General features: G+C 42.8%; 2 protein-coding genes across 4 annotated transcripts; one reads left to right on the forward strand and one right to left on the reverse strand.

Annotated features, from left to right (window-relative positions):
- Positions 1–46,629: 46,629 nt before the first annotated feature.
- On the reverse strand, positions 46,630–96,149 carry Fbxo15 (F-box protein 15). Of its 3 annotated transcripts, XM_041640920.1 has the most exons (10): positions 95,651–96,146; positions 91,235–91,345; positions 86,627–86,731; positions 84,483–84,725; positions 83,240–83,449; positions 73,661–73,787; positions 71,915–71,997; positions 70,866–71,011; positions 51,629–51,753; positions 46,630–47,002 (listed from the first exon to the last, which is right to left on the reverse strand). In XM_041640920.1, exons 1-10 carry the CDS (start codon positions 95,998–96,000, stop codon positions 46,733–46,735), a joined length of 1,770 nt encoding a protein of 589 aa, XP_041496854.1. In that variant the 5' UTR covers positions 96,001–96,146; the 3' UTR covers positions 46,630–46,732. The 3 variants fall into 3 exon arrangements, with proteins under 3 accessions (XP_041496854.1, XP_041496855.1, XP_041496856.1); XM_041640921.1 differs by lacking the exon at positions 86,627–86,731; XM_041640922.1 differs by lacking the exons at positions 71,915–71,997; positions 73,661–73,787 and having other exon boundaries at positions 95,651–96,149.
- A 64-nt stretch (positions 96,150–96,213) lies between these two features.
- Positions 96,214–105,066, forward strand: Timm21 (translocase of inner mitochondrial membrane 21). Its single transcript, XM_041640923.1, has 6 exons — positions 96,214–96,874; positions 99,050–99,112; positions 99,198–99,295; positions 104,292–104,365; positions 104,448–104,553; positions 104,660–105,066. The coding sequence occupies exons 1-6, from the start codon at positions 96,580–96,582 to the stop codon at positions 104,756–104,758; spliced, it is 735 nt and encodes a 244-aa protein (XP_041496857.1). The 5' UTR covers positions 96,214–96,579; the 3' UTR covers positions 104,759–105,066.
- The last annotated feature ends 39,113 nt before the right edge of the window (positions 105,067–144,179 follow it).

Raw genomic sequence — 144,179 nt, forward strand, 5'->3', positions numbered from 1 at the left:
TGATATCTAAGGGAACTCAACTGGGTCAGATGCAGCTTCAACTGCATCACTGGGTGGAAGTGAGCTGCTCGCAGAACGTCCACAATTACTGCAATTCTGCTTCTTGTTCAAGTCTGGAATTACATGGCTGACATTCCTTTTGTGACAAAAACACTTAAAGGACAGAAAGTTTCAAGCACGCTGGTGAGAATGCTTTGATTGGAAGTTTTTTTGGCCCCAGCTGCAGCATTTCCAAACGAAGCTGTGCTTGAGTGTTTTCCTTCTGCTCAGAACATTCCAGGATCTGTTGTTTTGATTGCAACATTGTCCAGCAGGCCAGACTGATGATTAATTCGTGTTATTAAGATGACTAAATGCTCCTTTCAGATGGCCGTTAAAATCTACCCTAAGCGCAGTCTTGAAAGTGACTTGATTGCAGATCCTGGGTGGTGCAGACGAGCTACGTGGTTGCTCCATTTAATCAGTAAGCGCTGGTGTCCTCTGGGCCAGCATGGCTCCTTGAGGACCCAGAAGGAAGCGGGAAGAAAAGGCACAATGGCTGCACTCCCAGGTGTCATATAAGGAGCACAATGACTGTGTGGGAAAGTCGGTCGCTCACCAGGTAAGTGGCAGTCTTGTGACACAGACACTAACATGGTTGATGAGAACGTACACCTTCTTCACAGCCGACACTCCAGCAGTCTTAGCTAAGAGGTCAGCTGATCAGCAGCGTGCCAGAGTGGGCACGTGACCCAATGGTCTAGAAAACGTCCCCTGATCCAATCTCATAAAGGCAATTCTTCAGCTGAGTTTTTTTTCCATTAGACTAAGGGAACTGTTTTTCCAGAAACTGCCGTGAATGCTTTTGCACAAACACAAGCCCCAGCATCTCTGGCACGGAGTGTGTTCTCTGAGGAAATGGATGTCTTTCAGATGACCTTTGAGGCTACTGGGAGGAACGATGAGGTATAATATCTTGAAATTAGTGTAACTCCCCACAAGAATTATCTGTTTCTCCATTTCAGTTTCCAAGCCCATTTTTACTGCTGAAAAATCTATGTAAGCTAGAATCTGAGTATTTCTAATCTCTCCTTTCCCGTTTTTCAATAAAATAATCAGTTCTCAATAATTATTTTTTTCTATTTAAAAAAATTGTACAACATATTTTGATTATGTTTCCCCTTCTCCAACTCCTCCTAGATCCACCCCACCTCCCTACCCACCCAACTTTATGTACTATCTATCTACCTATCCATCTATCATCTATCTATCCATCTATCAAAAATCAAACAGAAAAATGAAAATCAAAACAAAATAAAGTCAACAAGACAAAAATTCCCAAAACAAATCATAAAGTCCACAGACAACAACATAGGGCCTGCCCTGGAATATGGTGATATACCCACTTACTGACTCAAAATCTAAAAGCTTCTTACATGTGAGGTGCTGTTCTTGTATTGAGGATGAAGCATTTAGGCAAAAGTCTCTGAGCTTCCGTTCTAATGGGTGGGGTGAGGAGAGACTTCACACAGGTGATCATGTAAATGAATAAATGAATATTCGTGAGTGCTATGTACTAGGAAGAAAGGAGGTTGCACCATCTTTCCAGTAGTAAGGCCCTACCCTTTGTGTGTTGTTGTTGCTTTGTTTGCAATGCTTGGCATGAATCAATCCTAAGCAACTGCTCTCCCACTGAACTGTCGTCTCCCAGGCTGGTCTGTGTTTCTCTGGTATCCTTCATTCTAGTTTATCTCCCTCAAGACAGGACTTTAAGCCAACTGAGAATTCATTGAAATTAATTTTCCTAAAATATAAACTTGATCACTTTATTCTTACTTCAAAAGCTAGGTTGGGCTCCCATTTTGCATAAAGCGATGCTCAAATAATTTGCTGCTGCTGACGGCCATGCACCAAATGGCCAGACCCTTTTCATCTTCATCCCCAGCACTCCCACACACGCCCTACCTACAGCACCCAATTCCTTTTCACATCCCACTCCGTAAACTCGGCTTCCTCCTTACTGTATGTTACCAGAAGTAACCCTAAGTCAATATTCTGGCTCTACTTGATTTCATTACTTTTAGAGGTTGCAAAGAGGAGGAGGACGCTGGCTTCTCTCTGCCATTCTGTAGATGATGCCTCAGACCATGAGCCAGCTAAGCAGTTGAAACTGTTCTCAAGGTTTCATTTCACCAGCTTGTCCTGACAATTGCCTTTCAGTTAGCTCCCCCTGCCCTCCAAGGAGAAGGTCTTTATCTCTGTCTCTCTTGTCCTCTTTGCCATCTTCTCTTTTCCCAAGAGAAGGTAGCTTAGTTATGCTAATCATTAACTACTAACTACAAATAGAGAAAGAACTAGTAAGACAGGAGTCATCCAGTTTTCTCCACAGCACCTTCTCTTTAGATGTGCAGAACCCACGATGCCTAGTCAGAACAGCAAGCCCCCATATTTGCGACTGCGTTTGAACAGCCTCTCTGCTGTGTCTCCCACAGTTCGGTACATCAGCCTTATACCTGTTCCCTTAGGCAAGATGGTCCTCAATGGTGATAAGCTTCCTATTCAGTCTAGCTTCTCAAGTAAATGCTTTCCTTTGCTCCAACAATTTATCCTCAAGTAACTGTTCCTTCCTTGGGTTTCCAGTTTACACAATCTTAACATGTGCCCATCAGCATAGGGACTACCTCCCAAGACTGGGTTGGCATGGATTACCCCTCTGTAAACATGTGCTTCCCTTTCCTGGCTAGAAGAACACATTTCTGACAACAGAAGTCTCCAGAAACTCCTTATGGTATTCTGGCTCTGACTTGGGTTGTTGCTTTGTAGAGATGAGCCCCATCTTTCTAGCCGGATTAGTATTTAGGAGGAAACCCTGTTTTATTCAACTGTGTTTTCCCACAGCCAAGTGAAAAAGGATGGTCCGATAGATGAGTCTGACGAATAAACAATGTCTTCATGCTCTGTGTCTACCAGGCTAATGTCACATTCATCATGCGTCTTCAGTGGACACATCTATCACTCCTTGTGGAATCTGATAATAAACTATCACAGAAATGCTTGGAAAGTAAAGCTAATCACTTTTTATGAAGAGGGATGACTTTGTTCATACTTAGGAAAACTGTGTGTTGGTTGTAATTATGAGCTATTTTCTAATAAAGAGTATAGTAGCAATTTTAAAGTCCCCTTCTACTAAAGATTCTGAACATGACTGGTGATTCTCCTATATTATAACCATGATAATGATAACACTTGTAGCTTGGGACCCAAAGCTCTCAGTAACACATGGTGTAAGCATCTGGCCAAGTTTGGACATTGGAAGCTGGTTAAGCCCTGAGGTGTAGAGAAGATATAAGAAATGAGGACCATTATCTGCAATGTATATTTTGAACAGTTCTTTGGCCTTTTAGCTTATGTTAGCGATAGGAACTTGAAAGCATTTGCATCAAATCTTGTGCTTTATGATAAGTAGCTTCTTAATGATTTTTCCATTACATACTAAGACCACATGCCATATTTCATGCAAAATCAAATGTAAAAGGCCTCAAATCACATATAAAACCAGCAGCTTCAAAGTTGCATCAAGAATGCAGTTGCTTCCTTTTCTCAAAGATGTCATTGAGAAATGATACAGACTGTGTAGGTGACACACACTTCTCTTCACAGCCAACCTGAGGGCTGCTGTATGACTGAGCTTCACACTGTAATAAGGGAATCACACGTGAATCCAGCTAACACATTACTAATCAGCACTGTTTCCTTGTTAATATTTTTATTTAAATTATATTCATGCATGTGTGAGGGCTGGTATATATAAGTGTAGTGACAGAGGACTCCAGAGGAGGATGTCAGATATGTGGGCGCTTAAGTTAGGACACTTGTGAGCCACCCAACATAGGTGCTGAGAAATGAACTCAGGTCTTTGGTGAGAACAGTGCTTACTCTTTACCACTGAACCAAGCCTCCAGCCCTGATCAATACTATTTCTGAAAATACTCCAGAAATGTTTTTCTGCCCTTAAAGGTTAGAGTTGTTTTAATATGGATATATGATTATGGATATATATTATATATTACATATATGGTATTATATGGATATATATGATATGTATTATAGATATATATGAGCGCTTCATGACTTCTTTAGTTAACAGCACCTAATTCTGACTAACAAACAGTCTGAGAACTCAATAAAGTGTCGGAACAAAGCAGAATGGAGACCTCTCCCACGGGAAGCTTGTGATGGAATGAACACTCCCATTAGCCTCACTAATCACCACTAACACAGGCAGGTCTTGCCGGGGCCCGAGGAAAGTGAGATAATCTATGAGCACAGGCAGAGAGGACATCTTACACCTGAGGACAGTGACAGGCAGAGAGGGCACCTTACACCTGAGGACAGTGGCAGGGGCTGTGGTCCCTGGAGGATGATCAGCATGGTGGAGGCAAAAGAGCTAGAGGAGAAGGAAAACAAAAGAAGATTTTCACAGGGGACTCTTCTCAGCATAGGAAGTAAAGTGGGGAAAGTCAGAGGTTCAGCTGGCTATGAAAATTAGAAGCAGATCCTTCAAAAGTTGCCTATCATCTGCCCAGTGAGGGCTCCCTACTCTGTGGGAAACTCAAGAACAGCGTGGGGGTTGGACCAGCCATATCCTCTATGGGCAGCAACTGTGGGATTTTTCCAGATGCTAGCAGAGGCACAAGGTCAGACAGAGACCAGTACAAGCATCCAGAAATAATAACGGAACAAACCAGACGTGTGTCTAATGTTGACAACTGGGAGTACCTGAATGACAACAGTGTCTCTCATGTCGGAATGAATGGCTTACTTTCAATCACCAGCAGATTCTTCTTCCTTGTGAGTAGTAGGACTTAGGAACCAGCACACCTGAGGGACTCAGGCAAGACGGAAGACCTCCAGGAGTTCAGAGTCAGCCTAGGCTCCAGAGTGAGACTCTGTCTCAAACAAAAACCAGAAAACCTGGAATAGGACTTAGCACTATCTGAACCACACTTGTCACCAGAGCTAGAAACTCTTGCCACTGCCCTCCAGTAATCTCTCTCCAAGTGCCAGTGCTTCCCACTCTTCTGCAGATCCCCAGAAGGTCCTGAGTGTGCAGCACGGGACGAACTCCTAGCACACCAGACAAGGAAGGGCTACTCTGTAAGATGGGGAGAACCCACAGCTAACACGATGGTGCTGGCCAGTAAAAACAACATGAAGGAGAATTTTAAAGAGTAGCATTGGAAGCACACAGAGCAACCACAGACCAGGAACGCTACTCAGACAGAATACTGTGACTGAGTGATATTCACATATGAGCACCCAGAGGCTTTTGTTATCGCTATAAATCTAGGTTCTGAGGCAAACTCATCAACGAATTGCTGACACAGCAGTCAAGTCAAATCAAGTATCGGCACCACGTCTATACAAGGTTACAGAAACAATGTTAAGATCAAAAGAGACCTTGCTGTGGCTGGCCAGATGGCTTAGTGGCTAAGGGCATTGGATGCCCTTCCAGAGGACCTGGGTTTGCATCCCAGAACCCATCGGGTCTCTCAAAAGTTTCTGTAACATCAGCCCAGAGAATCCCATCCCTTCTTCTGGCCTCCACAGGTGCTGCCCCCATACGGTGCACAGACATGTATGCAGGCAAAAGACCCATATTGATAAAGTAAAATAAAGATTAGAGAGGGGACAAATAATTAATTATATAATTCTGATATGTGTGTCAGAATTCAATGTAAAATTCCTTCAACATTTCTTTAAGTTTGGACATTTTTATGATTTAAAAAAAGTTAAGAAAATGTCTCTGAAATTCTACAGGAGTGATTTTTGCATTCCTGTCGAGAAGTCAGTCAGCACTAGGTGATGGGTTCTCACGTAGTCTGATAACAGACACCACAGAGATTGAAGAGCAAGGCCTAGCAGTTGAAGATAAAGATTGTTTGGGCACTAAGGACTACATGTCCCACACTCCACCCGTGTCCTGCGAGGTTTTGTTTTCTCCATCCCTCCCCAAGCCCCACCCCAGTGTTCTAGTTGTTAGAATTCTAGCATCTGACTGAGGAAAACACAGCTGAGTTCACTCAAACCTCGGGGAGCTGAGGGGTTGAAGGCTCTGGTCCTGCTCCGCGGCTTCAAGCTGTTCGGGCAGAGACTCTTTCCAGCAAAGGAACGTTAGCGATGCCACAGTTAGGTGCTGGTGCTGAGTGGTCCATGCCATGTCTGTTACCTTCTGTCTCTAACATACTCAAACTTCTAGGTGGGCGGCACCGTTAAAATGTGTAACTTGGAATATTTCTTTTGCAAGACTATATCAGTAGTGCGTCCCATTCTCTCGTTTGAAGGCACAGACTCTGGTGAGCTGTCTTTGCACAGGAGAAACTGAGCTATCTCTCTGCTGTAACCAGTTTTCAATACGTAAGTTATTTAATCATTACACAAATTTTAGTTTCGTACTTAGCTTAGATAGATAGGTTTCTTGAAATTCTCGAAGAGATGGAAGTCGGCAGTGTAGAGAAGAGATGAAGGAAGCTCAAGTCACAGGGGTACAGGAAAGCAACGGACAGGACGCCAACAGGCTCCTCTCACAACTACACAATTGAAAATCAGCAACACTAGAATTTCTGGGTTGAATTACATCCACCCCTGTTAAGGTTGGCAGCTGAAGTGTCCCTGTGGACTCATGTTTGGAACACTCCTTCCCTTGCTAGGAACGACATTTCAGGAGATTGTGGGAACTTTAGGGTGTGGCACTCAGCTGACGAAGTAGAACACTAGGGTGCGTGTCTGGAAGTCCTACCTGGCCTCCGGTTCCGGCTATATTCTCTGCTTTCTGGTCAGCCTCCACCACTACACTATGCCAATGAACTCAGCTGTCCAGCTGTCCCTTTCCACCACGACAGATCACAACTAGAAGCTTTAAGTTGTTCCTTGAATGTACTGTTGTCACAACAAAGCAAAGCTAACTAATACAATCAACAAAATATGTTCAATTCCTAATTCTCAAAACAGTTTTTAGAAAGATGGTCTTCGGCATTAGCCATATAGCTTATTGGTAGAGTTCTTCTCTAGCAGGCTCAGTCCCTAAATTCAATCCTCAATACTAAAATGGAAAGGAGGGAAGGAAGAAGGAAGGGAACGGGAGGAAAAGAAGTGGAATCTTCATGGGTTGCAGTGAAACTATGTTTATATAAAGTGGACTCTAATCCAACATGACAGGGTCTTTAGGAAAAGGGAGAGTTTGAATGCAGATTCAGAGATTACCAACTGAAGATGAAGGCAGAGATTAAGGGATGCAGTAAGGGATGCTGCTACATCCCCAGGAATGCCAACTTTTGTTAGCAACCATCTGGAACCAAAGGGAGTCCTGGAGACGGATCTTCACAACAGCCTCCCAGAGAGTCAACCTGGCCCACATCATCGTCTTGGATGTCTGATCTTTGGAACTGTGACAGAATGAATTTCTGTTATTCCAACCCCCTCAGCCAGGCAGCTCTTTGTCACAGCAGTGGGGAGAAACTCACCGGGGAAGATCATGCTTTGTTCTCTTGCAGGTTATGGTTAATGTGACCAAAACCTGATATCCTCATAAGAAGGAGAAAATTGAGACCCGAATGGGGAGGATGTACATGAAAACACAGGGAGAGACAGGAACGGTGGATCCACGAGGAGGCCAGGGGCTGCTGGGAGCTTCTAGGAACTGAAAAGGCAGGAGGAGTCATTTTGAAAGCTGTGAAGGGGAGCACAGCCTTCCTGACACTGATTTTGGACTCCTGACCTTCAAAGTTTCTGTGAGCTACTTAGCACCTAGAACTTTGCTGCAGTAGCCCTAGAAAATATGACATCACTGGATCAATGTTTTGGCATCCAGAATTCAGAAATATTTTTAAATGATTATAAAGTTTGATCAAGTTATCCTTCCCCGATCAAGGCTGGTTTACTATCCAAAAATCAAATACTTTAATTATATTGATTATATTGATATAATAATATTCCAAAGAAAAATTACCCTGATGGATACAAAAATAGCATTTGACAATACCCCAAATTCATTCATGATTTTTAAGGAAAAGAAATTATCAAATAGAAATAAGAAACCAGACATGGTGATGCACATCTGCAATTCCAGTACTTGGAAGGCAGAGGTGGAACGCTCAGTTCAAATTTGAGGTGGCCTGGTCTACATAGCAAATACCAGGCAAGCCTGGGTTACAGGGCAACAACAGAAAAACAGAAGGAAATGCCCTTAACCTGATCGAGGACATCTATAAAAATCCCAGTGACATAATTTAAACAGCAAATGCTTGTTCCCTCTGTTTGGGAAGACCAAAAATGTCCGTTCAACATTGAAGTGAATGGTCCTAGACAATGTGATACGAGAATCATCAAACTAGGAGGGGGAGAAGCAGGAAAGAGGAGAAGAAGGAGAGTAGAAAACAGAAGGGAAGCAAAAAGAAGAATCATCTAGTTTGGGAAACAAAGAGAAACTATGATTGGGTGTCCTGTGTGAATAAGTCCAGAGAAGTCATGCAGCCCGCAGTCAACACACAGATGATACGCTTTAGTAACAAACAATTTGAAAATGAAATTGGAAAAAAAACCACTCTTTTCTCAAAGCATCCAAAAATGAAATAAAGTTAGAAGAATGAACAAAATATTATCCTGAAGCTCTCAAAATTCCTGAGATTAAGATAGCATAAATAAATGAAGACATTATTAGATTGAAATATCTAATATCGTCAGGATAGTATTGCCCCCATATTTATATGTAAATTATCCCTAAACCATACTGCAATGCCAGTGTAAATCTGTGTACATGGAGGTGGAATCTACAAACCAGTACCAAAGTTCAAATAAAAATATAAAGAAATAACAAAAAACAAGTTTGGCCCAGAATGAGCCAGAGGACTCACAGTTTCTAATCCCAGCACTCACTACAAAGCTGCATTAATCAAGACAGTGGCGTTGGCACAGGACAGGCATATAAATCAGTGGAATAGAATTAAGGGTCCAGAAATAAACTCTTATGTAACAATCAGCTTAATTTTGACGAAGGTGCCAAGATAATTAATGGAGACAGAAAAAAGAGTCTCCTCAACAATAGGGCCTGGGGTAATTTATATATATATATATATATATATATATATATATATATATATATATATATATATATCTGTGCAAAAAAGTGGCAAGAAAGATCTTAGACCCTCAGCACACACTACACCCAACAGTTAACTCAAAAAGTCCATACAGCTAAATGAAAGAGGTTAATCCATGAAAATTCTAGAATCAAACACTGGAAAATATCTTCTGACCTTGAGCTGAGCGATGAATTTTTGGCAACAGTACCAAAAGCCTGACCCAAAGGGTGGTTGTAGCTTTTTAAACAGAGGAGAAAGCTTTGAAGCGATCATTTAATGTAAACAAACCTAAGTGGGGAAAACAGGGTAAAGATACAAGGGCAGATTCAATGATATGGACAAGAAGAAGCAGAAAGCATTTTCTAAATCAAGACCTACTTACTTACAAAAGAAGAGAAAAATGTCCAGAATTATTGGTATTTTTTTTTCAAAATTAGAAGCTAAAATTGAGGAAAATGAACTAGAGAGGCATGATACTGTGTGTGTGTGTGTGTGTGTGTGTGTGTGTGTGTGTGTGTGTGTTAAGAACACTAGGTTCTTAAATGGGGACATGACAACAGATACCAAAGAAATCTGGAGAATTATAAAGGCATACTTTAAAACCTGAACTCCATGTTAAAACAGAAATACAAAACCAAAGTGACTGAGAGCGTCTCTGGAAAACACTTCGTGTGAGCGCAGCAGCAGGCCCCTCTCCAGTCAGCAGCACCATCGCTCTTCCGTGTCGATACATCAACCTGCAGTTCTAAATACAGAACAGACTCACCCGCCAAGGTGTATGTGAGGCAGTGTCTGGGCTGTGGAGCCGGAAGCTAAAGCTGTTTCTGGATGAGTCTCAAACGCAGACAGATGTCCCAGTGAGAGCACTGGCTATGGACAGCTGTCTAATACGCTGCTCTGAACCCACAATCTGAATGGGACTGATGGACTCAAAACCGCACATCATGTTCACATTTAACCTTAAGCCCCTGTGAAACCATATTAGGGGAGGTCCTGATATTGCTTCAGTACTACAGTGCTTATTTCTATACTTGAGTTCTTAAGGACCAAGAGTAGGGGTGGTTTCAATAGTATAGTACACATATATATGCACATCATTTTATGACCTCAGAAAACTGACTTGGGACATTGTGAAGAAATGCACATGCTATATATTTCTGCTACCTGAATCATCCTGGGTAATTTGATAGAATATTTTAAGTTTCAGTAAATCAAAATAGTAAATAAACTTTCTCTCAAAGCATACACATGCACATGTGCACGCACACACATACATGCACACACAACTTCACCAACTTCACCCTACCAAATTGGGAAATCTAAAACAAATGGATAATTTTCTTGATAAATATCAATTTCCAAAGTTAATCCAAGATCAGATAAGCAATATAAACAGACCTATTACCTCTAATGAAACAGAAAAAGTTTCAGTAAAAGTTTCCCAATCAAAAAATAAAACCAGGGCCAGATAGTTGTAATAAGGAATTCTATCAGACTTTCAAAAGAGTTAATGCCAATACTCCCCACATCAGTACACAAATTGAAACAGAAGGAACAATGCCAAATTTATTTTATCAAGCCATAGTTATCCTGATACCCAAACCACATAAAGACCCAACAAAGAAAGAGAATTTCAGACCAATTTCTCTTATGAACATAGATGCCAAAATTCTCAGTAAAATATTTGCAAATCAAATCCAAGAACATATCAAAAGGATCATCCACCATGATCAAGTAGGTCTCATCCCAGAGATGCAGGGATGGTTCAACATCCATAAATCAATAAATATGATCCACCATATAAACAAACTGAAAGACAAAAAAAACTGATCATGTCATTAGATGCATAAAAGGCATTTGACAAAAATCCAGTACCCAATCATGATTTTTAAAAGTCCTGGTGAGATCAGGGATAAAAGAAACACACCTCACCATAACAAAGGCAATTTGCAGAAAGCCTGTAACTAACAACAACTTAAATGGACACAAAGTTGTCCACTCTTACCAAGTCCACTTAATATAGTGCTTCAAGTCTTAGCTATAGCAAAAAGACAACAGAAGGAGGTCAAGGGGAAACAAATTAGAAAGGAAGAGTTAAAGTATCCTTATTTTTAGATGATACAATAGTATACAAAAGTGACCCTAACAATTCCACTGAGAAGCTCCTACAGCTGATATACATGCTTTCAACAAAGTAACTGGTTACAAAATTAACTCACAAAAATTTGTGGCCTTTCTATATACAAATGAAAAGTGAACTGAGAAAGAAATCATGGAAACAACAATAGCTTCAAATAGTATAAAATATCATAAGGAAACTCTAACCAAGCGATTGAAAGACTTGTATGATAAAAAAAAAATAAAAACTTCAAGATATGGAAGAAAGACATTGAAGAATCTATCAGGGGAGGGAAAGATCTACCATGCTCTTAGATCAGAAGATTGATGTAGTAAAAATGACCAAAAGAGTTCGAGACCAGCCTGGTCTACAGAGCTAGTTCCAGAACAGGCTCCAAAGCCACAGAGAAACCCTGTCTCGAAAAAAAAAAATCTACAGATTTGTGTCAGGCCATGGGAGCCCATGCCTTTAATCTCAGCACTAGGGATGCAGAGGCAGGCAGATCTCTGTGAGCTCAAGGCCAGCCTGGTCCATAAGAGCTAGTTCTAGGACAGGCTCCAAAACTACAGAAAAACCCAGTCTTGAAAAACAGAAGAAAAAAAAAGAAAAGAAAGAAATCTACAGTTTCAATGTAATCTCCATCAAATTTCCAACACATTTCTTCACAAAACTTGAAAGAACAATTTCAGCTTCATATGGAAACACAAAAACCCTAGAATATTTAAACCAATACTAACTCATAAAAACTGCTAGAAGTCTCACCATCCCTGACGACAAAGCTATAGTGATAAAAAACAGCATGGCATTTGCACAAAACAGACACGTTGATCAATGGAATCGAAGACCCAGACATAGGTCCACATACCTAACAACACCTGTTTTTGATGAAGAAGTCAGAAACACAAACTGGGAAAGAGAAAGCATCTTCAACAAATGATGCTGGTCAAACTGGGTGGCTGATTATAGATGAACACAAATAGATCCATAATTATCACCCAGCAAAAAAATTCCACTCAAAATTGATTCAATATTTCAATATAAAACAAGACACACTGAACCTAATAGAAGAAAAAGTGGGGAATCGCCTTGAACTCCTTAAAGAATTTTTGACCAAAACACCATTAGTACAAGCGCTAAGATCAACATCTAATAAATGGGACTTCATGAAATGGAAAAAAAGCTCTGAATGGCCAAGGACAATGTCATTCAGACAACATGGCAGCCTACATAATAAGATTTTTACCAACTGCACATCCAATAGAGGGCTCATACCTAAAATATATAAAGAACTCAAAAACTGTAAATCAAGAAATAAATAACCCAATTAATAAATGTGGTATAGATCTAAACAGAGGATTCTCAATGACTGAAAAATACAGAAATGTTTGCCTGCAGCAAGATGAGTGGTTAAGGCACTGGACTTAAGAAATATTCAACATACTGAGTCATCAGGGAAGTGAAAAATCAAACACATTGAGACTTCATCTTATAACCATTACAATGGTGAAGATCAATAAAACAAATGATAGTTCAGGCTGGCAAGGATGTGGAATAAGAAAAACACCCATTCACTGCTGGTGGGAGTGCAAATTTGTACAGTCATTATGGAAATCAGTGTAGCAGTTCCCCCAGGAAGCTGGGAATTGATCTACCTTGAGATCCAGTACATCACTCTTGGGCCTGTACCCAAAGGATGCTGCAATCTGTGACAAAGACACCTGCTCCACCATGCTCATTGCTGCTCTGCTCATAATAGCCAGAAATTGGAAACAATATAGATGTCCCTCAACAGATTAATGAATAAAGGAAATGTGTATATTTATGCAATGAAATGTTACTCAGCTGTAAAACAAATGCATATAAATGAATGGAACTAGAAAAAAATTGTCCTGAGTGAGTTACCCAGATCCAGAAAGACAGATGTGCTATGGATTTGCTTACCTGTGGATATTAGCTTTTAAGTCAATGATAACCAAGCTACAATCTGTAGAAGCACAGAGGCTAGGTATAAAGTAAGGGGCTTGGGGGATAGATAGATCTTCCTAGGTAAGGGGAAATAAACAGTTATGGATGGACAAAGTTATGTAGGACTGAAACAAGAAGACCAAGCGGGAAGGGCAGAAGAGAAGAGACAGCTAAAATCAAGGGGCATTTGAGAGGCAGTATGGAAACTTCATATCACAGAGACTTCTTAGCATATATACATGTATAAAGATGATCTAAATGAAATTGCCAAATAATGAGAGAGACAGAGTCCCAATTGGACATCTCTTGTCACCAAATGAAGCTTCCATTACCGAGAATGGCTGGCACAGAATGGGTTGTTGGCCAAGAGTCTCATGGGAACCCAGAAACAACCCAGGCTGTTGCTAAGACTATAATTTGCCCTTCACAAACTGATAATAAGGTCCCATTGCTGAAGACAATACCAACACAACTCATTGAACATGAGAAGTCAAGCTGGTGCCTACAGAGAGCCTTCACCCCTACATTCTAGAGTCTTTGGTACTAGAAGGTATTCTGGCTGGCTGGTAGTGGTGGTGCACACCTTTTGTCCCAGCACTTGGAAGACAGAGACAGGTGGAGCTCTGGGAGTTCAAGACCAGCCTGGTCTACACAGTGAATTCTAGGACAGGCTCCAAAGCTACAAAGGAAACTTGTCTCAAAAAAAGAGGTATTCTGGATACCACAAAGGAGAAACATAAACACCAACCCAGCTGCAAGCCCACTGATCTACAAGGTTCACTACCTGCAAGATATGCTGGGGCAATAGTGGTACAAAACTTTGTGTGACCAATCAATAACTGATTTGACTTAAGGCCCACTCCATGCGATGGCACTCACACCTGACACTGCTGCGTGACCAAGAACCCGAGACTAGACAGCCCAGGACCCTAGGGGAAAACCAAATAAACCAGTCTGACAAAAGAACCCGAGACTAGACAGCCCAGGACCCTAGGGGAAAACCAAATAAACCAGTCTGACAAAAGAACCCGAGACTAGATAGCCCAGGACCCTAGGGAAAAACCAAATAAACCAGTCTGACAAAAGAACCCGAGACTACATAGCCCAGGATCCTAGGGTAAAACCAAATATAAACCAGTCTTACAAAAGGGGGGAAATGTAGTGGTAAAATGATTCCCAATGTTACTGGCACACGCCTTTAATCCCAGCACTTAAGAGGCAGAGGTGATGTGGGAGTGTCATATATCAATCTGTTGATTTCATTGGCTAAGTAATAAACAAACTGCTTGAGCTCATAGCTTAGAACATAGGTGGGTGGAGTAAACAGAACAGAATGCTGGGAGGAAGAGGAGGTGAGCTCAGACTCCACAGCTCTCCTCTCGGGGGCAGACGCCTCAGAGAGACGTCATGCTCCCCTCTCCCGGATAGACTGACAGCTCTGCTCTCTGGAGCAGAGACGCCATGCTGCCCGCTTCGCTCCTGGGCAGACACACGCGATGAAGCTCCGACCCAGGATGGACGTAGGCTAGAATCTCCTTGGTAAGCCACCTCATGGGCTACACTAGGAATGGGCTAGTCCAGGTTCGAGAGTTAGCTGAGAAGAGGCTAGATAGAAATGGGCCAAGCAGTGATTAAAAGAATACAGTGTCCGTGTAATTATTTCGGGGCATAAGCTAGAGCTAGCCATGCAGGCGGCCGGGGTGCTGGGAACGCAGCCCCGCCACTCATATTACTACAAATGGCACCCAGACATGTGGACAACTGAATCCACAGAAAGCCTGAAAAAGCTTGGGAAAGAGTAAAGCATGTTTTCTTGATAGCAGCAATTTCTCGAGTCTGCTCTGCTTGCTAGAGGCAAGCAAGTGCTCTCATCTAAGAGAGGCTTCCTGACTCAGCTTTAGCTGCAAAACCCTGCAGCTCATTAAGAGGTCCTGCCACGAAACACTTAAATGGTGTTGACAAAAAGCTGAACGCATGCTTTTCGGTTTTCTGCCGTAGCAGGAAAAAAGCTGCGCCGTTTAAACATGCCAGCTTTCTGGGCTGTCCTGCCAGGGCAAACTCTGACTCTTTTACACAGGCGGTTCGTGTGGTTTGCAAGCACAGGCTGCTGAAGCTCGCTTGCTGGCAGGGACCTTGAAATGCCATAGAGTTGTGGCAGTAAACATGGCTACAGCTAGTACCTCAGCCATGAGGCTGGAAAGCTAAGGAATGGGCTACATCTAGCCGGCAAAGCCACGGCTTTAGTCCTACTGATATTGCTTGGTAAATTAAAGACTCATGTGGTCAGAAAAAGAGAGATTCAAGGACAAAGAAAATTTCTAAATGATTTACAGTGTGTTAAAAATATATGCAGGCTAAAAGTTGAAATTCTTAAAGTAAAAAAATGAAAAAAGGAGAGTTGTTGGGTGTGGTAGTACACACCTTTAATCCCAACACTTGGGAGGCAGAGGGAGATTGACCTCTGTGACTTCAAGGTGTGGTAGCACACGCCTTTAATCCCAGTGCCTAGAAGGCAGAGACAAACAGATCTCAGTGAGTTCAAGGTGTAGTCGTATACACCTTTAATCCCAATGCCTGGGAGGCAGAGACAGGCGGATCTCTGAGAGTGCAAGGACAGCCTGGTCTACAGAGTTATTCCAGGTCAAAGATACAGAGAACCTGTCTCAAAAAGGAAAAAATAAAAGTAAAAATAAACAATAGAGGTTAAAATAAAGCCCCACAAAGATGGAAAATACACAGAGAATTTTGATACTATATGCTATTATGCTCTGTTTGAATTGTTTGAATGCTGAGGAAGGAGCAACAGCTGCTAAAAGATATTTGTTTATAAATGCTGCTGAACTAAGCCAACATAGAGATTTTGAAAATACCTTGACTTTAGAATTTGGATCTAAAGATATGATACTTTGGAAAGGAGTTTCTTATTTTGTTTTCACAGAGGATGAGACCCTGTTCATTTCTTCTATTCCAATTTGGTATGATGGACCATGCCCTCCTGAAGGGTTGGTGTGAACACCTTCAGAAAATTGCTTCGCTCAACTGCCAACTGAGATGAAACTAGCACACAGGTTATACCATGAAAGACCTAATTAACGACGCCCCCATTCAGCAGGAAGAAGTTTGGAGAGAAAAAACTGCGCCCATGTTCCCAAAATATTGTTTATAAATGTTCTTTTACATTTAAAGGGGGAAATGATATAGGTATGAATAATTTGCATTGGTGTGGATTTTAAGGTCAATTTTGTTATATGTATATGTGTTTCTGATCTTGATTAAGGTACTGTGATTGTGTAGTTCATTTAAAAATGTAATGTATAATTAGAAATATAGATTGTTAATACATAATCATAATAGTCAAGTTTGTAGTCATGTTAGTTAAGATTTTCTAGATGTACATAGATATATTTTAGATAGGCATTCTTCATATTTTTCAAAGATTATAGAAAATGGCATTTTAAATGTTTTAATAATTTAGGGCTTTTCATGTCAATGAGACACTCTGCTCCTGGCAGCACCAATCTACTTCAAGAAGAAGATGAGCATCGAAGAGGCACCTTATGGAGTTTTGATAGCCATTTGGGCAAGAAACTGCTCTTGCCTGGACTATTGCATAAACTGGACACAGAGAACCCGCAGAGAGAGGACTACTGAACTTGCCTAAAGGTAAGATGATCTTAGGGGGTTCCTGATTCATGAAAGAGTCTGTGAGACATTCTGCAGGACACAAAAGATAGTGACTGAACTGACTTTTGAAATGTTCTGCTTCATGGAAATGTCTCTGGATACCATGGGTCTGTAGGCTGAAGATGGATGCCCCAACAGTACAGAGGAACTTTGGTTGACTGTCCAGGCAACAAAATGTCTCTGTCATTTCTAGAGTTTGAAAGTTGCTTATTTCTTGTTTGCTTAGGTAATATTATATCCTTCTGGAGTCTTTGATGGAGTTAAAGAATATATAGATAGTTACAGTTTTCCTTAGTTATGAAAAAAGATAAAATAGATGTAAATATTGTAACTTTTTCTTGATAACTGTTTTGTTATATGTAATTTTGCTATGTTAAAGTTTAAACAGAAAAAGGGGAAGTGATGTGGGAGTGTCATATATCAATCTGTTGATTTCATTGGTTAAGTAATAAACAAACTGCTTGGGCTCATAGCTTAGAACATAGGTGGGTGGAGTAAACAGAACAGAATGCTGGAAGGAAGAGGAAGTGAGCTCAGACTCCACAGCTCTCCTCTCAGGGGCAGACGCCTCAGAGAGACGTCATGCTCCCCTCTCCCGGATAGACTGACAGCTCTGCTCTCTGGAGCAGAGACGCCATGCTGCCCGCTCCGCTCCTGGGCAGACACACGCGATGAAGCTCCAACCCAGGATGGATGTAGGCTAGAATCTCCTTGGTAAGCCACCTCGTGAGCTACACTAGAAATGGGCTAGTCCAGGTGCGAAAGTTAACCGAGAAGAGGCTAGATAGAAATGGGCCAAGCAGTGTTTAAAATAATACAATTTCCGTGTAATTATTTCAGGGCATAAGCTAGAGCTAGCCATACAGGCGGCCAAGGTGCCGGGGACACAGCCCCACTGCTCATATTACTACACAGAGGCAGGCAGATCTCTGTCAGTTTGAGGCCAGCCTGGTCTATAGAGCAAGTTCCAGCATGGGCTCCAAAGTTACACAGAGAAACCCTGTCTCGAAAGAAAGAAAGAAAGAAAGAAAGAAAGAAAGAAAGAAAGAAAGAAGGAGAGAAAAGAAAAAGCAAAGATTCCCAAGGTTATTCTGCTGTACTCATAGATCAGTGCCTTGCTCAGCCATCATCAGAGAAGCTTCCTCCTGCAGCAGATGGGAACAAACACAGAGACCCATAGCCACACATTATGTAGAGAGTGAGAGACCTTGGAACACTCAGCCCTAAATGGGATGTCTCCATCATATCCCTCCCCTTGGGGCTCAGGGAACCCTGTGACAAAGGAGATGGAAAGATTATAAGAGGCAGAGGGGACAGAGTACACCAAGAAAACAGGACCCTCTGAAAGAATCAACCCATGTGTGAACTCAACGAGACCGAGGCAGCACACACTGGGCTGGCCAGCGTCTGGGCCGGATGAAAGGAGAAGTGGACGCAAGCCCCATCACTAACTCAGAGGCCATCTCCAGTTGATAACTACTTGCAAATGCAAGTTTGTTCCAAGGGAGTTTTTACAGGGAAAACAAACTCCTCTTATGGGTAGGCTGCCTACCCAATGGAAAACAAATTCAAGAGCATCCTTGGGGATTCCTTGTGTTATAATGGAATTGCAGGGCTTTCTTGCCCATGTTAAACTACATCTTATATTTTTATATTTGCTTTTATTTTATTTATTTATATATTTATTTTCCTTCTTTTTACCTTCTATGTCCTTTGCATACATATTATGGCTTCAAGTCTCATGTTTTCTTGGGATTTCTGAGTGTGTGAAAGAGTAGATTTCTGTGTCTATATCTGTTTCTTGTCCCTTTTCTTGGGTCTCTTCTTTTATTTGTTTTGACCTATCCCAATGTGTCAATTCTCGTTTTATATTATTATATTTTATTTTATTATTATCTCTGAGAAGCCTATTTGTTTTCTAATGAGAGACAGAAAGGTGGTGGATCTGGAGGGGGAGATGGGGAGAAACTGGGAAGAGTAGAAGGGGGAAACCATAATCAGCATATTTTATGTGAGGGGAAAGATCGATTTTCAACAAAAGAAAAAAAAGAACACCAGTGTCATTCTTGTGCTTATAAATGGAGAGCTGAGGAAAAATTGATGAGGCACCACAGAAATAAAAGTTTCCAGAACTGGCCATTGATGGAGCAGAGGAGGCTGGCCTGTGTACTTGGGCAGGGACCGAGTGGCTTTGATCACTACTTTAACTTTCCTTTTCTTACCACTGTAATTATGTGTTAGTTTATGGCTTTTGCGGCAGATTAATTTTACCCCAAATAACCCATTAATTCAATATTATCCCCATCAACGTTCCAGAAGGCTTTTGAAGGATTCCTCAAACTCATATATACAGAAAGAGAAGCTCCCACCACGTAGCTGAATATTTAACATCTAAAAATTGAGATCAGACAGACCTACCTCACATTCCAGACACCAAAGCCACCTACAGAGGTGAGGAACAAGGCAACAGCAGCTCAGAAATACAAGGATTCCCAAAAAATAAAGGAACGAGTTTCCAAATATACTGTTATTTTACAAGGAATATACACAATAAATCAGGCTTTTAAAAATAAACCATTGGTAGGAAAACTTGATATATTCATACTTGAATTCATATTTTACAGCACATGAAAACTAGCGACCTAGCACACGAGGAGTGAAACTTGACAGCTATTGGAAGGGAATTACGCACATCCTGTCATGGGGCTGGGGAGGGAGCTCAGTGGGTAGACAGGCTTGCACAACAGCAGCTGAGCTCAATCCCAGATCCTACATAAAGGAGGAAAGAAGAAAACTGACTCCAAAGTCGCCTTTGTCCTCCCCTGCATGCCAGGGCTCAGTGAAGACCCACGGTGGCCCTGACAACAATACTTCTCTTACAAACATCCTCTTATGCTCTAAATAAGGAGGAGGTAGTCCCAATCTGAGATCTTTTCTGCATGTTTAGGTTTAAAGAAGAGGCTTCTCTTCTATGTTTTAGCCCCAGCCTCCCAAGGCCACAATTCAGCTGGGGCAAAGCCAATTAGACAAGGAAACAGAAACACGTGGATTCTCACAGCACATCCCTTCCCGGCCTCTGCACCCAAGTGCCCAGGTCCATTCCGCCGTTCACGTTTCAGCCCCACTATAAATAATAATATACCAACGTGTCCGTTTCCAACACAGCACAATGATAACCAAATTTGCTGGTCGTTTGTCACAGGCAGGTGCCACTGTCCTATTTGATACAGCCATCTTGTGAGGAATCTGTCACTTTACAGGTGACCCTCCACAAATGAGACAAGTGAGGACCTGCAAGGTGACTCACTAGCGGGTGGCAGAGCCCAGGATGGATACTAAGTTGGTCCCGTGCCAGGAATGAATGCTCTTACCCATGGTACCAAGCCCCACCCCCATGAGGAAGAACAGAGGCAAATAAAGGACACCGGATCTGAGACATGATCTCAAAGGGAGAGGAGGCGTTCAGCTGTTTAACAGATCAGGTATCTATCGTGATTTCTGCTCCATTGTATTTTATTTGCACTGCCACACTAAAACCTCAAAATTAATGGCTATTGTTAAAATAGTAAAGTTTCTAAAAAGTGTAGGGAGAAGATTTTTATGTTATGACTGAGCAACCTTTTCTGGTTCGACAACGTGCATTTTTCTCTCGCTCTTGGCACAGCCACAGAACTATCTTTCCAACTTTCTATTTTCATTTTCTTATCTTGTCTCCTGAAAAGAAACAGGAAGTCTTAAAGAGACAGGAAGCCTTGCATCAAATTATGATGGGCAGAACACACTAAACATGGGCACATAAATAGCAGCTACAAAGTACGTGTATTTTAAGAAATGTCGCTTGAAAACATGCCCCCGTATTTCTAGAATGCTAACGACACCACACAGTGACAGAGGCAGCTAGAGAACTCAGCAGGATCCGTTGTCTGTTCTTACTGGCCCCTGGTGAATCCTCTGCCCATCTTTCTTTCTGTACCCCAAGGCATAAGTGGCTAGCCGGCCACTTCCCATTTACATAACCAGGACAAAGTGTGGGAAAATGCAGAACACAAACTAAACGCATAGTACTATCACTGCCTGTCTAATATAGCTGAGGAAATGAAGTGAAAATGCAGGTGTGTGGTCATGGCACGCTCCACACAGAGACGCAGACACACAGAGACTCATAGCCCGCGGGTCATAAGTGCTCTTAGATCCCGTTCACGTCATTAACCTGGCCTCGTTTTCATGCTGACTTATTAAGTTCCACCCCAAAGGCAGGAATACATGGATGGTAGGTGTCACCCCTGTGCAAGCACAGGGCCCCTCTACTGGCCATACAATAGTCAGGCAAGTACTGTCTTCATCATCTAAGTGAAGAACTGGGGGCTAAAGAAATCAAAAGTATGTCCCAGGTTACACTCTAGCAGCTGACCCGGCCATGATTAGAACTTGAACTGGCCTAGCCTCAAAAAGGTCTGTTTCCGGTTTTACCTGGCCACCCAGACACTTTATAAAGGGCAGTGTCTAAGACTTTCTGTCTCAAAATGACTGCTTCAATCACCCAATAACAGATCACACAAAGGTCAAGGGGAAGGACAATCTCAATTGGGCTGTAAAGCTCTTCGGTTCGTGTTGATCTCATCAGAACACTCCCTGGCCATGTCCACCTCACACCTATGCCCAGACAGATCCCAAGGAACTGCCTCTTCTCACACTCATTACCTTGCAGGGCCGTAAGCAGCAACAAATGCTGGTGACTCTTCTTCTGTTATCAGTACAAATGCAATAAGCAACTTGGGCTGTAGGGCCAAACCTTCATTTACAAAATGTTTTTATTGTCTCCGAGGCACTTAGCCATGGAAGACAGCATTTTATTTATTCCCTGCGGATTCTTTAGGCTTTCTGATTCACAGTGCTTAGAACTACAAGGATGAGTCAAGAGAGTAAAATGCAGAGCAGGAGAGCAAGGCTGCAAACCTTCACTATCTGAGACGTCTGTTTGTTTTTCAGATATTAAATACCAATTACCTCCTTGACCTATATAAAGCAGAAGAATGCCAAGAATTTGCCAAGCGCAGGAAACTAAGCTGTGGTATAGTCATAAATAAAGTCATTTATAGAGCTGCTAATGAGCAGAACAATTAAGAACTCGCAGTGCTCTTTCAGAAGCCCCAAGTTCAAAGTCCAGCACCCACATCAGGCAGCTTGCAACTGCCAGGAACTTCAGCTACCAAGGATCTGACGCCCTCTTGTGGCTTCCGTGGGAACTGCACTTGTGGAAAAATCTACAGTCTCTTCCTCTCTCCCTCATTCCTTCTCCCCTTCTCTCTCTCTCCCTCTCCCCTCCCCTCTGCTCTCTCTTTCTCTCACACACACACCATTCTTTAAATATATTTCAAATAAAACATTTTAAAGTCATTAACAAGTCACACTAAACCAATTTGGCTGGATGGTAGCTCACACCAAGACCTATTTTCTTTGCCATTAAGTAAATAACATTTTAACAGGTCCTTACCACAATCTGTCAGTGCTTCAGAAGGAAGTGGAAAACCCACATGTCTCCCATGCCCCTGCAAGTCAGCAACAGCTGGAACAGAAAGTGCTAGATACTGGGGGTGTTTCTCACTCTGCAGCCATAAGGATTCATAATTCCCTTTTCTCCGTTGCCTGGAACATACCCAGAGAATCGAAGTTGGTGCCTTAGTCAGAGTTCCCATTGCTGTAACAAAACACAATCAAAAACCAAGTTGGACAGGAAAAAAATTTATTCAGCTTGTCCTTCAGCATTGCTGTTCATCACTGAAGGAAGTCAGAACAGAAACTCAAGCAGGGCAGGATCCCAGGGGCAGGAGCTGTGACAGAGGCCATGGATGGGAGGTGCTTACCAGCTTGTTTCCCTCGCTTGCTCAGCCTGCCTTCTTATAGAATCCAGGACCACCAACCCAGGGACGGCTCCACCCACCATAGACTGAGCCCTTCTCCATTGATCACTAATTGAGAAAATGCCCTACAGCTGGATCCAGGGAGGCACTTCCTCACCCGAGGCTCTTTCTGATGACTCTAGCTTGGCAAGACCAGCCAGTACAGTCAGCATTCTACATATCTCCCCTTCACCATGGTATTGTCCTACATGTACACACGTATAAATATGATTACTTACCCCATATTATCCACACTTATTCTCCCACTCCTTCCGTTGGTCTCTGTCCCATTTGCTAGTAACTAGTACCATTTCCACGCCTTCTTTTATGTTCCATAACTGACATGAATCATGTGATGCTTGTCTTTTAGATTTTAGATTATGTCAATGAATACAACAATCCTAGTTCCATTTATTTTTCAAGCGGCAGAGTTTTGGTCTTTCTCCTGACTAGCACTCCCTCCATTGTGGGTATATTTACTGTGTTCATCTGATGCTGACTCACTATAGAAATATGAGTCTACCAAACGCATTGGCCCAGGAGACCACTTCCCCAGCAGCACAGACACTGAGAGAAACAATTAATAAATGGGACCTCCTGAAACTGAAAAGCTTCTATAAAGCAAAGGACACAGTCAACAAGACAAAAACGACAGCCTACAGAATGGGAAAAGATCTTCACTAACCCTACATCAGACAGAGGTCTTATCAGAACTCAAGAAATGGGTCATCAAAAGAACAAATAATCCAATTTTAAAAAATGGAGTACAGACCTAAACAGAGAACTCTTAACAGAGGAATTTAAAATGGCTAAAAGACATGTAAGGAAATGTTCAACATCCTTAGTCATCAGAGAAATGCAAATCAAAACAACTCTAAGATTCCATCTTACAGCTGTAAGAATGGCCAAAATCAAAAACACCGATGACAACTTATGCTGGAGAGGTTTTGGGGAAAAGGGAACACTTCTGCATTGCTGGTGGGAATGCAAGCTGGTACAGTCCCTTTGGATATCAGTGCGGTGATTTCTCAGAAAATTAGGAAACAACCTTCCTCAAGACCCAGCAATACCACTTTGGGGTATATATCCAAAGGATGTTCAATCGTACCACAAGGACATGTGCTCAACTATGTTCATAGCAGCTTTGTTTGTCATAGCCAGAACCTGGAAACAACATAAATGCCCCTTGATCAAAGAATGGATAAGGAAAATGTGGTACATTTACACAATAGAGTACTACACAGAAGAAAAACATGATGACATCTTGAATTCTCAGGAAAATGAATGGAACTAGAAAACATCATTTTGAGTGAGGTAACCCAGACCCAGAAAGACAGTTATCACATGTACTCACTCATAAGTGGTTTTTAAACATAAAGCAAAGAAAACTACCCTGCAAATCCAATCACAATCCCAGAGAACCTAGACAACAATGCGGACTCTGAGAGAGACATACATGGATCTAATCTACATGGGAAGTAGAAAAATATCTCCTGAGAAAATTGGGAGCATGGGGACCATGGGAGAGGGTTGAAGGCTAGGGGAGAGGTAGGGAGGGGAGCAGAGAAAAATGTAGAGCCAATAAAAATCAATAAAAAAAGAAAAAGAAATATGAGTCTAGAACTGGATCGGATATTAGTGGGGGGAGGCACTTGTTGCTGGAGAAAACCGATTATCCCTCTTGTTACAGAGAATTCACTAGAGAGGACCACTATCTAAGGAGCCACGAATGCTACACAGAATGCAAATTTGAATACATGTCTTGACTTCAAGAGATGCTGGCTCTGGAGGAATTTAAATTTCTACCCAGCAGCTTCCTTACAGTCTTTTTGTTTGTTTTCGTTTTTCAAGACAGAGTCTCGGTATGTACTTACTTTGTGGATGAGACTGGCCTCAAACCCGGAGACCCACCTGCCTCTGCATACTGAGTACATATGCTGCGACATGGAAAAACTGACATTCTGTGTCACTTGACCCTTCGGTAGAAGAGTGGGTTTCTTTTACGTTTCCCATGATGCCTAGGGTGATTTCACACCATGGGTATTATGAATGGGGCTCTGGATAGTGCAGCTGTGGACATGGACAGGCAGGGACAGGCAGGGGACGGGCAGGGGATGGGCAGGGGATGGGCAGGGGACTGGCAGGGGACTGGCAGGGGACTGGCAGGGGACTGGCAGGGGCGGCAGGGGACAGGGACAGTCGGGGCAGGCAGGGGACAGGGACAGTCAGGGCAGGTAGGGGACAGGCAGGGGACAGACAGGGGACAGGCAGGGGATGGGCAGGGGGCAGGTAGGGGACAGTTGGGGACAGGCAGGGACAGGCAGGGGATGGGCAGGGGATGGGCAGGGGATGGGCAGGGGACAGTCAGGGACAGGCAGGGAACTGGCAGGAGATGGGCAGGGGATGGCAGGGGACAGACGGGCAGGGACAGTCGGGGGCAGGCAGGGGACAGGCAGGGGACGGGTAGGGGACAGGGATAGTCGGGCAGGCAGGGGCAGGCATGGGATAGGCAGGGGCAAGCAGGGGACAGGCAGGGGGCAGGCAGGGGACTGGCAGGGGACAGGGGTGGGGACAGTCGGGGGCAGGCAAGGGACAGTCAGGGCAGGCAGGGGATGGGCAGGGGGCAGGCAGGGGGCAGGCAGGGGGCAGGCAGGGGACAGGCAGTGTGCTGACTTAGATCCTTAGGTGCATTTCCAGGATCGGTAGACCTCGAGCATATGGTTGTTCTACTTTTAGCCCGAGAACTTCCAAGTTGATTTTCACAGGGCTGCACTGCTTAGGTTTCCACCGGCAGTATGTTCGGGCTTTTTTCCCAGCATCCTCACTGGCATTTGAAATGTTCTCCCCGATGATATCTTTTCTGCTGGGAGTGAGGATTTTTCATTTTCATTTTCCTGATGACTGAGGATAGCGAGCCTTTTCTCATGTATCTATCAGCGTTGAGTAGCTCATCTTCTGTGACGTGCCTGCTCATTTCACTTGCTCTGGCTTCCTAAAACTTAGCTCCCACATCTGATAGCTTCCAGCTACTCCTTATTGTGTCTGGGGTTCCTGCAGGTCAGCATCCCTCATAGATGCCCCAGAAAGAACTGGTCTATACTTCCCTAACGTCTACCATCACTTCCCATTACTGGTTCTTCCACCAGCAGTTAGCGTTTTTAAAGAAACAGCTCTTACCTCCAAAGAACAGAGGATGTGGCCTGGGAACCTAAATTTGCATCTCCCTAAATGCAATGCTCTAGGATTTTTGAAAGCCATTTCATGAAATGTTATGGTTTTGTGTAGCAAAGAAAGTCATAATTAAGTCAAATTTAAAATACTTTGGCGAGACTATCAGACAGTGTCCGGGAATATGAGGAAGTCTTTCAGCCAGCCTCAGCTGCTACGTGATGACATTCCTAGCTTTGTGGTTGGTAAAAGTTTGCGGTCCACTAAGGGTTTTCATCTTCTCCCCATAGGATGTTAGACCGGGTACTCCTGGGCAAGGAATAGCTGTTCAAGCAGCTAAAGCTAGCCCGAGGTAAGGTAAATAGCTCCTGGACCGGCCTCTCCACATCACTGAAACTCTATCAGTCAATCATTCTCTGCAGACACAGCTCTTCCTAGGAGCTGGTTGTTGGTTTACCCGGTTCATTACAGAGGTTGTGCTTTAAATCACTAGCTACCCAACTGCTCAGGCCGTAGCCTAGGGGGAGTTCTGTTCCCCTAGACAACGGCTCTGGTGCTCCCCGCTAACGGTAGCTCTAACTAAATCTCTATCATTCTAATAAAACTGAAGATTCAAAGGCTAGGGCAAAAACCTGCCAAGCTCAAAGTTAGAGTAGCAGCTGGCTAGCTTTCCCTCTTAGCTGGTGTCCCCAGAAGCCACTCCCTTCCACACAGCCCCAACTAAAAGCATCCTACGTGATGCTCCTCTCTGCTACTTCTTGCCCACCAGCTGTTAACCCCGCCTCTCTGGGCCCAGGTTAGCTTTATTTAATTAGTGCAAATGCAACACATCTTTACACAATTAACAAATGCACCGTGAACAAATATAACACATCTTTGACCAGTTAAAAAAATCTTCCACAATGTTTGGTCTTCAGACTAGCCAGTTCTCCAAGCCCACACTCCAGAGGCCTCACTGTGATTTCCAGACACAGAATAACGCAAGGATTTTGACTGCTCATGCACAGACTCAGACGTCAAGACGGCTTCCTGCTTCTGTGCCACAGCCAGTGCTGGGAACCAGCGGGACCCCTGCCCAGGAGGCGGAGTGCACAGTCCTCAGCACCCATGCTACCTTAGAGTCCGGCCTCCCTTCCTCCCTCTCCCCTTTCCTCCCCTCTTCTCTTTCTCCCCTCCCTCCCTCCCCTCCCTCCCTCTCTTCCGCCACACTCCCTCTGCACACACCCGTATATTGGAGCATGCTCTATCCCCACACTCTCTACTCTGTGAATTCCTCTTGGTTTTGTTCTTTTATAAATACCTCTTTTCGCTGCTGAAGCTACAGTCTGTACTTTTGGAGACTTGCCGTCTGTTGTCCTGTGCCGCACTGTCTCTGCTTTCCACATGAACACACTACAACCATCTCCCCCATCCTTTCTCCAAACTCTCATATATGTGCATGCACAGGAGCCTGTGTGTTTGCTACTGAGATTTGAGTTTCTTGCTGCTGTTACCCACTTAGGAAAGTAGCGGTTCTCCAGCCATTTCCATTCCATCCGCCAGAGGCACTCACGATAGATGGGTATACCATGTCTACCAACTACACCACAGAACAAATAAAGATTTCGTAACATTATAGTCTCTCTTTGTGTAGATCTATGTAAGACTTTCATTGGTCCATACTTGCTGTGATTCTTAGATTTTTGTCAATGTGATACAAGGTAGGGTCATCTTTGATGAAGGAACTTTGAGAAAATGCCTGCACCAAGTGGCCCTGTAGACAAGAGATTGGTGACTGATGTGGAGAGCCTAGCCCACTGTAGTCCTGGGGTGCATACAAATGCAAGCTGAACAAGCCTGGAGGAGCAAGCCAGTAGCAGCGCCCCTCTGTGGTTCCTGCCTTGGCATCCACGAGTGGACAGTGATGGGGACAGGTAAGCCAAATACACCACTTCCTTTCCAAGCTGCATGTGGTCAGAGCGCTTTAAGAAAGCAAACGAGAACACGTTCACATAGAACTTCCAAGCTACATTTCATACGTTTTCAACTTGGTTAGAAAATGTAAGAATATTTTTATAAGGCAGATGCACCAATTTGTACTCAGTTGGTTGCAGCAGCTGTTAAATTCCACAACCTGGTCAGCACTTGGAATCGTCAGGAGAATGGAGAACTCTCCCTGATTTCATCTGAACTTCCTTGAAGACTGGTAAGTGACAGCTGTCTTCGTGGTTTCTGTCCACTCATGCTTCTGTCCCTGTGACTTGCTGTTCATTTAGTCTCTTGTCTTCCCAAGCTTCTGGTCTTTGGCTTACAGGCTAGAAGGAGCTTTGTGCTTTGAAAATATACTGAGTAACAATCATAGCAACTGCACGCGTTTTAGATACCTCCCAACATTTCTGTCGGCGGGTTCCTTTTTGCATGGAAATATTCAACTTGATCTACAGGTTTCCCTGTGGCTTGTAGTTTTGTTTTCTTGCTTGCTCTGACTGCTTTCCTATCTTGAAGAATCCCTGTGTTTACGTGAGACATTCTCCAATACCATGCTTATGTGTCAGTCCATTGGAAATGGATATTTTGTCGTCTTGTGCAAAACAGGGACTACAGTCTTAACCGTTCTCTTACGGAGATCCAGAACCATTAACTGATGAGCCCTCATTCCTCATCCATTCAGTAATGTCATTCTGCCATAATTGCTTCTGTTGCACGCGCTTTTGTTTTTAGGCTCTCTAGATTGGAATGAAAAGGGTATCTTTACCCCATGTGCTCACTGGCTTAGTATTCTGAAGACCTAATGTTGCACTGTTCCAATCAACGTGGGATCCTGGAAACATCTAGTATCTGCAATGAAAATTTTGACAACCTATTTAGAAAGATGATTTTTCTCTAATGGAGACATGTGGATTAATCTGTTTTCACCACGCCCTAATATTCTGTAATAGATCATAGAAATGAAATTTATAAGGGAAATGATTCATTTGCTCTTAAGCAGGAGTCATTTATCAATATGTGGCTGTACATTTGCCGTGCCACTTAGTTGCATCCCAGTTTTATTTTAAAAAGTGACGTGGTCTCAATCCATCACCATCCTGCATTTTAAACTGTACATCACTTACAAATGAACACCGTCATCCTCGCAAGTCAGTGTGTGTCTATCACCTTGTCTCTTCTCTTCTCACAAGACATATAGATTACCCAAGTATGTCTCTCCTTCCCCATTTCCCTTGGCTGTTAGGAAGTGAATGTAATTGTAATTCCACAAATGACAGACATGGTGATTTATCATTCACAAGGTTTGCAGATGGATAGAGGAGGGCCAGTGCTCACCAGCGCATTCCTTTCCTGTTGTACAGATGCACACTGCAGCCACAAAATGAATCTGTTAATGTCCGAGGACATACGCAGCTGTCAAAGTTCTACGGGCAGAGACACGGGCACGATTCTCATTTCCATTCTCTTCTAAAGAGAACTCGGCTAATCACACACAGAAAGACTTTTCTAGCGAATACTCACTGTTTAATTATTTGATTCGTTAGGAAAAGATGTGTAATTGCACTCAGTTCAACAAACTCAGTCACACAGACATTTGTTGGTGGTCTGGTACATAAAGTTATTACCGTAACTTCTCTCCCTGGGCAAACTTTAATGAAGGATGAAGCTTTATCAATTCAACGTGCCCTCTTGGCAGGGTTTATTTAGCGTGCCAGTATGGTCAGCAAGACTGTCTTCTTCTAAATGACATCCTGAAGGGTCATTCTGGAGTGAACTGCAGACAGATGCAAGATAGAGCCTCTCTCTCTCTCTCTCTCTCTCCTTCCCTCTCCCCCTCTCTGTCTCACAGGCACACACCCAGAACCTCCAGTTCAGTAGCTGTAGCAAACACCACCTAACTTTATGAAATTGCGTGTCTTCAGCCATATCCTGTCTTCCTCGTCTACACATCTAAAGTCTTCCTTCAACACACTCTAGCCGCTGAGAGGGAGCATGACACCTTAGCCATCTGCAGTGCAGCTGCTTGCTGATTGTGTGTGTGTGTGCGTGCGCATGCGTGTGTGTATATATGTGTGGGAATGTATGTATGTGTATCAGGTTTCCAGTCCCCAAATAGACATAATATCCTTTCACATGCAATACAGCAAGTGAAGAAAAAGTTAGGAGCCTGTCTTTTATTCATGAGAGGTATCTATTTCCTCCTTAAAAGTTGTTCAGTAACTTTAATTTGGGGCCTAAACTTTTAAAAAGCTTTTCCATGTGAGTGGCAGAATGGGAAACCTGCTACTCAGTCCTGACAGGCTCTCATGGAGTGCGCTAGGGCAGATGCTATCCAGTCCTGATGGGAGTGCACTAGGGCAGATGCTATCCAGTCCTGATGGAGTGCGCTAGGGCAGATGCTATCCAGTCCTGATGGAGTGCGCTAGGGCAGATGCTATCCAGAGGAGGATCCTAATTTCTACTCAGTGTTTGCTAACTTATCTGGAAACACCGAGGAATCTGATTGCAAGCACCCATCTTCAATCTCTGATGGGTTAGCTTCTGCTGAACATCTGTCCTCTGTCCTCCATCTTCAATCTCTGATGGGTTAGCTTCTGCTGCACATCTGTCCTCTGTCCTCCATCTTCAATCTCTGATGGGTTAGCTTCTGCTGAACATCTGTCCTCTGTCCTCCATCTTAAATCTCTGATGGGTTATCTTCTGCTGAACATCTGTCCTTTGTCCTCCATCTTCAATCTCTGATGGGTTAGCTTCTGCTGCACATCTGTCCTCTGTCCTCCATCTTCAATCTCTGATGGGTTAGCTTCTGCTGCACATCTGTCCTCTGTCCTCCATCTTCAATCTCTGATGGGTTAGCTTCTGCTGCACATCTGTCCTCTGTCCTCCATCTTCAATCTCTGATGGGTTAGCTTCTGCTGCACATCTGTCCTCTGTCCTCCATCTTCAATCTCTGATGGGTTAGCTTCTGCTGCACATCTGTCCTCTGTCCTCCATCTTCAATCTCTGATGGGGTTAGCTTCTGCTGCACATCTGTCCTCTGTCCTCCATCTTCAATCTCTGATGGGTTAGCTTCTGCTGCACATCTGTCCTCTGTCCTCCATCTTCAATCTCTGATGGGGTTAGCTTCTGCTGAACATCTGTCCTCTGTCCTCCAGCGCCCATCTTAAGGACGTCCGCCAGTTCCAACAGAGGTTTCTACTCTCAATCCGTACCTTGCGCCCACGGGCCAGTGAGAACACAGTGATCTACCTCGGGAGGGTTCCTGGTGATCTTTATGACTCAGAATGACTCAGAACTCTTAGGAAGAGCTTTCCCAGGACACTGACCCAGGGGGCGGGTTGCCACAGTACAGTCCATCTTTGTGCATTCAGTGTCGTGATGTGCCTGTCACCCTAAGGTGCCGGAGCCACCCTCCCACAGCCTCCATGCCGCTGTCTGCGGCAGCAGCCCTGCCCCGAGCAGTGGTGCTGGTGTCAGCAGGCATTTGGATGGCATCACCCATCCATCTCCCTGAGGGCTCCCACTGTACTTGGGAGCACCCGGTCACCTTTCCAGAGAGCATTATTCATTGTTCAGTACCAATGGACGGGAGAGACAGCACTCCTGGTATTATGAACTATCACTTCCAGACACTCCAGCTAAGTAGGTACCGTTTTCCCAAATGTGAGGCAGTACGGTTCCTGCCAAGCAGCCAGGGATGTCTCTCACTAAAGGATCCATGGGCTGCTCAGCTCTGCCCATGTGGAGATCTCAGGTATCAGCATCTCTGACTCAGCTGTGTATGTCCTGAACACAGGGGGGCTCAGAACACTGTCAGTGCACACACAATACCATGTGCTGGCACCTTAGCCAGAGCTCTGTGAGTGAGTGAGTGAGTGAGTGAGTGAGTGAGTGAGTGAGTGAGGCTTCCTTGGCAGATCCTGCAATACTGCTTAGCTTCCTGCTAGTTGAACTTCTCAGTGGGGTTGGGTAAGCATCATCTGGTAGAACTGAGGCAGATATAGGAAGGCTCTCTGTCTCAACGGAGTAGCCATCGCTGCCTTCTAGCCTGACATCTAGAGCTGACTTTCTGGGGGATATCATGTATGCAATCAATGAACGCTTTCGGAGTAAGCTGGTGAGCAGAAAGAACCATGCTATGCTGTGTGAGAAACCTGATGGAACTGGTTGCCTGTCTCATTGTATACCCTTTGGGCCTTGCTGCTCAGCTAGGATCCACCATGTGCTGCCAATGCTCTCATGTCTGCAGGTAAATGTCTTAAATTATTCTGCTTGTAATAAGTCAAGAGCACAGCCATCCCCTGCCTCCTCGACCCAGGTCCTGTCTGCTAGTCAGTATCTTCACACAACAGAGGATAATACCACACTGTCAGGATTGGCTGAGCCAGTGGCTGGGGCTCCTGGTGGGATGGAACAGGTATTAGGTATTACAGGACTTCAGTGGTCTGGTTCCAGATGTCTGGGGTTATGGAATGGCCTTCCTTAAGAGGAGTCTTCTTTCAACTTTGCTCTTCTATGACTTAGCTGCTAAATATTCTCTCTCTCTCTCTCTCTCTCTCTCTCTCTCTCTCTCTCTCCCTCCCTCCCTCTCTCTCTCTCTCCCTCCCTCTCTCTCTCTCTCCCTCTCCCTTTCTCCCTCCCTCTCCCTGTCTTTCTCTCTCTCTCTTTCCCTCTCTCTCTCTCTCTCTCCCTGTCTCTCTCTTTCTCTCCCACCCTCCCTCTGTCCCTCCCCCCCTCTGTTTTTAACACAAATTGCAGTAGCTAAAAAGCATAATTATGGCCTGTGATAGCAAGATAGGTTATCAATCTAACTACATCTAGAATTAACTAAAAACCAAGTGATGCATTATGAAAGATTCTTTTTTTTCTTAATTAAATCATTTGAAGTGGGAATAACCACTTTTAATCCAGATTTCTTGAGATTGGAAGAGCCACACCTCCTGCTGACAGCCTACACAAGGACCTGAAAGAAGGAAGCACTCTTCCTGCTCTTCCCTCTCACCCTCAGTCAGTCCTTCACTGGCTCAGGAGCCTCCTCCTTCAGCACTCACTGAAGCCCAACTGAGACGTCCAGCCTAGTGCACTGGACAACTGCTGGAGTGTCAGAGCGTCTGCTGATAGACAGCCACTAACTGGACCACATCTGTAAACCACTGGATTCTCAGCTTCTGCTGATAGACAGCCACTAACTGGACAACACCCTGTAAACCACTGTAATGAATACTGTGTGTGTGTGTGTGTGTGTGTGTGTTCTAGAAGTTACATTTCTCTAGAGAACTGACTAATGTGCCCTAATTTATAGAACCCCTAATGTTCCTCTGACTAATGTCCCCTAATTTATAGAACCCATAAACCCGGGGACTGCATAGGTCACCTGCTCCAATAGTGGAGCCCATACCCAGGGACTTATTCCTACAGAAGAGCTTTGAGAACCTCCTGGACACATTGCCTGTGTGCTCCCATGAGCTCCTGGGGAAGAGCGGACACGGCAACTCTAAGGCCAGCATCGCATGGGCCATTACTGCAGAAGACAGAGCAAACGGTGAGCAGAAATGCAGCCACTCTGGAGCTCGAATGGCCATCCACCACCGAAGGAGAACCAGTAATGGGGGATAGCGATTAAGTGGCCGAATGGTGGCCAATAGAATCTCATCACAGAGAAGCCGTGTCCTGTTACGGGAAGGCGGGAGGCGCGGCTGTAAATGTCTATGCGGACTATCAGTGAAGAGCTCACTCCATGATAACCACAACTCTTGCCTAAATGCGGAAAGATCTGCTCATCCCAGAAAGAAGCACAAGAGCTAGGGAACTAAGGACTCCTGGAGCTCGTGTGGCATGTGAACAAATTCAACAGTTCTTACTGCAGGCCCCACAGCCAGTCATAGCAGAATTTAGTATAAAGTAATATAGCCAAGAACTAAATGTCTGATTTTTAAATATTTTATCACATTATAGTAACATTAATAGAATTACAAGTAAAAAAATTCATAATCTTAGGACCTCAACAAATCCAACTGTATTTATTTGGTTATTATTCTGTCTATTGAAAAATATGTAATTTTTACTTAGGTTAGAGCACACTACACTTAAGAAGTACTTGGCATTTCAAATAAATACAAAGGGTTCAGTAATTCTTAACCTCACCATTTTCATCCTGAGGATGTTTAGACTATTTTTTAATAAAACATCTTTCTCAGAATCATAGCAACATTAAATACCATTAAAGCAACAAAATTATTTGACCTGGTCCCTAGACCACATAAGTAAATAGCTTGCAATAGAAAATGTGTGTATGTTATATAAAATATACAAATATTATATGTAATATACATTACAAGCTATTATATATAATATAAATTTTACAATACAGAGTTGGTTAATTTATTTGATCTCTATCAATCTCATCAATTAGTATTTTTCACTGAGCATGTTCTTAAGTAACCATTCTTTTTCCAGACCTTATGCTCCTATGTGAAGTTTTATTGACTTAAATGTGGTTAAATTTTATTAGCGAGGATTGTGGGGATGCGAGAGGCTTTCCTTCACTGTGGAGCCCAGGAGGGAATGCAAGGAGTTGAACAACTGCTTCCTGATGACTTGGAACCTGCCTCCGGTTTCTCCTTTGTGAGCTGAAGTGGTACCAGGTGCAATTAGAAACCTTTATGTATCTGCAGTGGGGATTCGACTGCTGATTCATAGTTTCCCCAAGTTTCTGAGAGGCAGATGTTGGCTCTAAGTTGGCCCAGTGTGAAGAGAAATATTCAGCAAGAGCTATCATTAGAGGTTTTCATGCTTGAAAAGAAAATACTTCACCCACTGAGCCATCTTCCCAGCTGCTTTGATCATCTTTTATTCAGACAGTTTGTGCTTTCACTGCAGAGCTGGGGCTGCCCACATTGCCATCTTGGTGCTTCTTGCTTTGCTTTACAGGTTTGGGTCTCTAACCGACCTGGAACATGCTTTCGGGCATGGCATGGAGTAGGTGTTCCTCCTTCGGATGATGCCACAGCTAACCCCATGCAATATATTTAAAAGTGACTCACTTTTGCCACAATTATGTGTCTGTTCCGAGTTCTGCTCTGTCCTTCTCTTACCTGGAGAATTCAGAAAGTCTCCACCCCACCTCCAAGCTCTTACCTGGAACTCTCAGTTCTATGTTAATGGACATCAGCTCCATATAACACAGTTCTTTTAACAAGCTTATTACTCAGTTAGCTGCACGACACTTTAGAGCTCTGCTAAAGACTTGTGTACTTCAATGTCTTGCATGGTAATGTTCAGGACAGACCTTTGGCAGTACCAGAGCAGAAAGAAGTATGGTTTAGTGATCGGGGCCCATGCCTCGGGACCAGGGAGATCCCAACTCTCATCACCAGATGTGCTCTTCTCCTCGAGATATTCAACTTCCCAGATGAGATCCTTGTGAAGTGTTGTTATTATACCATATCCCCATAAGGTCTAGGGAGATCTACAGAGCTGTGGGTAACAATGCTATTTCACAGTGCCTGGCGCAGGGAGATCTGCAGAGCTGTGGGTAACAATGCTACCTCATAGTGCCTGGTGCACAATAAGCTCTCATCATTAAAACAGAAAGCTATGATTATTTCACAGTGAAATTACTTCTGAGAGCACTTTGGTGATTAGTCCCGGGAGGTGAGTGCATCTCATTTCATCACAGCAAGCACACATGTTAATAAGTAGACACACACTGGCCTTTGGATGGACGCTATAAAGTAATCCTACACTAGCTCAGAAGTGAGCATAATAAAGGGTTCTTTATTTAGGGGTAGACTCACAAATCACAGACCTCTGTAGGAATGGGGAAGAAGAACCAAATTCAGAAGTCACAGCCGAGAGAGAGAGAGAGAGAGAGAGAGAGAGAGAGAGAGAGAGAGAGCGCTTTATGGCTGCATTTATAGTATAAGAGACAATGCCCAAGTGGGCTGGTATCTTAAAGGCTACTGGCTGAAAGAGTTCCCACAGCACCTCTCGCTTTTGTCTAAATAAGGGAGTTCTAAGCCTAATAAAAACTATATACAGTAAGAACAAGTAACATGTATAAAATTAGAATTACAATCAGCACAAACAATATCAAGCAAGAAACAAGTGATAAATGTTTCAATAATTATCCTATCCTAATGTGTTTAAGTCTTGTATTGTAAATAACTTGGCCAAGTCACAAGAGGAAAGTTAACTACAGCTATCTCGTCTTCAACCCCATTGAAGACCCGAGAAGGGAAATAATATTACTTGAATAAGCAGGAAGTACAATCAAGCAACTTCCAAAATGCACAATAAATGACAGAGACAACTGGCTACCTGGGCAATCACCCAAAGTCTCATTTGCAACGTTGGAACAACCAATTTGAGCTAAGGCCTGGAGTAACTAACAGGCCATTTTCAGAGGCAGGAAAAATTTCAGAACTGTCTTACCTTGTCTTGACAAGGTTTGGCAGTCTTTTCTCTTGTATCTTGCTTGTCTAGTCCAGATACCGTGCATTTTGTCAGTGGTGGAGGCATGGGCAGTTCTCTGCCCAAAGGTCAGTTTTGCCAAGAAGAAAACAAGCTTCAAGTAGAGTATCTTCAGTGCCCAACATTCTCTTGGGAAAAGATCCATGCTGCCAGGAGCAATCGATCTCACATCACAGAACCCTAAGTTATTTAAATGCCATATTCATCAGTTCTTTGAAGTGGATGAAGATTACCTATCTATGCAAAATACAATCTCTACATATCTAAAGAACTTGATTAACTACAAGTTTGAAAAACATGGGTGACTATTGACCTATTCTTAATACCTATATAGCTAAAAGAGTAAGGCCTCATATTAGAATATTAAACAATCTTTAAAAACTGTGCAGCAAATGCTGACAATCACCTCAAAATGTAAACAATGTAGAAGTATCTTGATTAGAAGTAAAGATCTATAGTGCAATATGATCAATATATCCTAAAATTATATCAATATACAAAATGTCTTAAGCAGAGGTAGAAGCATGCATGTATGCAATATGACAAAATAACTTTGCTTAGGTGTACAAATGTTGTAAACAGAAATAGGAGCATATTCAATATAATAAATATAATTTGAATCTGTATCAATATACAAGAATCTATACAAATGTAAATTACCTATACATAATAGCTCAGAAGTATTCACTCTAGTACTCACTGTTATTATTAGCATGAGTAAGCTCACAATAATCTACCTATTATCCCATCAAATTTCCCCTTTTCTTCTTCAAGAAGATCCCTGAGCCTACATAATTTCCACCCCAACTCCCAACCCTATACCAGTTATAATCAACCCCAAATTGATGTCCCTAACTCTAAGAACAAACTGTTGGGAGAGGGGGCATCGTCTTCTAGAATTGCTTCCAGCTGTCATGGGGGCAGTGTTCTTTCTATGGGATCTTATAAAATTAAAATGATGGTTAAGTTTCAAGATTATTGTTTGGTATAATTGTAAATAGTCTCTTGAGTATTCATTAGGGCTTTTCTGAAGTTCTTATTTGAAGTTTTGGCCAGAACATTGTAAGAAGGTGCACCATTTCAGCTAACCATGTTGGAATCATTTTAGCAGCTGGTACCCAAAACCAATCACCCAAAACCAATCTTAAAGTAGCTCTATCAGCATCATGATGTCATAAAAGATAAAGTAGATATAAATAAATATTTTAACTATAATTCTTGCTTGATAACTATTTTGTTGTGTGTAATCTTGGTATGTTAAAGTTAAAACCTTTTTATTTAGACAGAAAATGGGGAGGTGATGGGGGATTCCCCTCTGTATGCTGTTAATATATTTTATTGCCACTGATTAATAAAGAAGCTGCTTTTGGCCAATGGCTTAACAGAATATAGGCAGGCTGGAAAAGATACATAGAGAGAGTAGGCAGAATCAGAGAAACACCATGTAGCCACCGGAGGAGAAAGACACCCGTGTGCCAGTACTGGTAAACCATGAGCCTCGTGATAAAATATAAAATAATAGAAATGGGTTAATTTAAGATATAAGAGCTAGCTAGCAATACACTTAAGTGATTGGCCAACCAGTGAATAATATAGTTTCTATGTGATTATTTTGGGTATGGGTGGCCAGGAACAAACAAGCAGTCTCCACCAACATTTGGTAAAATGCAGAGCCCTTTTCATGATCACTCAGAAACCAGAGGGTAAAGCAAGCAATGAGCAAAGCCCTGGATGGATGAGGCAAGGACCTGACCCCACAGGCATCCCTTCAGGATCTGAACATGCCCTTCCATGCCCTCTCCTCTACACGACTTCCAGAAGGAGCACACTGTGCTCCCAGCTGAAGTCTGGACCTGACTGTAGGGATAAGTCCCACCCCTTAGGGGGCGTGTTCGCCTTGGGCTAATGTCTGCCTATAAATTTGGGGAGCGTGCTCTGAGCTCTCTCTTCTGCTTTCCTGGTCTCCGCGGGAACGGTGGTTCTGTAAGTCTATTTCTACATTAAAAATATATATATATATATATTCTTACAATCTGTCTGCATTCGTTTATGCTGCTACATTTTGGCATCCAACGTCGGCCTACTTTGCCCCCGACTCAAGCGGGTAGCCGGCTAGCTAACACAGCACCCTCCCGGGTGCTGTTTTTCAGTTCATGACTCCAGCCCCAGTGCCGAGTCCGAGACACAGGCCCATTCTGCCTGCCTTGGCTAAGTTTTGCAGCGGAACCCCACTGCCTGAATTAGCAGAAGCTCAAGTACCTGCGGTTTTGCAACAAAAGCTGCCACAGCGTCAGATTTGGTCTGATATAAAGTGACTTGGCCGGGCAGTGGTGGCGCACACTTTTAATCCCAGCACTTGGAAGGCAGAGGCAGGTGGATCTCTGTGAGTTTGAGGCCGGCCAGGCAGTGGTAGAGCACGCCTTTAATCCCAGCACTTGGGAAGCAGAGGCAGGCGGATCTCTGTGAGTTTGAGACCTGCCAGGCCGTGGTAGTGCACGCCTTTAATCCCAGCATTTGGGAGGCAGAGACAGGCAGATCTCTGTGAGTTTGAGGCCAGCCTGGTCTACAAGAGCTAGTTCTAGGACAAGCTCCAAAAACACAGAAACCACCACTGGCAGGAACCGATCATTGCAGGTAAAAAAATTTTTCTTTTATAAATAAAATGTCTGAACACATTACTGTTCAAGAATTTAACAGTTTTTTTAATTGTACCATGTGGGAGATTTTACAAGATGTGTCTATCACCCCACATCTATGGATCCTTCTGGGATTCGTAGTTTTCATTGGCACCAAATGGTTTGATAATAGAAATATGATAAAGTCTTTACGAGATGAATCCAGGATTCTTAAGGCAGAGATTGAATGCTTAAAAACAATTGAGAATGATAACAATCTTCTCAAGAATCAGTTTGAAGTTCTCCAGGCTGATAACAATCTTCTCAAGAATCAGTTTGAAGTTCTCCAGACTGATAACAATCTTCTCAAGAATCAGTTTGAAGTTCTCCAGACTGATAACAATCTTCTCGAGAATCAGTTTGAAGTTCTCCAGGCTGATAACAATCTTCTCAAGAATCAGTTTGGAGTTCTCCAGGCTGATGTTAAGGAGAAAGTCATTACTATGGAAGAGGGAACAGCTGATCTGGATCGTAAGGTTCAGTCCCTTTCTGTAGGAAATGAAACATTAACTGAGAGAATCAAAACTGCTGAATGTGACAATCGGATTTTGTCTAAAGCTTATGACAGATTGACGAAAAGATTGTCAATACAAGAAGGCACGGTTTATGCCATAAAAATTATGTCCAAAGATGAGATGTTATCTCTAACGGACAAACTTCATACTTTAGAATCCTCAATGAAGGCTTTGGAACATAATTCTGGCCAGGAGATTCAGACATTGCAGAAGGCAATGGTGAATAGAATTGAAAAGATTGAGGAATTTCTAAATTCTGATGAAGAAGAGCAAAGGGTAGAAAGGCAAATTTTAACTACATCTGTGGGTAAGTCTCTCTGGGACAATTTCCACAAAGCTCTACCTACAGCTCTACCTGCCTTTCCAGTAATAACAACAGAGAAAGTGATTGGTTCCAAAAACCCTAGGGTCATCAAGGAGGATACATGGGAGCCTGTCCGTATGAATGATCTCAAGGAAATAAAACAGGCTGTCATGACTTTTGGGATGCAAGCCTCTTTTGTTAAAGAGATGCTAAGATCTTGGGCCACGGCAAGCAGAGAAACCCCCTCAGACTGGCTCCAGCTGAGCTCTGTGGTACTCGAGAGTGGACCGCAATTGAAATGGAAATGCTTATTCAGGCAAGAGGCTAGACTCTTAGAACAGCAGGAAAAAGCGAAGGGAATTGACATTTCCCTAGATCAAATTCTAGGTGAAGGGCCCTTTTCTGATGCTCAGGAACAAGCTAATTTGGATGAAAACACATTCTCCATGTGTACTACAGCAGCCTTAAGGGCTTGGGACAGGGTACAAGACCCAGGACAGAGAATGGAATCATTTGTCAGAGTTAAACAGGGTCAGAGAGAACCCTTTAGTGACTTTTTACAAAGATTAACTAAGGCTGGACAAATAGAGATATCTGACCCAGAAGCAAGACGTATAATGATTGAGTCTTTGGCTTATGAAAATGCAAATGTGGAATGCAAAAGGATTTTGGGGCCTTTAAAGCTCAGATCAGCGCCTTTGGAAGAATGGGTCTTGCATACACTCAATGTTGATACATTTGATTATGGCACTGAAGCATGGGTAGAAGAAGCAATTTCCAATGGTAAAAGGAGACACCCGAATACCAAATGTTTTAATTGTGGCAAAATGGGTCATATGAAAAGGAATTGTAGACAACGGATTTTCAGAAATAATAATAATAATAATAATAATAATGCATCTTTCAGAAATAATAATAATAATGCATCTTCTAGAAATAACAGAAATAGGAGGACTCAGCCTTCAGGTTTATGTAGAAGATGTGGAAAAGGCAGACATTGGACGAATGAATGCAGGTCTACAAGAGATAGACAAGGCAACCTGATACAGTCGGGAAATGTGAGAGGGGGGGCCTCACAGGCCCCCATGGCAAACATGGTTCAGTCATATCCAGTTTCTGCAGAGAACGTGCCTCATCAGGACAATTAGGAAGCCCCATGCCTACTGTTATAAGCAATAATGATCAGAAAGATAAGTTACGTGTGTTTTGACAAACTTCTATAAATGATCAAAGACCTAAACTGAGAGTGTGTGTAAATGGCATTTTTATTACTGGCCTGCTGGACACAGGTGCTGATGTAAGTATCATTACCCCAGAATCTTGGCATCCGTATTGGCCTCTTCAGAATGTAAATGTTCAGCTCCTGGGAATTGGAACCCTATCTCGAGTAAGGCAGAGCACGAGATGGGTTGAATGTATAGGGCCAGAGGGACAAATAGGAAAATTAAAGCCATATGAAGCCAATATCGCAATGAATCTATGGGGTCGTGACCTATTACAACAATGGAATACTGAAATTAACATTCCTGCTATATCTAGAGCCTATATTTCTGAGAATAATATTAAAAGATATTACAAACTGAGAAAACCGGCCATTCGGGCTGTAAAAGAACAAGCAATTGATGTCCCTTCAGAGATACCAACAGCCTTGCCTCTAAAATGGTTGACTGAGAAACCAATATGGACAAAGCAATGGCCTTTAGCTGAGGAAAAGTTACAGGCTTTAGAACAGCTGGTACAAGAACAATTAGATGCTGGACATATAGAAGAATCTACCAGCCCTTGGAATTCTCCTGTATTTGTGGTTAAGAAAAAATCAGGTAAATGGAGAATGGTGACAAATCTCAGGGCCATCAACAAGGTTATTCAACCTATGGGCCCTCTGCAATCTGGAATTCCTTTGCCCTCTTTATTACCAAAAGGATGGCCTCTCATAGTTATTGATTTAAAGGATTGTTTTTTCACTATACCTTTGCAAAAAGAAGATAGAGAAAAATTTGCCTTCACAGTGCCTACTTATAACAATTCTCAACCTTCGAGGAGGTACCACTGGACTGTTCTCCCCCAGGGTATGTTAAATAGCCCCTCCCTGTGCCAATATTTTGTGAACCAACCATTGCAAATAATACGCAAGAAATTTCCCAAATCAATAGTATACCATTACATGGACGACATCTTGTTATCCGATTCAAACATGGATACCTTGAACAGACTGTTTGAAGAAATAAAGATACTTTTACCTAAATGGGGATTGCAATTAGCTCCTGAAAAGATTCAGAAGGGAGATTCTGTTAATTATTTAGGTTATAAAATAGGTTTGCAAAAAATTAAGACACAAAAAGCACAAATTAGGAGAGATCGCCTACGGACTCTTAATGACTTTTAAAGACTGTTAGGAGACATTTCCAGTCTACGACCAGCTATTGGAATAACACCTGATCTAATAATTCATTTGAACAAAACCTTGGATGGTGATAAAGATTTAAACAGTCCCAGAGAATTAACAGCTGAAGCAGAAAAGGAACTGACAATGATTGAGGAAAAATTACAACAGGCACATGTGGACAGGGTGAATCCAGAGCTCGATTGTATTCTCGTCATACTACCATCAAAAATTTCTCCTACAGGAATTTTAATGCAGAGAGATGATATTATTTTGGAATGGATCTTTTTACCACATAAACCAAGTAAGAAACTGAAAACTTACGTGGAAAAAGTCTCTGAGTTAATTATAAGAGGCAAGATGAGACTTCGTCAACTAGCAGGCATAGACCCAGCAGAAATTATAGTGCCTTTCACTGCTGATGAACTAAAGAAATTATGGGAAGATAATGAACCATGGCAAAGAGCTTGTGCTAATTTTTTGGGAGACATTAATAACAACTATCCAAAAAGCAAGAGGCTTAACTTCATAAAGAGAACTTCTTGGATTCTTCCTCGAATCGTCCGTGATGTTCCAATAACTGGAGCCCGTACATTCTATACTGATGCCAATAAATCAGGGAAGGCAGGTTACAAATCAGAAGACTTGGGTAAGGTGGAACAAAGTCCGTATAATTCTGTCCAGAAGGCGGAATTATATGCCATTCTTATGGTGCTAAGGGATTTTAAAGAACCTATTAATATAGTCACTGATTCACAATACGCAGAAAGAGTTATTTCACATATTGAAACTGCTGAATTTATACCTGATGATACAGAACTAACCTCATTGTTTCTCCAGGTTCAAGATTTGATCAGGAACAGGCTTTGCCCTATGTACATAACACACATCCGATCCCATACGGGTCTGCCAGGTCCTCTAGCACAAGGTAATGCAGAAATTGATCAATTATTGATTGGTAGTGTGCTACAAGCCTCTGAATTTCATAAAAAACATCATGTTAATAGCAAAGGTTTGAAGAAAGAGTTTTCAATTACATGGCAACAAGCTAAGGAGATTGTAAAGAAATGCCCTACTTGCTCTTTCTATAACCAAACGCCACTGCCTGCAGGGGCTAATCCAAAGGGCACCCAAAGGAATGAAATCTGGCAGATGGATGTGTTCCACTTTGCAGAATTTGGCAAATTAAAATATGTTCATCACACCATTGACACTTATTCAGGCTTTCAGTGGGCAACTGCTTTAAGTTCAGAAAAAGCTGATTCAGTAATCACTCATTTATTAGAAGTCATGGCTATCATGGGTATACCTACACAAATAAAAACGGACAATGGTCCTGCTTATGTTTCTAGGAAAATGAAACGGTTTTTTGATTATTACAATATCAAGCATGTTACAGGTATACCATACAATTCTACAGGTCAAGCAGTCATAGAAAGATCAAATCGAACTATAAAAGATATGTTGAACAAACAGAAAGGGGTGGAAAACAACCCCAGAAATAGGTTACATAATGCTTTGTTAACCTTGAATTTTCTCAACGCTAATGAGAAGGGAACAACGGCTGCAGAAAGACATTGGATAATGGAAAAGTCTACTGAACTAAATCAACCAGTTTATTTCAAGGATGTGCTGACCTCACAATGGAAGCCAGGATATGTGCTACGTTGGGGAAGGGGTTTTGCTCTTATCTCCACAGGTGAGGAAAAATTGTGGATACCATCAAAATTAATAAAGGTTCGGTTTGAAGAGAAGCCACTTGGAAAAGATAAATAACAATTCTTTCATAAGGATGGCGAACATACTGATGGTAAGAAATACAGATAGGTTGGAGGCAGGGTTCTTTTCTTATCTCCACAGGAAAATACTCATCTTCAAAGAAATTGAGGGACCCTGAATATTTAATTACTGATGGATGGACACATTTTGTAAGTATTAATTTTTATTTATATGTCTTATTAAACATTTCTTTATAAATATATAGAGCTGGTTTTGAAGTTGGACTCTGGCTCAGTCCCTCTCCAATTCCAAGCCTGTTAGTAAGAGAAAAACCCAGAGTTTCTGGAGTTTCTGTCTCATGTCAAGAGCCATGATATGGGACAGAAAGAAATATGAGTTTAGAAAACATCTTTGCTTTTCTTCATATCTATCATACTTTTCATTGAATATATCTATCATGCCTTTCATTGAATATATATATGTATGTCTATATATGTCTATATGATTAATGTTTAAGTTTTTCACAATGAACAATGAGTTTTTCCTGAAGTGACATTTGAAGTTTCCAGGAAGAAGATGGGGCCCCACAACAACAACTCTACCTGGTTGATATGACGTCATGATACTGATAGCGCTACTACAAGACCTGTTTTGGATACCAGCTGCACAAGACGATCCCAACTTGGTTAGCTGAAATGGTGCACATCTTGTACAACATTCTGGCCAGACCTCCACAAAATACTCAGAGACTATTTGCAATTTTAAAAGACATTGATCTTGAAATTTAACCATCATTTTACGTTCACAGGATCCCCCAGAAAGAACGTCGCCCCCATGACAGCTGGAAGTAATTCTAGAGGACGACGTCCCCTCTCCCAGTAAAGTTTACCCCTGGGTTTAGGGACATCATTTAGGGGTTGGGAGGTTGAGGGAGGAATTTTATAAGCTCAGGGATCATTTAAAAAAAAAAAGAGGGAATGATGGGATAATAGATTTATAATTGTGAGTTACTGCTTTTAGACAAATATATTGGTATCAATTCTTGTATATTGAAACAAAGTTAAATTATATTGACTATTGTATGCATGCATGTTTCTATGTCTGTTTAAAACATTTTTATGTATTGACATATATTGTATTGATATATATATTGTATATATTTACCATATTGCAATGTACATTTCTACCTCTGATTAAGATACTTATATAATGTTTGTGTATTGATATATATTTGCCATATTGCAATGTATATTTGTACAGTGTTTATATTTGGAGGTCATTATCCTCATTTGTTACACAGTTGTTTATTGTCTTAGTCTTTAAGTTAGATAGATATTGAGAATTATATAGTCATCTAAGTTTGTCATTTATAATCAGACTAATCAGATTCTTTAGATATATAGAGATTATACTCAGTATAGATAGATAATCTTCAACCTCTTCAAAGAGCTGTAGAAAATGGCCTTTAATCTAACTCAGAGTTTCGTGATAGTGAGACACAATTGCTCCTGGCAACACCACTCTATTCCCGAGAGAATGTTGAGCACCAAAGACACTCCACCTGGAGCCTTTCTATTTGGCAGAACTGGCCTTTGGGCAAAGAAATGCCCATACCTCAACCACTGAGAGAGATACAGAGCGTGCATCAATGGATAAAACAGGACTGTCATATCCTGCCAAGACAGGGTAAGATAGTTTTGAAAAGTTCCTTGCCTTTAATAATGGTATGTCAGTTATGTTAGGCCTTAGCCAAAATTGGTTGACTCAATATTGCAAACGAGACTTTGGGTGATTGCCTAGGTAGCTAGTTGTCTCTGTGATTTGTTGCATGTTTTGGATATATCTCGTTTGTTGAGTAGTGTTTATTCCCTTCTCGGATCTTTGACTGAGTTGAAGATTATATAATTGTAGTTACTCTTTACATTATTTGGACTCCTTGAGATAGAATGTTTAGCAAAGCTTTTGTTCTCAATATTGTTTGTTATATTTATTATTTGTTGTTATTGTATGTAGTTGTATTTGGTTTAGTTCTGTCTTATTTAGACAAAAAGGGGAGATGTAGGGATAAGTCCCACCCCTTAGGGGGCGTGTTCGCCTCGGGCTAATGTCTGCCTATAAATTTGGCGAGCGTGCTCCGAGCTCTCTCTTCTGCTTTCCTGGTCTCCGCGGGAACGGTGGTTCTGTAAGTCTATTTCTACATTAAAAATATATATATATTCTTACAATCTGTCTGCATTCGTTTATGCCGCTACACCTGACCAATGCTGGCACTCACCAGCTCCGACTAACAGAGGGCCTGCTCATCAGCAGCTGTTCCTTCCGTCTGTTTTGCCTCTCAACAGCCTAGCCTTGACTCTGTGCTTCAGCCATGGTGAGCACATGAGGTCCACTACTCAGGACTCTAGTGGTGCATTCTAGGCAGCTCCCTTCCTAGGCACCCTACTGCTTGCCCTTCAGGCCTAACCCTCCTGGTCTCCAGCCTGGTAGTGTTAACTGAGTGTGCCTTTCTGCCTGTGGCTTCTGCAGCTCACACCTATCCAGGAGCAATCTAAGTCTACTACTACAGCTAAAGAAATCTTCCAAACACTTCACTCAAAGACAGAGTCGTTAATGGAAAATAAGAAGGCACCAGACAGACTGCTGTGGGTATGCTTTATTTTAATTTTAAATAAGAACAAAAATGTAAAAATAAAAAATAAACACCTCAATAGTAACAAGACTTTGCCACCTATTTCTAAAACTCAGTATGCTGTCCCAAACCAATGGTTTATTTTTGCTACACTGAGGTAGAGGACCAAGCTGACAATAAAGTATTCTTCTGTCTCTTCGATCCACAACAGCTCTGCATGCACTCCTCCTTCTGGGTCCATGTAGTCCACATAGTAAGTGTGCCCCTGGAAATGAGGACCATCAGAGGGGTGGGGGACAGACCTCAAGTGCACTGGAGAAGTCACACACCAAAAGGGCTTCCTGTACTCTTCCAGAACAGTCAGGTCCATGAAAGAGCAATTCTGTAATGAAGATTCACAAGCGTCAGGACAGCAGGCTCATTTCCACAGGCACTGCGACTCTGTAAAACTGACTGACTGGAAAGGCTGCTTGTGGCATCCAACTCCCAAGTCCTTTATGCACATCATAGGACCTCCTGTTTATCCAAACCCAGTCAGCACATAGACTTCCTGTGCACATGCTCATCCTCGTGTGTGCACAAGGAGCTGTCAGCGCTGGAGCCTGGCTAGAGGCAACAGGTCTTCCACAAGAGAGGCCCGTGCCATTGTTTAAGAGGGTGACATCCTGCCCTGGAAAGCAGCTTCTCAATGCTCGACCAGACTGTCGCCTTCCACTCTTGATCTGTGTCCTTGCGGTTCCAAACTTTCAGCTCTCCAACCCTGGCCTCGTGTTCCTTTCTTTGTTGTCCACCATCCTCTGGCTTATACTGTTCCTGACACTAGGATCTCGATGTGTGCTCCCCTCATTCGCTCTCCCTCAGGTCCCACCATCTCCTGAGTGATCCCAACTGCTAGTGGATCCAGTAACAGACTCTATCTGACTCCTGTATCGATTCGTCAACCTCACCTCAGGTATTCATTCCCACAGTTTGAGCTTCTGAATCAACACTGTGGGCCCTGCTTCTAGCTTGTCTCTTCACTCGTCTCTACTCAGCTACTCCTAGTTCCCAGACCACTAGACTACAGATTCACCAGAATTTTGTCACTGTAAGCCACTGCATCCTGAATCACATGTTGTGAGGCACAACTATGTGTTAAAAGGAGAAATTACAAACAACGCTATCTTAGTAAATTCTGCTTAGATAACAGGATTATGTGTGATTACACACATTTGTGTGTCTGAAAAGGTTTGGGGAACATCATGGCCCATGACCTCTAAACTACCAGCCTTCTAGCTCTCCTCAGGCCCCATCTCAATCACGTCTGTTTCACTGCTCTTCACTGAATTGACTTCTTCATCAGTTTATCTCCCTTTGGCTCCAGATCTACTGCAACCGAGCTGTGCCTGAGATGAGGTATCTCGTGCGTTTCTGGATCTGATTGCCCTGCACAGCAGCAGAGCCACAGACAGCGCTATCCCCAGGGAGCCATGACATGCTCAGAAGTCTTTTGAATATACTGTTCATTGTGGGACAGTCTCTCTCCTCCCTGAACTGGTATCCTCATCCTCTCCCATTACCCTCCGTGCCCTCCTCACAGGTGCCCCTGCACAGCAATGTGAGAAGAGCACCTCCTCTTCCCAACAGCAAATACACAACTATGTCCCCCACCCTCTCCTTACTTGCACATCTGTGCTAAGGGTGCTTTTATCAGGTGGGTTTTAGAACAGCCCACCAACAAGGAGGTAGCCTCTGACACAGTAAGTACTGTCTCTTTTCCCCAGTTTTTAACATTCAGACTTGTTCAAGTGACTATGGAGAGGGAGGGAGGGAGGAAGGGAGGAAGGGAGGGAGGGAGGGAGGGAGGGAGGGAGGGAGGGAGGGAGGGAGGGGAGACAGGGGACAAACGGACAGACGCACAGAGAGAAATAACTCTCCCAGAGTATAAGCGACACTTGCTCTCTCTTCCCTCTGCAAGCAGACCTATCTTGCCTGTGTCCAAAACCTTACCTCCTGCTCACACTTCAACCCACTCTAATCCCACCTCTTCCTAAGATCTCTAAACACAGTGAACATCTGTCAAGTCCCCACTGGACAGATTCAGCACTGCTTAGCATTCTTCGCTTCAAATACTACCTTCCCAGAACTTCTAGAACCATGCATACCTTCCACCAGACAGTTATAACAGCGGTCCTCACAGCTTGACCTAGAGCACAGGTTTTATTATATATAATCATTCTCTCCCTAGACAGAATTTATCTACATCCACAACTCATAATAATCAAAATATCCATGACTTCCAATATGTACCTCCAGGCTAAACCTCTTTCAGGTTCAAAAAACTAAATATCCAAGTTCTTGCTCAACAAAATGACAAAGGTCAATCACGGTTGGCATAACTTATTCAAACCCATGCCCATCCCTGCCCGAGAGCTGCACTTGGGCACTGGAGTGGCACCACTGACCATCAGTTGTCTGAAGTCTGGTGCCACCCTAGTTCCTCTTGCCCCGCATTATCCACCTGCGCCCACCACTAGTCCTGTCTGATATGGATTATTTCAGACTGGTCCAAGCTCTATGTAGATTTCTGAGCCGGGGCCACAGTATAAGGCTCTGCCTAAAAAATAAATAAATAAAATAAAAAGGACATTTTGTAGTCACATATGACTATTAGAAATAAAAGAATCTCTTTTGCTACAAGCTGCAACATTATACAGTAATTGCTCAGCCATATTTTCACACGTGACTTATCAGAACCAAGGGATCTGATAAAGGCTAAACCAAAAAGCAAGGCTTTCTGGCATTATTGCTTTATGAATAAGTGGCTGTCCTTTGCAGTAGATTTTCTCTGTACCTAACTCTCTTTCTGATATATATTTGGGAACTGATTCCCACAGTTCAGAACTGTTTGGTGAAAAGAGTTTCCCACTGTCAGGCCTCTGTTCCTCTCCCCTAGGTAAACACAGAGATCTGCTTTCCTGCAGTTATCTTTATCAGCAGTGATTAGGGATAGAGTATCCACCTAAGCTAGTCACAGATCTCCAAGGACATAGACTTACCACCTGCCCAAGCTGCTGTTGAGGTTACACCCCACTTAAAAGATTTCAAACTCCTTATGCTCATCGTCACCCCAGCTTACTGATGCTTTTAGTTCAGGAAATTTACTGCTTGTGTTTTACTCTCAAGGACAGCAGAAGAGATGATTAACTGCAGCCCAGAGAAAAACCCACAGACCCACAATCAGAATGGCTGATAACAGCATAGCCTGGAACTGATAATTTAGAGGCCCGGGTCTCTTCTTCGTTTAGAACAGTAAGTCTAACTCCAGACCTAGGCCCGTATATAAGTGGCATATGCAGATCCGATCCATCTAACCTCCAACTCAGGAGAGACAAGAAACTCTTCCCTGAGAGAAAAGGTATTGCTGGAGAAACTTTCCAGAGCCACTGCCCCTACTCACAGACATGGAATCATGCCTTTACATGGACAACCTACACACATGTGCCCTGAGCTGGAGGGGCAGGTTCTGCAGCTATTAGTGCAGCCTCTTTGAGAAATGCTGCAGAAATCCACAGAACACTTGTTGCTAAAGACTCAGGGTTAGGGTTGAGCTTTCCTTACATATAGTTCCAGGGGAGACTGTTTTCAGCATTAGAGCTGTAAGAAAGCTTTGTCTCATGGTAGAATTACTAGACTTCCCTTTTTAACCTCAGAGAACTACACACCTGCTTTGATCTTGCTGTGAAGAAATAATAGAATTAAATAACTTTAAAATTACTCAGACCCTTTACGCTTCTCATATTTATATTCTGCCTTTCTTGGTCCTCAAGGTCTATTTTTAACTTTAATATTTTATTTTAATGTGCTTTTACATCATGGCCATTTCGGTCTATCACAGAAAGATGAAAGTTCACGTTTGTCCTCAAAGATATAAAACAATAATCTTATAAATGACATTCAAATCTTTTACCAAGATTTAAGGTCTGCTCACAGATGAAGAGCAAACCCAAATGGTTGAGAAGATCAGGCTCCACTGCAGGCCGCCCTGGTCATGGTCAAGTCATCCACATCAGAGGGCAAAACGAGCACGGTGCAAAGGCGCCTGCAGCCACAGCCAACCTGTGACCCCCAGACCCCACTCGTGCCATCCAGTAAAGAGAACCAGCGGTAACCACGGCAACAATCACATAAGAGAATGGAATCATGGGAGATCTCCTAATTTCTCTCCCCTCCTTTCCTGACAGTCCCTATCCCTCAACCAACCAACTCTCCCCACTCCCCACCATTTAGCTATGTTCATTTAGCTGATCAAGATCCTAAAATTGGAACAGGACTCATAACTGCACAGCCTTCAAATAAGTGGAAATGTCCATTTTCAGCAAATGCTACTTGCCTGGCCAACTTTCAGCTCCCCTCTTCCTCCGCCGGACAGATTGAGGGTATGAGGAAGCAGAGGTACAGTCGGAGCTATCCAAACATGGCTACAGTCTACCTGCCCATCCTTCTCCGATACACTCCGTGGACAGCACAGGCATTTGTGGTGGTTTCAGTGAGAATGGCTCCCATAGGCTTATATGTTTGAATGCTTGGTCCCCAGTTAGTAGAACTGGCTGGGAAGGATTAGGAGGTCTGGCCTTGCTGGAGATGTGCACTGGGGGTGGGCTTAGAGGTTTCAAGCCCTACAGCAGACCTAGTGCCTGACTCATCTCTCTGCCCATGGATCAGGATGTATGCTCTCGGCTACTGTGCCAGTGCCATGACTGTTTGCTGCCCACCATGATCATGAAACCATAAACAAGACCCCAGCCAAATGCTTTCCTTTATAAGAGTTGCCTTGGTCATGGTGTCTCTTCATGGCAATAGAACAGTAACCAATATAAAACATTAAATAAATTCTTGATGAAGATACCATTCTGACAAAGACACAAATCTACAGAAACCAGAATACTTTAAGGGAGGGTTATACACACACATCAACAGACTTTATTACACATAAAATTACTTGAAGAAAAAAAACTTTTATTTTTACCTCAATAAAGCCATTAAAAATAGTAGTTCTCCATGCAAGGCCAACTTTCCCAATAAGAGGCAGGTGCTGTCTGTTATTGTTCAAATTTATCACCATGAACTTCGCATATCCATTCTCAATGCACTCTGAAACGATTTAAGGTTAGTTTAGTCACTGCGCTTCAATTGAAGGGGGAGCATGTCTTCAGGCAGGCTACTCCTGAGGTGTGCCTCGGACTGTGAAGTTCTACTCACTGAGGACAGCGCCCTCTATCATCAGGTCTGAGTAGTAACCTGTATCTCAGAGACTGGAGGACAGATGTGGGGGTCTAAGGAATTGCCAAAGGTGAGCGGAAGATGGCTGCAGAAACCTATCCAGTCACTGAGGGAAAGACAAAGGCTCAAGCTTCCCTGGGGGTGTTGGCTAGCACTCCATCAGAGAAGAAACTATCAAGGAAGGAAGGCTTTGAATGTTTCCATCTATGCGGGCTTCCCCACTGCTTTGGGGCCGTGATAAATACACATTGTAGAATACATGTAGAGCTAGCTAAGATCCCACTAGCCCCTCTAAGAGCACACCCCAATGACCTGATAAGTTCCACTACCTCTCACTAATGCCAAGTTGAAAACCATGACTTTTAAAACACATGAGCCCTTAGAAGAGGGGTCATTCCAGATCAAGGCTATATCACTTGGTCATGCCGTCAGTCATGAAAATGGAAAAGAATAAACACTGATAAGCTTAAGCAAAGAGATTCAATTATGTCCAAAAAAGGAAATCAAATGGAATAAAGAGATGAAAGCTGGCCTACCAAAGGAAGGATAAGGAGCAGGTGAACAAGAGGGAGGAAAGGAAGAAACCGATTGCACTCTTTCATCCATGGCCCCACCGTCCATCTTGACCATGTATCCTTTTAACCAGCACCGTGACTTTGTTCCCTTTCCTCCAAACAAAGTTATCTTGTTTCTTTTACAAACCTGTGTGAGCTCTGGCTTTCAATTATTTGGACATAAGGCACAAACACCTTGTCTAGACTCTGACCAACAGTCCATGAGTCTTCCGCAAGAAGAGAGCAGGAGACAGAAGGTCCCTATAGCAGCTGTGTAAGCCCTGCCCCAAAGTCCCTGCTACTGTGTAATACACCTCACATACAGCTGTGCCTCTGGTGGGCCCCAACAATGTAGTCCTTCAAAACGTCAACATCACCTGTATGCGCGTCAGCACCGTGCACTCCATCCTCCATCAACATCACCTGTATGCGCGTCAGCACCCTGCACTCCGTCCTCCATCAACATCACCTGTATGCGCGCCAGCACCCTGCACTCCATCCTCCATCAACATCACCTGTATGCACATCAGCACCTTGCACTCGGTCCTCCGTCAACCTCACCTGTATGCGCGCCAGCACCCTGCACTCCATCCTCCATCAACATCACCTGTATGCACATCAGCACCTTGCACTCGGTCCTCCGTCAACCTCACCTGTATGCACGTCAGCACCCTGCACTCCATCCTTACCCTTCCTCTTCCAAGACCTCCACTGCACCCTGGCGTTTCACTACATGCGACAGTTTCTGCATGCTAAGATCTGCTTTGTCAAAAACAATGCTCTTCGTAAATAAAAGCCATATCCATCTGAGGCATATCAACAACATGCTAATAACACATTTTCAGCTAAGAAATAAACGTAACATAGAAAAGGTGGGGTATAAAGACTGTGGCGAGAAAAGGTTGATTGGTAATTGATTTTTCTAATGCACAGAGACAAGCATGAAGAAGTAAAGATTAGAATGGACAGAAGCAGGAATCACCAGTGTTGCCTAAAGAGAGAAGCCCAATAAAGGAAACTGGACTCAAGATTCCGCCTGACAGGCAAACGGGGTAACCCAGAGCCACATAGAAAGAGCAATAGCAACCACCTCTCACACAGTGAACTCAAGGCTATTGGCCATGCAGTATTAACCAGTATTGACTAGGCTATAGATTCTACAAAGGGACAATCAAAAACACAACGCTAGAAGGACCGATTGGCACTGCCTCTTAAGGAGAGAAAACCTTTAGTGTTCCTGATTCCCTGTAATGTTCTGACATAAACAATCCACAGATATATGCATGTTTTTTCTTCTTTTTTGTACTTTCTAGCTAATTAATTTTAGACATCTTTATTATTTCTCAAATCTCCAAAAGAGAAGAAGCTCAAGCCCCTAGACTCAGATGGAGAAGGTGGGATATGGAAAGATGGGCTCCAAGCACTGTAAGGAGGAGTGTTCTCTCCTGGGCCTCTGTGTTACAGCAGCCGAAATGGCAAGGTGAGGCTGAGAGGAGGAGAAAAGTGACCTCCCCCCTCAACATCTAGGTGCCACGGAGACACAACTTCTGAGTCACCGGGCAGTCTCTACACCTGTCCTGTAACTGGATCTCTATTGAGAGATACATACACATGCAGAAGGACCTTCCTAAGAGTGATGGCAATCACTGCAGGTTAAAGAGAATATACGCACTAGACGCTCAACCACTGGTCAATTCAGTGGAGTCTGAAGCTTGCTTTTGTGATTGCTATGCTTATGGTTCCAGCTGGCATTTTCCTGGGTCTCATTTCCACTTTCCATGGATTTGCACCAATCTCCTATCAGTTCAGTCCACATGAATATAACTTATTTTCTAGACAAGCCCTCCCTCGGGGTAGAAAAAAATAGATGGAAACTTTTGGGAGGGGGTCTCTAAGTCCTACGCTGTCCTCGCTTAGCACTCTTATATTCCTGACAGCAACAAGTCAGGGTGGTGGAGCACTGGTGAGAGAACTGAACCCGGCTATCACGTATCCTCTTCATGTGGGGCTATCACGTATCCTCTTCATGTGGGGCTATCACGTATCCTCTTCATGTGGGGCTATCACGTATCCTCTTCATGTGGCTTCACTAACTCGTGGTGAGTTCATGGCACACCAACCCCAAGAAGATGCAGTGAGACCCTCAGAAGTGGAGAAGATGCCTCAGACACAGGACCCAAAAGCCAGTGAGGAGAGCTAACCAAGAATGAAGCTGGCCGTGAAGAACCAAAGTAGGACAGGAGATGGGTGGTCTTGGCACATGCTGTCTAGACACATCCTGTCCCATGACGGGCGTCAGTGGACCTGCATCGAAGCACACTTGAACTAAGATGTACCTCTGAATTCCTCAGCAGAATCAAGTGGTTTGTTAGGTCGTGATAGGCTGTGGGTTTTATAGATTTTAATAAAAATTTTAATAAAAAAATTACCTGACACAGAATTGGAGTTTTTTTCTTCTAAAATAATTTTAACATGGAAAGCACAGACAAATTTGTAAGCAGAAGAGGAATTGATAGGAAAGCAGCTTTGAGATGATGAAAGAGACAGAGACAAATGGCTAAATAAAGGTCTCAGAGCAGGCAGGAGTGGGTATATTTAGAAATTGGAAAGTTCATTTTGGAAAGAAGTGGGACAGCTTTTCCTCTGAAACAGGGAAAAGCAAGGCTGAAAAAAATCTGAGACAAGTGAAGATGTGAGGGCCGAGGAGGGAGGAAGCATGGCAGGAGGGCACGGGAGCAAGGGTGGAGGGAGACGCTGGCTGAAAAATGAAAGGTGTTCCTCACAACATAAGGGGTCATCAAACAACTGATTGCAAGATTCCTAAGTAGCAAGAAGTGACAGCCTGGGCGGGAGGCTGCTCAGAGCAGCAGATGTGGGTCAATGCTACACAGGGACAGCAGAGACAACGAGGCAGGGGTCTCTGCCATGCCACATAGAGTATAAGACGGGAAGAAGTCACTGGAAAGACCAAGAAAGAAAGGAGACCCAGAAATTTATTACGAGTACAGAAAGTAGGCCCACCGACAGTTAGGAAGCTTGCAATGCAAGGAGAGGCTCTAAGATCGATATCCTAGAGATCAAAGATCATGGTGTGGACACGTAAACTCACACCAGGGAAAATTAGAGGTCAAAGATCATGGTGTGCACATGTAAACTCACACCAGGGGAAAATTAGAGGTCAAAGACCATGGTGTGCACACGTAAACCCACACCAAGGGAAAATTAGAGGTCAAAGATCATGGTGTGGACACGTAAACCCACACCAGGGGAAAATTAGAGGTCAAAGATCATGGTGTGCACACGTAAACCCACACCAAGGGAAAATTAGAGGTCAAAGATCATGGTGTGCACACGTAAACTCACACCAGGGGAAAATTAGAAAGCCTATCATTTACATTTTTTGCAAATTACGTGTTTTGTATGAGATTCTATTTCCATAATTCCCTTACAAAATATCTTACTATCTAAAACATCTAACTTAAATAAATTTCCTTGACAACAACATACTTCAAAGAAGTCGGAACACCAGCAAAGGCAAATAAAAAGCTGACGTCCGGCAGCCAGAGCGGTGGCTTGTTTTCAGCCTGGCCCGGGCAACATGAGACTCATGGGGCACAGTCTGTGTAGTAGCAAAGCCTGGACTTCTAATGCCCTAGTCTGAGCACCTGTAATCTTTCAACAGGCCCCAAAATTAAACAGGTGTGCTCCACAGTAAGGCTCTCCTCCTCCAGGTAGGCTCTGGCATGGGCAGTGTTCGCCTGCAATGCGCACTTCTCGGGAGCCACTAGAAGTACAGAGCAGAAGAAAGGTGGGGTGTACCCCTAATGAAGTGCTATGGTGCGGTGCCTGCTCTAAGTTTTCTAATAATCACCACCCAGAAAGGACAGCACTGCTTCCGTGATTCACGTGTCATGAGAGACGCTTACAGAGTACAACCTGACCTAGAAACACAGCAAGCAATTAATATCAGGGACAGAGGGAATGAAAAAGCCACCTATTTTTAGTATCACAGTCACAAAAATAAGATAATATGATGTATGCACAAGATCTAGAAAGGAAAAGCACTTCAAAAGAACTCACTTTCAACTGCTGTAGAGCTTCCTCTGGGCACAAGGAAAGGGAACTGTTACTGGATGACCTTTCTAAAGCTGTCTGCAGTGTGTCTCAGACTGAGCGCGAATGCTCCGCCCAGTCAGTATCTTAACAGTGACCTGGAGGTGCAGAACAAACTAACAAGGAGAAAAGGGAGACATTACCCCAAGGAGCGTATTCATGACAACAACACAAAACCAAAGTATTTGTATGGAGGGGAAAGCACAGGATCAGCACAAACACCGTTTTCTGCTAAGGTAGTGCGAGGAATCTGGTTTCAGTTGAGAGCATCTGGGGCGGGGAAATGCAAGCAGCAGCTGCACTCCTATGAAGAATTTCCGTCAGCTCAGCTGAAGAAAGACGACCCGCCATAAAGCCGTTCTCAACCTCTGGGCTGCGACCCTGGAGTGGAAGGACCCCTAAGAGCCACTGGAAACCATGGGTATTTTCAGCACAATTCATAACAGTGGCAAAATTACAGTTAGGAAGCAGGGATGGAAATAGGCTTCTGGTTGGGGTCACCATACATGAGAAACTATGCTGAAGGGCCACAGCATTAGGAAGGTGAGAACCTCTGCTCTGTTGCTATGGTATTCCTTTGCCCACATTACAGTCAGTTCCTCCTGGATTCCAATGCAGACTGAGGTCAGCGGCTCTCCAAGAACCCTCCAGTTCTTCTGCTCCTGCAACTGCTGAAATGCTCAGCTTTATGGTCTGCACTACTGGATTTTTGGCCTCTTCAGTGTGAAACAACTATTGCTGGACTGCCCAGAGTACATCTGTAAGCCAACCTAATGAATGCACCTTTGCTGTGTTACAAACCTGTTCTATCCACTCTGTTCTTTAGAGAACCTTAATACAGATTGTAAAGGAAAACCTAAACAAACAAAGAAATGATCCAAAACTCTAACTCAAAATAAAGTATGTCTGACTGGGAGTGTGCACAGCACTCCACTCAGTAGTGGAGTGCTCATCAGTAAGACCAAGGCCCTAAATCCAATCCTTCTAGATTAATGTACAAATTCAACAGGACTCTGTTAAGATCCTATAGATATTTGGTCTCTAGCCAAGTTCATGCACATAAAATAAATATTTACATAAATATAAAAAGCATAAATAGATGATAATAATATATCACTAACTTTTTAACTAGGGTAAAAGACATACATTTTCATAACACCATAATTAAACTTGAACGATCAGAGGCAATCACCTGAGAGAAAAGGGTAAGAACTGAAGAGAAGTAATTAACCTATAGGAAATAAGGTGAGTGTATGTCTGATTTTACAAAGTAGGATGCTCCATATAAAACAATTTGAAAACTAACTGAAAACTTCTGAGATATCTATATGTACAAAATTAAAAGGTAAAAGACAAAATGGAAGATCTGTAAGAAGCGTATGCACCCAGTCACAACATTTAAAATAACGGAGCCAAACAGAGATATGACTAGGACCGTCAGGAAACATGAAAATGGGGCCATAACACCAGCTCCTTCTGGGGCTAGCAGTGACTGCCTCATCAGCAGGCTCCAATACCGACGTGTGCAAGGGCACAAGGATAAACTGCTCTCGTGGACAGTCAGAGGTGATGGTGAAGCCGCTTCATAAGTGTGCTCACCATGAGGACCACAGGCCTCTGGGTAAACTGATACGCCACTGATCTCTACAGTCATTAGAGACTTTTCAAAATAATATTGATGACAACAGTGCTTCAATCACAAGAAATGAAAGATTAAATGCCCAATTGGAAGAAGGGACCAATAAATCAGGATAAACCTGGAATTTCATACAACTTTTCGAAGTCAAATTTTTCTAAAACTGGAAAATGCTCACAATGCAGTGACAAGGAAAAATAGAGAACAACATTTTCCAGATAATTTCTGCAGAGAAAGTGTTATGAATTTGAAAATGGACCAAGTTATGAGCAATAGTTGTCTTGAGGGGTTTTATTTAATTTTTTCTAATAATTGTCTACAGATTTCAAATCTTATAATAAAAAGACATTCTGGCCAGGCGATGATAGTGCATGCCTTTAATCCCAGCACTCGGGAGGCAGAGGCAGGCGGATCTCTGTGAGTTCGAGACCAGCCTGATCTACAGAGCTAGTTCCAGTACAGGCTCCAAAGCCACAGAGAAACCCTGTCTTGAAAAACCAAAAAATAATAATAATAATAATAATAATAATAATAATAATAATAATAAATAAAAGACATTCTAGTTTCTAGTTCAGCATGTAGGATCACTGATGCCTAGTGAGCCCCAGAGCCTGAGCAGAACCTTCCAGCATCGGAGGAAGCTTCCAGCTCAGTTCCAGCTTGATTTCTCTACTTCTCTGCAACCAGGATATCTTATTCAGTTCTGGTGGGCAATTAAGAGGAATAACCTGCTCGGTTTTTTTGGGGGGGAGGGGGGATGCTCTGGAGCCTACCTAAAGTTTGGCAACCTCCTTAAAAAGTAAACATACTCTTGCCACAGGGTAGAATATTTGTGCTCCTTACTGTTTACACTCAAATATGTTGAGTTGAAAATGTCTACACAAAGCCAGGCAGTGGTGGCACACATCTTTAATCCCAGCAGTCAGGAGGCAGAGGCAAGTGGGTCTCTTGAGTTCAAGGCCAACCTGGTCTACACAGTGAGTTTCAGGACAGGCTCCAAAGCTACACCAACAAACCCTGACAAAAAAAGAAGGAAGGAAGGAAGGAAGGAAGGAAGGAAGGAAGGAAGGAAGGGAGGAAAGAAAATGTCTATACAAAACCCTCCATGAACACACACACACACACACACACACACACACACACATATATATTTAATCAAAATTCACCAGAGTTAGAACTGGACATGATTTCTTCCGGTATATTAATGAAAAAGCTACATCTAAGCAGTACTAACAAAGGATGAGCTATCACACTATGAAAAATAGAAAAAACCCTTACATGATAAAGAAGTCAGTCTGAAGTGTGTGCACTTCATAATTCCATCTGTGTGACATTCCGTGTGAAGTGTGTGAAGAAAACACAAAGTATAAAGACAGTAAGGCTAGTGATTACCAGACAGTGAGGAAAGGCAAGGACAGAGACTTCTAAGGTAATCAAATGGCTGCATATAATACTCACAGCAGATACACACCATTAGAATCTGCCCAAACCCACACAACACGTAAGAAAAGTGACTGCTGGGCACTATGGTTAACATGTGGGCATCGGCTGTTACTAACACTCCTCTCTGGTGAGACATGGTAAAGGGAGCGGCAGAAAGGATCATATGGGATGGTTCTGCATGGCCCTCCTCTCCGTTTCACTATGAACCTAAAGATGCTCTAAAAAGTAAAGCATCCTTTCTTAGAAGTCAAAGGCTAGGAGCAGTGAGCTTTGCTATTAAAGTTGTTTCTCTCTACTTTATTCTAACTACACCTCTGAATTCTGATAAAAGACTACAATATACCATGCTGGGCAAAACCTTTCTCCTTCTGCTTCTGGAAATTGGTAATAATTAGCTTGATACTAAGATCAAATAAGTATACATTCCTTTATCCTCTGTGTTGCTGATCAGGCCCTTTGGCAAGCTCGATTTACACTTCAAAGACACAACTGGACTATTTCCTCTGTTCATCAGGCTGTACTGTAACCTAATCAAAATGCTAATGGAGAGCTGTGCAGAAAAGAGCTCATATAGCATGCTGGAGTCCATCTACTCTTCACAAGCTCTGCTCACAGGGACAGGCTTTGACAATCCAGGAGAACAGGATTCAGAGAACCCTCCACCTACTTGATAAGGCTGCTCACTGTGCCTGGTGCCTGTGCTCTTGGTTTATACTAAGCGCCTCTTTCCTTGTAGGAATCTGGAAAGACAATAGCTCTAGGTCACAGGAACCGACAGCAGCCGCCATAAAAACTTGAATCTACAGTAAGATTTGATCAGCTCTGCACAGTCCTGGGAGCACCCCCCCACACACACCATGAGAACAGTGAGCACTCTAGGCACTGGGTGGTTTCCAGTGAGCCTCAGTCCACAGATCTTTCCTTTGTTGGTTTTATCCACTAATACATCAGCATCCTAAGGACTGTGAACTGTCCTCGTGAGTCAATAAACTTTGGAACTAATAGTAAATGACATCAGTCTATCTGCGTTTTCAAAAACAGAAGAAGGGAGAGAGGGAGGGAGGGAAAAAATTGCATAAGGCAGTTTTTTAACAACCTTCAATACTAACTTGCCAGTCATTCTGCAAGTATTTCCTGTGCTATTATCCCTCTTTCTCTCTTATCCTCCCATAAATTGAATTCAGACAGCAAAATATATCCTCAGTTAATCTTCCCTTGTACTTAATTTTAATGGGAATACACAAAAATGTCATCAATTATGTGACATTCTAAGGATCTTAATTTTTTTCTTTGAAAAGAGATTATATAAATCACTTAAAAAAACTTCAATATAGCTATGACTTGTCAAAGTGGCAAAACACATAAAACTCCCAAGGAAAGAATGCTGGGGAAATGGCTCAGTGCGTAGTGTCCGCTGTGAAACATGAGGACCTTAGTCCAGATCCACAGCACCCATCTTTAAAAAGCATTGCAGACAGGAGCACCATGCTTCTGCAATGTCACCACTGGGGAACAGAAAAGGACTCCTAGAGCTTTTTGGCCAGTCAGTCCAGTCAAGAGAACCTGTTTCAGAACACACTCAGCACTGCACACTGCCCCCCCCACACACAGAAGTACACAAACACTTGTATAACCTCAAAGAAAGACAGCTTTCCAGTTCCTTAGTGAGCATGAGTCAGCTCCACAGAAAAACAGTCAAAACACCCACAGAAGGAGAAGTGGCCGAAATCATAATAAGTGCATATCAAGTCGAGCTGAAAGGTAGCAAAATCTACGCAAACAGTAGTGTCCAGAAGCCTGGGCACATGAAATCAGAGGACTTCAAATAACTTCTGACCTTGCATAATAAACACACATGTGCCTAAAGGTCAGCGAAGAGAAGACAGCAAAGCAGGACTTGGTGCTCATGACTGGGAGCTGGATCTACAAGAAAGAGGAATTAAAAGCTCGGCAGGTTCTGCTACAATCTGAAGTGGGTGACAACAGCAGCACTGGGCATGGACAATCTGTAGGCTGCTTTATGAGATGTGAGCATGGCTACCCCAGAGCAGTCACCACTATCAGCTCCACAGCTATCTTCAACACTGTGGTGCAAGAATCTAACCTCAGGCATTAAGAGTCGCTCCTGATTTGCTTAGCAGCTTGTATTGAAAAACAAAAAACTTCAAAGAACCTTTAGCAAAGTACATGGAATGAGTTACGAACAGAAAATATTATGACCAAGATGTAGCCTGAATGAGATCCTTAGAACTTATTCTGAATACTTCATCAGATCTTTTCCCTCTGAAATGAATGCATAATAAACTCTTTGAGGATTTACATTCCCTATATATTCAACTCTATAGACCCTCTTTGCCAGTTATTATTTGCAAATTATTCTACACAACCTATTCTATACCAAAGTTTTCAAGAATTAATATAATCTACATGATGAAGACACACCCAGATAGAAAGATATACCATGTTATACTTAGTTAAGCTATGTGATAATTATTTTCTGTAAGTAAATGTTTATCAGATGTAATTAAATGGTTAGATACTCTGACTGTTTTGAATTGTAGAAGATGAGCAGTGGTCCTCTGTCCCACTCTTAATGGCAGGAGTGCAGGCTAATGCTCACCAAGCAGACTCCATCATTTTCAAAAACAAGTAAGGATCTGTTTGGTGTTATCAATTCACAATACAGAAAGGTTTAAATTTAATTTAAATTTTAAAAAGAAAAAGATAGGGGAACAATTAGCTCAGTACAGAATGGTGGCTTCCTCTGGCAGAAGGAAAAGCAGATGGCAGCAATAAGGACCACACAAGGGCCTCAAATGTCATGGCAACAGTCTATTCCTTAAATTTTGTCCTGACTCCCTGATTATTATCTTACTGTTGTCTAAAGTCCTACAGCATACACAGAAAAGATTCTAATAGCTCACCATTAGAATTTTAAGTCCAAGTTTTGCAGCCATCCCTCTATTCGTTTTCCCAAAAAGAGGCCTTCATCTGTCTACCTGCGTACCCACCACCCACCTAACTGTCCATCTGCGTGGCTGGGAAGAGAGCCTGTGGTCTTACACTAGGCAAGTGTTCTACCACTAAGCTATATCCTAACCCATCCAAAACTATTTCAGAATCAATTCTGCAAGTTTTACAATCCCCACTAAGATTTTTAAATAAACAATTGCAATCAATTTATGGATGAAACTGGCACATAGATATGACCGTTCCTCACAGACAGAATGCTAGAAACGGCCTACAAAATGACCAGGCTCAGGCTCTGTGTCACGCCCTACTTCACTTCAGCCTTCCTCTGCTACAGTAACCTGGGTATTTAACGTGTCTAGTCTCGACACCATGACTAATTGTCTCGTGTTCCTCCCTTGGCCCCACAGAACTCCTGCAATCTTCCTCTCAGTAGCAGTGTGTACCAGCACCTGTCTCAGCAAGCTCTAGGCCTCACTGCTGAAATGCAGGAATTCTGTCTATTCCCGTGTGGGCTTCATCCTTGAATTCTGTCACTACTTGTTAATGAAGGACCAAACAACTTGGCCTTGACTCTTTGACCCTGTGTGCTTCTCTGAAGGTGTCTCATTAGTGCCTGGCCAGGTTCCTCCTGTCTCACTGAGGACAAAGAAAGCAGAGAGCAACCCAAATTCTAGGGACATGATGATAAAACATTTCATCCTTGATAGGGACAAAGAGTTTAAAAAAAAATAGGGATAACATTCTGTCATCCTGAACTACAATGACATAGCTGAGATTTACTAAATATACTACAGGGTACCAAGAGAGTTCCTCAAAAACTGTAAAGGACAATCCATTTGTATTTTTAAAAGACATTACAAACTCTGATGGCAACAGCTCCCTCTCCTGACTCTTATTGGAATCACATGAAGAGGGAGAAATGCCCTGAATCCACATAGGAAAATCCTTTTACTATATAGAGCCTTAAGCATGGGAAGGATGTGGATGCACACACAGCACACATGATCTAGATAAGACAAATTACTAAATTTAACATTTTCCTTCACTAACTTCAACTTTTACATGTTTAGCAAGCATGTTATTACTGACATGGTTTTTTTCACCCTTTATAGAGCTGGACTGAACATTACTGCAGCAAATCAGCACAACAGACCCGCTTTGACCACATCTAGGAATCCACAACTTTGAAAAGACAGTTATAGTCACCCCGCCCTCTCTTGCTTGCTCGCTTGCGTGCACATGCACGCCCCCCCCACACACACAGAGAGAGAGAGAGAGAGAGACAGAGAGACAGAGACACAGAGAAAACCCTAAAATGCATATATAGTGATACTTTGTTTGTATTTTAATAAATAAAACTTGCCTAAAGTTCAGAGAGTAAGAGAGCCACACTGATCACCCCTACAGACCAGGCAGTGATCACACATATCTTTAATCCTGGCTCGCCATGGAAACCAGGCGGTACTACTGTACACCCTTAATCCCAGAACTAGAGAGGATTATAACACCGGAGCAGACAGCTCTCAGTCTCATTCTGAGATTCCTGGAGGCAGGATGGCCACTTCGGACTGAGATAGAGGTAAGAGCCAGTAGCTGCCTGTTTTTGCTTTTCTGACCTTCAGGTTGAACCCCAATTTCTGTCTCTGGTTTTTATTAATCATGCTACATGCATACAATTAAAATACAAACATATCCCAATGGTTATGTAGCCAGGTGTGTGCTCTGGAGTGAGGTGGATGCAGATGCACATGGGAGCCTCACCTCATGGCAGCTATTAGCTGCAGAGGCCACACCAGTGACTCAGGAGAAGATGCTCTATTCCAGTCTCACAGCAATTCCTGAAGACAGTGAACTGCAGAAGCAGCTACAATGAGTGCTCACGTGTACGTGATCACTAACAACTCCAGCACAAACAGACGGAAACCCATTCAGCAGTAGCTAGGCTCATTCTACATACATCAACATGTATGGATAAGACACGTACACTGAAAGAGATGAGGACAACACTGCAAGGAAAAGGAATAAGTTGGCAGATGGTGTAAACAGGCAGTACTGGAGCTCTCTGTATTTTTACAGTGTGAAACTATTTCACATTTTCAAAGCTGTAAAAGCTTTAGAAACAAATTTTACAGACTGGTTGTAATCAGTCAGAAGTAGAAAACATGCTTGAGGCTTTCCTTGCAGTGAGGAGATGGCAACGAAATTTTACATGTAGTGATGCACCTATACTATGGGTGCCTAGACATAATACACTTGGGCCACTGATGAACCTTTGGGGCTTCCTCCTTCCAAAGAGCAAGACAGGGCTTTACCCTATATGCATAGTATTGTAAGAGTGATAAGGCCAGGGCAAAACCACAGTGGCTACTCTGGACCTGTGAGGTAACCTGAGAAGCAGGCTTGATTGGCATCTGGGAGGCCTGCCTAGACTCTGAGAGGCAGGAAGGCAAGGTTTTCTTCATGGAATGCTTCTCAAACCCTTGCCACCCTCTTGTTGTGGTCCAGCAATGCCACCAAGATGCAAGACCATTTCCATACAGGCCCAGGATTTCTCAAATGGCCCTTCAGTAGTGTGGCCATCAAGAGCGGTCAGCAGCAGCCAGACGAACTCTACATACATGATATGTACAGACACACAAACAGAAGGAGATAAGGACAACACAGAGAAGGAAAGGGATTATACATCACCCTGGAGAATATGCATGCACACACCTACAGAACACTCAGTGCTCAGACTGACATTCTAGGCGACCCCCAGGAACAAAATAAAGAAACAGCATCAAGGATATCTTTTCAAATAAGACTAACTGGTAAAACTGAATAACACAACACAGAGAGCTTAGGGGAGAGCCTGAGATTCCAGACGTGGCATAGCAAGGAAGTCTCCCAGCTGAGAGTGCCCAAGCCTGAGAGTGACTGTGCAAAGACCTGTGGTGGTCATACTGCAGACATGAGGGCAGGCTCAGGACCCATAAAGCACTGACCTGATACAGTCAAGGAAGCTGGCCCTGCCACAGCAGGATTGGGAAAGCAGAGCAGGGCAGAAGATAGACGGGGATGATGCCACAGAGGGGACCGGAAAGGCAGAGTTTGGACCCCGCAGACCACAGCAATGGTCACAAGGTTCAAATGAAAGGAGAACTCTGGGAAGCAGCTGCACCAAGGACCGCCCAACTTGCATTATTATCCCTTCACAAGGCACCACTCTCAATCACTACTCAACAAAGCCAGTTCTTACCACGGGAACACCTGGACAGGCTGAATGTTGGCAGTGCAGAGACAAGGACTGGTTGGGAAGGGGCAGAAAGCACCATGACACAGCAGACTAAGTTCTCCAACACCATCAAGGGCAGAAACATTTGTACCCAAGTGTGGATCAGGGTATGGTGGTATATACCTGGACTCCACCGAAGAGATTTTTATCGGCAGAGCCTTGTGTGATGGAACAAAGGTAAATACTGAGGTACAGACACCACCTGAGGCTCAGTTAAAAACAGAATTTTCCAACTCTGCAAAGAGCAGCTAGTTGTTCTGGAGCAGCCCCATTACCAGGGGCTGTCAGGGCCTGAAAACAGCCGCCCAAGGTGGAGGCTCACAGCAGGTTTGTGCCCAGGAGATTATCAAAATGGACTCAAAAACATAAACCATATGATCACAATCATCCCTATAGATGTAAAAGGCCCTTGGATAACATCAAACAGCCTTTCATGATATGTCATGAAAAGAAATGATGAACGGACATGACACATGTCAACATTATAAAGGGTATGTACAACAAACCTATAACTAATATCATGGTAAGTGAGAAGACAAGCGTCCACTCTGTCCAATTCAATACAGAGCTCAACGTTTTAGCCACAGCAATAAGGCAAGAGAAAGAAATAAAAGGAATACAAGTACAAAAGAAGGGAAAGGATTAAGGCATCTATCTCCCGTTGCAGATGACATGACTCTACACAAGACTACCAAGGAACTCTTAGAATTGATACTTTCAGCAAAGCAGTAGATAACAAAATTAGCACACGAAAATCAATGGCCTTCCTACATACCAACAACAATCATTAACACAAACCAGAGAAGAAATACCACTCAAAACAGCCACCTATACAGTCTTGTTTTGGGGAGGTGTGGTGAAATATTTGTTGAATATTGTGTTGCATTCATTTATGCCATGGAACATTTGTTTAATGATGCAAAGATGTGCTGCATTCTTTTATATTGCATTTGTTTAACTCTGTGAAGCTGTTTTACTGTGCCTGCCTAAAACACCGGAGTGGTCTAATAAAGAGACAATAACTGGGCAGGAAAAGGATAGGCAGGTCTGCCAGGCAGAGAGGATAAATAGAAGGAGAAGGGTAGCGAGGAAAAAAAGGAGGATGCCAGGGGCCAGCTACCCAGCCAACAGACAGACACAAAAATGAAACAAAAATAGAGAGAGAAATAAAAAAGGCAGAGCCCAGAGACAAAAGGTAGATGGGATAATTTAAGCTAAGAAAAGCTGGCTAGAAATAAGCCAAATCAAGGCCAGGCATTCATAAGAAAGAGCAAGTCTCAGTGTATTTATTTGAGAGCTAGATGGTGGGCCCCAAAGAACAAAAAAAAAAAAAAAAAAAAAAAAAAACCACAGGGCTGGGATCCTTGAAGAGAAGATAGGAGTGGCAACTGATGAAGATGCAGCCTCTGTGGCAGCAAAGATCCCAGCATATTACAAATATCAGCACCATGGGATGATTCCAAAGGACAGCAGCAGCTGTGGAGTAGAGCTTACTTATGAGACGAACTTATGAGACGAGTTATGTGAGCTACGGATTTTAGTGCCAGAGAAGTGAGGTTGCTCAAGCCCCTTGTAGCCCAGATCATATGTGGGTCCCTGACGTCAATCACTGACATTTTTACATTGTTGATGTTAGTTTTGTTTTGATTTGACCGTGATTGTTCCCTGGTTCTTGCCTCTTGGAGTAATACACTACATAAAATCATTGTTATTATTTATTATTATATAAAAGCCTACAGCTAAAAGACTGGACTTTTAAAGAGACATTAGGATTTTAAAGAGAACTTGGACTTTTAAGACTGTGAGAGCAGAAAAAGACCATGAGCAGTCTAAACAACAGTAAACAACAAGAACACTTTGGATGTTACCGCTGTCCCTGATTTCAAGTTGTACTGTAGAGCCATGGTAATAAAAACAGTATCACACTGGCACAAAGACAGACCCATGGAGCAGGGCAACAGAAAGAAGAGGGGAGAGATGCAAGTCACTGCAACTATAGACACATGACTTTTAGCAATGATGTTCAAAATACTCAGAAAAATGGCATCTTCAACAAATGCTGTTAGTCAAAGTGGATATCAACATGCAAAAGAATGAAACTAGATTCTTAGCTCTCATCCTGAATAAAATTCACTCCATATGGATCCAAGATTCAACTGAAGACCAAATATTTTTAAACTGCTAAGGAAAAAGTAGTAAATAAGCTTCAGCATACAGCTATGGATAAGAATTTTCTGATAGGAGTCCAGCAGCACAGGAAATAAGACCAGCAATTGATAAATGGGATCTCATAAAAGTACAAAGCTTCTATACTGAGATGGAAACTGTCAATCAACTAAAGAGGCAGCCCAAGAATAGAATAAAATCTTTGCCAACTACACATGTGACAAAGGGATTAGTATCTAGAAAATACAAGGAATTAAAAAAAAAAAACTAAGCACCAAGATAACAAACACCAGCCAAGCATGGTGGTGCGCACTTTAATCCCAGCACTCAGGAGGCTCTGTCAGTTCAAGGCCAGCCTGGTCTACAGAGTGAGTTCCAGCACAACCAAAACTACAGAGAAACCCTGTCTAGAAAATCCAAATAAGAGAAAGAGAGAGAGAAATTTAAAAATATACCATGAAACTAAAGAAAGAGTTCTCCAAAGAATAAATATGAATGGCTAATAAACAGTTTTAAAAGTGGTCAACATCTTTAGTCACCAGAGAATAAGGATTAAAACTACTTTAACATCCTATCATAAATGACCACCGTCACAAACACAGATTATGACAAACAGTGGCATGGGGAAGGAGAACGCTTTCCAGCGCTGGTGGGAATGCACACTAGCACAGACACTGTGAAAATCAGTCTGGAGGTTCTCAAAGAAACAAAACATGATCTACCATATGACCCGGCTGTACCACTGGGTGTATATCCAAGGATCTCAATACCCTACTGCAGAGATACTTGGACATCTATGTTCATTGCTGCTCTATTCACAATAGGCAAGAAACAGAATCAAATGTGGTACATATACTCAATAGAATTCTACCCAGCTGTAAAGAAAAATGAAACTGTAGGTAAATGACAGAACTGGAAAGAATACGGAGTAAGGTACTCGGGCCCAGAAGGACAAGTGCTCCCTGTTCTCTCTCATGAAGGGAGGCAGGTGGGCGCACTGGGAAGTGATGGCCATGAAAGCCAGCTGAAGCGAAAGTAGAGGGCGGGCAGACTGCTGATAACACAGGCTTAGCACAAAACACAGAGGGATGAGAGAGACATGCTGGCAGGGAAGGGAAGGGCTAAGCAAGCTGAAAAGTGTTTGAAAATCCATCCAGACACCTACTATCTTGTAATTCAATTAAGAATATTTTTTTAAAAGTTAAAGGGGAAACTGCTGATAAGTCTAGACAATGCTGTTCCTAGAATCAATGGGTCAACAAGAAAACATCCCCCTGCCAGGTGTGGGATACTTCTGTAAGGGATGTTGGTCACGGAGGATCCACTGGCTTCAAACACAATACAAGCTCTAGCGTTCCTCCTAAGGACCTACTGCTGAAAATATGACACACCTTGGTTGCAACGCACAGAGAAGACAAGACACGCACTGGGTCTTCCACAGCCAGCCATGGGGGAGGGAGGGGGTCATAGGGCCCCTACCCTTTCATGCTCAACTACTGAGTAACAGTGGATTTTTGGTGAGGGCCCATAATCATTTTCATTTGTGTATCAAGTGGGGGTCCACTAAGTCCCAAAGGATAGTTCCAAACCCATGATTACACAGACAGCCCTGACTAACTCAGTAGATCATAAAGCAAAAGAAAAGATCATGACAGCAGGAAAGGGATATGCGGAAGGTGGATGACAGGGATGGGGAGACGGGCAGGGAGCAATCATATACATGTGGAAACTGTGGAGGAGCAATTTTAGTGAATGAAAGGAAATACCAACAAGCGCGAGAATCTTCCTCAACCCAAAAGGCAAGGGTGGCTTGCAGATGAACACACTTGAAAGGCACAGACCACCAGCTGATACAGTCCTGGTGACAATCTTAGCTTCAAAAGGAGGGCCGTCTACAGCTAATGATAAGTTATTAAGTAAATAAAAGTTCTAAAGCCCAATATGACACTACCACAAATGGTGTCGCCTTCTTAATTTACAATCCGTGGCTGAAAGGGAGAGAATTGAGTGCTTAGCTGTTTCCGTCGCTCACCGGATAATAAGAGAACATGCTTTACAGAAAAGCTCAGTCAACAAATCTAAAACTAATGCTATAATTTTTAAAAATCAACATTTTTCTAAACTCAAACAAGCAAAACAAAAAAAAACTGATTTGGACAAGAGTCATTAGTGGATGGCAAGAGGATGATGGGTAATTATGTTTGAAAAAGAATCCCTTCCTAGTGAGGAAATGCAATCGTCCTCTTAACCAAATGACTCCATTCAGCATCACTGAAGGGCGCCTGACAGCACGCCTTGTAAGATGATGCGAAATGAAGTTACATTTTCCTCTATAAAATACACTCACCAAAAATGTTAAACTGGAACCCAAGCAGACCTACACCGGACTTAAAGTTTAAGAATTCAGAAAGCAATCCCAAAAGGAAACAAGTAGGTGGATAGGAACAGGGCACGCATTCTGAGCTTGAATTTCTCCCAGCCCTTTTCTTAATTTTGGAAAGTATGGCAAATGGCAAACACCAAGCTAGTGCAAATATGAGAAGAACTGGTTTCTCTTTAGTCTCTCTCTGCAAGGCTAAGGCGTCCACCCGGTGATCACATTCACCAAATTCCAGGGTCAAGGGAAGATTGGGAGTTAAGAAAACAGTCAGGAACATCGACAGAAAAGAGGAGGCGAGCATCCTGCAGAGGTGAGAGAGCGGGAGACAGAGACAGCCAGAGAGGCCCACGCAACACAGCCAGGCTGGCAGACTATAAAGGACCAGCTAGAAGGGTGATTCCTCTCTCTCCCCTAACCCATCAATCTCAGAAACGATAATTTCACCTTTGCTGGAGAAGAGTGCGTAAAGTGTACTACACAGGTAGAAAGTCCCACCGCCGTGCATGTCAATGTGGAGCTGATAGCCTTGCAGTCCATATTCTGGGCTGTCATCCAATAAGGGACCATGATGCTGAGGTGACACATAGGAACTGAAAAACAAATCAACACACACACACAAATCTGTCAACATCACAGACAAAATACTTGGTTGTAAAACACTCCTAAAAATTATTATCTATTCAAAACACTACTCCTACCAATGACACGCTATAGGAACCTAATAACCTTCATTCTGTGAACTCAAAGGAACTGTTCCATGTTCTCACAAAACTGAGCTTCTAACAAAACTGGCACAGATATAGAGATCCATGGGCAGCCACCAGACCAGCACAGTGACTGTGATTGAGATCCGCCCTAGAACAGCAGTTCTACAAAGGCCACCATGCCCTCGGTCTTCTCAGTGACCAAAGACAGGGGCACCAACACAGACCTACAGGCCAAGGAATCAGGCTAAGATGCAAGCTAAAATCATCTAATTGTTTCAATAAGAAAAACTTCACCATGGAAGGCAGCACACTTAAAAGCATCCAGGAGCTTTACTTAAAAACTGAGTAAGGAGCAGGCAAGGGGAAAGCTGCAGGGAGACAAAAAAGATTGTTCTCCACCTAACAGCAGGCTGATATATTAGAAGACACCCACAGAACAGACCAGAGTCAACCAGAGGGCCAAAGGTCTGGACATTTTCCAAGTTCAAAACTTTAGATTATTAAATATGAGAACCTGAGGGAGGATGGTAGCATGCTATCAGAACAAAGCACTCTTGCCCCTCTAAGTAATACCCTACCAGGTATACAGTCCTTAAACTGGAACAAACTGAGTAGATACATGTCCATAAATAATACAATTATCTTAGTGATAGCTAAGTGATCAGTCATGTCTGATGTCTTGAGTCTACTGAATATAGAATACTTTTACAGCTATCCTAAGACTATTAAGAGGGAACTGACTTCGAACCTTATGAGAATCCAATTCACCCATATACAGATACATACAGAGTGGCTGAGCCTAATGTGCTTCTCTCCACAAGGTGATGAAAATGAAGATTTGCCATGACAAAAGCCAGTTCTGCGTCCTTCTGAAAAGGTAGTTTAAAAGAACATAGTTTTCAATAGAAGTATTTTAATTTTTCACAAGTTCACTGTGAAAATCACACCTTATCATCTTGAAGATGTATACATTATTATTGCCAATAAAGTGTTACTATAAGACTTGCACACAATACCGAGAGCTGGACCATGATTCACTCAGTTGGCAGAACACATGGTCCCAAAAGAATTAACATTCTACACTTGTGCAATAGCAAAGTGCCTATTATACACAATGATTTCCATGTTATTTATTTGTATACATAAATAATATATAATATTCATATATTCATATGCATGTATACATAGATACATATACTTGTGTGTGAACAAAAGAGAGAGATGATTTCAAGCTATTTCAAACTATTTTCAAAAATAAAGACAATCTGATAAGACCCTGCAGATGTCTGGTAAATTTCATAAACTGGGCATTACTGGACAATGTTTCTCCTAGTTAGCTTCAGCTGTCAACTTGATACATCCCGGAATTACCCAAGAGTCCCAACCGAGATTCTGAATGGTCAAAACATCAGTAAGTTCCTTGTCAGACAGTCCGTCTCAGAAATGACTGCATAAACAAGACCTAAACAATAGCACAACCAATAGGCAGGCTGACATAGAAAAAGGAAATTGTCACACAGTCCCATGTCTAGACAGAACTACAGGCAAAGAATGAGAGCTGAGAGACAGAGAATTATAGCTTTTCCCAGGACTGAGCTCCCTAGTTGGTTCTCCAATAGCAAGTTCTAAAACTACATACACAAACAACAAAAATAAACCTAGCAGGTTGCATTCATATATTTCTGCATACATACTGATACATGTATATGTAACAATAATAGAAGGAGGCTATCAGTTTGAGAGTGGGAGGAGCATGAAAGGGGTTAGAGGGAAGAGACCTGTGAGTGGATACAAGGAGGGGCAAAAGGGGGAAGAGATATAATTCCATAAAAAAACAGGCACTGGTGGCACAGGCCTTTAATCCCAGCACTAGGGAGGCAGGCAGATCTGTGAGTTCGAGGCCAGCCTGGTCTACAGAGCTAGCTCCAAAATAGCTAGGGCTGTTACACAGAGAAACCCTGTCTCAAAAAAACAAAATAAAAATAAAATTTAAAAAATAAAACAAAAACTCTAAAGGATCAGAACTCAGCCTGGCCTGGTGAAGCAGAGCACACAGCCTGAAAGAACTTCGTAGATATTTAACCCTGAAGGCAGGGTGTGCCCATGTCACATCCACACGTCAGAAAGCTCTCAGAGACCTCCATGTTGGGCATGCATGTACTATCAAGAAACTCTGGCAAAGAAAGACTTGAGAGTGGAACATAGACTTACTGGGAGAGGTAGAGGGGAAGTACCCTAATGTTAAAGAAATAACTGTCAGTAGAAACAGGAAGACAGAGGAGGTGCCCATCATGCATCAGCACTGAATGCTTCCACGTCTACATTCAGTCTCACATATAACAGTGTGCAAACATGCAATGTCAAGGGACACGACAGCGTCCATGCATGAACTCCATCTTACATAATAGTGTGCAAATGTGCAACTGTCAAGGGACACGATAGCGTCCATGCATGAACTCCACCTTACATAACAGTGTGCAAACGTGCAACTGTCAAGGACACGGCACAGTTTGTGCATAAACTCCATCTTACCTGCCATAGCCCCACCAGGAGGCCAGGATTTAGACAGAATATCCGGACAAGTCTGTCACAGCCAAAGATGGTAGGCTCCCTTAAATGATCCAGATCATACTTTGCAATTAAAGACAGCCACCGTGGCCTTGGAACACCATGCCAAGAAAGAAGAGAGATTGTGAACATTCCAATATGTCTTTTTGTCAAGTCTTATTCATGTAACTAAAAATGCTTTTGAAGAGCAATTTATACACAGTGACATGCTCAAACCAAGTGACAGAATTATAGAGCCTTGTACTACTGAGAGGCAAATACACCAAGTTTTTCACCCTACTATGTCTTTCTTTCCCTCACTCTTCCTCTGAGAGCAGATGTGCCTTTTTTCCAAAGTTTTTATAAGGTAGAACTGAGAAACAGTGAAAACTGGAATATGAGAGCAGGAATGTAAGCTGAAATCATGAGTGTTTTCATGAGAGAGTCGCACAGAATTCTCAGTCTTAGTCCAAGAGTAAATACTCAGGTATGTGGGAGACGCCTTCAGTATGTTCCACGTTAAGACTTAACACCATCTACAAATATAGTGCAAGGCAGACAACAACATACATCTCAGGAAGCTGAAAAGGAGCTGAGACCTCAATGGTCAAGCAACAGAGCCAGAGCACTAGGCCAAAGTCCCCAAGGTCCTGAACACAGCATCTGGAATTGACTCAGCACCAGGTACTCAAGACAGCAGGTATCAACACAGATACCGAGCGAAACAAAGCTGGGTCACCCGTGGCACTGTTTCAAACAGAGGCGGGCTGCAAGGCAACAAAGCCAACTGCAGCTCTCACGGGACAGGATTCTACACTGTGTTCATAAGGCATTTTTACACTGACAACAGTAAGTAGGTGGCAGAACTGGCTGGTGAGACTTGTGACGTATGAACTAAAACAGACTCAGCACATGAAGAATATGCCTGGAGGAGGACGAACACAAGACCAGTGACACAAGCAGAAGCTCAAGAAAACCCAGGGGAACCTGAGCTGCAGCTGACAACGACTTTACAACACCACAGACTAGGTCCCACCATGTGACAACAGCTGCCCAGAGGGAAGGCCGGACAGTCCAGAGAAAGAATGCCATGACCATGACGGCACAGCACGCCGAACAGGTGCTCAATAGCCAGCAGCCATCGCTGCTGCCTCAGTCAAGACAGAAAGTGGCAGCTAGGTAGAGATGGCAGGAAGCCTCTTCCCTCACCTTCAACATAGCACAGCTGGGAAACACTCTAAGGATGGCTATGAAAATATTAAACAGACTCCAGGGACAAACTAAGTCCTCATTCACCTGAGCTTTACAAGTCAGTCATGGCCACTGAGGCCTTGGAGAACATTAGACCACATTCTCACAGACTTGGAGGGCACAGGCACAGGGACTGAGAACAGAACACTACGAGAACCGACAGTTGAGAGCTCATCTAGAAAGGTCTGGGCTACAGGGCAAAGATCTGAACACGGCTCCACGAGCACTTGCGATATTCCCAGAAACACTGCACAGCAGAACAAATGCAAGCTTAAGTAAAGGCGCAAAGACACAAAGATCTGTTCTCCTTCATGATGAACGCACTGGCCTACAAACTGTAGAGAGGGGCCTATCAAAGCAGATCCGTGGGACACACTTTCAGCTCTGCTTACCACTGCCAATCAAAGGCTGGACCATAGAGTTTAAATGGAAATAAATTACATTCGATTAACTTTCCCCAATGAATTTTAGCATTCATTGCTATGCAGTAACTAGTACTCCTGACCTTGGTGGCAATTTCTGGGAACACTATACTTTTAAGTGAGTTCTATAATTCAACATAACATGATCTGCAATCCATAGTCTTTCAAGGTCATTTTAACTAATGTTAACTAATTTGTATCAGCGCCTACAAACAAAAATCCCCGATACACTAAGTAACACCATCCAATCACAACAGTGCATTGTGTGGATTCCGACTGCAAACATGATTTCAGACTGTATATGACTTACCTACTATATCAGAAAAACTTGAAGTTCATCATACAAATTTCAGATTTATCCAGATAAAAATATCACTTAAAAAAGTAACTGTGTTGTCAAAATATATCTAGTAATCTAATTAGGAAAATAATCTGTGTTTTTACACTGATAATGGTTTCAGAACACAGCAAGCATGGGCAGCAATGAGAGGTCTGAGTACGATCACTAAACAGCCACAGAGCTGGCACTACAGAGGAGCCAACAGCAGGCCCACTGCAGGGAAACCATGATATTAATTTAACGTCGTCTCTTCTCATAGGGACAGAGATGCGAGGGAGCCATAAGAACCAGAGTAAGCAAAGACGGTAAGAAAAATCACCATAGAAGACGCTGCTGCAGAGTCAAAGAGGTGGGACAGGCAGCAGCACAGCCATGGAGAAGGCATCACTACTACACACTGCAACAGGTCTGATATAGACATTATTAGCCTGCTGGGGACATTAGGATCTACAGCTCCACAGTCCAGTTCTACAAGACCATGGTCACTATGGAGGTGGCTTGTGCTGTGAGCAGGAGTGAGCCTTCTAGTGCACGAGCACTCAGCACAAAGCCATCCCACAGCAGGACCTACGGACTTCACAACTAAGTCTCCTGATCTTCACCTAACAGCCATCAGCATCATATCAATGTATGGGTAAGAAGGCGGAGGTGGAGTCAGGTACACATGGCCACACATCTAGTAAATTCAAGAGAAAAATCACACAAAATAAGTGATAATTATATTTATAAAGTACTTAAACAAAATTAGTATATAATTACTGAAGAATAAGCTAATCTTATATTGTTAAAACAGTTAAAAGTGAAAATGCAGAAAAGCCACACATTTTCTAACAAACTATAAAATAATAGAACTATTTTAAAACTAGACCATCATTTTACTATTATAAGATTCAAGAACTTTTAACTTAGCCCTAATGTGACAAGCCCAGTGCCTTCTGTTCATAGCAGAAGACAGGAAGGCTCTGACACAGAAGTGAATGAAAATACATGGTGGGATTTTTTGATTACAAAGAAATACCAGGGCCTGATCTCTCGGCGGCGCCAGGAGAGCCAGCGTTGGGGTGAGTTTCTGGCCCCGCAGCACCAGCCTGGGAAGGGGAGCTCAGAGGTTCCTTGGCCCCCTATCCTTCTTGAGCTCTCTGCAGGGCCTCCACTCCCTGCATACCACCTCTTTCTTCCTAGCCCACCCAGCTTCCATCCAGAACCCTCCCCACTTCGGCCCCACCGCCCTCTTTTGGCACATAACATCACCCAGCCCAGCCTGTCTGGGCACTGGGTCCGAAACCTCGGGGCACCCAAGCGGGCAGGAGTCCCTTTGTTTCTATGGCCTGCCTGCACCAAGCAGGGTAGGCGCTTTGTTTGCTACCTGCCCACCAGCACAGAGGCCTGATCTCTCGGCGGCGCCAGGAGAGCCAACATTGGGGCACCAGGAGAGACAGCGTTGGGGAGAGCCAGCGTTGGGTAGGCAAGGAGACCTGATCTGGTAAAGAAGATCCATAAGGGGGCATTTGGAAGAAGAGATGGGCAGACGCCAAGGCAAGAATTCGCCCAACAAGCTGAAAAGCAACATGAAGCCACCAGAAACCAGCGACCTCACAACGGGAGGACATGAATACCTTAATCAAGAAGAAGTAGAAAAGATTGACTTCATGAAAGTGATTGACGCCCTTAAACAGCATGTAAAAAACGCCCTTATAGAAATGGATGAGAAATATAACAGAAAGTTTGAGGAATTGAATAAATCAGTGAATGATACCCTAGAAAACCAAGGGAAAACCAATCAAACAGATAATGGAAACAGTTCAAGACTTGAAAACCGAAATGGAGGCAAAGAAGAAAACACAAACAGAGGGCCGGCTGGACATGGAAAATTTAAGTAAACAAACAGAGTCTACAGAAACAAGCATAACCAACAGAATACAAGAGTTAGAAGAAAGAATCTCAGATTCTGAAGATACCATAGAGAAAATAAACACACTGATAAAAGAAAACAGCAAGTCCAACAAACTCTCATCACAAAATATTCAGGAAATATGGGACACAATAAAAAGACCAAACCTAAGAATAATAGGAGTAGAAGAAGGAGAAGAAGTGCAGTTCAATGGTCCAGAAAATATATTTAATAAAATTACAGAAGAAAACTTTCCCAACCTGAAGAAAGATATACCTATGAAAGTTCAAGAAGCATACAGAACACCGAATAGGCTGGACCAATAAAAAAGCATCCCCTCGCCATATAATTATCAAAACACAAAGCATACAGAATAAGGAAAGAATATTAAGAGCTGCAAAGGAAAAAGGCCAAATTACTTATAAAGGTAAACCTATCAGACATATACCTGACTTCTCCATGGAAACCATGAAAGCCAGAAGGTCCTGGATAGATGTACTGCAGAAACTGAGAGACCATGGATGCAAGCCCAGATTACTATACCCAGCCAAGCTTTCGTTCACTATAAATGGAGAAAATAAAATTTTCCAGGATAAAAACAAATTTAAACAATACGCAGCCACAAATCCAGCCTTACAGAAAGTAATAGAAGGAAAATCACTAACCAAGGAGTCCAACAATGACCACAATAACTCAGACATCTAGAGACCCTTCACCAACACAAATCAAAGAAGGGAAACACACAAACTCTACGACTAAAAAAATGACCGGAGTTAACAACCACTGGTCATTAATATCACTTAATGTCAATGGACTCAACTCACCTATTAAAAGTCACAGGCTAAGAGATTGGATACGAAAACAGGATCCAACATTCTGCTGTTTACAAGAAACACACCTCAACCACAAGGACAGGCACCTACTCAGAGTAAAGGGCTGGGAAAAGGCTTATCAAGCAAATGGACCTAAGAAACAAGCAGGTGTGGCCATACTAATCTCTAACAAAGTAGACTTCAAACTTAAATCAATCAGAAGAGATGGAGAGGGGCATTTTATACTCATAACAGGAACAGTTCATCAGGATGAAGTCTCAATCCTGAACATCTATGCCCCTAATATAAAAGCACCCACGTACATAAAAGAAACATTGCTAAAACTCAAGGCAGCTATCAAACCGCACACACTAATAGTAGGAGACTTCAACACTCCTCTCTCACCAATGGACAGGTCAATCAGACAGAAACCTAACAGAGAAATAAGAGAATTAATGGAGGTAATGAAGCAAATGGACTTAACAGACATCTATAGAACATTCCACCCAAATAGGAAAGAATATACCTTCTTCTCTGCAGCTCATGGAACCTTCTCAAAAATCGACCACATAGTCGGTAACAAAGCAAACATCTAGAGTTACAAAAAAATATTAGTAACCATCTGTGTCTTATCAGATCACCATGGATTAAAGTTAGAATTCAACAACAATCCTACCCCCAGAAAGCCTACAAATTCATGGAAACTGAACGGTCAACTACTGAACCATACCTGGATTAAGGAAGAAATTAAGAAAGAAATTAAAGTCTTCCTGGAATTCAATGAAAATAAAGAAACAACATACTTAAACTTATGGGACACTGTGAAAGCAGTCCTAAGAGGAAAGTTCATAGCACTAAGTGCCCACTTAAAGAAAACAGAGAAAGCTCACATTGGAGACTTAACAGCCCACCTGAAAGCTCTAGAAAAAAAAGAAGCAGACTCACCTAGGAGGAGTAGAAGACTGGAAATAATCAAACTGAGGGCTGAAATCAACAAAATAGAAACACAGAAAACAATACAAAGAATCAATGAAACAAAAAGCTGGTTCCTGGAGAAAATCAACAAGATTGACAAACCCCTATCCAAACTAATCAAACGGCAGAGAGAGAATTTGCAAATTAATAGGATCAGAAATGAAAAGGGGGACATAACCACAGACACAGAGGAAATTAAGAGAATCATTAGATCTTACTAAGAAAGCCTATATGCCACAAAACTGGAAAATGTAAAGGAAATGGACACTTTTTTAGATAAATACCATATACCAAAGTTAAACCAGGACCAGGTGAACAATCTAAATAGACCTGTTAGTCGCGAAGAATTAGAAGAGGTTATCAAAAACCTCCCTACCAAAAAAAGCCCAGGACCAGATGGTTTCAATGCAGAATTCTACCAGAACTTCCAAGAAGACCTAATACCTATACTCCTTAATGTATTTCACAATATAGAAACAGAAGAGGCACTGCCAAATTCCTTTTATGAAGCTACAGTTACTCTGATACCAAAACCGCACAAAGACTCAACCAAGAAAGAAAATTATAGACCAATCTCACTCATGAACATCGATGCAAAAATCCTCAACAAAATACTGGCAAACCGAATCCAAGAACACATTAGGAAAATTATCCATTATGATCAAGTAGGCTTCATCCCAGGGATGCAGGGCTGGTTCAACATACGAAAATCTATCAATGTAATCCAGCATATAAATAAACTGAAAGAAAAAAACCATATGATCATTTCATTCGATGCTGAAAAAGCATTTGACAAAATTCAACATCCCTTTATGATAAAAGTATTGGAGAGATTAGGGATACAAGGGTCATACCTAAATATAATAAAAGCTATATACAGCAAGCCGACAGCTAACATTAAATTAAATGGAGAGAAACTTAAAGCCATCCCACTAAACTCAGGAACACGACAAGGCTGTCCACTCTCGCCATACCTCTTCAATATAGTGCTTGAAGTTCTAGCAATAGCAATAAGACAACATAAGGGGATCAAGGGGATTCGAATTGGAAAGGAAGAAGTGAAACTTTCGTTATTTGCAGATGATATGATAGTGTACATAAGCGACCCCCAAAACTCCACCAAAGAACTTTTACAGCTGATAAACACCTTTAGTAATGTGGCAGGATACAAGATCAATTCCAAAAAATCAGTCGCCCTCTTATACACAAAGGATATGGAAGCAGAGAGGGAAATCAGAGAAGCTTCACCTTTCACGATAGCCACAAAGAGCATAAAATATCTTGGGGTAACCCTAACCAAGGAAGTGAAAGATCTATTTGACAAGAACTTTAAGGCATTGAAGAAAGAAACTGAGGAGTATACCAGAAAATGGAAGGACCTCCCTTGCTCTTGGATTGGGAGGATCAACATAGTAAAAATGGCAATTCTACCAAAGGCAATTTATAGATTCAATGCAATCCACATCAGGGTCCCATCAAAATTCTTCACAGATCTTGAGAGGACAATAATCAACTTTATATGGAAAAACAAAAAACCCAGGATAGCCAAAACAATCCTATACAATAAAGGATTGTCTGGAGGCATTACCATCCCTGACTTCAAACTCTATTACAGAGCTACAGTGATGAAAACAGTGTGGTACTGGCATAAAAACAGAGAAGTCGACCAATGGAATCGTATAGAAGACCTGGATTTTAACCCACAAACCTATGAACACCTCATTTTTGATAAAGGAGCCAAAAGTATACAATGGAAGAAAGAAAGTATCTTCAACAAATGGTGCTGGCATAACTGGATGTCAACCTGTAGAAGAATGAAAATAGACCCATATCTATCACCATGCACAAAACTCAAGTCCAAATGGATTAAAGACCTCACTATCAGTCAGAACACATTGAACCTGAAGAAGAGAAAGTGGGAAGTACCCTACAGGAGATGGGCACAGGAGATCGCTTCCTATGTGTAACCCCAACAGCACAGACATTAAGGGCAACATTGAATAAATGGGACCTACTAAAACTGAGAAGCTTCTGTAAAGCAAAGGACACTGTCACCAAGACAAAAAGGCAACCTACTGACTGGGAGAAGATCTTCACCAACCCCGCAACAGACAAAGGTCTGATCTCCAAAATATATAGAGAACTCAGGAAACTAGGCTTTAAAATGCTAATTAACCCAATTAAAAAATGGGGCACTGAACTGAACAGAGAATTCTCAGCAGAGGAAGTTCAAATGGCCAAAAGACACTTAAGGTCATGTTCAACCTCCTTAGCGATCAGGGAAATGCAAATCAAAACAACTTTGAGATATCATCTTACACCTGTCAGAATGGCTAAAATAAAAAAACTCCAATGATAGCCTTTGCTGGAGAGGCTGTGGAGGAAGGGGTACCCTCATCCATTGCTGGTGGGAATGCAATCTTGTGCAACCACTTTGGAAATCGGTGTTTCGGTTTCTCAGGAAATTCAGGATCAACCTACCCCTGGACCCAGCAATACCACTCTTGGGAATATACCCAAGAGATGCCCTATCATATGACAAGAGCATTTGTTCAACTATGTTCATAGCAGTATTATTCGTAATAGCCAGAACCTGGAAACAACCTAGATGCCCTTCAATGGAAGAATGGAAGAAGAAAGTGTGGAATATCTACACATTAGAGTACTACGCTGCAGTAAAAAACAATGACTTCTCAAATTTTGCATGCAAATGGATGGAAATAGAAAACACTATCCTGAGTAAGGTAACCCAGACCCAAAAAGATGAATACGGGATGTACTCACTCATAATTGGTTTCTAGCCATAAACAAGGGTCACGGAGTCTACAATTGGTGATCCCAAAGAAGCTAAGTAAGAAGGTGAACCAAAGGAAAAACATATAGTTGTCCTCTTGGCTATGGGAAGTAGACAAAATTGCCGGGGAGAAAATTGAGATCTTGGGGGTGGGGTGGGATGGGGGTAAGGGGAGATGGGGAGAGAAAAGGGAGAAGGGAAGAATGGGGGGAACTTGGGGAAAAAGGAGGATTGGGATAAAGGAAGGTTGGATAGGGGAGCACGGAAGCACAATTCTTAGTTAAGGGAGCCACCTTAGGGTTGGCAAGAGACTTGAACCTAGAGTGGCTCCCAGATGCCCAAGCCGAGGTCCCCAGTTAGTTCCTTGGGCAGCTGAGGATAGGGAACCTGAAATGACCCTATCCTATAGCAATACTGTCGAATATCTTGCATATCATCATAGAACCTTCATCTGGTGATGGATGGAGACAGAGACCCACACTGGAGCACTGGACTGAGCTCCCAAGGTCCCAATGAGGAGTAGAAGGAGGGAGAACATGAGCAAAGAAGTCAGGACCACGAGGGGAGCACCCACCAAGTGAGACAGTGGAGCTGATCTATTGGGAGTTCACCAAGGCCAGCTGGACTGTGACTGAAAAAGCATGGGATAAAACTGGACTCTCTGAGCATGGCGAACAATGAGAGCTGATGAGAACCCAAGGACAATGGCACAGGGTTTTGAACCTACGTAATGTGCTGGCTTTGTGGGAGCCTAGCCAGTTTGGATGTTCACCTTCCTAGAAATGGATGGACGGGGGAGGACCTAGGACTTACCACAGGGCAGGGAACCCTGACTGCTCATTGGACTGGAGGGGGGGGAGAGGAGTGGGGGGAGGGGAAGAAGGGTGGGAGGAGGGGGAGAAGGGTGGGAGGAGGGGGAGAAGTGTGGGAGGAGGGGAAGGGAAATGGGAGGCTGGGAGGAGGAGGAAACTTGTTTTTTTTTCTCCTTTTCTCAATAAAAAAAAAGAAAAAAAAACAAAGAAATACCAATATTTAGGTCCCAGGCGTCCTTGTCAATGTGCTGATGAGTTAGTACTTACCCATATGGGTCGAAGGTTTTATGCCGATCTGCAAAGACTGGAGTCATGCCACACAAATCCAGGGTGGACAACATGGCAAGCTTCGGCCAGTTTTTGCCATACCACACAACAGTGACAGATGTATCATTGAAGGAAACATCAACATGTTGCATGATGTGTTCTTTTCCACTTTTCTCTCTTAATATAATTACAAAACGTAGGCCAAATACTCTAGAGAAAGAAATGATAGCTCAAAGTGCTTTCAAAGAAAGAACTCTGTATCAACAAACACACACATACTTGATGTGTATTTCCATAATATCTACTTCCTTAAAGACAAAAGTCAAAATCCTTGGCACACTTCTGACATATTTCACCCACAGCACCTTCTGAACCTTTCTTTCCTCCAGCAAATTATCCCTGTTCCATGACTAGCAGTTCAGACAATGGAAGGGCATCTTCAACACCTACTCAACATCATGAGGCTGTTTCTTCTGTTTATAAAAATGTAAGGAAATACCAAAATGTCTCATAAATTTTACACACACACACAAGATCAGAGACAGCACCCTCTAATATAAACTGCTCACCTAGTCTAGGAATGTAGCTCATGATATCCACTTCCCCAGCACATGAAAGGCCCCAGTCTAGGAGTGTAGTTCATGATATCCACTTCCCCAGCACATGCAAGGCCCTAGTCTAGGAGTGTAGTTCATGATATCCACTTCCCCAGCACATGCAAGGCCCTAGTCTAGGAGTGTAGTTCATGATATCCACTTCCCCAGCACATGAAAGGCCCCAGTCTAGGAATGTAGCTCATGATATCCACTTCCCCAGCACATGGAAGGCCCTAGTCTAGGAGTGCAGTTCATGATATCCACTTCCCCAGCACATGAAAGGCCCCAGTCTAGGAGTGTAGTTCATGATATCCACTTCCCCAGCACATGGAAGGCCCTAGTCTAGGAGTGTAGTTCATGATATCCACTTCCCCAGCACATGGAAGGCCCTAGTCTAGGAGTGTAGTTCATGATATCCACTTCCCCAGCACATAGAAGGCCCTAGTCTAGGAGTGTAGTTCGTGATATCCACTTCCCCAGCACATGGAAGGCCCTAGTTTCAATCCTTCAGCCTGCAAACTAAGTAAGAACCTTGCACATCCACTGTATGTCTAAAACACCTGGATATGACAACACTAGGTTAGAACCTGGACGATCCTGTGGTTCTGTCCAGGAGCCAGTGAAGCATCCAACAGCAGCCTACACACCTGAGGACCTCTTTGAATTTCGTAGGAAGACCTGTGTAGGAGTTAACAGGTTTGGCAATTTGGGTTAGTGCTTCTTTCACAGATGAGATTTGCTTTGTAATATACTCTTTCTTCCAGTATCCGCCTTCTTTATCCTCAACTGACAGTAAGCTCACGGATGTGGCTGTCTCCTCCACTGAATGAACTTTCCAGTGGGATCTTTTGGATGCAAATGCAGCTGAGTAGATTCTTCTCCAAATAAGACTGGAAGAAAGGGATAAAGGATAGAATGTGGAGGCACTGTAGAGTGCCTGTAACAATATATTACATTAGAGATGCACAGTAACTTTTCATTTCAAGTAGACCAATTCAATGAAGAATTTGCCTGTCTACGTGTGTACAGTGGACCACAGTCTGAAATGATATGCTTTAGATCCACTATCCCCAAAAGCACATAAAAAAGGGAAAATCCTATTTCCAGAGTCAAGTTTAAATTACGAATTCCTTGTTACTTGGGATCATCAAATGTTGTCTTTCTGCTAGAAGACTGAAGAGGAGTTCAATCACAGGAAAGTCATAGGTGTACATAAGGGTGAATCTGGTCTTACTGTGGGTATGTACGTGTGTAAGCTCTGTACACACTTGCAAAACAATGAGTAAACATAGTCTACATTCATTCTGCTTCCTATCTTTAAATTTTAACAATGAACATGCCTGCTCCAATTTCAAAAGTAAAATAGAGAAAGTAACTAAAATATAACTTTATTAAGTGTTTGTTAAGCTTTCCTGAGCACACATGTCAATTGTTACTTAAGTAATTCACACACATTAACTCATTTACTCCTCCCAATAAATACATGAGGTAGCTACTGTTTTCACCCCCGCTGTACAACAGATCATATAATTGCAGCCAAGACTGGTATGTTCAAATATGCATGAATACACACACATTTTAATGATTCAAAAATTATCTATATTCATTCCAAAATTATTGTCAAATGCCATCTAGTAGTTGATATAGATAAAACATGTATCCTCTTGCATAAGAATTTCTTGTATCTTTATAAATGAAAAGACAAGAACCTCGCTCCTCACTCAGAGCAGGTGCATGTTCCCGTGGCAGAGTGAGAAGTGTGAGGACAACCTTAGTGAGAACAGATGGTTTACTATGTTTCCTCACTTAAAAGGCAAACACCAAAACATCAAAGATATATTAGACTAGTCATTTCAGTACTAGATTATTCATTACTATGACCTGAAGAAACTGTAAAAAAAATATGGATTCCAAACCACTAAATCACAATTCAAAGCACTGAGCCATAATGTTCACAGATACAGAGTTAGGAACCCAAAGTCTTATATTTTCCCAGCTGACTGTGCATCTTCTCGCATGGACTAGAGTCTGAGAACCACCATAGAGAATGTTCCCTGCCTGCCATGCTCCAGAATAGAAAACCCTGCACCCTATCTGTCATTCCCCACACCTTTACCTTCCACATCGAACAACTACATTCCTGCAGGGTCTATATGGAGTCAATATGTGCATGGTCTTTGATGCTGAGTAAGAGAGAACCCTAAAAAGCCAAAACGTGGGAACAAAATGCTCAGTAGATATTAGGGGCACTCCATCTCTCTCTGTACAAGAGGAAATTCTAGGTACAGGCCAAGCTCACAAAGAAAAATAGAAGCAGTGACTCCTCTTTATTCATAGATGCCCAAGAGTCTAACTGAGGAGTCTCCCTGGTCCCCAAGCCTCCACATGCTGTGTCTCTCTCTCTCTTACCCTCTCTCACTCTTTCCATGTGTCAAGTCCATTTGACTGGCAGATATTGGAGGAAAAGCTATGTCAATTTAAAAGTCCACACACACACTTCTTTTTCTATGATCTGTATGACTGCCAGTAGCGCACACCATCTGCCCAAGAACTAGGTGAAAATTTCTGTGAATGAATGAGAGGAATAGGCTTTATCTTCAGTATACACAAAGAATAGCCTGATACTCAGAAATGCAAATGTTTGGAAATACATGACTACATGTAGAATTAGACACATTATTGTCTAAAATAGGATTAAAATTAATTCTCTTAATTTTTAGCAAATGGCTGTCTACTAATTTTCATGACTTCTATTATCACACAGAACAGACAGACATAGTAACCTCCTTACTTGTCACTGGCCAAATGATAAAAGCGTCTGTTCACACATCCAGTGCCCAGCAAGCTCACAGCATCCAAGTAGGAAAATATATTCAGCAAGACTTCAGAGGGCATTCTGAGAGAGGAGGGAGAAAATTAAACAAGATAGCAGATACTGAATCTACAAATTACCCAGAATACAACTGGCTATGCATCTCTAAAGAGAGGGCTACTATCATACTCATCTGTTTAATAGGCAAACTCTTCTCTCATCCTCGATTAATTTCTTGTTTGTAATTTTCTGGTTATTACAGTTCTCATTGCATAGACCAATGAGGAGAGCATAGACACAGAGAACTGGCTTTTTCAGTATGTCAGCCACTTTGGTTCAATGACTCTATTATGAAGGTGTTATCCTCTGCTGAAATGCAGGAACTAGAAGATGGAAACACATTCTCGCCATGAATGCTGCTGCTAGAATTGGAAACATTAACTGTGTTCACACCTAACCTGCATTTCAGGTTCTCATTCACCAGCCTGCTAAATGTCCTCATAGAGGGACACTAACTGCTTCCTCTCTAGTTCAAGAAAACGTCAGGCTTCATAGAGTCTTCTGAAGAGCTTTATGTCTAAATGAATGTTATACTTTATTATCGAGATTCCTTCTACTTTCATAGTTGCAGAATTCTACACACACCACAAGAATCCGGCAGCATGAGGAAAGCAGGAATGGGCCTCCGAGCATCTGTATCAGCACTTAGCTGCAGGGCAAATGAACAGGGCTGTGAAGACTGTTGCAAGAGATGGAAGAGGAACACATAGCGATAAAGGACTAAGAAAACCCTTTGGGACCAACTTCAAATGGTTTGGTCAGTCTCTATTTGTGACTTTAATAATTAAAATAATTTTATTTACTAATAGAATTCAGTAATCATACATTTCATAGGGAGAAGTTAGTCCTAAAATCCTGAAAATACTAAGAAAGAAAAATATGTATCCTTGGAGAGAGGCAGCTAATTCTTCACATATTTGATCCATGTCACCATGTGAGTGCACCCACTGTTCAAGGCTTCTGCAAGAACAGGCAGCCTCACCTTAGTTAAATCTTCCCTGCCCTGCCCATGAAATCTTTAATATTCATAATCAGTGTTAGACACCTTCAATAAGAAATGGTAGAGAACAAAATGGGGGTGGGGAGTTTTGGTATCATGCTGGCTAGTTGTAAGCCTACTTGACACAAAGGGGGTCACCTGAGGAAGGGCCCTGAATTGAGAAAATGCTTCAGTAATATAGGCAGGCCTGTAGAATATTTTCTTAATTAATGATTGATGGAGAGGTCATAATGGGCTGGACCTCAGTTGTGGGTGGTACCATCCCTGGACACATGGTCCTGGGTTCTATAAGAAAGCAAACTGAGCAAGACAAGGGAGCAATCCAGGAAGCAACACCACCACCCCAACCTCCCACACCCCATACCCTTGCATCCCTTACAGCCTCTGCATCAGGTTCCAGACCAGTTTGAATTGCTGCCTTGGCTTTCTTCAATAGACTAAGATTCCAAACATGTAAGTCAAATCAAGCCTTTCCTTCCGTCATGGTGTTTCATCACAGCAATAGAAAAGTACTAAGGCAGTCACTGTTAGGACTAGCCACTGCATGTCCTTTCATATTTTAAATTCTTTATAAAAGTCTGTGCCTATATTTTTAAATTATTACAATTCAAACTAAGTTGATCATAAAGACATTTCAGAAAGGTATGGAGTAACTGTAGGGATTTAACTGAATGAAGTCCCATGCAAGTGAGGCAATGAGTAAGTTCCATCTTTGTAGCCACCAGAGTTGAACATGGGGAGATATATATCTTGATCCCATCTATCCTTCACTGTTCAAAGTCCTTTGAATAAGTGCTCAACCATAACTGAGACATATCTACATAACTCCACCCCTCCCAAGGCTCAGGGGACATCCTGGAAGATAGAGAGAAAGAATGGAAGAACAAGAGAATGCAGAAGAGTTCTGTGGAATGCCATCCTCTGGATATGACACAGCTGTTACTCCAACTCACAGCAGCACTGGTGAACTACACAAGACCTGTATAACACATTCATATTTACTACTTAATGACTTGTCACTAAGCTGGACCAACCAATGTTTACACCCACGTTGGACTGCTTTTTATTGGATTCTAATTAATTCACATAATCCCTGGAATGAAGATAAAGAATAACAAAGTCGGAAAGGGCATGAGGAAGTGAGACAGAACAGAAACAAAGATGGGGACAAGAAGTTCTGCTTTAAGTGAGTGGTCTTCCCTAAGAAACTCAGTTGATTTTTATATGTTCATTTTCAATACTGTGGGGATAGTTTGAATGGGAAATTGTAGCCCATAGTCTTAGGTATTTGAATAGTTGGTCCAATCCAGTTGGTACTGCTATTTGGAGGGGCTTATGAGGTATGGTCTTGCTGGAGGAAGTGTGTCACCAAAGGCAAACTTGGAGAGGCCTTGCCCTATACCCTGTCCCCTCTCTACTTTGTGTCTGCAGTTCAAGATGTGAGCTCTCAGCATGCTGCTCCATAGACTCAAACTCTCTGGAGCCATAAACAAAATTAACTTTCCTTCTGTAAGTTGCCTTAGACATGGTGTTCTATCAAAAGAACAGACAAGTAACTAATACAGTGACTGAACTACAAACATGTCTTTGCCCATACTGTACACAAGTAATCTACTCCAGTATGTGTGCACTCATCATCCCCACCCTTACCCCACCCCACTTCTTCAGAGAATGCTCGCTTCCATCTATCAAACCACCTTGGCCCTGGATTCCCAGCCATGTCCTCAAAGCCTCCAGTCTTCTATTCGGGCCTCCCTCTTCTCCAGCATCGCATTAGCCTTTGAACCATGGCCAAAATGTCTCACCTTAATATTTACCTACTGACCCAAGCCCAGCTCTCCCCAAGCTTTCTCTAACTGCTACACAACCTCTGCAAAACCACTGGCTGCAGAGCTTCCAGGGAAGATAAACAACAAAAGAAAACACACCAGCTTGTCTCTACTTACTGTCTCTATGTCCATGCCTCCTCTTCTTTGTTTTTCATAATATAAATACAAAACACAAAACAACATAAAAATAAGGATTGGCCCTCCGCTCTCATAGGTCTTTCCTGGATCCTTGGTTGCTTCTCAATGGCCCAGTATCTCTGGGCTTCCTCAAAAGACAAGTTTCTCTCTTCTTGCCCCAAATCCATCACATCCAGGAGAGCTAGCACTGGACCTGTGGAGTCTCTGCAAACTCTTATCATCAACAGGACTCTCTCCTGCATCCCCCACTCTCCCATCTCTGCAGCAGTACCTTCATCTACACATCTGCCGGAGCTAACAGTCTGTTTACTCCTCACAAGGACAAGGACATCTATTTTACTTATGAATAATGTCAGTTATACCTCCAAATGTTCCAAACTTGCCTGTCTCACTCTATCCCTCCTCCTGATAGAGAGACAGGCATGTAAACAAGATATTTTAGAAGTTCAGCTTCTACCCAGGATCATGGGAGCCTACGCCTTTCCCATCACACTAGCTACTCGGTGCCTCTCTTAGAGTAAGTCTGTCTCTGTACCTCTGGGTTCCCACTCTGGTACCTCTTCTCCAAGGTCTTTAATCTCAACTTTTACTTTCCATCTTCAATGTCACCTCCCCAAGAAAGCCTTTCCTTACCACCTGATTGTATTATTCTACAGTATGGAATTCATTCATTTCCTTGACAGCATGCACTCCAATTTACAATTTTTCATTAAAAAAAAAAAAACCTCTCTCTCACTAGTCTATCAGCTACTAGAAAATACATGTAAAGGTTCACTGTGTGTCCCCAGCATCAGGAACAGCATCAGATCCAATTCCCAGAATAAAGGGTCTTAAACATAACTGATGTACTTAATTATCTCTTTTGACTTCTATGTGTAAAAACATACTAAAATAAGTACATTGAAATGTGCATATATTACATGGTACTGTTGGCTGAACCAAGTATGATACAGTATTAAATGTCCAATTGTAAATTGTTTTTGCAATACACAGAGCCTTCAGGCTTTGTATCCTGAATGTCTCTCCATGAAAATACCAACATCACGGGGCTCCAAGGGATGCTAATTACATCAATGTATCCCAACATGGTATTGCAACACACATCTACAGGCATGTTAATATCAGTTCACAATTTTTTTAAAAGATTGAATGAATTTTGGTTCCAATGGTCACAGTATAAATCTCACAGTGACAAAGAATTCCAAACCACTGATCTAAAAAAAAAAATTCCATAGGCTGTACAACTTCAGAAAAAACATGATCTTCTTTTGGCTTTCCACCAGTTCTTATCTCCCAAGAAGTGAATAATTAAGAAGAACAATTTAATAGAAGGAGAATTCAGTGTACTTGTCACCTTTAGAGGTTTAGTTTCATTAACTAGTCTAATAAGGATAATGGTGACAGGCTCATGACTCGTGTCAAACTCTGTGTTGTACATTCTTCCTACACAATCCTATTCTTAGAAAGCTCAAAATAGCAACTTGGTATATGCTGCACTATAATTTTCTCTAAAAACCCCATGCTTAAAGCCCACTGCCCCATGAGAAGCAGGCTACGTACCTGTCCAGGGATACAAAAGAGATGGAGGAGGACATCTCATTGTGCTGGCCATGCCTGGTCCACTGCCTCACCACAGGTGAGCCTCTAGCAAACTTAACTCCAAAACCCTTTCTGAAAGTAAAAGTGAGAAACTCAAGTTATATAATAATTACCAAATGAGGTGAGTTATCTGCTCCCCTTCGCAAAATTCTGAAGGATCAATAGACTCCAAAGATTATTCAATGCAAAACTTCACCTCTGAAAATAAAGAGGGGGAAAGGGGAGAAAAGAATGGAGGGGAACGGAAGGGAGGGGTCCAAATCAAGTGTGTGGTAGGTTAATAAAGCTAAAATCTGCACTTTACAGTGCAGTACTGGTGCTCCATTACAGCCTGTCACTGGGGCATCCCCGAATGGATGGAGGGGAACGAAGGGAAAAGGAGAAACATGCTGCCCTGTTTCATTTCACAAATGCTCTAACCCAGAAACAATTTAGAGGAGAAAAGGGCACGTTACAGGCTATAGTCCATCAGTACGACCAGGAACCTAGAGGAGCTTGAGAAGCACAACCCATGGGCACTGATGCTGGGTGCTCACTTACAAGCTCAGCTTAACTGGCTTTTACACCCCAGGACTGCATGTGTCCAGTGAATGGTGATGCCCACAGTGGGCTGGCCCTCCTCCATCCATTAACAATCAACACAGTCACTCACAAGCTCAGCTTAACTGACTTTTACACCCCAGGCCCGTATGTGCCCAATGAATGGTGATGCCCACAGTGGGCTGGCCCTCCTCCATCCATTAACAAGCAGGACCGTATGTGCCCAGTGAATGGTGATGCCCACAGTGGGCTGGCTCTTCTCCATCATTAACAATCAACACAATCACTCACAGCCATGCCCTGAGGCCAATCTGATCTGGGCAGTTCCCAACTAAGATTCCCTTCTCAGGTGGTTTTGGGCTGTGCCAAGCAGACAATTAAATCTATCTAAAACAGATATATCCAGAGGCCACTTTCAATAATATAACAGAAACCTACTGAAGGTAGAATCCATAGATTTTTCATAACTTCCTACCTGTGAGCTAGATCTGTCAAGGCAACCTACAACTTTGTTGATCTTCCAAGCAGTTTCCAAGGATAGCATTGACTATCCTTTAGTTAACCTTTGGTTTAACTATCTTTAGTTAGGCAGAGAAGTCCCTCTATACTAAAGTTTCCCACATTTTAACACCTTATAGTCAATAAATTATATTTTAATTGGCTATCTTTTTAGAGATACATAAAACAATGCATCTTATTAATTAACAGCTTTTTAGATATGATGACATAAATATAGTCTTTCAAAGTTCCTAAAACAAGTCTGAATTGGGTAAGTCCTCAACTGATGCTCGCTAGCAGACTGGAGGAGATCTGAAACAACAGGAAGTCACAGTCCACAGATCCCATTTTTAGGAAGTAGCCCCGCTGAGTGCTCTTAGTGAATATTTCATTTTTCTTGGAAATCCCTAGAAGCTACTTCTTTGAGCAATGTACAACATACACACATCAGTTGCTGATACACCCCCACACCCTGCTTGCTATTTAAGGTACAATATAGAGTACATATTACCCATTTCTCATTCACCAATGCCTAATCACCTTCAGGACCAACCTGGTTCCCAAGACACATTTGGATTAACATCTAAGCACATTTTTAAAGTCAGAATTCCATTTCTGGAAATATGCTTTAACTCAAGAAAATGTGCTCTCCCGATAGTTCTCCCAAAAAATGTCCAGCTCAGAGCACCAAGGCTAAATTCACTTGCTGAGCAAACCTCATGAAATGAACTGTTATCTCTTTTCTGAGTGTGTGTGCAAAACCTGTAGTTAATGTGTATTATGGCATCCTCACAATCAAGCTGTTCACTCTCCCTAAACAATTAAGTAATGATTAGGCAGGTAGGTACTTCCTGGCACCAGCTATTGAGAAAAGAAAAAGGTACCAAAGGCTTTTCCCTAACCTGATACCAAACAGATATGCCTGTCTTTGACTAAAGCATTTACTACAGCTTATTTACCAGTTTATTCTTCAGATACATCTTAATGGCATATTCTGTACAAAGGAATGTATTAAATGCTTTAAAACTTACTGCATCCTATATTTATAAGAAAAGCAAGAGTATTTTATTACAGACATGGTTTTTAATACTTTTCTTAAAACAGTGCGACTCCTTTCTAATGGCTTTCTTCTATCTGCCTTTAAAAAAGACCCCCTTGCTGAACATTGGTGCAATCCTTTAATCCTGGCACTCGGTACAGGACAGCCTGAACTATACAGACACACCCTTTCTCAAAAAAAAAAAAAAACAAACTCAAAAAAGATCCCTTCCTCTCGTTTCATAGAAAAGACAACCAAGTCTCTGACTAGATTCCCAAGATTCTCCTGACAACCATTTTGGAGTTCTTTTTACCATTTCAAATATTTATCAATTTAATTTTAGCATGATTGAAAAGCACAACTCCATTTCTTCCTGAAAATGACTTGGCATTCTAAATGGCCCAGTCCACTACACAATCGGTGAAATGAACACCTATCTTCAAGCAGCTCTATGTCAAACCCACTGTTTAGTTTGGAAGCATTTTTCAAGTGCACAAAGAAAAGGTCAGAGAAGAGAATGACAATGGATTAGCAATAAATACATCTCATGCGAACATTTTTCCTGAGAGCTTAGAAAAGTGCAAGACATTTGTAAAAATAATTTTAAATTGTATTTGTTAGTGTGAAATAAGTCAGACTAGATATAAATTAACTAAACTTGACATGCATTCTGTTGTATTTCTTACAGTACATAATATTTATAAATGTTAATTCTTGTTGTAGCCGTGGCTATCCTGGAACTCACTCTGTAGACCACGCTGATCTTGAACTTGGAGATCCAGCTGCTTCTGCCTCATGAATGTTGGGATTAAAGGCGTGCTCCACAACAGGGCTAATAACTGCCTTCTCAACGCATAGTCAAATTCACAGGCTGAGAGGGAGCAGGTTCCCACACCATGAGAGGTACTTTATTTAAATGGATCTATCAGAAGGCTCACCCAGCTTAAAAAGAAATCAAACACTCTGACAACATTCTTCCTGCCCACCCATGCAGACCACTATGTGAAGAGTAAATTGAGGAATAGAAAAAAATTTAACTTAAACTTCAACCTTCCAGCTTAAAGTCCAGTCTTTCTCATCTTTTTGCAAACAATGTCACCATTCTGTCACAAACCTGATTTGTTCAGCATCTTGAGAACTCATTCAAGAACTATTATAACAACACCATCTTTCTGAAATGGTAGACATAGGGACATAGGAAGGACAAAGGACAGGGTCCTGGAGTTGAGGTCAAGGGACCTAAGTAGTTGACATTGGCAGGTTATTTGTGCCTCCACAGGATACCTGGGTGCTTCAGAAGCATGCACTCGACTGCTGCATCTATACATTAAGAAGCCTCAGGAATAAAATGAAAATCCTCAAGATGTAAATACTTGCCAGGCGTGGGGGCACACACTTCTAATCCCAGCACTTGGGAGGTGGAGGCAGGCGGCTCTCAGTGAGTCAGGACAGCTAGGGCTACATAGAGAGATCCTGTCTCAGAAGAAAAGCAAATTCTTAGCATCATCCTTCCGCAGTGATCTAACTGGAGTGACGGTACAGTGCTAGAAGCAGCCCATAAGGAAGCAAGTTAACTAAGGTACTTATTTGGGTGAATAAAGATTTCAGAGCCTTTCCCCCATGTGTTAACACTGTTCTCTCTCACTATGAGAGAGGAACATCCTTTGGTTTAGAGGCACTCCTTGAGAGAAACAGAAAACCAACCTTGAGGATAGAACAGTCATCGTGCAGGCTCGTACACTTACTAGAAACGTAGCAAACTACAACAGGGCTTCATAACAAGATGTGGCCGTCTAGAAAACCTCTTGGCTTGGTGGGAGAGGTGCACAAAAACGCCAAGGAAAGCCTCGAGACCGTCCCGATGGCAAGAAACACCTCCTTAGCACTGGGTTTCGATGGATCCATTCTACTCCATGTTACAGGGCCATAGAAAAAGCTGATTCTCATTCTGAAATCTATAAAACGCAAGTCTTCACCTGTCTTCGCACGTGCGCTGCCGCAGGCTTCCAGCTGTTGGAAGTCATCATAGAGCCTAACCACGGGGCAAACCAATGAACGGATGGAAGGCTTAGTAATACCTGTTACCTCCTTAGAAAGCACCTCTACTTGTGTCCTAACTTGAGGTACCCTAGGTTTCCACGATGGAGAGGTTTCCTTTTGTCGTTCTTACTGTTTCCCGCGTTAAAAAGTTAAAACAAGAAACAGCAGTCACATGCCAGATGGGACCAATGAAAATATTCTGGAAAGAGCAGCGGGATGGGATTCCGAAGGGAGAACCACCCACGTGCCCCGAGCATCACCTGTACGCGGAGCGCCCCGCGGCCGCCCCCGCGCTGTCCCGGGCAGAGCCATCACCATGCAGGGACCCGCGCAGCGCCTGAGGTCCGAAACGTCCCGACCGCGGCATCCGGCCGCGTCCGGTCGCCATGGAGACACAGTGCCGAAGTGAGGCACCGCCCCTCGCGCATGCGCACGAGGGTGGACCTGGCGTGGACAGCTCCGCCTTTGCTTCCGGCGTCCGGGCGCTTCCGGGTCGGCGCTTTGCCGACCCCGTCATGCCGATGAGGGTTCGCCGGTCACAGCGCGGGGCCATTGGCCTGTGGCCCTGTTCACCTACGTTTGTCAGCTGATTTCTAGAGGAAACGGACATGCTGAAATTGTCCCTGTCTCATAATTATGGCAAACCCATGACACGACAGTCCTCTGTAGAGAGGCCATGAGAAGACTCAATTCACAACCCGTCGGAATCTGCAAGTTCCAGATGAAAACAAGCAGCCATTAACATCCCTGTCTCTGCCTGCCTTAAAGACACTGAGCGCAAGCACAGGCATCCGCGCAGAGGCGTCTGGGAGTACCTTCTGGACTGCGGCTTTCTCCGTGCATTGTGGGAGATGTAGTCCCTCCTGCCTTCCCTTCTCTGGTTACACAGGAAAAAGTGAAGTCCTTAAACTGCGATTCCCAGGGCTCATGGGGCTTCCCAGGCTGCTTTGCGAAAGCACGGCGGGCAAGATGTGAATGTCAATAGTAAGGTAAATAGGGCGTTTTAATTCCAGAGAGGAAAAAGAAAAGGACAGAAAGGCGTGCGTAACCTCTCTGGGATTTTTCATCTTGATATCCGCCTAACACACTGCGGAATGTGAATGACTGGATTTCATGTCTCGTTCAGTTGAGTGTGTGGATTACTAAGCTTTAGAAGTTGCAGTCCCGAAGCCCTGCGGTTTTTGTGAACATGCTTTGTGCTTTTCTACGAGTTGTGCCGCATATGGAGAAGCTGCCCGGGTGTTTGGGCTGGCAGTTGCTGCCACACTTTGTGCACACGAAAGCTTGCTTGAAGACTCAGCCTTTGAGGTGGGGGCTGTTCGAGCAGAAGAAAACAGTGCATCCTAGAACCGAGCTTGGGTTCACCCGGAAAACCTTCTGTACCCAAGGACCAGACCCCCAGAAAGTGAAAGAGGACAGCAGCAAGCAAGTGTCTGTTCACGAAAATCAGAGAGGGGAAACCGGCCTCTCAATGTCTCAGAAAGGTAAATAGATAGAGTGTATACGTACGTACATACATACATACATACAGATTGATACTACTTCAGTGAAGATCTGCCTCTCCAGCTAATCTGCCAAATACCATTTCATGCCTAGTTCACGTCTAAAGATGGGATAGGGGAATTATCCAGATTAAAATAATTAAAAAGAACTGTTAAACATATAGTTTACAACCAACCAGTGTTGACCCGCAGTTTTCACAACTTTATGTTTTGAAAATTGATCTTGTATTTGGTATAGTTATTACATTGTGAATAATAAGTGTGTGCATAAATAGGAAGAGATTATTGTCAATCAATAAAGTGTTTTGTCATTCAGTAACAGAGACAGAGGACTTCAGAAACACAAGGAATGAGGGTCTTGTGTGAGAATACTGAGTCAAAAAGTCAGAAGAATGAAGAAAGTTACAATGTAATATTTAACAGAAATTTTTAGAACTTAGCAGATGTGTGTAATAATCATAGCTTTACACACAGTCGATATTACAGAGCTCTTGGTGCTTGGATTAGAAATTTCCTGTCAGGACTGCGTGTGGGGAGGAACAGGATTCTGGGTTGTTCAGGCCAATGACCTGATTTAGGAAGAAGAACAATTATGGTTATGTCTTAGTCTAACTGTTGTGCTGCCCACTTGGGGCCATGCATGGTGGTGTCTGTTGACATGTAGTTTATGACATTATGGGTACTGGAATAGAGATTGTCATTGCAGACCTCAGCCACTGAGCCTAGTAAAGAGATTGGGTTTGCGAAGCAATTACTGTTGAGATCAATCCCATGAATTATATAAATTTTAGTAGATGCAATGCAATATATCTTTTTCTCTATTTTTCTTTTTTTTTTTTTTTCAAGACAGGGCTTCTCTGTATCTTTGGAGCTGTCCTGGAACTCATGTAGACCAGGCTGGCCTTGACCTCATAGAGATTCGCCTGCCTCTGCCTCCCGAGTGCTGGAATTAAAGGCATGTGCCACCACTGCCTGGCAAGATGCAATATTTCTATTTTCTTTTCTTTTTTTTTAAAGGTTTTCTTTTAGAGTGTGTGTGTGTGTGTACATTAATGTAGGCAAACATGGAAGCCAGGAAAGGTTGTCAGATCCTCTGAACCTGGAGTTACAGGCAAGTGTGAGCCACCAGATGTGGGTGCTGGGAACTGAACTGCAGTTGTCGGCAAGAGCAGCAAATACTCTCAACCTCTGAGCCATCTCTCCGGCCACCTGAACACAGTTCAGGTTAACAACCAGTACTAAAACCCAAATACATTACAGTAAATACTACCTTTAAATGAGTGGTTTTATTATAGTATTTTACTGTACATATGGGGAAAAGTGCAGGAAAAATACCACCTGTTAAATTTTTGATTTCCTCATTTTTTAAGGACTGAAGTCAGAGAAAACTAGGTTCCTAATTTGACTATACTAACCTATAAGTGTACCAAAGATGTAAATGTTCTCAGCATCCGTGAAAAAGTACACTGTGATGATGTAGCTTTTCACACATAACATGCACTTATGTAAATAATGTGTGTCTATATACATAATATTCTTGATTAATTATCTTTAGCTCCCCACATGTTCTTACTTAGTACAGAAAAATAAGAACAGTCTCTGTAGGTTTATTTGATTCATAGACCATCCTGGCGAACTACCTTCCAATTCCAATTTCCATTCACTAACTTTATGCACCAGTCAGTGGGGACCTGTGAGGTAGTTCTGTGAAGAGTTGCTTCCATTTGGATCCCTCTGTTCCCTTGTCTTCGGGTTGATTGAACCTTGATCGGACAGGGTAGACTTCTGTCCATGTTGCCTATCTGTGGCCGTTCTCACTCTGGAGACTGAAAAGGGTTTTATGCCACTAGAAAGGAAACAGTATCAACATTATGCTACTCAGTGAAAGAAGTACACAGATTGCTCGGTCACGTGTACAGTCATGCCACACTGAACAGCCCATTCTCTTCTGCTCTTGGAAGCTAAGCGGGACTAGGCTTGGTTAGTGCTTGGATGAAGGATCCTTTTGAAACACTAAAGCTCAGGAGCATTGAGATCAGGTGCTGAGAATGTTCCATTGGGCCTGACCACCACATGCTACCTGCTAGGAACAACCAGGTCCCCAGGGGCCAGGGTACTGTAGACACACCTGTAACCTTTCAACATTTTTCTTTGCAGTGAAAGAAGCCGGAAGAGACTTCAGCTACTTGATAGTGGTGTTCTTCGGTGTCAGCATTACAGGTCGCAAAGCCCAGCAAGTGCCTGGATACCTTTCCCCAGCCTCTTACCCCGTGGCTGTGCTTCACCTTTCTCTCTGCTTTTTCAGGTGCCTTGTTATATACAGTTTTCAAAGAACTGTTTTCTTCATCCAGTCCTAATATCATCTATGGGAAAGCCTTAGGAAAATGCAGAGCACATCCTGAGGTTAGTTCCCTGATGAGAAGGTGTTGGTGATGTAGAAGGGTCTTTATGTCTGTTGTTTCATTGATTAATTAATAAAGAAAACTGCTTGGCCTGATAGGTCAGAACATAGGTGAGTGGAGTAGTCAGAACAGAATGCTGGGAAGAAGGGAAGTGAGGTCAGACACGATGGATCCAGCCACCAGGTCAGACATACTGAATCTTTCCCGGTAAGACACCACCTCGTGGTGCTACACACATTATTAGAAATGGGTTAAGCAAGATATGAGAGTTAGCCAAGAAGAGGCTAGATATAATGGGCTAGGTAGTGTTTATATGAATACAGTTTGTGTGTTGTTATTTCGGAGCATAAGCTAGCCAGGTGGCCGGGAGCTGGGTGGCAGTAATGCCTGCCCTCAGCTCCTTCTACATGTTGGGGAGCAGGAATGCATCACGTCTGCAGAAGTGACATCATACGATGGGCTGCTTGGGTTGTCTGTATGTCGTTAGGTCATTGTGCACTGATTCACTTTGACCCTGGCACTCAGAGCTCACTGCATATGTTTTCCTCCCAGCTGTGCCAGTGATCATTGTCAGTTCTTCATGGGTGTTAAATGCCTCTGCCTCAGGGTGGATGCTTCAGAAGCTGGTGGTCTGTGGCATTTTTCCTTTTGTGTCCTCAACCACAGAGGGGAAGACTGAGAAGAAGTGTAGCCAAGAGAATGAAATGTGGCAGATGGATGTGTTCCATTTTGTAGAATTTGGAAAACTAAAATCTGTGCACTACACCATTGATACCTATCCAGGATTTTAATGGGCAACTGCTTCAAGTTTGGAAAAGGCTGATTCAGTAATCACACATTTGCTGGAAGTTATGGCCATCATGGGTATACCTGCACAAATAAAGACAGACCATGCTTCAGCATATGTCTCTAAGAAAATGAAACAGTTTCTTGCTTATTAAAATATAAAACATATTACAAGTATACCAAATAATCCTACAGGGCAGGCAGTTATAGAAAGATCAAACTCTAAAGGATGTGTTAAATAAACCGAAAGGGATAATAAAGGCCCCCAGAAATAGATTACCTAACACTTTATTAACTTTGAATTTTCTAAATGCTAATGAGAAAGGAACAACAGCTTCAGAGAGACGTTGGATAGCATAAAAACTGCAAAATTAAATCAGCCGAGATACATTAAAGATGTACTGACCTCAGAATGGAAGCCAGGACATGTGTTATATTGGGAAAGGGGTTTTGATTTTGTTTCCACAAGAGAAGAAAAGCTATGGTTAGCATCAAAATTGATAAAAATTTTATTTGAACAAGGGATAATAATAATAATTAATTACCATATTATTTGTAATATGATAATATTGATCATATAATATTATCAATAATAATCTCTTAATTAGAAGAGATGATAGTTCATCAAACAGTATGACTGTTTAATCTAAACTAACCTATAAAACCAAGAAATGCTTTTTATTTGATCACATATTAATCTCCCCAAAATTAGGGTTGGGGAAGGGTTTTGTTTCTGTCTTTTCAGAAGACTAAAGTTATCTAGCTAAGGAATCTAAAGGGCACAAGTGAGGTATATGAAGAAAAAGGACAAATCATCCAGAAGAAAATATCCCTAGAGAAATAGTAAATTGGCCTATTAGTATATCATATTTCTAACAGTATAAAATTTCATAAGTCTTCCCAAATGTTTGTTTCTGCTATTTTCTACAGACATGTAATGCAAATGGTCTTTTGTAATCCCATCTTAATTAAAGATGAAAGCTGACTCTGGAGTTGGAAGGGGACTCTCTTCTCTAAACTCGAGCATGCTTATTAAAGTGATCCAAAATCTCTGTTTCCTGTAAGAAGAGCCTCCTGATATGGAACAAAGAAAAACAAATACTTAAGGACTACTTTATTGCCACTAATCTCACAATCCTTTGGTTTTATATTGACTTTTCTTAAGGTATAAATTTTATAAGATTAATATATATTTATTATATGTATATTTTAACTTTTTGTCATGATATTAATGATCATATAGAGTACTAACTAATTCTAGGAAAAGGTTTCCTCTACCTTTCTGTACATGGTTTCGGGTTTGAGTTTCTATCAGTTTGCTTCAGTGAACCATGAGCACTAACAGTGGCCTTTGAAGTCTCCAAAAGAAGGATGGGGCCCCCAACGACGACACCTCCAGGACTATGATAACACCACTTACCTGAAAACACCACCTAATCAGCTTTGGACTGTGACATGCTCTGAACAGTTTCTAGGTGGCTAGCTGAGATGATCCAGTCTCACAGACTACTCTAGCCAGGACTTGAGACAAACCCTCCACTTTCCCATTATGCAGAGACTGGACAACAAATGATACAACTCCCTCTCCCATGACTTGACAGTTAACCCAGATTTTTCTTTTCAGGATCCCCAAAAGATACCATTGCCCCCCAGAAAGCAGGAAGTAAATTTAAGAACATGATGCCCACATTCCCAAGAGAAGGAGTGGGAGACTTTTGGTCTTTCATTGGGTTATAGATATTTGTCATTATTTAGGGCAATTGATTACAAGTTGTTACTGGTCATGGTCAGGAAAAGATCAAAACAAAGGAGATAAGATTCAAGATTCTTGATTTGAAGAGAAAAAAAGGGGGATACAGATATGATAGGATAAAATGGTAGATTATTGGATCCACTCTGAAAAGAAAAAAGCGAGAATATAGATATGATAAATTAAAAGGTAGATTATTGAATCTATACTTTTTAAAAGCAACTACTAGTTTTAAAATTTTTACCTTAGATTTTTGCATATGGTATACAAATTTGAGATTAATTTTGTTGAAACATACCATACATATGTTTCTAATCTTGTTCATGGTATTGTACCTAAACAGCTTATTTAACAATGTAATGCAAATTTCTAGTTCTTGGAAGTTATTATTACCATCTGTTTAGAGTAATAAGAAAGTGCAGGTTAGTAGTTAGTCTTCTATTACAGTCTAAATTATACTCACAGTAGGTGTGTTTTCAGGTCAAACACATATAAATATAATATAATGTATATAATATATAAATATGTCTAAATAGGTCATCTTCAAACACTTCAGAGATCTATAGAATATGGCGTTTAATATATTTTAATACCAGACTCTTTTTTATCTTTTTTGACAATGAGACATGTCTGCTGGCAGCACCAATCTACTTCAGAGAAGATGATGGGCATCAAAGAAACTCCACAAGGAGTTTATTTTCTTTGTGGCAAAAGTAAGCCACTGGGCAAGAAAATGCCCTTTCCTTGACTGCTGACAGTATGCTGTTGTAATTGGACAAGCAAGACAAAAAAAAAAAAAATTGATTGCCAAACATCATCAAGACAAGAAAGGGAGCCCTTCAGAATATCCTGCTTCACAGAAAAGTCTGTCATATGTACTAGTCCTATAGGGTGAAAATGGATGCCCCAACATTGCAGAGCAATCATGAGTGACTGTCCAGGCAACCAGCTGTTTTGTCATTACTCATATTTTTTTGGAAGTTGCTTGCTTACACTTCCTGCTTACTCAGATAATATTTCCTTCTTGGGTCTCTAAGGGAGTTGAAGACGAGATCTTTATAGTTTTCCTTGTTTACCAGATGCAGAAAGCAAGTTTTGTGATAGAAAGTAAATTAGGTACAAAACTTTGGACTCACCAAGATAGGATAGATATGGAGGGATTTCTCTGAACTTGTTAAATGCTAATGGACTAGACATTGTTGATTTACTTATTGCCTGTATATGTTGTATATGGTTATTGTATTTTTATATATAGTTTTTATATTAGTTATAGCCTTTTTTATTTTAGACAAAAAAGGGAAATGTGCTGATAATTTTATTTGTATTTTAATAAATAAAGCTTGCCTGAAGATCAGAATGCAAAGCTAAGCCACTAGAGGCCAGGGAGTGGTGGCACACACCTTTAATCTCAAACCTCTAGAGACAAGGCTGAGGGATCTCTGGGAGATGAAGGCTACCCTTGGGCTACACAAGATTGGCCCAGAAACAGATCCATGTGATAATGGTTTACACCTTTAATCCCAGTGTTTGGGAGTCACGTCACACACCTTTAATCCCAGCACTACAGAGGTGGAAACAGGAGCAATATGGCTGGGTGGAGAGGAGAATGTAAATGGGAAGAGGCAGGAACTCGCTGGAGTTCTAGTGGAGTCTGAGGATTCGTGGAGACAGGATCGTGCCCATTCAGTCTGACTATTTGGTAGAGTTTAAAGGCCTCTCTGTTAGTTGGCTGCTTTGCTTTTCTGGTCTTCTGCTTGAACCCCAATATCTGTCTCTGGTTTTTTATTGTTCATGCTACAGAGGTTTTAGGTGTCTGGTACTAATTACACCTTCCTTTTCGTGTATGCTTGCAGTATTAGGGACACTCAGCAATATCATCTGATGCTCTATTTGTGTCGTTTTTGCTTTGAAAACTCAATGCAAACTTTCTACACCAAGTAAATTTTCTCATTGGGAAGAAAAGATTTGCACGTTCATTCTAGCAGCGTCATTGATACTTTTTCCTCACTGTGATTAGGGCTTTAAAATTTCATTTTTACCTCACAGCCTTTAATACTTGACACCTAATAATTTCATTTCAAATGCCTGTCCGTTTTATATTCCAAAGTGAGTGTTAGTAGAGAAATATTTCAATACTTTGGTTTTGTTTCTTGTAAGGAGAGGGGACAGGTTCACTTCAGCCTGTATCATTCTCAAGCTACAACAGAGTGGCCCATTTCTGTCCCTGTGCATGAGATATTTCCTTATTTACAATATAATTTTACACAATGCCCTTCTACTTCTAGCTTTCTTGTTTGAGTCACCATTTTTGTAAAGGGGCTTCACCATGCTGATTTTTTTTTTTTTGTAAAATCACTTGGAATGTGCAAACAAATAATGCATCACTTGATTTTCAGAAACTAATTGTTATATAGGAGCCATGGAAAGAGTCACACTAAGAAGCATGTTCTCTGTTCTGCAGGTGATCAGCGTGTTTGGCAAGCCTCTGAAAGGCTACGGGGAAATGTCAAGACGTGGGCGGAGACAGCATGTCAGGTAATACAGTGTCCTTGGAAGAACTCTAGGATAAACTTGAAATAAAAGGAACTTGGATGGCATCTTTATATTTTCTTGACAGTTTTGTTGAATACGTAAAAAACGGGCTAAAGCGCATCCGTGTGAAATTCTACATTGAGGGCTCTGAACCAGGGAGGCAAGGGACCGTGCATGCAGAAGTGGAAGAGGTACGCCCGTCTCGGGTCGTGGGGTACGTGGGTACGTGGGTACATGGCTCTGACCATAGTGCTGCCGAAGCTCTGGGGAGGGTAATAACTTGTGCGTGTTTTTCAGAACCCACAGAGTGGCCAATTTGAATTTCGATACGTATATGTGAACGTGACTCCCATGAGATCTATTATCATTGAAGATAACCGTTCCCAAGAGAGTTAGAAGAATCAAGCCAAGCCACTGCCTTCTGCAGGGATAAAGGGATTCATCACACTGTGCTCTTCACAACTCTCAGAATCTGTTCAGAAAAATAAGAATAAAAAGTATGTCACGCAGGAAGTGAGAGTTCATGAGTTTGGACAAACCAGACTCAGATTTTTTCTTGTGAAAATCGTGAAATGTAGCAAATTTTACAGTATCATATCAAATTGCCAATCATGACAGTATTTCAGCTCTATGTTCATGAGAAAATTTTGTTACTGAAATTTATACACCACATCAATAAAATTGCCAGTATTTTATGTTTTTCAGTATTGTATGGTTTTTTCTACAGCCTTAAAAGTAAAGATGAAACTAACAGAAAGTTGTCAAAAGCATTTTCATATACTTTAAAATCTGATTGAGATAAGCATTGTTAGGAACTTTTCCTAATGCAAGCTCTCTGCTGATGCAAAAATCCCAATCAAGCCGAATTAAAGGAGGTCCAGGTATAATGGGATTTCTGCGCTCTTGGGTGGCCCTGAGGGAAACCGGGAAGCCCCAAATGTGACTGCTCTGAAGAGGGGGTCCAGGGAGCAATTAAATAGACTGGGGGAGGGGTCAAGGTTTGGTTTGGTGGGCACAGGGACAGCCTCCAAAGATGGAGGCCAGAGACAGGGATTTAGCAGCATGTGAAACTATATAAGAACAGTAGTAAAGCCAGATAACAAACACACTGTGAGAAGGTGGCATACACTCATGATCTTGGGCCTCAATCTGTGTCCCCTCGTGAGCTGAGGGCACTGAGCACAGAGGAGAGTGCATAGCCCACGAGCAGGGGAATGGATCACTCCACCTTTGCTGGTGGACACAGGAGCCAGCACGGGTCTTACCTGTCAGACCTCCCCCTGTGCTTAGGGAGACGGAACAAGGGTTCCAGCACTGCTGATGTGCTCTGGACAATCCAGCCCTGCCTTCCAGAACATAAGGCTGACATTTCCAAACCAAGAGTGGAACTCCTAAGGGAACTGAGTGAACATATTGAACAAACATTCAAGTGTTTGTTCAAACAAAACTCTAATTTTACAAGTTTGCATATCTTGCAAGAACATTTTACAAGAAAAGTCTCTAATTTGGCTTGTCCAAATATATCAAAACACACAAAACAATAAATAAATAAATGTCCTGTTCTATTTTCTAGGTGTGTTTTTTAAAGGGGTCTCCTCTTGGAAGTCTTGATTATATAAACAAGTGTTCTGTGCACTAGACAGGTATAGGAACCTTTTTATCCTCAGGAGGGTTTCCTGGCATGTTTCTTCTGTCTTTGGAATGGATGGTGAGGGATTTTAGATGTGTTCTTGAGATGATTAACTTATTTAGGAGAGGAAGTACCCATCTGTCCAACTTAGGTTATCTCTTTGCTTTAGTTACCTGATTTTTTTTTTAACTTAAACAATTTTCTGTCCTATCAAAGGGCCAAGGCAGTTTCTTTATTAACCAATGAAAGTAACACATAGAAAGATGACCGACCCTCCTACATCACCAGATACTGCAGTGTGGACATACTTCTTGGGGAGCCACACCTGCAGTAGTAGGTCGCCCCCAGTAAGACTTTAGAATAGGTATTTGAACCCAGGCTTGCCCAGTTTTCAAATCCTCTAGGGTTTCTTCTCCACATTTCACTCCCTCAGCTTATGCTCGAGGTGAAATCTACCTCAGGACATCTTTAGGGCAGAGGAGATCACACAGAGCTGCTCCAGCGAGAGCCAGCACCCGGGCATGCACAACATCCAAACTGTAGAGATGCTTATGCTTCTAGTATCCAGATACTGTATTGTTCAAAGGGTGGCTGAAGATGCGGCTGAGATATGAATATTCTAGGCATAAAAAAATAGAAGACCGCAAAAGTGTATGTAGTCTTGCCCTTCCCAAAATTAAGTCTGCCTGAGTAAGAGAAATTAATAATCCAAACAGTACAACTCAAATGTCTCTAGAAACAATACTAGGAGAAGAAATCGTGGAAGGAAACACCCATCTCTAGAGAGTCAGCCTCGGCAGCCATAGTGGAATGAGGAATAACCACCCTTTGAGGTCACTTAGTCTGCACTACAGCAAACGAGATTCCAGGGAAGAAAGACCAAATAGTTATTTGAACTACCCAGTAGACTTTGGTTCCATTTACTGACTAGAGCTCCTATATTCTGTTCCCATTTAATAGAAATGTCTTATTTACTTTTAAACAAAATGGTTTTATGATTTGGAAAGAAATGTATTTGACTGCACTGGGGTAGCTGTGCAGCTAAGCTACAATCAGAGTAGAGACAAAAAAAGCTAAAACTTGGTAGACAGAGGCAGCATTCATAAAAGCCAAACCTTGGAAAGAGGGGGCAGAGTACCTCAGCAAACCTTCTATCTTACAGGAAAGTTGAACTATACTTTTTATCTATGCTAAGTCTCTCTGAGTGCCAAGCCAGGTGGTCTAAATAGTGATTTCCAGGATATATGGGGCTACACAGAAAGATGATGTCTTAAAAAACCTGTAGGGCTGTATATATATATATATATATATATATATATATATATATATATATATATATATATATATATTCATATCACATAAACAGACCTTAAAATGCCTACTCTTTGTCAGAGCAATGATGAAATTGTTCTTTCCAGTACTTGTCAAATATGATGGCTTTATGTGTTATTATTGAGATTTTTTCATCTCTAACTTTTTCAGTCCTGGAACACCATAGTATTGGTTAGGACTTATGTGTAAGTTTCTTATTGGTGATGGCACAGGCATCTCTAGCTCTCTAGCCCTCTTCTTGTGGTAGAACATGAGGGAGCAAGGAGACCTCTAGACCTGATTGCACCCTACTCTTAAAGGTTCCTTGATTTGACTACCTGGAGGACATTTATTCAAGGAGACTTGAAACATCTTGCTTCCCTCCTATGAAAATGGGAATATGAAGACTTTTAGGTTCTGGGCTAGAGAATGAGAGTTTGTATGTGTGGAGTGCTGGGAACTATACAAAACATTTCCAAGTACAGATAACCTCACGCTGAAGCCCACATCCCAAGGAAACGTAGACCTCCATTTCTGGCTAGGTCTTCTTTGGGACCCAACAGGCTGCAGCTCCGTATGTTGCCCTCTAAGCCCCCTTCTCTCCTTCATCGCCATTTCTGACTCTCTAGAAACCCCTCTCCCTAGCCTTCTGCTCCCACGTCATGGCCTCTTCTCCTACTCTCCCTTAAAACATCGTGAGAAAGGCCCATGCATTCATGTCCCTTCTTCTTCAGGTGAATTGATTTTTTTTGGATACATTTCATCCATGAAAGAAATCAAAGAATCAGAAAGCTGTAATTTCATGAGGTCAGTTGAGGGTATCAGAGAATCCTGCTCACTTTTCTAGTGTTAACAGAGGACTTCACTTTATTCTCAAATTATTTCTTTACAGTTATTTTCCTTATTTGCAATGAATAGGTCAAAGTCACATTCAACATTTCTTAAAAGAAGACAGAACTTCTTAGTTGAGCCTTTGTGCTCACCCTCAGATGATCTGAGCTTTCCCACTGCCAGAGGCAATTTATAGAGAAATAAATTGCCTATGTGTTCCTTATCTATAAGCTGTGATAATAATATCAGCTATATCTTTAATCCTTTTGAGAACTACTAGCTTGTAAAATATTTTGAAGATAAAACACACAGGAGGAAACTGAGAATCAGGCAGGATTTTCATAAGGAGTGATTTTTATCACTGTTCTACAAAGGGAGTTGAAGGAAGGTGGATGCTGTCTAATAGGAAAACTATTTATTTCTCAATGTAAATAATCTTTCTGTATTGCATATCTCAAACATTCAATAAGAGAAAAACAAAAGTACGGGTCCCACTGCCCCACAATTACAAAAGGATATGTCCTACTGCCTCTATTTCCTGTCTGGTTGTCCCTCCTCTGCATCAGCTCCTGCTTCCCGGTTCCTGCCCTGTTTGAGTTCCTGTCCTGACTTCCTTCAATGATAAACATTGATAGAGAACTGTAAGCCAAATAAACCGTGTCCTTTCCAAGTTGCTTTGGTCATGGTGTTTCATCACAGCAACAGTAACCTTAACTAAGACACATGGTAAGGTTGGAAAACTTTTAACGGAGCCACTGTGAGTCTACATTCCACTCCTTCCAGCAACCGTCTTTGATTATAGTCTCTGGTGGGTGCTTTCCTTTCTCCTCGGACCAGCTTTGTGGAACAGAGGTGAGCTTCAACACAACCACCCTCTTCTCCTTACCTGTGCCGCCACTGTGAAGATTGTCACAGGAGACTCCAGCTAAGATGCAGCTTCCTGTGGACAACACTTCTGCCTTTTAAAAGTGGGGCATCTTGTACTGAGGAGGGTGGGTTGTTTGCGAAAGGCTCTAGGTTTTCTCTTTATCCTGGTTGTTTTGATTGCCTTAATAACTGCTCTTAATTTAAGTATATTTTTCAGTATCTAACACCCTAAGGCCAATTTAAACTGTTCAAGACTTGAATTTCCCAGCCATGTGGCTACAACTGTGGTACCTGCTGGCCGGTAATGGTTATTACACCCACTTCAACTCATTACAGGTGAGATTTATAAGGTCAAATATATAATTTATAAGGTCAAAAATGACAAATAATTTAACGATCCAAAAATTCAGCAGCTTTTTTATCTATACTATAAATGGTATTATTCAAGGCTTATGTAATTTTCCTCCTACATCTCTAGGAATTAGCTTTTGCCTTTCATATTTTCTCCTTAAAAAATGGCTTGATAATAGAGCCAAGAATGAGGCAGTTTTAAAAATGATACATTCTCAAAGTTGTTTTGATTTGCATTTCCCTGATTGCTAAGGAAGTTGAGCACGACCTTAAGTGTCTTTTGGCCATTTGAATTTCTTCTGTTGAGAATTCTCTGTTCAGTTCAGTGCCCCATTTTTTAATTGGGTTAATTAGCATTTTAAAGTCTAGTTTCTTGAGTTCTCTATATATTTTGGAGATCAGACCTTTGTCTGTTGCGGGGTTGGTGAAGATCTTCTCCCAGTCAGTAGGTTGCCTTTGTGTCTTAGTGACAGTGTCCTTTGCTTTACAGAAGCTTCTCAGTTTTAGGAGGTCCCATTTATTCAATGTTGCCCTTAATGTCTGTGCTTCTGGGGTTATACATAGGAAGTGATCTCCTTTGAGATATCATCTTACACCTGTCAGAATGGCTAAAGTCAAAAACACCAAGGATAGCCTTTGCTGGAGAGGCTGTGGAGGAAGGGGTACCCTCATCCATTGCTGGTGGGAATGCAATCTTGTGCAACCACTGTGGAAGTCAGTGTTTCGGTTTCTCAGGAAATTCGGGATCAACCTACCCCTGGACCCAGCAATACCACTCTTGGGAATATACCCAAGAGAGGCCATATCATATGACAAAAGCATTTATTCAACTATGTTCATAGCAGTATTATTTGTAATAGCCAAAACCTGGAAACAACCTAGATGCCCTTCAATGGAAGAATGGATGAAGAAAGTATGGAATATATACACATTAGAGTACTACGCTGCGGTAAAAAAAACAATGACTTCTCAAATTTTGCATGCAAATGGATGGAAATAGAAAACACTATCCTGAGTAAGGTATCCCAGACCCAAAAAGATGAACATGGGATGTACTCACTCATAATTGGTTTCTAGCCATAAATAAGGGTCACGGAGTCTACAATAGGTGAATCTAAGAAAGCTAAGTAAGAAGGTGAACCCAAGGAAAAACATATAGTTATCCCCTTGGCTAAGGGAAGTAGACAAAATTGCCGGGGAGAAAATTGAGATCTTGGGGGTGGGATGGGATGTGGGTAAGGAGAGATGGGAAGAGAAAAGTTAGAAGGGAAGGAGGGGGGGCCTTGGGGAAACAGGAGAATTGGGATAAAGGAAAGGTGGACAGGGGAGCACGGAACCACAATTCTTAGTTAAGGGAGCCACTTTAGGGTTGGCAATAGACCTGACCCTAGAGGGGCTCCTAGGTGCCCAAGCCGAGGTCCCCAGTTAGTTCCTGGGGCAGCTGAGGATAGGGAACCTGAAATGACCCTATCCTAGAGCAATACTGACGAATATCTTGCATATCATCATAGAACCTTCATCTGGTGATGGATGGAGATAGAGACAGAGACCCACACTGGAGCACCGGACTGAGCTCCCAAGGTCCCAATGAGGAGCAGAAGGAGGGAGAACATGAGCAAAGAAGTCGGGACCACGAGGGGTGCACCCACCCACTGAGACAGTGGAGCTGATCTATTGGGAGCTTACCAAGGCCAGCTGGACTGTGACTGAAAAAGCATGGGATAAAACTGGACTCTCTCAACATGGCGAACAATGAGGGCTGATGAGACGCAAAGGACAATGACACGGGGTTTTGATCCTGCTTAATGTGCTGGCTTGGTGGGAGCCTAGCCAGTTTGGATGTTCACCTTCCTAGATATGGACAGAGGGGGGAGGACCTAGGACTTACCACAGGGCAGAAAACCATGACTGCTCTTTGGACTGGAGAGGGAGGGGGAAAAGAGTGGGGGGAGGGGGAGAAGGGTGGGAGGAGGGGGAGAAGGGCGGGAGGAGGGGGAGGGAAATGGGAGGCTGGGAGGAGGTGGAAACTTGTTTTTTTTTCTTTTTCTCCTTTTCTCAATAAAAAAAAATGATACATTCTTTACAGACTAAAAGAACCATCTAAAAGGAAAAATCAACACTCTAAAAAAAGATTTGGCCAATTTGACTGACAAAATCCAGTCAGTGACAGAGGGTGCTGAGATATTGTCTAAGAAAATTCGTGCTATTAAATGTAATAATCAAAATCTGTTAAACACTTATTATAGATTGGCAGATAGGATGTCTCTCCAAAAATGTAACATGTACATCATAAAAATTATATCCAAGGATGAGACGTTATCTTTACTGGACAAACTTCATAAATTAAAATCCTCAGTGAGGACGTTAGAATAAAACACCAGACAGGAGATCTAAACTTTAAAAAAAAAGTGGTAAAAAGATTTTTAAAAATTATAAAAATTAATGAACAGGGACAAAAGGTACAAAGACAATATTAACGTCATCAGTACGTACCAGACTCCAGGATGGCTTACCCAAAGTTCTAACTACCTATCCAGTAATATCATCAAAAATACCATCTGGAACTAAGCACCCTAAGGTAGTCAAAGAATATACATAAAAACCTATATGTATGAGTAATCTAAAAACGTTAAACAAGCAATAGTTTTTTAATGGCGTGGATTCACCTTTTTAGAAAAATGGTCAAAATGTGGGCTTCAAACAATAAGGCCACTCTACACATTGGCTTCAATTAATCTCAGCGGTCCTAGAAGATAGACTGCAGCTTCTCAAAAAATGTTATTTACAAAAAGAAGCAAAAATTTTAGAACAACAAAAAAGAGAGAAAATTGAATGGGATAATAGGTAATATAGTATGAACTTATTCACACTAATACATATAGTCAGATGAATTAGGTTCTTTAAATACATACAGATTGTATTCTGCATAGATAGGTAATCTTCAGTCACTTCAAGGATCCCAGGAATATGGTATTTAAATAACTTAGTGTTCTGTTGACGTGAACATAATTGTTCCTGACAGCACCGATTTATTCCCAAGAGAATATTGAACACTAAAGACACATCACTTGGAGCTTGTTTTCTTCTTGGCACTGCCAATGCCTTGGTCACTGACAAAGTACATGGTATATAAGCAGGACATAAGAAAAAAGACTGCCAAACCTTGGCAAGACAGGGTAAGAGAGTTCTAAAAATTTTCCTGCCTCTGAAAAAATGGTCGGTCACTCTAGGCCTTAGCCAAAGTTGGTTGCTTCAACATTACAAATGAGTCTTTGGGTGATTGCTCAGGTAGCCAGTTGTCTCTGTTATATACTGCACATTTTGGAAGGTGCTTGATTGCACTTCCTGCCTACTCAAGCAATACTATCTCCTTTCTTAGGCCTTCAATGGGGTTAAAGATTAAATAGTCTTATGATTTAGCCAAGCCATTTCCAATGCAAGACTTAGACTCTTTAGGATAAAATGTGTATTAAAAAATTAGCATGTGTTCCTTGCTTAATATTGTTTATGCTGCTTGCAATCCTAATTTTATACTTAATATCTGTTCCTAATGCATATAGTTTTGCATTGGGTTTGAAACTCTCTTATTTAGACAAAAGGGGGAGGTGATGGGGAACCTCTGTTAGCCAATAACCTTTAAGATGTTGGGCCAGGTTAGGGTGTGACTTCTTGGGTATCCAGAGAAAACCGCTGGCCGGCCCAGGGCTCACTCTCTCTGTGGTTCCCACACTACACAGCTGAGGCTGGACTTCTCATTCCTGTTCTGTGAGTTTGCCCCTTATAATTTAAAAAATGGACTATTTTGGAGTTAGCCTAGGATTCTTTGACCTGCATCCTCACCCATCAACACTCCCTGACCATCCCTGACCCAGCCTGACCCCTCCTAATCACATGGTGCGTGATCACATAATTTTAAATGTATTTTCTTATTGCTCCATTGTCTCCCTTCTGTAAAACTACTAGTGATTTTACTCCTCAAAAGGAGCCCAAGATGTGGATTCAGGGCTGCTTTATTTAACCCGGCAGTTGCGGCGAGCTCTTGGGTACATCCCAATAAAAATCAAGCTTGCTTCAAATTCAGCTCAAGTATGGTAGTGATCTTATTCTTGTCATTGGGATTAACATGATAACAACAGAAAGGTATTCTCCCACACTTTGGAGATCAGGAGCAAGGCCAAGGTGTCTGTCTACAGGGCTATAATCCCTTAGAAGGCACTTGGGAAGAACCCTTCCGACCTCCACTACCTCTTAGTGGCTCCGAGTGACCCATGGCTATAGCTGCCTCCCTGGCCCCTCAGCCTCCATATCTAGGTCCTTCTGCCCTTGGTCTCCCCTTCTCTTTCCTTGTAATAACACCTGTCATTGCATTCAGGGGCCACACATATGAAACCTGAAGACCCCCAATCTTAAACCTTTCGTTCCACTGTAGAGATACTTCACGTAGTATAGACATGAGAAAGCACAGCCATGTGTTTGGAAAGGGCAACTGGTCCAAGCTTGATAACATGGGAGAGTATTCTAATGGGATTTTCAAGATGGAGGATGGGGGCCACTAAGCTAAAACGTGCTTTCCCAGACAGCTCAACAACCATGTGTCCACCCTGACAATGGCCTGCGCTCTGACTGGGGACTAGGAGACACTCGGTGAGACTGAAGGCTCCATCAAAGGGTTTTCTGTAAAGCTGCAAGTGCATGCAGCTCCCTTTTCAGCCCCATAGCTCAGGCAGCCACAGCCACCTGCGGCTCCCACACACACCTGCAGTCATTTAATAAAAACTGACACATTGAACCTGCTGGAGAGACCAATTATTTGACTCTCCTTGGTGAGAGCTAAGAAAGATGTCATTGATACAGCGTTTACCAGGCCCCTTGGATGCCCAGAGGGAAATGGAGGGAAAGATGAAGCCGAGGACTCGACTCCCCTCCCTCCAGCTGAGCAGCTCAGTGCTGCAGGCCAAAACACTGGTCGGGTTCTTAGTGTTGAAATGTAGAGAGAATGTATTTTAGCTGCCTTTCTGGGAACTGGAAGGGAATACCTGTCAAAACAACTTAAGAGAAAAAGAATCTATTCTGGCTGGTGGTTTAAAGGAACATATGTACGTCATAGCGGGGAACTCACGGAAGCAGACGGCTCCAAGGCAGCAGGAGCTTGTGAGCATGATGTTTCACCTCTTCACTATCTGAAAGGACAGGAAGGGAAGAGAGGAGAGGAGAAAGTACATATGTTCGTGCCTAGGAGAGAAAGGGGAGGAAGCAGGGACAGAGGAGGAGAGGAAGGGAAGGGCAAGGCAAGGGAGAGGACAGAGGAAAACTTTAAGATGTGCCTCCAAGGGGCCCTCACCTCCCCATCAGGCCCCACCCCATAAAAGTTCCACAACCTCTCCAGCAACAGCTGGAACAAATGTTCACGCAAACATATGAGCCCGTGGGGGTGGGCATATCACATATACACCATGACAGAACGGGTTCTGATGAAGAATGACTCCCCCAAAAATCTTCACAAGCCGGGCGATGGTGGCGCACGCCTTTAATCCCAGCACTCGGGAGGCAGAGGCAGGCGGATCTCTGTGAGTTCGAGACCAGCCTGGTCTACAGAGCTAGTTCCAGGACAGGCTCCAAAGCCACAGAGAAACCCTGTCTCGAAAAAAAAAAAAAACAAAAAAAATCTTCACAAAAGGGAAAACACTTTTTAAAATGTGTAACTGAGTAGAAAACTTGGGAGGCCAACCCCAAAACATTGGCATTCATAGCCCGGCTCTTTCCCTGTCCTAAAATCAGGGATGATAATTCTCCTGGAATATTGTGCAGTGCAGGATGACGTGGCTGACCAGACATAGTCTAGGTCAGAAGCCATCAAATCAGCACAGAACAGCCCAGCTGCCCAGCTGCTAAATTTGAAGCACACCAAGTTCCTATCAGAAAATATAATTTGGCTCTCTCTTTACCTTAATGCCTTGACAGGTGTCACTATGAAGTGTTTTTGAACACCAGAGCCAGAGGGAAATCCCAGATGTGATTTTTCTGCCTACCTGAAATGGATTTTGGAAATACCCTTTTTATGGAAATTGCAGCGTTACGACGAAGCACTCAAAGAAACTAACTGTTCATTACAATTCACAGGAGACCAGGCTTCAGATTGGGCAGACTTTCAGAACAAGAAGGAAGATTGAATTGTTTAATGTGCTTAAAGGATTTAGCTTAATTAGATTCTGTCTTTTGGTTGAAATAATTTAGATAGCAAAAAGGAAATAGATTCTTGGCTCTGGAATATTTTAATATACCATCCAAATGCTTTGTTTGGATCCTATTGAGCAGAACTACTTGCAGGGTATTAAATCTGCCTTGCATGCCTTTTTTAAACTGCGCCATTGAGTTTAACAGTGATTTAAAAGTTATGTTCTGAGTTTGTCACCGCAGAGGAGAAATGCTGTCTTCTTGCTCCAGAGTCTCCTCCACTGTGCTCTGCAGGGAGCTGTTTTTGTCATGTTTGTTTCTCTGTTCCTATGGCCCTTGTTTACCACTAGAATCTTTCTCAAAGCACTTCTGTGACCCGCAAGTGAGGACGGGAGTCCTCACCCTCCAGGGAGTAGCCCTGGAGGTCAAAGGGCTGTTGGACCAAGGGGAGGGGAGAGGAGCTAACTATGCTTTTTGCTTTTACATTTTTTTCTACCAGGAGTTTGGTACAGCCATTGGGTGGCCTACTGTTCTCTTCACTGGCAAATGTGTTTGCTATGCTTAGTTAAATGCTGCAGCTGCTATTTGAAGTCTCTGCTCCGAATGAACTCGGATGCTGTCATCTTTCTCCAAGGTCAACGGTTTGCTACACAAAGCATTATTTGGATGATCTATTGTGAAATGTTGGCATGAATACTTGATATTATGAAAGAGAACACTCCTGGAAAGCATAAAATATGTGCAGCTTGCCGTCGGTTCTGCCTCACTGCAGGATTCCCCACTTACACGTGGAAGTTCTTTGGCTCTGGGGCACATATGGTGAAGAGTAATAAAAAAGACCAAAGAATTGGAGGGCAAGGGCTGAAAGTGATGCCCACCATAGCATCATTCCTGTGCAGAGAAACTGTCTCTTTCAGACAAAGAAAGCAAACTCATACTGTGTGCTCAGCCTATCGGCTTCTACCACTCACTGCTCATCAATCTGTAGAAACTTCCTCCCTTCTTCCACCCATTGCTCAAGAGAAAGCCTCCTGGAGCACTCGTCACACCACGGGGACACAGGACAGAGGTGCAGTGTGATTGTGATGCCCTGTACTTTCCCTCTGTCAGGGGACACCATTTCCATTTTCTGCCTTTCAAGCTTATGCTATTTAGAAATAGTCACAAACCACCTGAGGCCTTCCTCCTCCCTTTGTCAACCCAAGCTGACCTAACAAAGGTGGCTTTTCCAGAATTTATATCAAGAGGTCCCACCCTTGCTCAAACACCTGAGTATGACTTCACAGAGTCATTCACCTTAAAAGGCTTCCAAGCAGGGTGAGGCAGCCCACTCAGCAGCCAAAGGCCACTATTTGCTATGCACACTAGTGGGTCAGTGCAGTCTAATGGCTACCTAGCAAGCCCCTAGCAAGCCCCTTGTGTGTCATTTTAATCTGGACTGGTTTAGCTTTGGGGGTCAGTAAGTCAAACTATGTCCTCTGAGTATTTCAGGGGAAAGGTCCTATTTACTTTATACATATGCATAATACACTCAATTAAGATCAGATCCAACAAGAGAAATGACATGTGCAGTAGACAAGGGTTTACAGAACCCAATCCTCCCAACCACAGCAGGAATTCACCCACTCCTTGCCCTTAGCAACCAACACACAATCTCTTCCCTCTCTTTTCTCTTTCTCTACGGGAAATTGTTCTGTGCCTTCCACGGGATTACATCATTCCAGTCACAGTGGCACAATAGTCCCTTGAGTAGGGCCACAGGGGTGACCCTGGTCCCTGCCCAAGGTCATTGCTCACCTTTGGCCGTTCAGACAAAGCTCTGCTGATAGTGTTATTCCTAGACCCTCTCCTCTTCCCCGTGCCCACTAAGAGATATTTCTTCCATATTCTGTCCCTTTCACACTGCCTACCACATCCACCCTTAATGGAAAATACGAATTCTCAGGAGAAAGGGGCACAGAGCAAATTTCTATGCTGCCATTTTATGGCAGAAAACCAGGGGCATTCGAGGGCTCTGTTCCTCTGCTTTCTGGTTATAGTTGAAACTCCTCCCCCCCCCAAAAAAAAAACCATAAATATTTTAAGGAAAGGGGAAAAGCAATGGAAGAAAATAATAATGCCCCTCGGGATTGGAAAGATTGAGTCCTCAGGTGGGTCTGTCTTTTCTCTTTGCTTCTGCCATCAGAATTACCAGACAATGAAAGCAAATCTGTGTAAACTCTGACTTTTTCCCACCAGTGAGAGACTCTTGGGTTCTGTGTGGTCTGGACACTATTTCATGTAGAACAAAATTGGGTGAAGGTTGTGATTTCTTCCATAACAACAGATTAAGAAGGAGTGATCTCTCTCTCTCTCTCTCTCTCCCTCCCTCCCTCCCTCTCTCTCTCTCTCTCTCCCTCCCACCCCCCTCCCTCTCTCTCTCTCTCTCTCTCTCTCTCTCTCTCACACACACACACACACACACACACACGCACATGGACACACACAAGGGGCAGGCACACAACCATACACACATGGAGTTGCACACACGGACACACACAGAGACACACACAAACTCTCCAGGATGAAAGAGAGCGAGACCTCTCTCTGTAAAGCATCACTGAGACACAGCACAGCAGGGTTCTGTGAGAAATGGAATAATGGCAGAGCTAGGGCGTCTGTGAGTGCAGTCAAAGCCCCATGGCAATGTTGCACTCACCCAACGAAAACCAGTCAGCACCCAAATTACAAAGTGGCAAATTCCCTAAAGCTTACTGCAGAGGGACCAGAGGGACCACAGTGGAACAGAGAAAGTGACGGTCAAAGATGCAGGCGAAAGGGAAGGACGTGGGAGGAATCATTAGCAGAGGAAACAACCAGATTTGTACCAGTAAAGTCTCAGACCCCCAGAATGGGGTTTAGGGTCCATCATGGACCACAGGGTCCCACTGGGGAGTGTGTGTGTGTGTGTGCGCGCGCAAGTGCACCTGTATGTGCAGGTGTGAGATGAGGCCCTAGGACAACCTCAGGGATCATTCCTCATGAAACCGACCCCCTTACTCCTGAGACAGATCTCTCATTGACCGCGGGCTTACTATCAGGCTAGGCTGGCTCACCTTTCCAGCGCTAGCTTTACAGGCATAAATCACCATGCCCAGGGTTTTCACATGTGTTCTGGGTCTAACTCAGGGCTCAGGCATCGATTGCCTACCGAGGCATCTTCCTAGCCCCCATTTGGGGATATTTAAGTGACCCAAAGCTACGGGTCTTCTTTCTCACATATTATGAACGGATGACATGCAATTCTATAAATTTTTACCTTTATAAAACTTGAGACAAGTTGTTTAGAATTATTAAAACCAAGGGTCTATGAACCGAAGTGAAATACTGCTGTCATATACTGAGTCCTTGCTGCAGAACCCTAATCATAAATCCATCTTGGCAACTTTGCCACAGTAAAGCATAAATTCAAACAGTGAAAACCCATGCTTTTACAAAAAAATACTTAGGTGTTAATTTATACTTTTATTTTACAAGGGCTATTTTAATCTCTTCATTTCCTCCTCCTTGATAGTAAAGGAGTTATTTTTCCTTACACTTATCTATTTAATCTGATACTATTTGAAATCTTTGATGTAATAGAGGGTTGCTATACATCTCTACACTACTGGTAATATATTTTGTTTTGTTTTTATTTCAGTGCTGGAATTGAGTCTAGGACCTTGCAAATGGCCAAACAGATATTTTAATACTGGGCCATGCCCTCATCCAATGCAGTTTTAAACAGTAGAATTCTTGATCTATATTTTTCTAATAACACACCTTTAACAGAGAACATTGAAGTTCAAACAGGAATTACTTATATTCTAATTTCTTAAGCAAATGTGTCCATAATGTTCCCCTAGACTCGTTTGTCCAGTTTGTCTGCCAGGAAGTTCTAAATCATTAGAGGTTGTTTCTCACCTTTGGAAGTTTGCATCGAGTGCCTTCTGGCACCAGGACAGCTCATCTTTAAGGTCAGTTCCAGCCCAGGAGTCTCAGGGACCCATGTCTAAAGTCCATGGCATCTTCATCAAGGAGTACTTACCTTCCACCTCTGTGGGCAACCGAAGCAATAGCAATAACCTGTAATGTTTGGGAGTCTCTTGGACAGCCCTGACCAACAACTCAAAGGGGGCTTTTCTCATGTCTGGTGTTGAAGTTTTGTTAGATGGTCCATGACTCTCGGAGGGAGTATGATAAGCCCAGATGGGAAATTTTCATTTAATTTTGTGTATTACATGAATCCGTTTGGTCCTAGTCTTTATTAGTTGCTAAACTTTTTATTACTGTTTCAATCTCCTCGTTTGTTTTGGTTTGGGGGCTTGTTTGTTTTGAGAGTGGGTTCCTCTGTGTAGCCCAGCTGTAGACCTTATCTTTGGAGATCTGCCTGCTGGAAACTAAGGGTATTGCCTTCACACCCAGCTGACCTACTCATTTGTTATGAGTCTGTTTAGGTTCATGGCTTCTTGGTTTAATTTTGGTTGTTTGGTTGAATCTAGAAATTTATCCATTTCTTTTAGATTTTCCCATTACACTGGGTATTCCTTTTTAATGTTCCGGATTTCTTTGTTGTTTCTTGTAATGTTTCCTCATTCATTTCTGATTCTGTCCATTTGAGCCCTGTCTTTCTCTTTTGCATGGAGTGGTATTTGGGCTAATAGTCTGTCAATCTTGTTCATCTTCTCAAAGATGATTTGTTGGTTTCTTCTGTCTCCTCAGGGTTTCCTGAACATAACTCATGCTATTACTCTCAGAGCCACTAGATGGCGACTGTTGCCAGCATATGAGTGGACACAGACCATTCATTTTAAAAAAGGTTTGGAATATTTACACTTAATGGCATTCTTTAGGCCCTGTTACTTGTTTAGATGTTCCCTCTAAATTTGTTAAAGATTTATTGTATACACTATTTATTAGGCCCTGTTACTTGTTTAGATGTTCCCTCTAAATTTGTTAAAAGATTTATTGTATACACTATTGGGCCCTGTTACTTGTTTAGATGTTCCCTCTAAATTTGTTAAAGATTTATTGTATACATTATTTATTAGGCCCTGTTACTTGTTTAGATGTTCCCTCTAAATTTGTTAAAGATTTATTGTATACACTATTTATTTACATTACAACATAATTTAAATCCAACGGATTAACTAGATCACGTTGGCTTTTGGAAATACCTGTGGCACACTGTTAAATGCATTGGTTGCTATGGAGCAATCTACTGTACTGTGCTATTCCCTGTGCAGGTGATCCTGGACTGTCTACGTGTCAAAAGTGAGTTGAGAACTTACAAGCCTCTCCTTAGCTAAGGGATGTAGCCAGCTGCCTCAAATTTCTGCTGACTAACATGACTAACTAAATTCCTCAGGCTAACATGAGTCCTCTCCTCCCTGCACTTCTCCTTGTCAGGGTATTCTGACACGCAGCGTGCCCTGATGACAAAACTGAGCCCAGTAAGCCCATTTAAAGAAATAGCAGGGGAACCGTTCACAGAGCCTTCAAGAATTCAGAAAGGTTTACCTGCTATACTCCATACATGTCATAAGCCTGTACTGGGCAGTGACGTCACAGACTCAAGAAAGATCTGATCCTATCTTCAAGAGTAAACAAATGACTAGTCACTTGTGAGCGTCAGAGTCACTCAAACTGCAAGCAAAGGAGACACAGCAAGGAAGCCATGAGCTCTCTGGGGAGGAAAGAGCATCCTTTAGCCTCGAGTGATGTTGAGAGACCGTGCATTCAATATGGAAAGAGAGATGTTGAGAGACCGTGCATTCGACATGGAAAGAGAGATGTTGAGAGACTGTGCATCTAACATGGAAGGAGAACCGATGTGTAGCTTCAGAGTGTGTTTGTTTAGAGGAGAGGGGTTGCAAGAGCTACAGCATCAGAATCCTAAATGGACCCAAAGGACACACTGGTGAGGTTTTTCTCTCATAAGAAATTTAAGTTGTAAAAATTTTCAGTGATTTGTCTGAATTTGAGGAAGATTTGTTGTTGTTATTGTTGTTTTGTTTTTAAATGTATTCTCCGAAAGCCTTGTTGAGCTGTTTTGGAGACTTCACCTACCTCTCTGAGTAGCCAGCACCTGCTGATAGGGGCCTGTCTCCTCCTGTCTTCTACTCCAGTGGAGGAGGCACACTGAGTCTGCTGTGGTTAGGGGAAAATGAAGGTCCTCCAGTTCCAAGAGAGAATGTGATCAGGTAACCTTTGACCACTCCAAAGACCTAAACCTACCCTTTGTACTACTGACCTCTGCTCTGGGTGGATTGACCTCTGCCCTCGGAGTTGAGCTGAACTATAACCCAGTGTAGACAGGAGAGCTGGGGAATTCCCTGAGCCCTAGAAGCCTCTCTGTTGTACCTGTGACTCAGGGAACTTCCCCAAATTGTAGAATAGACCCAAATTTTCTGAGCACTGAGAATAACCTGGAAGTTCAAGGTGAATCTCATCCAGTTTCTCTCCCCAGTCTCTTCGAAGGGGCTGAGGTACAACAACCATTACAACATCCCACCTTCCATACTGTGCAAGCTGCCAAGGCAGAAGCCATTGGTAGTCCTGCCCAGCTGTTAAGGCCATGAACCACATCAATGGCTGGAACAGCAAGATACCCCAACAGTGCAGTCACGGCACTTTTAGGAGTAAGAACATCTGTCTGATAGAACATAAACTCCACTCAACAAGAAGAAATCTCTTCCTGGTGCTGTAAAGCCAGCCAACCGTCCACGACCAGAGAGGTCAAAGGCCCGGAAGGAGACCTTCTGCTACCATTGTCCTAAACTGATGCAAATTCTAGCTGCACAACAAACCCTTGTGCTCACAGATGCAGCTCGCACTTCTCATCAGAGAAACTTTCTCTTGCAACAGATAGATACCGCTACAGAGACACACATCAGCCACAGTGCAGAGAAAGCCACGGATACGTCTGCAGTGCTACATCCTCTGCCTAAGGCTAAAGGGAAATGATGGAAGAAGGATACAGAAAGATGACAAGAGCTAGCAGACCTATGTCTGCTATGAGATAGGCTTTCAATACACAGCAGGGAAGTTGAACCCATGAACTCTCAACAATACTGTTTCCGGGAGAAGGTCAGCATGTTGACAACACCAGAGGACATGCGAACAAGGACAGGGGAATTCTGTGAGGTTACATCCCTAGATGAAGAGCCACACATAACCAATGCCCGCTGAGAGTGGAGGAATCAGTTCAATACCAAGTGGTCAGCACAGGACACATTACACATGCATAAAGCTAAATGGACTCAATATGATATATACGCATATATTTATATATGCATGTATATATTTATTTATGTATTTATATACATGTACATACACATAAAAATCATAATTTTTATTCAATAAAGTTTTGATGGGGGCCAAGGAATCAAGGACACGAGGTAGTATTCCAGGTAGGAAGGCAACCATGCACTTAGTTGCTCTGTGTGATGTCCTCATTGGGTAATAACTAAAGTTGGGATTAGTGTTTCTTCAAGAAAGTATAGAAACCCATTAGTTCTATGGCTCCAAGTACTCAGACTCCCTCGTGGTTACTTGGATACAAAGTCAGGTAACAGAACTGTAACACCAGTGAGGCCAGGACTGCTGAGCTTCTGGAAGCACCTGCTCTCTGTGCCACTCCTCATTTGTGATGTGGTAGGAAGTGTCTGGAATCCACTTCCTTGCAGCCCCAGGGCACATGGCAGAGATTTTCTCAACCAATTGGTATTCCCAATTTACAGGGAATAAAAATCCCATGGATATAGACCTAAGGTAATGATGGAGAGAGTCCTAGTCGTATTACATACCATAAGCACAGAGGTCAACTGTCCTTGTGCAGGTGGATGGGATGCCAGCAGTCCAGGGTGCTGTACCACTGGGCAGGAGTCACAGCCTCTGATCCAGACAGAACAGGCTTGAATCCTGTTTCTGCCTTTTCTGAACTAAAGCCTGGCAAAGACCTCACTGCTTGAGACCACAGCTTCATCGCCTACAAAGTAGTGACCGGCGATTTGCAACATTGCGTTTTAAGAGCAGCAGCTTCTTTGTAGATGAACTTACCATGCAAGTGCAGATAAGCCACACTTGGTTCCCCGAATCTAGCCAGCACTGACGGCCTCGGAGAAGACATAGCACAGAGAGTAAGTGGGAGAGGGGAACTGGCTGGCTGAAGGTAGAGGCAGAAACCGAAGTGAACGGATTCCCAGCCACCACTGAATGAGGGAAGCCTAAGAAAGGATGCTCCTCTAGGGCCTCTGGAGGCAGCACCGCCTTGCCCTGACTTGACCTTCTGACCTCTAGAACTGCAAAAGAACCATTATTTCTTGTTTAAACCAAGAATTCTGGGTACTTTGGAACTGCAGCGTTGGAAAACGAAAGCAGCGACGTAGGCTGCTCGTGGGCTGGTTGTAAGGCTTAAGTGAGGTTACATAAGCAAGCGCTTAGTTTATCCTCGCTCCTTTCCTCTTGCCCAGACTGAGAAAAATAAATTCAAGGATTGTTTTGATATCCCTGCTGCTGTCTGAGAGTCGAAGGCGGGGACCCTGAGCTTGGTCAATCTGGCTTACAACACATGAAACAATTGAGATTCAGAGGCTCACAAATGGAACTGAGGGGTATCTCTTCTGACAGATGTGGGGGTGTTTGCCCCCTCTCTGAGGGTACAGTCTATGACACTCTGATCTGGAAAGCAGGCAACAGAAGCCTGTCCCCATTGCTGCTGAATCTCACACATAGCCCCCAAGGCCACACAAATCTCACAGAGACTCTGACTGCAGTTTCAGGATGGGGGTGGGATCTTAGCTGTGTTCATTGATGTGAGAGGACCCAGCCAAGACGTTGACAACATCCTCCCCTAGGTATGGATGTCTGCACTGAACAAAAGGAGGTGGGTATGCCTGTTTTCATCACTCTGCCTCCTGATGTGTGTACTGTAGACGTCATGATGGACCTGATGCAACAGCTGCCTCAAAGTCCCTGACATCTGGATTCCCCACCTTGATGAACTGCGAGCCAAAATAAACCTTTTTTCCTTGTTGCTTTTTAGAAGGATTTTATTGTATCAATAGGCAAAGAAAATTGAAGACAAAAACTAAGAAGGAAAAACCAACTAGAGCTGTTATTCTGGGGGCAATCCTGGTCATCAGGATACAGGATGGCTGGCCAGGCGGTGGTGGTGCATGTCTTTAATCCCAGCACTTAGGAGGTGGTGGCAGGCGGATCTCTGTGAGTTTGAGACCAGCCTGGTCTACAAGAGCTAGTTCCAGAATGGGCCCCAAAGCTACAGAGAAACCCTGTCTTGAAAACCAGAAAGAAAAAAGGATACAGGATGGCTGTTTTCATGGCAAGCTGAGTGCATGTGAGCTCTTGTGTGTTCTAATTAGAACAGGAGAATCTGTGGAGAAAAGACATACCAGGAGACAGAATGTCAGGACTCTGGTAATACATCTAATCAGCTGCGTAAAACAGCCTCGTGTTTCCCGGCGTGCTCTTAGGAAGCAATTGGCTTTAAGGACAAAGAGTTGATAAGTACAAAAGCATTTCATGTATCCAAATGGAAAGGGATGCTGCCCCACCAAGAAATGTGTACAAAGGTACTGAAACGAGCCGCTCTGCATCTGAGGAAGGAGAGACTGGTCAGCTCAGGATGTGCTCCTTCCCAAGGAGGGGTTTGTGTGACTCAGGCTGACAGATGCTAGAAGCTGTACCCACAGGGAGTGAGCACAGCAGCCTCCTCTGAGAGCACTTGGGTCCATTCTCATCTTACAATCACTACTTCTCCTTTTCAGGAGGACAAACAGTAGCAGACACCAGCTGTCAACACAAAACCTAGAAAATTAATCTTGTATCTATTATTTTTTTTAGCTTCAATTGTCATAAACCCAATTCAATCAAACTATGCATAAAAAAATGTTAACAGCCTTGGGACCAAAGGAAGGACAAGCAAGATGTAAGAAGGTCACAGATGCAGCTATTCTGAAGGAGAGCTGGAAGAAGCCTCGGAACCAGCAGGAAGGGGTGTGTGTGTGTGTGTGTGATCTTCTCTCTCTCTACAGCCAGCTCCTGTTCATCACCAGAAACAAATTTCCAGTACCCACAGCAGGCAAAGTCGCAGCCTGGTTCGTTCTTGGTTCTATTTCAGGAAGATGCCACACTCAGACCAGCCAGCTGTCTTGATGAAGGTGTCACAGGCAAGGCCCACAGTTCTGCTATAAAGCCTGATAATTAGAATCAGCAATAGCAATGGGGTGGGAGCTAGTCCCCCAAATTGGTCTTTAGGGGGCAGGAAAGCAGAGCGGAAGCTCTACCAGGATACAGAGCAGACACTTGCCAGTCCATGCCCAAGTGGCTCTGTTACTTCGCTTGTGGCAGAGAAGAAGTTGGGGCAGACAGGTGTGGGTATGTAAATGTGTGTTTTAGAAATGTCGTGTTTTATGGTCAGGAAGTGAGAGAGGAACAGGAAAGGGCTAGAGTTCCACTATCCCCTTCAAGAAAGGAGACACCCATTGGCTGGAAGCTCCCCCACAAGACCCTGTCTTTTAACATTTCTACCATCTCTTCAGAAACGGGGGACTAAGCCTTTGGAGAATATTTCAGATCCATACCATAGTAGGCACACCTGGGTATTTCAGATATCTAGAAGAATTATGAGAACCTAGAGATGGGGTAGACTTGCCATTCTAAAGGAACTCTCTTAAATGGTTCTTGACAGGTGGACAAAAATTCTTAGAACTCAGGTTTGCCCATAAGAATAACTGAGGTAATCGGAACTCAGTTATAATGAAGCACGAAGGTAATCAGTTTTTACCACTGCCCAGCATATCCAGCATCCGTTATATTTTACAACTAGTGTGTGTGTGTGTGTGTGTAGGTGTGTAGGTATATGTGTGTGTGTGTAGGTGTGAGCGAGACTGCATTGCTGTTGTTGCTGCTTTTCCCTAAAGAATAACTGATTTTAGCTCTTCCTTACTGTTGTCAACTTAAAATTAATTGATATGGAAGCTCAAATAAATGGAATTCAGTTAATGCTGTCTGCATAATCAGGGAATGTTTTACCCAAGCCCAGGAAGTACAGACAACTATAACCAAAGAAAAAGAGCTGGGTCTTCTAAAGGCAGAAATAAAAAGGCCTGGGAGAGACCAAGTCCATAGTGTTTGGACAGTGAACAGTAAATAGTAAATAGTGAAATTCCTATATGCCCAATTCAGACTCTGAGCTAGAAGCAAAAGCAGAAACAAACAGTCACATTTGATGAAGACATGCTTTAAGTACACACACACACACACACACACACACACACACACACATATATATATATATATATATATATATATATATATGTATATCTCACAGCTGCCGTACCACTAATACAGTAATACAGCAGGGAGCACATTTTGCCCCAAGTCGGTGTTAATTTCAGGGTCCAGGACTGAGTAAGACCCCATTTTCTACCCCAGGCCTACAGAGCCTTCCCTGACATGAGGTGAGCTAGGCTGCAAAAGAGAACTTCCTGGGCAGGCTAAGGTCTCTTTCTCTATTTTATCCATCCAAACTGGGTAGTGTCTTCACCAATAGGGTCTTACCAGCTAGCTATGGTAGGCGACCAAAAGCAATGGTCATAGCCTCTGTTATGTTGGGTGCCATATGGACCTCTCTGACCAATAATTTATAGGGAATTTATAGCACTTGACATTGAGATTTTTATTAAATAGCCCATATCTTCTGAGAGCAGGATTGCCCACTCATGCAGGACACTGTTGCTCAAACTCCCTTTTAAAATGTTTTTAAGATTTATTTATCTTTATGTATAGGAATGTTTTGCCTGCATGAATGTATGTGCACCACATGAATGCAGTGCCTGTGGAGGCCTGAAGAGGGCGTCAGATCCCCTGGAGCGAAGTCACACACAACCAGCTTGTGGATGTTGAGAACCTAATACAAGTTCTTTGCTGAGCAGCTAGTGATTCAAGCTACTTCTCCAGCCCCAACAAACTCCCTTTTCTTTAGAGAGACAGAGAGATAGAGAGAGAGAGGGGGGGGGATTAAAATGCAGTGGAGAAAGGTAAGAGCACTCTAAAATATGATACTGAAATCTTGTGGATGAGATTTTAATTACATATTTCATTTCTTTAATATTATTTGTTTACTAATGTAATTTATGTTTATTCTGGAATATAATTTATCCATATTTCAGATTATAAAATAAAGGCTATATAAATATCAATACATACCATATTTTAAAATTAGCTTTCAAGTTAGTAGGTTTCTAGTGGATTTTTTAATGTATCCTTAGTAAAAAAAAAAAAAACATTGAGTTTTACAATAATTTTACTTAGCCCTTTATAAACAGTCATGAACAAGATGACATAATTTTATCATGTTCTATGAAGTCAGAATTATTGAATATCTTCATGAAAGACTCCTAAGTCACATTAATGGAATATTGTGGATATTGTAATAATGGAATAATGGAATGGTTACAGAATGATTTATTTGAGCTAGTACCTCTGTATAATTAATATTACTTTTGACACTACAATTGTATATCAAATAACAAAATGCTATTCTTACTGTAGGAAAGGATGTATTTTTTTAAAAAAAATCCTAGCTTTAGACCTGCATGCTCAATAATTGTCTTACGATTTTGATCTTAGCCAGTATGTCAGAATTACAATATTTTTCACTTTCTAATAGGGTATGTGTATCACTACCTCAGCGATGCTGCTTTTAAAAACCTAGTAGATTCAATCCCAGATACGGCACGCATAGCTCCAGAGTGTTCCCTTGACTTAGGGTTCACCAGTCTGAACATGCAAAACTCCAGGCACAGAAGATGTATCTAAATACACACCACACTACTAACCAAATTCAACAATAGTGCTGAACACAAGGAAATGGTCCAAACATTTGACGTGAAGTAGCTCATTTACTTCTCACAACAACCTAAAAAGTAGACAATTTTACACTCCCGAGTCTGAAACAGAAAAAACAAAGAGAGAGACTTTTCCTGTGTTGCCCAAAGTCACAACTAGGGATGGCCAAAACAGAGTCATATGACCTCAAGTACTGACCCTGAAATTTACTGAAGTCACTGGAAGCTTGTATCCTTAGAACGGAATCCATGTCTGTATTCCATCGCCTGGATCAGAGACCTATTCAACGTCCCCAAGGCCTCAGCCTTCTTACTCTGCTGTACACCTTCGAAGTGAAACAGTAGGGCAGCAGAAAAGACAATAACTCAGCATTAGAACAACGACCCCTCCATAAGTCGCTGGTCACGGGATGACTGTGACACCTCCCAGCACTGACTGCCTATCACCCCCAGATTATCTCAACACTGAGGTGGAACTGGGATAGATACAAGTCGCGGTCTCCTCATGGGGAATAAGCTAGCCTGGCTCAGCCTCAGCTCCAGCTTCTTGGCCTTTCTAATGATTCCTCTGAGGCTGTAACCCTTGGGGCCAGAGGGAGAAAGTGGGGCCTGATCCTTCCTCTGCCCAGAGTCCGGAGAGTAAATTCCAGAATCTCTTCCCCATTCCACTTAGTGACTTTCCCTTCTGGCTGCAATTCTCGCTTTCCCCTCTGACACTGAGGGTTATGACAGGCATACTTTGGGAGCTTTACATAACCTAATACTATGGGAAATTCAAAGAGCACAGTACACTCCTCAGGAACACAACAATCCCTAGCTAACAAGGCACCTCCTTCAAAATCAACAAAGACCCACCTCTGTCCTCCTGGGCCCGCAGCCTTGTTTACTGCTTCCTCCTGTGCTCAGATAACTTCGTGTGGACTTTGGTTAACAGTTGCCCAATATCAACCTTCCCCAGGTGACCAAACATGGAACTGCCCTACCTCCAGAGTTTCTCACATGCCAAATGCTATGTAAACAAGCTTGGAAATACATTTTATGGAATGAAAGGTTGAGAGAGCTGGGCTTTGGATGCCCAAGCTGTGGACACTCTAGTTTCCCGCAGGCTTGCCTCAGCGTCAGGTCAGAACACCCGAGGACTGGAGTAAAAACCACCTTCTCAGCCAGTATTTAAACTCAGGAGACAACCGTGATGCAGCCAAGATCAGAAGAAGTCATGTAAAAGTCCCCTCTTCCGTCTGTAAAAGCACATCACCACCCACTCAAACAGGTGAGCAGCTGGTCTAAAACTTTATCTTAAAGGCCTCATCTTTGGCAATACCTCTGGTAATAGTAACAACTTTATTATTCAGGATCCAGCTTTAAAACACCCAGAGAGATCATTCTAGCACTTAAAACAGACAGAACTGGGAGTGGGGGTCTACAACATGCTTGCCTTGCAAGCATGAGGAACTGAGTCTGATCCCCAAGACCCCACAAAAATTCTGGACACAGTGGAGGGTAGCTGTGATCCCAGCACTGTGGAATGAGAGACAGGCAGATTCCCAGGTCAAACAATTAAGTCTACTGGGAATCAACAGGCCAGTAAGGGACCCTGTCTCAGAAAAACGTTGACAGTACTTAGTGACTATTCCAGAGGTTGTGCCCTGTTCTGCTATGTACACAATACACATGCATAAACATGTGCACACAGCACACACACACACACACACACACACACACACACTACACACATACACACCACCTACACATATACCCATATGCACATCAACAGAGAATCACACATAGAGAATTAGTAATAAAGGTGGCAAAGGAGCAGAGAAACCAAAGGAAGGACACACTTAGAGAAGAGCAGCACAGGAAGACATACTGTCCTGGGTTGGAGGGACAAAGGAACGGGTCCTAAGTCACAGTCCAGCGCTCCCTGGTGGAAGTAGGGACCACAAGGGGCCTCGCTAACTAAGACCACAGCAAAGTTGTTGCCATTGCCTCAGACACCAAAGCAAACACAGGGAAGGAAAACCCTCTCTTCATCTTGCCTTCTCTCTCCAATGGCCAAATACACTGCCTGAGAATTTGGGTCACGATCCGGAGTCACCCCCTGATGATCAGAGCCTCCCCAGTGGGCAGGAAAGAACAGAGCGGTGAAGCAGGCTAGAAAGGCCAGGAGCTATGCACGGAAAGCCTGTTGTGTTTACAAACAAACAAGCAACACTGTCTCTGCTGGCGGGGTCTAGTGACACTAAATAGCCTCTAACAGTTCAAACGGCCTCTTAGAACACAAGTAAGCGAAGGAAAGAAAAAGAGGCCAGAGGAATTTAATAAGCCAAATTCAAGTCTGATAAGTTCAGCATTTTTGATGTGGTATTCTAGGTGGGTGGATGCCTTTGATATAAAACAGATGGTAACATGATATTTTGTTTAAAGTTGAAACAGAAGGTGGGAATCTGGCCCACTCATCCTCACCCCACTGCCTCTGAATACCAACAGGTGTATCAAGAACATTAGGAAGATAAACCAAACCTCAGGTTTAAACACTTCCTTCCCGAAACTAGACTGAAAATTTCAAGCCATTGAATGTCCTAAAAAGGTGTCCAATTAAACCTTAGATACCACATACCACCTGAGGTATGCAAATTTATAAAGAAGGAGCTCTGAAGATGAATTGTCTGTGAATGTGCTATCCTAATGTAACACATTAACTCCCAAGAAAGAGATGCCAAATATTTAGTTCAGGAACAGACACAATATTGCAACTTCCAATTCAAAAGTTATCATTTCTTGGGGTGTTAGAGAAAAGGCTCAGTGCCTAAGAATACCTGTGACTCTTACAGAGGATCTGAGTTCAATTCCACATGGCAGTTCACAACCATCTGTAAATCCAGTTAGGATGACCTGATGCCCCTTTTTGGCCTCCAGAGGCACCAAGTATTCATGTGGTACACATACATACATGCAGGCAAAACATTCATGCATATAAAATAAAAATGAATAATTTTTAAGTTGTCATTTCGGAGCTGGGACTGTGCCTACATCAGAAGAGTGTTGGCCTAGCTTACACAAGGCCATTGCTCCATCTCCCAGCACTGCCTAAACCCAGAATGAGGAAATACTCATACACCCAGCACTGGGGAAGCAGAGGCAGAAGGGTAAGATTTTCATCCTTTGCTGCATGTTAACGTTGAAGTCATCCTGAAATATATCAGACCCTGTCTCAAAATAAAAGGAAGGGGTGTGAGTTACCATCTCTTTCTTTTAAAAAAGATTATTTTACTTTATGCATACACATAAAAGGCAAAAGTATGCATACCATATGCATGCCTGGTGCCCAGAGTCCAGAAGGTACAAGATCTCCCGGAATTCGTTACGGATGGCTGTGAACTGCAAGATGAGGGTCCGGGAACTGAACCTGGACCCTCTGCAAGAACAGCAGGTACTCTTAACCAGGAGACTTCCCTTTTGCCCCCTTGTTTTTCTTAAACTGCCTCCGATTCAATGAAGTGTTACTTAGCACTTGGGGTTTATTATTTTACAAATGGAGAAACCTGGACCCAAAAGAAGCGTGGGACTCCATGTCCAAGGTCACCCAGTCATTCAAAGGGAAAGACCAAGTTTAAAGGATGATTCCGAACTCCTAAGCCAGTGTGCTCCTTCTGTTTCAATAATCAAATATTACCAAGAGGAGACAAGAACAAGAGCACCAACAGCTGCCAGCAGTTGAACATGAGGCAATACCATGCTGCCTTCCAACGCATCTCTTGGGTTACACCGAACTAACCTGTGTTGCAAGCTGGCTTCAGATCACAGGTCAGTCTGCAACAGGCTGCACCCTGATGACAGCCATGTGTGCGTGAGAAGAGCCCTAACTCTGGCCAGCTCTAGCTCTCATTGGAAATAAGGCGTGCTCGCCTTCAGATGCTACATTTCTGAGAAGAGCCCTAACTCTGGCCAGCTCTAGCTCTCATTGGAAATAAGGCGTGCTTGCCTTCAGACGCTACATTTCAAGCTTGAGTTCTCCATCTTTGCTTGGCCTCTCATCATGGGCTCTCCTGGGTTCGGAGCACACCTCTGCCAAGCCCATTGCCCATGGATTGCTCTTCCTTGCTGCAGCTGTGCACCTCCCTTCCTTGCCCCCACACACCCAGGTGCTGGCAGCTTTTCATCTCCATTGGCCAGGTTGGGTTCAGCAATCCACCCTTCCTGGAACTGAGTCCTCATTCACACCCACCCCTGCCACCATTCCGACTGCCAGCTCTGGGTTATCACACCAGCTCACTCTAAGAAGCAGTTTGAAGATGTGGCTTCCCACTGTCTAGAGAATCAAGACACCATTAAATCATTTCCTTCGGAAAATGTACACTATTTGATCCTGTGTGTTACCTTTATAGCAAAAGTATAATAAAGACTCAGAGAGGTTAAATGATTTATAGAAATACTTTGAATAAGAAATATGCACAGACTGAGGGCTTTCTTCCAAGTTTTTCTCTCCTTTTTAGCATATGGTTTTATTGATTGTCAACCAGGAAGATTTGAATAAGCTGAGAAGTAAATCCAGCAAAAGTCTCTTTGTGAAGGACACCATTTTTCACACCTGAACATACATAGAGGAATCATTTGTACCTAATTTTGTGAATTGCATCAAGTCCTGATGAGATGTTACCATTAAGTTTCAAATCTTAGTTTGGAATAACCCGTGTATTTATCCAACAAATATTTGAACCCTTACCATCAGCAGCTCATTGGATCTGGAGGACTGATGGGTACGGAAGTCAGACCTGTTCTACCCTTGCGGAGCTCAGAACCTACTGCTCTTCATAGCTGCGTGATGCTTTCTGTGTTCCTACAGATCCAGAGCTGATTCTAAGCTCTCTGTTTTTTTTTCCAATTTATTGAAAATATTTGGTCATTTCATTGACCTTAAACAAGGATGGCAGAAAACATGGAAGCAGGCATACCGCATCAATCCATTTCTGTAGCATTCAGGCATATCAAATTGTGGGCCAATGGTTCAAATGCCAAGAATAGTTGAACAGTTGGATCCTTTTATTTTATGTTTAGAAATAATTTTAAACTTATGGAAAACTCAAAAAAAATACCCTCTACCCATCACTGTTTGTCAGTAACTCCCGTGTATCCTGTTGCTTTATTGTTCTGTTGCCACCAAGAATGGAATCCTGGTAAGCTGCCTGAGAGCACACTGCACATATAGAGCCTCCTCTGAAACATACATTAAATGTGTTTCTTCAGGACTGAGAGCGCTTAGGTAACTTCAAGACAGTCTGTTCTTTACCAATTTAATGTCAATATATTTACCCCATCTACTATCTACATTCTTCTGTTTCATTTTTCCAACTACCCCATCTTCTCTCTCTCCCCTCTCTCCTTTTTTTCCTCTCCTCCCCCTCTCTCCCTCCTTCCTCTCCCCCCTCCTTTTCTCTTAGAATCTTGGCCTCCCTGATCCTCTTGACAGCCCCTCTTCCCCCAGAGCAGGGTATTTCCAGGGTTTGCCACTGCTCTTGACCCCTGGAGTCTGGAGGACTCTCCCACCCTTCGCTTCACCCACCATTTCTGAAGGGGTAGCCCTGCCGCTCCAATTTTCAGTAGAGCTGCCCTCAGCGGAAGCTCATCCTTGTGAATTTAATATTCCTATTTTCCTTGATGGTTCACAATCCGTTACCGGACTTCATTGTTTAGATATTCAGTTTGTCCCAGACTCGATCACGGAGCCCTTGGTTTCTCCCCACTCTGCCCTAATGTGCCCCCCTTTATAACACTGGCAGCATGACACTGCACTACACACATATGCTGTACCAGTACCGCTAATGCTGAAACCAGCCTCTTCTCTGAGGACTCCTGCATCCCTGTATGAGGAGGGCGCTGAAGAACACAACTGTGTTTATGGCTTTGCCTTTGGGCCCTTTCAACAGCCAATGCCCAACAATTTCAGGCAGGAATGAACTAATCGGAGCGTTTCCACCAGAGATGAACTTTCAGAAGGTCAGTTTTATCTAAACCACTGTTATAAAACAGGATTCTGTTTCTGCCTTGGAACAAAGAGTACCAGAGTTCAAGCCAAGGGAGGAAATCGATACAGACGCAGTGAAAGGATTTGATGAGTCACTGTGTGTAGGATGTCTCTCCACACACAGGGCTGCTAGGACCCAGGGGCCCTCAGGACAAGTGTTTCAAAGTGGGAGCCCAGCCCAGCTGACTTGGTTCTCATCTCTCACCTCAGTCTGGGCAGTAAGGCATTAGACTGTTGGAGCTAGAAATTTGTGTTATGTCCTGTCTGGGACACCTGTGGAACCATGTCTTTGTGTGGATAAAATAAAATCAGTGCCATTTCAGAATACCCACAGTCTGGGAACCTCCCTAAGGATAACTCTATGGTAGTTCTGGTACCGATAGGACAAGCCCACTTGCTGATTTAAAAGCAAAACAAACAAAGAAAAATGTTTTGATGGGTCTGGGAGGTGATTCGGTCAGAAAAGTGCTTGCTCTACAAGCATGGTGACCTGAGTGTGATTCCCCAGAACTCTTGTTAAAGAGGAGTGTGGGACACAGAGGCACACAATTGTGATTTCAATACTGAGTGGGATCCCTGGGAGTTCAATGGCCATCAGGCCTCCCCTGCTTGATGAGTTACAGCCAGTGAGAGACCCTGTCTCAAAACAAGATGCGAGTTTTAGGCCAGTCTGTCAATACACTGAATTCCAGGCCTATGAGAGATATACAAGTCTCAAAATAAAGAGGAAAAAAACAAAGTGAATGGTGCCTGTTGAACAACTCCCAAGGTTGACCTCTGACCTCCACATGCAACCCCTCCAACACACACAAACATACACATTAGCACACATGTACATGCACGTATGTATACACCCACACATGTGTGCATGCACACACACCAGGTGTGCACATTCACATATGCACACGCACACATGAACATTTTACTCTGAAACTTTTCAAACATGCAAAAACATGGAAGACCCTCATATGAGCACGGTTGAAATTCTTATTCCATCACGGCCCTTGTTCTCCAACACTCTCAGAAAGAATTTTTTAAGGCAAACTATAAACACACTTCATCATTCACCTCTACCTGTCATATCTAACAAATTGCAAGTAATGCTACAATTATCTATCATCTATTAGTACCCAACCAGTTCTGAATTTTCTCCAATTATGTTGCAAATATGTTTTTATAGTTTGCTTAAGTGAAGATGTAAATAAAAAAGACATATGCAGTGTGCTTAATAATTCTATTTTGTTTTTGTTTTATGAGATAGGGTTTTTCTGTGTATTCCTAGCTGTTCTGGAACTTGTTCTATAGACAAGACTGGACTTGAACTTGGAGATCCAACTGCCTCTGCCATCCATGTGCAACATTTCTTCTTCTTCTTCTTCTTCTTCTTCTTCTTCTTCTTCTTCTTCTTCTTCTCCTTCTCCTCCTCCTCCTCCTCCTCCTCCTCCTCCTTCTCCTTCTCCTTCTTCTTCTTCTTTTTAATGTTCTGTCCTTTTTGGAGAACCTGGGCAGTATTATGGGACTTTCTACTGACACTCCGCTCTTGTGAGGACCATTTAGCACAAGAAAACGTGTCCACCGACTCAGAGAGTAATACAAGTGATTCAGCAATAACTAAAGAAGAAAGGACAGACTCCCAGGTGCCATTTTAGTAGGGGGACAGAGGTCCAAAGGAAAGTGAGAAGGAGAGAGAGGAAGGCAGACTGCAATTCTAATCAAGGGAAGCACTGTTGGGACTGGAGCATGAAGTCACCCCACTAGGGAGTAGGTAGGCTGAGCACTGACCAATGAGCTCGCTCTGTTTGTCACAGGAAAACCAATGACCTGGTTTCCAAACTTGTGGAAGCTGATTACAGAGTTGGCGTCTGCTCTGTGGCATTCCCTTCGATGAACTGTGCTTTGGGGGACGCTCATACGGCCAGGGGTTACCCCACTTCGTTAGTCCTGCCATGGACAAATCCTTAGCTCATTTTATAGTCTTTCAAAAGAAACAAACAGAGCACTTCTGAAAATAGGTCGCTTTATCGCAATTATTTTTGTTTAACCCACACCTTTACCTTAATCTCTGTTTCATGGCTGAATATGAGACAGAACCGAGTTCACAGGAACGAAGAGGTCAGTGGGGCAATAATCATCACTCGGGAAGAGGAAACCAATTTGGCCCTTCAGGATCTGACCTTCCAGAGAAGACATGCACCATCCTCTTTCCTGGAACTATTTCCTTGAGTTGACTAAAACAAGGCCAACAGATCCTTCTTAACAGTCCAGAAGCCGGAAGTCTGGTGTCGAGCTGTCAGAAAGACCCTGGTCTCTGAGACCTGAAGGGGAGATCTTTGTCTCTTTCCAGCCGCTAGTATTGACAGCATTGACTCGTCCATTGTCGCCAGAGCCCTCCAGCAACTGCTTTTGCTGCCAAGTTATGTTTTCTCTGTGTGTTGATCCTCAGTAGTTATTTTCTTATAAAGCCATTTATCTGACTGGATCAGGGGCCCAACCTATTCTGGCACGGCCTTCTCTTAACTAATTACACCTGTGGTGATTCTCTTTCCAAAAAACGCTAGGGCTTAGGACTTCTCTAGCTTTGGGGCGTCATGTAATTTACCATTAACACCTTTCATAAACAGGTTCACTATAACCTAAGCACCCACACACAGGTCCAAATAAAGGTCGATTGCCAAACCCCCTTCCTATCTGTACTTAAGTGACACTCTTGTTGGAAGTGGCACACTAGGGTTTCAGTGCCCGACCTGCCCAGGACGAATGTTTAAGTCACTTCCTGCATTCCAGGTTAGGAGAGCTTGAGGGGGGGTTGTTAATAAATTGAATGAAAATATAAATAGCAAATAAAAATAAATAAGGATGCGAACCAAGCACCATGAAGCTTGCAACCTAAGATGCAGAGTAGCAAGTAACAATGTAAGATCCAGAGCCCTGGAGGCAGGCGGCAACACCCGCTGCCTGTCGGATGTCGGCAGGTCACTTGGCTGTTCTGAAGTGAGGCAGCACACCGGAACCTGACCAACACATTGAACCCTTTCACTGATACAGGACTAACCCTTCTACCAAAGGTCTGCAGGGTAGTGCAGGAAGCAGGATCAAATAAATAACCACCGCACTGATAAGAAACCGCAATAGAGACTCTAAGACAGTAATGCTTCATGAACGCTCCTGCCAGTCAGTCCAGTAAGCGCATGCGTTCCCTGAGCTAGACTCGGGAGGAATCATGACTTTGGCCTGCCACTGGTACCCTATCTACGGTGAGTGGATATGTACTCATTTAAACCATCATTCGTCAGCACGGAAATATCAAACCATGCCTTTGAATTGGGTTGCTTTAGAATGTTTTACTAAACATTTAGAATGAGTTGCTGAATTGAGCTTCAAAAAAATTCATTGAACTGATGTTGGCTTGGAATTGGGGTGGGATTCCTAACAATTTCTAAAATGGCTCTAAACTCCATTTTGTGTTATACTGTTGGGTGAACGCCTCCTGGGAAGGCATCAACATACATCCACTTACCAGTTACAATACAGGGACAGAACAAAGTCCTGATTGCACTCCAGTCTAGCTTAGGGAACCCATGTGTTGATTGGACTGACTGACAGGAGCATCCCTGAAGGATTACCATCTTAGGGTTTCTGTTGTGCTGAGGAGACACCATGACCACAACAGCTCGCACGAAGACACGTTCAGTAGAGGTGGTGGCTTATTATCTTCATGGTTCTGGAGCAAGGCAGCGTGCAGGCAGACATGGTGCTAGAGAAGGAGCCGAGAACCCTACATCTTGCAGACAGCAGGTAGTAGACAGAGACACTGGGCAGTATTTTGAGCATGTATGAAACCTCAAAACTCACCTCCACAGGGAGACTTTTCCTCCAACAAGACCACACCTACTCCAACAAGACCACACCTACTCCAACAAGACCACACCTACTCCAACAAGACCACACCTACTCCAATAAGACCACACCTTCTAACAGTGCCTCTCCAGGAGTAACGCCACAGTTACTTATGGCAGATGGACGATCCCCAAACAGTCCTATCACTGAAAACTCTTACCCAGGCATGGACAACTTCTGTGTGTCTGCATAGATGGGGTCCTCTCCCTTAGTTAACCTTCCCCATGCTACATATTTTAGCCTTTCCAGAGATTGGCTACAGGTGGGTCAGAACTACATACAGCTTGGAGGATGTATAGGCGAAAGTCGAGTCTCCTAGGAGGGAGTATCAAGAGGCCAGATCCTGAGAGTCTCTTATGTGTAGTGATTAAGACGTTGCTGGCTGATATATTTGCTTAGAAGACAGCATTGCATCACATCTGTGCAGATGTGCCATGGTAGTCTCAGCGTTGACCACCAGAGACTCAAACCGCTGGTCAGCTCTGAAAATGTTAAAGGGGTTCCATGTCCTACAGTGTCCGCGGTCAGTCAAAATTTAATTCTTTATGGAAAAATAAACAGACATCCATCTCACCAACATGCAAGTTTCTTTTCATCTTTAATAAATGATGAATTATATGTATACCAAAGAATTGTTTTAAAATAAATTTCTTTGTTGAATATGATTAGTCAATGTTTGATCTATAGCCCTACTTTTTATAACTATATGCTGACATAAAACTTTCTCAACTCATGAATCACAAGCAGACAACGTTTACGAAGCCAATTGCTAGAAAAAGCCAAAGGCATGAACCACCAAGGGTGAGAAGTTGAAATCCCAACTCAGGAAGCAATGTTGTGAAGAGGTCAGCAAAGCCACAGGGGGAGCTGGGGTCTTCCGGCTTTCAAGACTCCTTCCCAACCTTAAATATGCGCAGTCTCAAAGTTGGAACAATAAAGTAGTTGGTAATGTGCTTTCCATACACGAGAACCTGAGCTATGTTCCCAGGATCCAGGCTTCTAAGAAAAGCCAGGTGAAGGGCTGGAGAGATGGCTCAATGCTGCCCTTACAAAGGACCTGGGTTCCATTCCCCGCACCTACATCAGGTGGCTCACAGCTGCCGGCAACTCCAGCTCCACAGGCACCTGACTCCTCTGGCCTTCTTAAGCCACCTGAACACATATGTGCAAATCCACACACATACACATAATTAAAAACACTAAAAGTAAATTTTGCAAATAAAGAGGACAGACCCAGACACCTGTAGCTCCAGCACTGGGGAGGAGAAAACAGATCCACGGGGCTTGTTGGCCAGCCCATCTAGCCAAATCAGTAAGCGCCTGTCTCAAAAAAAATCAGGTGAAGGTCAGGTGGAGAGTAACTGAGGAAGATACCTGACAGCATCCTCCGGCTTCTATGTATATAATGTATATGTATATACGCCTCCAAGCACACACACACTATATGCATGTATATATGCCTGCAAGCACACACACACTATATGCACAAACGTTTGCTGCCTCTGGTTCCGTGAATCAATGAGGCCGACACCACAGAGTGGGAAGGAACTTCTGATGAGGTTCCTTCCCTCCATGATTGGCTCGGTCCTGGCTTTCCTGAGCAGCGGTGAGAACAGGAAGCGAGTATCGGCATGAGAGGGATGCTATGTTTAAATCTTCATCACAAACTCGGTACCGGGATTTAGGTAAGCCTTGGAAAACTGCATCTATCGCAAGTGACCCCTTCCCTATCAAAGACTGAAGTCCTGAGGGCTGTAGAGCAATCCACCTTGAGGAGTCAGTTGCCTCATGCCTACCTGTTTACATACCTGTCACACAGAGTCACCAAGTGGCAACTTGATCTGCCCATTGTCTACAGGGCATTAGAGGAACACCCTGCTCCCAGAGAGAGAGCTGAGTCACCTACTTAGAAACTGCCAAGTTAGGTGTAAGCGTCTCAACCCAGAAGGAACAAGCACACTGAGTGAAGCCACCTCCAGCTGAACGGTGGTGAGGAGGGTCCACGTGGAGCGTATGAGATTTTGTGCTAAGGTCTAGGCTTCCCAATCAACAATGTGTGGCACGCCCCTTTGTACCTGTCTGTCTTCCACTCACGCACTTGCTGTGAGCACAGTGCCAGCCACATAGACAGGACAGAGCTGGGAAGCCCCAGAAACCAGTTCTACTGTCCTCCCAGGCTGGCTCTAGATCCTGCACTTTAACAGCAGCACAGGGCAATGCCCCTTTGTACCATGGCCGCAAAGGCCTACCAGAGTGGGAACAGAAGCCTGGTCCCAGGATGTATTAGTCTCAATGTCTTTCTTCCTCTAACAGGACAAGTTTTTGGTATGCTTCTGCTCTTTTCCTTCTCCACTTCCTCCTTCTCTTTCTTCTCCCCCTCCCTCTCAGAGACAGGCTGTCATTTCTTCCAAGATGACCTCAAGCTCACTTTGAACATCTGATCCTCCTATTACTACCTTTGCAGCTCTGGGATTACAAGCCTCTGCTACTACCAGATCCCACTTCTATGGTACTAGGGACCAAACCCATGGCTTTGTGCATGCTAGGCAAGCGCTCTACCGCAGCCCTGCCTTTCTGCTTTCAAAAGCTAATTCAACAAAAACAAAACAAAAACACATTCCTATGAACACCTGGCCCATATCAGCTTAGCTATTGTTAGCTGAACTTTGTCCCTCCCTGAAATCCAGATGTGGATTTCCCACCTGTTTCTCCAGGCTCCATATCTCTGTGTGGCCTGGTTTGGAAAGAAGGTCATTCGTGGCAGACATACTCAGCAAAGATGAAGGTATGCTGGAGTGGGTGGACTCTAACTCTGTATGATTAGTATGTTATTAAAAAGAGAAATTTGGGGGCCGGAGATTGGGATTAGTGATTAAGACTACTGGTTGCTCTTTGGGTTCAGTTCCCAGTACTGACATGGTGGGTCACAACCATCTTTACTCCCACTTCCAAGGGATCTGATGCTGTCTTAGGCAAGCATCTAGTGCACACACATATGTGCAGGCCAAACACTCACACACATAAAATAATAAACGCTGTTTTAAAGAAACATGGATTCAGATGCCCCTCCAGTGAAACACCACATAAAGATGAAGACAGAGCCCGAAAGAGGGAGGCACCAGCTGCCACTGAAGCCACAGAGAAGCCCAGAGGGAACTCTCCTTCCCAGTGCTCAGAAGGAAGGCACCACTTAGAAACCCCAGGCTTGTATTTTAACCTCCAGAATTGTGAGGAAACACACTTCAGTAGCTCAATCTACCTATTCTGTATACTTCGTGATGTCACTCCTAGCAAACTAATGCACTTACTTTAACATTGTCTATCTAATAAACCATAGCAAGTTATCAGTGTTTAATATCTAATGCATAAAGAGGGCAATGTCTTACTACAGTACTTATAGTTTGTGTTTAAAAGAATAGAAAAATCCTGTCTATCAAAATCTAAATACCAGCCGGGCGGTGGTGGTGTGTGCCTTTAATCCCAATTCTGTGAGGCAGAGGCAGGCAGATCTCTATGAGTTTGAGGTCAGCCTTGTCTACTAGAGCTAGTTCCAGGACAGCAGAGAAACCCTGTCTTGAAAATCCAATAAATAAAAAAGAAAAGAAAGAAAGAAAATAAAAAGAACCTAAATACCACCTTTTGTTTAAATTAAATGCAGCATAGATCTTTGGCTTTAAACACAAATATTTAGAAGGCAGTTTGTGAGCATGAACATTTATCTAAACATGAAACAAAACAGTAGGCTCCCACCTAAAACTTATTTATAACCTCCATATTTATTGGCTTTTGACCAGGTTTACAACACCAAATATCAAATTCCTCCCATGAAGAAGGATGCAGATCCAATCAGAAAGGGGTTAGTGTTTGGGTAGAAGCTTCACCTCAGCCCCTGGCATCCATATATCCAAAGAGTCTGGAATGTCTGGGTGGACGTTCCATCTCAAGCCCCTTCCCCTGGGAGTTGCCTCAGTCCAGACTCCACCCATGAGAAAGCCTGCCAAACGGTGACCCCTCCCCAGAGATGCTCAAGACCACTCCCACAGGGTATTTAAAGTGCAACCCAGAGAACAAATCTGTGGTTTTCCAGTCTTCCTTCCCCATCTCCTCTCTGGGGAGCTGGAAGGCCTCCTGGGAGTGTTAATATCCATTAAACCTGGGCTATCTCTAATTTGGTTTGATTTGGTCTGATTCAGATTATTATGTCAGCGGAGAGGTTTATTGGGGTACAGAAACTTGTCAGCTAGATACCATCATGACCACTATGCCACTATGACACCAACTGGTACAATTTGTCTGATTAGTCAGGATCGTATAGCACGCGGTGTCCCTCACTGGGAAGGACGACTGGTGTCTTCTCTCCCCCAGTGCCCTGCATAGAACCTTCCAGCACTGTGTAAACTAGCTAGAGTGTCCAAATCAATGAAGAGACATCAGCTGCTCCCTGGTCCTTGCATGTACTTGTTTAACCCCAGGGAAGTAGAGAGTAACCTGACTCAGACTTCTAATCGGTCCCTCATGTATCTAACTGAACTCATTTGGCTTGTAGAACGGGTTTTGTTATTTATCAACTATTTGATTACCATGTGCATCATCCCTCTGGTGACTCAGGGCTGTTAAAGAGTAGGTCCTGGTCACCATTATCACTTCCAAGATGGTGAGAAACAACACACACTGGTGTTTCCAACCACAGTACCCTATACACCAGTGGTTCTCAATGTTCCTTATGCTGCGACCCTACCATAAAATTATTTCCATGGCTACTTCATAACTGTAATTTTGCTGCTGTTATAAATTGTAATGTAAATATCAACTGTGCATGATCTCTGATATGTGACCCCTATGAAAGGACTCTTCGATCCCCAGAGGGCTCATGACCCACAGGTAGAGAATTATTGCTTTATGAGGTCAATCCATTCTCTTTTGCTTGCAACAGGTAAAAAGCTTACATCATGGGAAGTCATATTTTAGTGCCAAAATTATAACTTGCGAGTGATGAAATCCTTTGGTTTGGCTCTGGCAAACATGGAGTTTTACAGACCTTAGTTTTCTCATGCCCACACGAGAACCACAAGCTGGTTAGGCAGTGCCAGTCAAGGTGGTAGCCAGCTTTTGACCTCTTTTTAAGGGGGACAGAGAATTACTTTGAGAACAACCTCTCTTCCTCTAAATATCAAATTCTGTGACAGTTCTAGAAACTTGACTTTGCTCACCAGAGATAAATACTGAGAGGTGAACAGAATCTAACTCTTCAAAACCCACACAGCATCTGCCATTTGAGATCACTGCTTGAACTTTAACCTTTGCAATGACAGTGATTACCTAACTTGGGGCTCACTAAAAGATTACAGTGTTCTTTATCTGTCTTGGCTTAGTAAAGAACACAGGAACTTTTTTCTGGGGTCAGAGATTAGAAAGGGAGAAATAGACAGCATAGAACAGCAGCAATGTCTGTCCAGTGAACTCTGCTGAACTGGGTCTCTGCTTAGAGACCAACAAGCAAGAGAGGCCTTTGATTTGGCCAGTCTGGGCTCTGACAACAAGTTTCACCATAGCATCCCACTGAAAGTATCCTCTGATGACTGGGAAGACAGGAGGGCGTAGCTGCCTCCCCTGAGAACAGACAGACAGAAAAGTGAGTGTGTCACCCGCAGTGACACTCCCCGGAGAAGACAAGCTCTTCTCAGAGGAGGGCTTGAATGGCATGGCTGAGGGACAAAGACACAGATAAAGGGTCTCTTTGAGCACTGTCCCAGCTGCCTAGGATAGCCCTGCTATGGCATGTGGGCACTCTCGGTGAGCACAGAGAATAAAGCACAAATGACTTGGAGATTTCTATGCAAA

Source organism: Microtus oregoni, unplaced genomic scaffold (assembly GCF_018167655.1).
Source record: "Microtus oregoni isolate MIOR12 unplaced genomic scaffold, Mior012 000065F_ref0000479, whole genome shotgun sequence".
Lineage (NCBI taxonomy): Eukaryota > Metazoa > Chordata > Mammalia > Rodentia > Cricetidae > Microtus > Microtus oregoni.

What these genes read in the sequence shown, in the direction of transcription:
- Fbxo15 (XM_041640920.1), bottom strand. Translation starts at nt 96,000, where the DNA reads ATGTCCGTTTCCTCTAGAAATCAGCTGACAAACGTAGGTGAACAGGGC. An exon ending in GCGGGGCGCTCCGCGTACAG is followed by an intron (nt 91,346 to 95,650) that starts GTGATGCTCGGG and finishes TTTTACTTTCAG; the next exon opens with AAAGGGTTTTGGAGTTAAGT. An exon ending in TCCTGGTGGGGCTATGGCAG is followed by an intron (nt 71,998 to 73,660) that starts GTAAGATGGAGT and finishes CTACCTTTTCAG; the next exon opens with AAGGACGCAGAACTGGCTTT.
- Timm21 (XM_041640923.1), top strand. Translation starts at nt 96,580, where the DNA reads ATGCTTTGTGCTTTTCTACGAGTTGTGCCGCATATGGAGAAGCTGCCC. An exon ending in CTTCGGTGTCAGCATTACAG is followed by an intron (nt 99,113 to 99,197) that starts GTCGCAAAGCCC and finishes CTGCTTTTTCAG; the next exon opens with GTGCCTTGTTATATACAGTT. An exon ending in TGCATGCAGAAGTGGAAGAG is followed by an intron (nt 104,554 to 104,659) that starts GTACGCCCGTCT and finishes CGTGTTTTTCAG; the next exon opens with AACCCACAGAGTGGCCAATT.